The 144,179-nt window shown below is 41.4% G+C and overlaps 3 protein-coding genes across 4 annotated transcripts in view; all 3 read left to right on the top strand.

Annotated features, from left to right (window-relative positions):
- Nucleotides 1-589, top strand: part of LOC105565024 (discoidin domain-containing receptor 2) — a 188,856-nt gene extending 188,267 nt beyond the window's left edge. The window contains exon 18 of the mRNA XM_012017841.1: nucleotides 1-589. This exon is cut by the window's left edge and continues 263 nt beyond it. The gene's annotated coding sequence lies outside the window, so the exon portion shown is untranslated.
- Nucleotides 590-51,653: 51,064 nt separating this feature from the next.
- LOC105565022 (discoidin domain-containing receptor 2-like) lies at nucleotides 51,654-129,860 on the top strand. 2 transcript variants are annotated; one of them, XM_012017839.1, is made up of 17 exons: nucleotides 51,654-52,052; nucleotides 89,926-90,060; nucleotides 107,447-107,549; nucleotides 109,726-109,957; nucleotides 112,371-112,518; nucleotides 117,234-117,398; nucleotides 117,865-117,998; nucleotides 119,294-119,501; nucleotides 120,305-120,400; nucleotides 124,130-124,299; nucleotides 124,382-124,556; nucleotides 124,670-124,932; nucleotides 125,201-125,338; nucleotides 126,600-126,907; nucleotides 127,377-127,611; nucleotides 128,027-128,176; nucleotides 128,435-129,860. In XM_012017839.1, the coding sequence occupies exons 2-17, from the start codon at nucleotides 89,970-89,972 to the stop codon at nucleotides 128,582-128,584; spliced, it is 2,766 nt and encodes a 921-aa protein (XP_011873229.1). In that variant the 5' UTR covers nucleotides 51,654-52,052; nucleotides 89,926-89,969; the 3' UTR covers nucleotides 128,585-129,860. The 2 variants fall into 2 exon arrangements, with proteins under 2 accessions (XP_011873229.1, XP_011873228.1); XM_012017838.1 differs by having other exon boundaries at nucleotides 124,124-124,299.
- Nucleotides 129,861-129,992: 132 nt separating this feature from the next.
- LOC105565046 lies at nucleotides 129,993-133,893 on the top strand. The gene is made up of 4 exons (XM_012017885.1): nucleotides 129,993-129,998; nucleotides 132,078-132,210; nucleotides 133,035-133,157; nucleotides 133,301-133,893. Exons 1-4 carry the CDS (start codon nucleotides 129,993-129,995, stop codon nucleotides 133,426-133,428), a joined length of 390 nt encoding a protein of 129 aa, XP_011873275.1. The 3' UTR covers nucleotides 133,429-133,893.
- Nucleotides 133,894-144,179: the final 10,286 nt, after the last annotated feature.

Here is a 144,179-nt window from a genome sequence, read left to right as displayed (position 1 = left end):
CAGACCAAGTTAGTACCTAGGGTGAAGGTCCATAAATCGGCTGTAACAAACGTAAATTGTTTGCGACGGGCATGGTCGGATGCGTTCGCCGCGTCGATGATACCGCACGATGACACGTGCGAAAGGAGGATGTAAGAATCTACGAGCCGATCGCGCCAACAACTTTTCACGGTTCATGACGTTAATATGTCACCTTTTTTGCTGTCGCCATACATCGTTGTGAATAGTGCCGTGAATTTTATCGATAACCGGTACGAACCGCTCGAATCACCGTCGCCGTGGCGTCTGTGTGCAAACTACACAGACATTACAACTCACAAAATTCACGTTTTTTTTCTTTTAATCATTTCTTTGCGTGAGTCAAGACTGCAAGACCGCTATCGCTGCAAACGGTTCGACGTTCGTCTCGGGATATACGTAATCTGACGAATGCTTGGCAATAGCCATACAATTTTTATTTTATAAACGCGCTATTTTTTAATCTGCAATATTAAAGTTTTGCACACATCGTTTCATACTCTGGGAAAAGCAAGACAGTTAGCAACCCGTTTTGGGGCCCACAATTAGTAATCGAATTATTTGAATTGAACTAATCTTTTACGAATTTTACCCCGCGTAAAAAAATCGCAATTAGCTATTCTATCTATATCCAAGATTTTTAAGTAATACTAATCAATTCTCTCAATTAGCAAAGATAATTTTCACTTAAGAAGCATTAACCGAAATGTTAAGCTGCTTAACTACAGAAAAAAACGGTTTTTCCCAGAGTAAAAGTGTTACGAACAATCCAAATAACTCGATTACTAATTGTGGACCCCAAAATGGGTTGCTGTCTTTTTTTCCCAGAGTATCGTTGGAAAGTGATTTTTATATACACGCTTAATTAACGTAATAGATACTCGATCTTCCGGCTTGTTCTCGTGCAGCTTCCTCTCGTTTCCCTCTTCTCTTTCGTTGCTCATTTTTCTTATATCAATCTACAGAAGTTACACGCTGACGGATAGTCCCGCGGTAATGACACCGAGTATCCACGGCGTCGTATCCACGCTCGTGCAATCGAAATGGATAGATTATGATTTTGATCCGCGGCATTCGATACGAAATGGAACGTCACTAGTGCTGGCAATACGAGGGGAGCACGTTCGATAAATCGCACATACGCTGTTCCGAAATTGATACTGTCAGCAAACAAGCTTATGATATTCCCGCCGTAACGGCACTCGTGTCACGTTCGGGATATACGTGGATCGGACTTGAAAATCGCACGTCCTACGTAACATTTCCGCGGACGAATAACGTAGTCATTTCTAAACTCCAACGCTCGAAATAAATAAAAAAAAAGACAAAGTAGACCTTTGTCCAAGATCGAAGCCCGCCCGACTTTCACGTGGGATTACGTTATCCGTTCTCGGGCCTTTTGTACATCGGTTTCATAAACGTGTTTGCGAGAGAAACTTGTTTTCCCAAAAATATAGATCTATATAAATATGTATACATATACGCGTATATACACTAAGCGTTTTCGAGACAATTAAGCGCGTTGTTGTTTTTAGGAAAATCTATGAGCGTATACGACCGAATTGATTATAATATTAATCAATGTGTTCCCAGTGACAAAACTACTTGTAGTCTTTGCGCCGTTTTATTTTTCCAGCTATCGAGAAGACAAATGTAAAGACAGGCTAATTATCGTTCATCCAACCGTTTAATTGCACGACCAATATCCTTCCCTCCAATTCACTCGGACGACGATTTCTCGTTAACTTTTTAATTGAACACTCGGCCACAGTGGCGCGCAGAAAGAATTATACGAACGTCGCTTCAAGGAGCTTATCAATGCACAAAAAAATTATGAAATGGGTTAAGAGGAACATTCTGTAAAATTAATCATTGCGCCGTACAAGAAGCATTTTTCGTAGAGTAACGGGAAAAGGAGTAATCTTAAGCCGCGTTAAGTTTGCGTTAAGTTCCCTTAAACTACTCTTAAGCTTAAGATGCGCTTAGCCCAAGTGCATAAATGTTTGACAATACCATTAGAGGTTGCAGTATAAATTCATATAAAGTGTGTAAAGAATGTTGAAGGATTAATCGACAATGTAAATTTATTAGATCATTCTAAGGCCGGCATTCTATTGGCGGATGTATCGCATAATCGTTTTAGGGTCGTTAACTCTATCGATACACGAAACTTGTCTCGCGCCCCGTTGTACGACCTCGGCAAAAGTCGTGAGTCGGATATATCGTGATTCTAGGGGGGGAAAAAAAGGAGTACATGTGACCTGATGTTAAGTTTATAGTATGGAATAGAGATGGGCGATTTACCCGGTAAATGGTTTTGCTTCATTTCATACGCATAAAAATCCGATTGGCTCTCTAAACGTTCTCTATAAACGTATATAAATGGTGACGTAATGCGCTTAATTATTCACGCTCTCGTTTGAGGATCAAATTTCTGAGATTACCATTTGTTCTCTGCATTTTTTTCTTCCTCTGCTCGAGCACACATACCTGCAGTAAAATACATTTCCAGGTAAATGGCTATCGTCAGTATGAAATACTGAAAGACTTATATACTTGTTAGAATGATTCTGTACGTGTAGCGAAAGGAAAATAATAGTTGTGCGACGAGAGATATTCTGTGACGTCCAGAAACGTGTACGTCGCGTAAATCCCGATACGTTGTTCTAGGTAATACGTTGTTCTATCCTAGCCTTGCGCAAGCTAAGAGACTCATGCTCGTGATCTGTAAGATAATTAAAAGTAGAACGTACAAGCGATGAATGTGTACGATTAAATAATTATGGAAAAGGATTCGAGTTTCTTTCTTACATCGCGTCCTTCGCGGAATTTACTTTAATCGCAAGATTCGTAACGCGACACGAGTTAAAAAAGATTACGTCTCAAATAAATACGTGAGAGCCTATTGATAAATATCTTGTCAATTGTTTGAAACTTTATGCTGTTCTAACAATTATTTTGTTTCTCTTGCATTTCTTTTCTCGTTATTTAGACATCGCCCTGATGAAAAATTGACGATTCCGATCGGGATTTAAATTTCCGCAAATCGACAACGACAAATAAACGACGGATCAAGGACGTTTTGCGCGATTTTGCTCGATTGTCGCTTGATTAATTGTGAAAATGTGAAGTCTAGTATTGACATGGCGTTGACTTAACACATAAATTTAAGAATATCGTAAGGACTACTGCCACTGCGTTAGCGAAACGAATATATCGAGTGATATCCATCGCGACCTCTCGACTCGAGGCCCGGCGATCAATACTTCATGGAAATATCTTAATTCTTTATATACCCATGTTCAATCTTTCAAATGTATGTAATTGGTACGATCCAGAAAATCCCAATGTTCGATCCTGCAGGATTATCTTTTACAGAGAGCGGGTGTATATATAATCACTTGGAAGAATATATAATGTGGCGGTAATTTTAGACTACAGCTTCCTGCACGATCGAACGTGAATCAAACTACGTTATATATACCTCTTCCTACAAAAAGAAATGTAAAATTAGAAACTTTCGCGTGTATTTTTGTATGTGTTTGCTTGAAATTCACTCAAAGAGAGACCCCGTAAAGTACAGGGATTGTATCGTTAACACTTAACGAAGGCGTAGTCAATTATTTTATATATAAAAAAAAGGGTATGCTTTAAATAATGACATATCTCTCTGATGACAGACTGTTCAGAATTATCATTGAAAATTCGACATATCGTACACATATCGTCGTCTCGATTTACTTGAAAGGGCAATTGATTTGAATATTATAAATCAATTTACAACGACAGTTCTTTCTGTAGGAAGCGTTTCTCCTTGGCGTTGAGAGAAGACCGTAAGTGTGGAAATTATTATAGATTATTACGTAATCGAATCAACTCCGCCGACTATTTATCCTCAACATAGCGATAATCTATTAAGCGGACAGAAGAAGACACTTTGTACAATTTTTAATAATGAAACCGTAACTGTTGTAAATGCATCGACTCTGATCTCGCATTATACGTTTCTTCCAGTGAGGCGCGTCGGCGAAGTGGTCGAGGGCGGATCAGGCCGCAAAATTCAAATTCCTTCCACTGCGGAAGCCCCTTAAATCACGCACAGTGATATACATAAACTGATATATAAGCGTAATTATTAAGATACGTTAAATAAAGTTAAATGAAGATAAGCGGGACTTGTAGCGCAAAGTGGCGAGGAAAATGTTTGCAAAATTTAGATAACGCGATTTTATACTGTCTCGAAGCGCCGACGAGACGTCGCTTAATCGCCTAATACGTAACGCAATTCAATGCATCGACCAATATGTCGAGGAAGACAATATCGCGAAATGTGCTTCGGCAGTGGTACGAAATACGATTCAATGAGGAAAGAACTTTACCATTTCTCCAGCGAGCGAAAAAGATTTACACAATTTATTCGGGCATCGCTCGAGCGTATCCACGTTCGCCGGAGTCTGATTTTCGTTGAACAACGCGTTCTCTCTTTTACCAGCTCAAACGAGCTCTATTTTTCATGCGTACGCAAGCCAATGGCAGCGGCCCGATCGCGCACTCGCCTCTCGCCGTTAGACGCAAACAAAAGTCGAAACTCGGACGCTCCGAGTACACGCGGATTCCGCGTTTGCCGATGGAATTTAATATCTGCTGCCTTCGTTACGAAACACACGGCCGTGCTTTTTTTTCCACCCTTTCCTCCACTCGTTCGCCTCATCCCTCACTATTCATTCTTCGCGCTCGTTTCTCAATGCGATCGAAGAGGTATCAACCGAGAGAGAGAGAGAGACACGATCTTTGCTTAAAGTACACGATAGATTCGAACGAGATGGAACGGCATTCAGAACACAAATCGAATTAAATTCCTGCATCGCGTATACATCGTTGTTGTTCGGATGCATCGCATACCAATTTGGAATTCTTTGATCTCAGGTAACCACATTGACATACTCGAGCGGGTAAAATGAAAAAATTTCATCGTTATAAACTCTCTGTTCAACATGTTTACGAGCATACGAAAATCTCTATCGTACGTATCACGTTAAAAAACCTCATATAGAAAAGCCATCGATAAATTCGTGAATTCGGCGTTTCACAAAGTTTCCGCGATTTTATTTTCAAAATATTCGCGATCTGGCTTCCAGTTTCTCAAAATCCCAAGTTATTTGAAACATTGCACGATATAAAGCGGTGCTTTTATTCATTTCGTGTAGAGAACCCGGCATATATCTCCAGTTCGCATTCGTCTATCATATTACCATTGTCTGTAGTAATTTAAGTAAAAAAGCATTGCTCCGTTTCTCTCCCTCTTGTCCCCCCCCCCTATCTCTCTCTCTCTCTCTATCTCTCTTTCTCTTGCGCCCACGACAGCCTTTAGACAAATAAATATCGTCGTTCCAGGCTGCTAGACATGCACGGCAGACCGGCACACGCCAATCTCTGCGTGCAAATATAAACGGCGAAATGGGTTGTAAATAAGCAGACTGCGCACAGCGGCTAGCGTAGGGCCAGTTATCTATTGTTATCGGCGGACGTACTGACTACTATACGCGATCAGACGTACCTTTCTCCCGGCTGTCCCTCTCTTCCCCCGCGACCCTGTATAAATGTCACGCATCTGTATTTAATACGTTTGTACATAGCGATTCGTTTTCAATAAATATTCAACGCTTTGATTTCTGTCCGGCTTGTAAATTCTTTTGCACGCCACAACACCCGATGTTCGCCCGCTGACATTCGGAGCGAGGCCGCGAGGAGCCGAGGTAAGTGCCTCTTGTTCTTCTTTCTCGTGTATTAGGCTCAAGGGGATCCTAAAGCCGCTGGCAAACTCGATCAGCGTCGATAAGATAGGAGACGGAGTTAAAAACGACAATTATCGACATTTTTAATTCCAAGTTCCACTCGGTCCGAGAAATTTATAGCCAATCAATTTGCAACTTTTACGAAATAGCAGCAATTTTATTAGCTACACATCGCTCGGACCGAGATTTTGGATCGAATTCTAGCATCGTCAATACTTTACTGACAATCTGACAGATATTTGGTCTCTCTCGAAAAAGCCTGCAACTATTTCTACACTGCTCTTTTTCTCTTCTTCTAGATTTCTCGACTTGCGTTTATTAGAAGTAATCTTTTTTCTAGGCTATATTAATCTTAGTTCTAATTGCACGATATTGTTCCTATTCTACACGATATTGGTCTCATTTTGTATATATTTATTGTGGAATTCTTGTATCAAGCAAATATTGTCGTCAAGTGTACCAAAAATTGGTAAAGTTTTTAATTTCTTTTCGTTTTTTATATAAAGTCGACCAGCATAGCTTAGATTTTGCTGCGTACTTTAATTCCGTAAAAGAGTTTCGCATTTCAATAAAGCCAATTAAAAGATTACTTCTAACAAAGAATGTCGATAAAACAGACGGCTTGAGGATCCCCTTAAGGCCTGTTTTATCCAGTTCGTTCTCTGTACCAGAACAAACTAGTACTTGGAGCATTTGGTTTCACTTCATCTCCGATAGACTGCTAACCTTGCCGAAGCCTCCAACGAGGGCTACACCCCTAAAGGGATATGCAAAATACTCGGTTGTTGCTACCTCCCTTCAAGAAGTGGCGTCCGAAAAAACCATCGTATCCGTAGCTGGATTTGAACCTGAATCTTTTCGTTCATTTATTTACTAAGCAGCGCACTCTGCGCCACGCTCGCCACCTGAGATAAGTACATTACTCATAATAGTGTTTCCCTTTTCGGCAATGGCTCCAACTTACGTCACAGATACGCGCGATAATATCGCGCAAGAGAGCTATGCGCCACCCTCTGTAACGCGAGCGTGATAAATGCATTTACCATAGGTGCAGGCACGGACAGTGCGCTCTTACTTGGATATAATCTCGCTTTTTTTTTCATTCCTTTTGACGCCCTCTTATTCGCACTCCGAAGAGAGGGTGGAAACGTAATTACATAAGTTAGGCGGAAGTATATCCACCGCCGAGTAATATTCCGAGAAATATTTCCAAAATACGTAGCTACGCTGTAAAATATATCTGCAGACGCAACCTTTCCATTATCTCGAGGTATTCGCTCTTACTTCCTCTTATTTCTTTTCCCTCTCTTCCCCTTTCCGCCCTTAATTTAAACGGGTAGCGCGCTCGAGTTTCTCGATTCGTCGCGACATCCTTTTTTCCCCCCTCCGTGAAAACATCCTTTAATTAAGTCGCTCCGATTCATTACCGTCGCACTGACGCAGGTAGGCATGCGACGTAGTTGCCGTTTCGTTAAATTCCGCCGCCAAGATTCCCGTTGCAGCGTCGCGGAATTACCGGTTCGGTACGTAACATCGTGATCGCACGTCACTTGCGGCTCCCTCAGAACTAAAATAACACTTTCTTCCGACAAATCACTTTATTTACGGCGCAAATCGTTGAGTAAATTGCTTCGCGTATTGTCGAAATTTCGTGAAAAATGTCCGTACCCGCGTCAAACAACTTTAAATCAATCAAACCGATTCAGCGAACTCCCATTGGATCAACGTCAATGGCACAATATCGCGTTTCTTTCAAACTGCGTATCAGTCGCTGTATCGATGGGGATACGCGATAAATCATTACTTTCTCTCGTGCTGCCTCGCTATCGCAAACTTTTTGCCGAGCGGTTAATGAAAACGAATTGCGTTTCGAGCCATCGACGCGACGTGGCGATTCCTTGCGGCGACACGCACCGGGCGATATACCGCCGGCAAAGAGCCACGGCACGATGCGTGTATAATTGGCCGCCGCCGTGTAGTTATTTCTACGAATAGCCCTTATCGGGATGGCATCACGATGGATTTGCACGATGTGACTGGGCATCTGATAAGAACTCGCGGAGCGAGCGAGGCAAGCACTCCCGATACCGGTATCGCGTGTGCCCTGCGACCCTACGACCATTGAAAGCCGAGGGGGCGAGATGTGAGAAAGCTCACGCCGGGATCACGCCGGTGATCCGACGCGAAACGCCTCGAAATCTTCCCGTCCAATCAGATTATGTACGACGGAACGCTCGCTTTCCTCCCAAGCAAGCAATTCGACACCGCTTTGACACCCACCAAGTGAAGGGGCGTTAATAATGTTCGTGGCACAAAAGACTGTCCGAGCTTGAAAATTTGTACAATTATTCGTCATTATTGCTGCGTGTAGAGGAAGGTGCTCTATTATGAGGTAACTTTCTAATATGAGATAGCAGGTTTTCAACACCCAAATTCAACCACAAATCTTTTTTCGTAACGATTACACGATCTAACAGTGAATTATCCACTAAACAGATTTCGCTCCAAGGACAATAGATTCATGGTGGAATCAACCGATGATGCCTATTAATGTAACAGAGACCCTGCTATCTCATATTAGGATCCTATCTCATAATGGGGAACTTTCCTCTATTAATTTTATTGCGATCACTACCGCGTTGACACGTTGTACATCAAGATGCTCATTTGAAATTTACGTTTATGTATGTATACGTTCAAAAAGTTTATTCATACTTATCATCATTTCACCTGCCAAAAACTTAAATTGTTCCGTAAAGAATGCTGCTCTGTAGTTGCAAAGATTTGGTTTCCTTTTTATTCTCACAGCCAAGATTGAGCCTTGCGAAGGCTTTATTACGGAATATCATACGGTAAACGTTGAGACACACGTGGATCAAATGTGCAAAAACAAACGATTATATTATTCACGCACGAATGTACAGTGTGCAAATATTGTTCCATCGATGTAAAAAAAAAAACAATAAAACTGGTCGATGTGAATTTGAGCTCGTTCGTACTTTACGCTATCGATACTCGTGGAAACAGGTTGCTCTGTTCGTTTATTGCTTACAAGATAATGAAACCGGAGGAAAATCAGAGTGTCGAGAGTATAGGGAATTATTTAAAATTATTCAAACATTTCTTAAACTTCCACATCCGGGGTATTCTTAGGGGATCTCGAACAATGCGATACGGTTGATAGAGTATGATAATTACGCCGAACACAATCTAAAAGGCGCGTCAAAGGGACAGGGTGTTCTTGTGGGAATTCGGTTCCCTTACTCGAAACTCAATTTCTTCTGTCGTCTCGGTTCAATAGCGTTCTCCCGGTATTATCGTAATATCTACTTTTCCTTGTCTGTAATATATGCATATACGTTGTCAACAAAACGTGCGCCGTTTTGTGAATGTTAACAAGAAATAAGCAGATATTTCCTACGATTTAAAAAAAAACGAAAAATATTAACTTCGCTATTTTCGCCAGAAATATATTTATCAATAATCTCCTTTGTGTAGAAACGTTTACTTGGCGTAATATATAAAACGCAAAAGTCCACTTTAATAAAAATCGCGGGGAATTTATGTCGAAGCTAATCAAACATGTCTCGCTTAACTGAAAAAATTATGTAGATTTGATAACTGCGGGCATTTAATTTAAAAACGAGAGCAGGACAGGGCAAAAATATCAGTATTAAATCAATTTGTATAAGCGGCATGTATCAAGATATACACAGATCGATTGGCTGCCAGACAAATCAACTGTAAATTGGTTCAACTTCTATTTTTAGTTAAAAGCATATCCCATTCCCCGTTTTTTTTTTGTCAGATTCAACTCGCTGTCTATTATGCAGTGATATTTCTACGAATCGCGTGCTATGATTAGTTCGCCTGGAAAAAGAGCCGAAGGACGCAATCGATATTAATCCGTCGTGAAGCATTTCGCCCGTAGCTTCGCGAATCCCTCGTTGTCCTGCGGGATTATGAACAGTGGACTAGTACATTCTCCCGACAATGTACGATAACAACCCGGAAACTCGGCCCCAAGGTAGCGACGAGGGAATGAAGGATTGCTCTGCTCCAGCCGAGTCCAGCATAATCAATACACAGCTATAGATTTCCTCCTTCCATGACGGAGAATATAGCTTTACGTAATTGTACATCCTTGAGTCCAATTAAACATAATCGGGGAAATTAGATGCAGATTATCGCATATCCCGGAATATTCAAGTACCTATTTAAATGAGCTACTTCGATTGCTATTCGGCAGATAAATTTGCTCTGTCGTGTTATTATTTGAGGCATCGAATCTTGCACTGAGAAAAAAGTCCTTGAAAAATTTATTTGTGGCATGTAATAAAATTAGAAAATCCAGTCTCAAATAAAATTTTGGTTAAGGTAAAGAAATTATTTGTTTGAAATTAAGTAAAGTTCTAGTAAGATTTAAATTTAAAGAAAATTTGTTTGATTCAAAGAAACTTTTTTCTGACTGTACTTACAATTCACGAGTCGTAAACGTACGGAAGCAAAGTTCATTTACGGTCTCAGCCATTAGCAGAAGAGCTGGTTAAGCATTTCGATACGTCAACATTTGTGCGAATTACTCGCGGTAGAAATCGAAACAATAGAGAACTACGGTTATAAATTATCGCTTACGGGCGATGCTGTACGTTTTTAACTATCGGTTTCGAACATATTTTGCGTCGTGCTATTATTTAAATGTCATTTGTGCTGTTATTTTCACACCGAGAGCATGAGATAGCATAAAATTGCCGAATCGATTGATTCTAATAACAAAGCCGTGATAATTTATCATTTGTTAATAATTAATTTGGAATGCAAGAAACGGAATATGTATACAAAATGTATAATGGAACACACATATACATAATGTGTCAATATTACAGAGAATATATTGATAATATATCTGTTACGTATATTTATATATAAAAGAATGGAATATTTATGTAAAAATACTTACGCGAAATAGACAAACGACCATATATTTCGTTACTAAATTGCTTCTAACGATACATTTGCATCGCTTTCGCCACCACGAAGATAGACAAATTATATTTAATTCGACGAAAATTCCGTGTGAATTCATCTTTCAAAAATCTTTCGCAGGACGACAGTCGGTTAGTGGCACGGTCTAGTGGTTTCAACGGCTTCCGACGTATATGCATGTATTACGCAAGATCGTCGAACATTCGTACGACAGAAGTCGAGCAAGCACACCCAGGAAAAAAATTTATTTAAATCACATAAATAAAATATATTGAAATCATGTTTCTTTAAATCTACTAAATTTTCATTTACTTGTACCAAAACATTTGCTAGATTTGAAGAAACAGATGTGAATTCTATTAGAGATGTCAGTCTCAATCTAATAAAATGTTGGGTTTAGCTAAAGAAATTAAATAAAAGTCTAGTAAGGTCAAAATTAAAAGAAGATTTGTTTCATTCCGAAGAAACTCTTCTCTGAGTGCAGGTAGCTCGTGCCGTTGTTCTTCGCGATCGCGGCAAGCGTAACGTGAGATACCAAGTGCCATCGTTATTTATAAATATTTAACGATCGTTAATCCGTACAATTAATTGATAATCCGCGATGATAATTAATTGCGTAATCGCAATTATTACTATTAAAGCGGCGCGACTTATTCATCAGACCACTCGATAAGTTCAAACCTAATTACAAAATCTCATTGTGTTTTAAATGTTTCACCGGCTCGAATGTACATTTTCAGATTGCGAGTGGGGGACGATACACGAATCGCCGGCTCGCGAGATTCAAGTGCTCGCGAAAAAGCGTGGACGCTGCCCGTTTATTAATAATACGTGCGGTATTTCCCGGGATCTACCTACGCTCGTTCGAAATGCACGCGCGATACTAACTGTGTGTTTCGATTATACAGCTTCGGACTGATCATCGTGTTTATCTCAATTAACTCGAGTCTGCTAATATCGCGTCGCGGAATATCGTGTCGTGAGATTTTTGAATTCTCTTAAGATTACGCATCCCGTCCGCGCCATCGTAGCAGCGATACGTAACAATGGGTGCGTTCCGTTTCACGCATGATGTGCATAATAATGCATCATTTATGATTATTATAGACTAATCACGTAAAATTGAAATTATTATATTAAATATACTTTATATTTTATATTTTTTAAAATAGGTATTTATTAAAATAATTATATAGAATACTGAAAAAGTCTTTCTTTTAAATATAAACTCACAAAATTTTATATGTATGGCTTTGTCTCTAACACTTATTCGAATCCTCGTTCGAATCGTTTGAATAAATAAAATAAAAACACAGAACAGATGCTTTATTTTGCACAAGTAGCAAATAATATCAAAATGTAAGACACTTACCTCACGATTTCTCCGCTGTTGCCCGATGCCTCCTGGGCCTCCTCCTCCTCCTCTCAGATTCCCTTGTTGCACTCACACAAACTCACTCGCGAAAATCATCGATCGCGCGAAATTTCGGGCACTCCCGTACGCGACGTGAAATACTGCGAAACGCACGAAATATTATTAAAAAATATCGCGTGATTTTCTGTCATACAAGTTACTCAAACTAACAACTTGCATTTTTCATTCAGAAGAATGGATAAATCACTATTGAATTGGCGATATAAAACGCAACGCGAGCATCGGAAGCATAATCTGCGGTGAAGAGCGAATTACAGCGCGAACGCCGAAGTCGTACAATTTTCTCTCTTTTCCCGAAAATGGAACAGATTACACGAAATCGACAGATAATTAAAAGCGCGGTGCGTAAACGAGACGTAACCGCGACAAAGTACCACGGTTTACGTTCATATTTTAGATGAGTTAGTCTCGTGAAATATCTATGTATACGTTGATAAAGAGCCGTCGCCTCAACATACAATTCGTTTCTCACAAGCTGTAGAAACTTAATAATTAATCGCGGAACGTTACTTGTCACTAATAAAGGTGTGCAAATCAATAGCGATTTATCCCTGCATTTATCGCGATCGAGTCTTGGAGACCGATAACGCAAAATTAATACCAGCGAGAGAGAGAGAGAGAGCGGTCCGTGCACGGACCGACTCTCGCTACTGCCTGCCGGCGCGACGTTCGGCGAGCGAGTGATAACGCAGCGATCTTCGGTACACGTAAAAACATCGTACGTCACCGCGCCGAGAGAAAAACAACGAACGTTGAGAATTCGTTGTCCATATATATATATAAAACGTTAAGCATTCCTAGGAAGCGTGTTGACAACCGTTTCGGCGCGCGCGACCTTGTTTTCGTAACGTACGCCGAGCCGCCGTGTAAACAAGGTCACCGACTCACCGTATCATTGTTCGTTGCCGCGCTATCATTCGCGCGGTAACACCCGAGCGGGCCGCAGCTCCGCGAGTCGCTCCGTCTACGCGACGATTAATATTCCTCAAAAATACCAGCTCGAAGATAACGCGCCGGTCCACAGTCGTCGCTCTACCACCATCTTGTCTTCTTCTTCTTCTCTACCGCTATCGATCGTCGCGACCGATCGAGAGTATCGATGTACGCACTCTCTCTCTCTCTCTCTCATTCATTCCGCGCGGCTCATTCAAACTTACAACAAAATACTTGCTTTTAATATATCCTTGTTAGAATCGCGAGGGCGGTTAGTATCAGGAGTGCCGTGCAAAGTGCCGCGAGATCATAATTACCGTGTTTTCACGAGCAGTGTGTGTGTATGTGTGTGCGCGAGTGTACGTGTGTACGTGCAACGGAGGAAACTGAGAGGAGGACACCTGGGAGGCATCAGGCGACGGCGGAGCAACCTTGGGGTGAGTAATTTATTATTTATATATTACCCGCCACCTAAAATTCATCATCCATTCAATTTAATTGGGTCGTTTATCTGAATTATTTCACATAGAAATTAGAAATCCCTATTTATCAGAGATTTTCTGATAAAGTTTGTGCTCGAAAGGAGGAAGGAAGCTTTCGAAAATTGAGCACCTATTTAATTACACGCTTATCGAAGAGGCGAATAAAGAATTCGATGAGCGCAATAGCGATTATTATAAATATTAATTATTTCGATATTATTAATAGATGTATGTAATATGGCACAGATAAATTCATTGCTTTGGAACAGATAGGGCATAAATAAATAAGTGTTTAACTCTGGAACCAGTCGTTGATTCCAATTAATTCGATCGCTTCTATTTAGACTGACCGGCAAAATTTTTCACAGCTAAAATACGCTCGGCATAAAGTAAAGAACTACAATAGTTTGTAATAATTTCTTCAAAAGAGAAATTGTCCCTTCAAATCTCTCTCACGTTTCGGACCTTTTTAACCAACTGTTCTAAAAAACTTTTCAAGAAATGTTACATCGAAGAAACATCACGAAAAGAAGCGTCAATTTTAATAAAGCGTTTCAAATTGATCACGTTCTCGAATTTATTCAATGGTTAAATAAATAACAAAACGTAAAAATAGAAATAAAGCATAATTGTAAATGACAGTAAAATGCTATCTTGAAATTTACAGTAAATTTACAGCTTTTATTTAAGTTGTTTTTCTTCCAAGAGTTCATATGTTTTACATCTTACAAACAACGAGATAAAATTATTTTATCCTGTTCCAAATATATTTTAAGTAAAACCTACGTCTATATTGGATTTCCAGAGTTAAATATCGTACGAGTTTGCGCAAGAAAGCAACGTTCAAAGATTTTTTCATTATATACGTACATATCGCGTGTGCGAGTAAAAGAAAAATGGGAAATTCTTTACTATCGTGTAAAACGGTTTAATTAGCAATTTATTTGAAAACACTTTGAAATAATTTCTATATGTATAATATATTTGACAAAAGAATTGCAATTGTTATAACGATATTATCAATTCCATTCCTATAAAGTTTTCTCGGTTTTATTCCAACTAATTTTACTTCAATCTTCTTACATTGAGAATATGCTCGGTGGATTGATTATATAATCCATCCACAATATTATCAATAACTACTTATATTACTTGAAACAGAGCGAATATTATCTATCTCTACCTCTGCCCCTTCCCCTCGAAACGCAGTTACAATCGTTCTCCACAATTATTATAATTCGCGATTGTCAATTCAAGCGATTTGTTAACTCCCGCGATTAATAATTCGTACGTATATCGGGGCGACTATAACATATATTGAAACAGACATTTCGCGTGATTTAACCATTTTTGATCAGAATTGAAAGCAATATGATAATGCAAATTATTCACTGCCGTTCTGTTACAATTTTTACGATAATTACAGCCGATTATTTTGGTTTTTATATAGAATTTCCTACGCATAATTCAATTTTATAATACAAATATGAAAAAATGGGCCAGTTGCAAGCGGATTTTCCGTATTTTTCTCAAAGATAATATAATATATATAAATATATATATAAGTGATTTAAAATAGCAATTTTCGGGCATTTATATAAAATGACTAATAATTATTGGTAAACACGATAAAATGTATTCATGCGCGAAGATGGATTGGCTATCTAAATTGTTACATTTCCGTGATACTAGTTATTCTCCTATTATCCACGTCTCGTTATCGCCGGCAGAGAACGAATATTTCTCGTTGTAAATGGGAATTGTTATTCACGCTGAAAACGGCATTCATACAAATGGGAAAAACTGCGTCAAATTTGTCGATTCTCGCCGTGGTATTCGAATGCTGCGAATGTTTTTGAGTATCATGCGAACGTTTAAAACACGTAACAATGGTATCGCTGATTCATTATTAAATTTCTCTTATTTCTGGTTATACAGTATGGTAAATGTAATTGTTCGACATTTCTCTTTTCTTTCTTTAAATTTTCATACACGATTCTATTGCGTTCGCTCTATGATAAAACAAGTACCCGATATATTATTACGTCTTTATCAAAATATCCGGTGGTATCGAGTATGTCAGTTAATTTAAACCAAGTGTAGTAAACGTGAATGTATGCCATTTCCTTCTTTTATACAGGATTATATTTACTGTGACGAAAGAAGTAGCTGATATATTTTACTTTTTATCAAATTATCCACTGACGTCGAGTACAAAATTCGATCAATTAAAATATGTTATATTTACGTATACTTGTATATTCTCCGAGACGTATACTATATGTAATATGTTCTACTCTGAAAATATATTTCAATATTGCACCAGCGACATGGGAATTAAGTTACAGAGTCAGACAAAACTCGATAAAAATGTCCAGATAATTGAATTACTTTAACGTGACGTGCGGATATGCGACAGGAGGTAATTGTATCAAAAATGAAACACATTACGTTATTGAATATCCAATAACAGATTAGAGACAACTGTCGAGTAATAAGGGGTAAAAATAAAAATGCTGCTCAATAGACTCGTATCTCAAATAGTTAAAAATGTTAAAAATGTCGCGGGTAACGTTGTTTTAAAAAATTTGTCGTGCCTTTTAAAGTTTGGCTCTGGAACCATTATCTGCCTGATTATCTAGTTATCTACAGGGAGCATATTTAGTGCCGAACTCGTACAATTGCACGGACGGATGCTGCTGCTACGTTGTACCGAAAGATAATCGATCGTTTATAGCGGCTGTAAATTGTCGCGCGTGTACAGTAGGAAATATCGCTCGTGGCAATAACCAATTCATTGTAACGCTGGAAAATTTCATTTCCACCCGTCGCCAGAAAGCGGGAGCGCGGAAGGTCGCGCCGTTAAATATATTGCTATAATATACAATCGGGCCGCTAGAAATGCGCGCGAAAGTCACCGGTAAAACGCGCTAGATTCAGCTAATCTCCGCCAAGTAAGTAACACGCCAAGTTTCACGCTGTCGTGCTGCGTTGTTTACAATTTATTTCGGCGCGGTCAAATAACGGCGAGCCGAAATTTCCAGGCAAACGCGTTTTCGCATATCGAATATTCGCTGTTTGAAGAGATTCTAAAATGCTATTTGCTCAATCTCTACGAATGACGAGATATTTGACGCGCTTGTCCCTATTAAAAGAGAAATTTAATGCATCCGCCTAAATATTTCAACGCAAACATTCGAGTTTTACGATTTCCCGTATCCAAATGTACGGCGAAAAATCGGAGGGACGGAGCAATCCGCATCACATTCCTCTTCGATGTTTAATGGAAATGAGAAATTCGCAAAAGGGAGAGGCAAGAGAGAAGGTTGCGCGGCAATATATTTAGTGTATATATATAGTACCCACGATAATATAAATTATATTAAACATCGCCGACCCAATAATAATCCGTAATGACTCTAGCTAGCTCGGCGTAGGCCAATTGCACCCGCGGGTTTTATTATGTATCGGGGAATATAGAATAAGGGGGAGGGAATTTCGTAAAGTACCAGACTCGTATTCGCATTAATTTTCTTAATTCGAAAGTAACAACGGCGGCCAGTGCCGTTTGCACCTGCTGCTTCAGTGTATAAAGAGGTGCGTACGGTATACGTGGCGTGTCGTGGATTTTATTCAGCTTGTGAATACACCGCATACTGTACAAAGTAGATGGAGCATTAGCGCGCTCGAAAATTGCCATTAACATCGCATTATTGTTTCAACTGACTATTGCGTTACTGTTAGTCATTGCATCTTCGTATTTCGTACGCATCCCTAGAAATATCTGCTAAAGTTGCCGACATTGTTAGAGAGCAATCGAATCTATCTTAACCGTGACGCTTCCGTCCTACGAAAAAAAGCACGGACGGAATTATTGGATGTTTGCTCGTCGGGGAAGTAGCTTAACGGATGAGAACGTGAGCAGACTTTCGATGCCGCAGAAATAAACGGAAGACACGGAAGTTCTCATTCCGCGCGCCATCCCCTCGGCTATATTTCCCGAACTTTAAAAAGCTGCGGAATTGTCACGAGAATGATCAACGGATCGAATATCGCATTTCTTCGTGCTGCTAAATCGTATTCGCGAAACCAATCGACTCTCACGATATGAAAGGATCCTTTTTCCATCGGACACTGAAACTTTATATATAGAACGTGTCAATATAAGAGAACATTGAAAAATTATATACGCGGTACTTTTGTGAGAACATTCAATCACTACATTAATGACATTTGCAAAATATTTCAAGTAGCACAATTGATAATTGCAGCAAGTGAGCTTCACATTGTCACTTTTGCATTCAAACTTTTGTCGTTTATCTATTCTTCGTTCTTTTTCCGAGTCCTTTATACAATGTCGACGTGTTAAACTGATTCCAAATAAAAGATGATTTTAATACAAAATCTAGCGCAACGCGTTAATAAAATGCGCTTTTATCGTAAAATAATAAGTAACGTATGTAAAATACGCAAAAAACGAAATAAAGAGCGAAGCATGAGACAAACAATTTTATGATAGACACGTAAATTTTAACAGTAACATAAAATCCTGTCAATTCGAAAATTGCGTGGGCGCAGCGTAGTTTTTTGCTTCATGTAAATTTCAATTAAAACGATATATCGCGAATAAATATCATACGACCATTTTATTCTCTCAAAACAACGAGTGCGGCCTGTGTTTCCGCACAACGAAATGTTTTCCACCTCACCCCCCCTCCCCCATTCGCGATTACTCAATTAAATTAACCCAATCCGTACGCCGACCTGCCTTTTATCTCTTGGAAAAACTTCCTTCATCGCCCGACGGACTGCATCATACGTTATTGATTGCGTACTATAAATAAACCGGCGCATCATGCTAACAAGATATTTATACAACTCGAAACATACGTACATACATATGTAGAGGAAAGTTCTCTATTGTAAGATAGGTTTCTAATATGAGATAGCAGGTTTTCAACGCCGAAATTCAATCGTAAATCTTTCTTCACAATCCAACAATCAATTTTCCACTAAACGGATTTCGCTCCAGGGGAAATAAATCCATGGTGGAATCAACTGATGACGCCTATTAATTTAACAGAAATCCCGCTATCCCGTATTAGGATCCTATCTCATAATAGGGGGCTTTTAAACGGAACAGTTAAATTAAAAATGTGAGTAACCTATGAAAACAGCTGTAAAATTTAGAATAGAATATCGGTCATTGAGATGATACACGAGAAGAATTATGGGCAATGTGAGCCGTCACCCGTGACTGAAGGTGGTAAAATTATATAGAAGTTTTCAGTACAAAAGTAATGACAAAGAATATTTTATTGTAAAAGACACACGGGATGTATCAATCGTAGCTATAGAAAGTGAATTACTTGGAATCAAGTCCCTTGTCCGCAAATGTCCCCGGCTCGAAAGAAAACGTTTTAAAAGCCCGCTTCGCGCCTGTTCTTCGATTCACCGTGTATACGTCAGCGGAGCGTACACGCTATTGTTTGCTTCGGCGGAGTTTGTTGCTCAATGACCAAGCAGTAAGTAGTACATTGGCGAATAAACGAGTCCGCGCTCTCGCGGCGATTGTCGTTCATAGAAAATGAAAGCTGCGAATTCCGTTTAGCGCGTGTATATGTAACGCGAGTTACTGTAGAGGAATCTCTCCTGGCAGAGTTGCGGATACGATACCTAACAAAGGCGAACAAAGACTCGCCGTCGATACGGCGGATCGCGGGGAGATCTTCGCAAAGTTCCTACGGACCCGGCGTACTCGACAATGAAGTCGAATGTATCGCGTACATAGCTATTCGGCTGTATATATTATACGTAATACACGTGAATACGAAACAAAGTTATAACACCGTCAATGGCTGCTTTTCGCAAAGTTCCAGCCGATATAGCTAAATGAAAGATGAAATCAGTCCCAATGGAAGTACGGCTCGATGAAATTCATACGCCGACCCTATACGACTGGGATAGGTTTTTTTTCGCACGCGCGAACGCGGGGACTATGCTCCATTAATTTTGGATCGAGCGACGTTGATCTACGCAATATCAACTCCAATCTGCTAAAAGCAACTCAATTCGCCATGCGGTATCGGATTGCTAAAAACCATTCGTTTTTCACTGAAAATTTATAAAATGCTCGTTCTACTATTTGCGAATGTGTGTGTAGGGACAAGACATAAACTATTTATATAGTGCTTTCCTCGCAATTTTATTCTTATTCTTAAATACACCTTCCAATCGATTGATTTTCATTAGTTCAATCATCTTCTCGACAGTATTCGTGGCTTCAAATATTTAAAAAAAAAAGACACAAACCTGAAAGGTACTTGAGTCATTTTTATGCGAACGAGTACGTCCCGACAGTATTTCTTTCCTGACTCCGCTCGCGTTAGTGACATACATGCACACAAAAAGACCAGAAAGACACTCCATGACGTGTATAAGGACTGTAGGATACTCGTATAATTTAAGAGTTAAAGAGAAGTCGGAAAGAACAGCTGAGGCTAGAGAGAGACAGAGTTACGACCTAAAAGCAGAACGGTAGGAAAGCGAGAAGAGAAGGAGGCTATGATAACGAGAGGCGAAATTGGCCTTAAAATTTGAATTGGAAGTTTTTTAGTCTTGCATTATTTTTTAATAACGAAAAAATCAAAACGTAAACCATCGTTCTGTTTATTATTAGTAGAGAACTTCATCAATTGCTATTTGCTCTCATATATTTTTTGAATAATAAAAGGAGATAAAATTATTTTTATATTAAATAAATTATTGACTGTTGCAGCGCAATTTCGGTTTTATTAAGTGGACTAATATTATTGAGACAGCATTTTGCAATTACACAAAAATTTAACTGTCCGTTGAAAAACTGACGATACAGAAAAACTGGAGCTACGTCAATGCTTAAAACGTCAACGTTTTCATTATGCGATAGAATCATAGACTCGTAAAATCAAATATCTCAGTTACCTATAACATGAATATGAGGTACGAGTAAAACTGTTGTAGCCAATGCAACTGAACGCTACCAATTTTGGAAAACGCACATCTCGAGTTACACGCGCAGAGTTAGACAGGTCGAATTGCAAAATGAATTTATTGGGCTCGATTGCGTGCTAAACATCAGCGAAATTAAATGATATAGTAGATATACGTCTCGTTGCGCTACGATTGCCATTAACTACAAACCAAATCGAAATTAACCAGTCAGTCGAGATGATTAAAAAATTATCTGCTTATATATTGTGTTAGCTCTTTATTCTCGAATTTTGTATATACAGTTGCATTTGTAAATATATTTTTATGCATTCGATATCGATTTATCGATTATTACATGTGTACGAGATCAAAACTAAATATTCTTTTACGTGTAGCAGATAGAAAGATGAGAATGTATTAAAATCCTACAGCCGTGCGACGGATTACTTTCGATTTGATGAAACTTCTCGCGCATTTTTTTATAATATTTATTTTCTGATAATTGACATGGGAATTTCGAAAGAAATTGATATTAATTTTATGTCCAAATGGCACAGTGTGATTGCCGTTTTAAATATAATTATGACACGGAGTTGAATGTAATCCTATGGAACACAATTGAACTGAAAATTGTTCCATCGTGTGAAACCGGATACTTTTAACGTTACGTTATAATAACGTCTGCATTACATATAACGGATTTAAAACTGCGCACAGTAAAAACACGCCACATATCGAATTTCTGGCGCACCATGAAGCTTTCCAGAGCCTACAAATATATATTTTAATCTTTTTCTCCACTCTACACAGATTAAAATCAAACAAGAGCTGCATGAAAATATTTGTGTACGTTATACCACTTGCAAAATTTTTAAAATTTAATTTCGCATTCAAAAACACATTGCAAATATGATATCATATATGATATAAAATATTTTAATGCCCTCGTAATGTAGTTCGCGCCACTTTGATTCAAAATGCCTCATGTTAAGAATGTTTGCAAGTAAACTTCAAAGTACACACACACGCGCACACGCACACGTGCATATATAAATTAATTCCATAATTAACATTCTTTGTCAGGTAAAGAATTATTTGACGCCAAGCACATGATTAACCAATGTAGAAAATTTGCTAAACGACATTGACTGCCAATGTCTAATTAAAGAAATTTATTACGATTCTTTGTAAGATTAGATACATTTAATATTAATGTTATCGCCAATATTCTATAACGAGGCATCGATTTCAAGAAGTATATTATGTATGTCCGAAAAATTGATTAAGATATAATACAATTTTCCCGATTGACAATCGATATTTATTCCGTGCCATTCCCATTTAATATCGACAAATGAATGTGCCATTTTCTGAAACAAAATCGGGCTGTTATTTTCGCAGGTACCGCCGTTCTTGCCGACCGATTATTTGTTATCTGTAATGTAAATACACTGAGTGCAATGTCGTGCTGTGCATCGTTCTGCCTTCTCCCCCCTCCTCTCTCTCTCTCTCGCTCTGAGTACACATAAAAGCTCTTTTTGTGCTATTGCCATTTGTACAAGAAACATGATAGTATATTTTACTGTTTTTAAGATTCTCTCTGCGCTCCAAATTAAAGAGTTTTAATTAAAAAATTTTTAATTAAAATTTATAAAGTTTGTATTCTTCTTGATTCTCAGACGATTAGAATTAGCTATTGAGTCTCACGGGTTGAACGCAAAGCCACCTATTGATCGACACGCGCTCAATTGTTGGGAAAATTATTTCGCGTACCGCTTTTATTAGAGAGGCTGTCAGGCAGGAAGTCGTGCGAGTCGACCCGCGGTCGACTTTTTAAAGTCAAACCCCAATCGCAAAAATAGCCCGGCTACGCGGCGAAGTGTGGAGTGAACCGACGCGACAAAGGCGAGGAACGTAAAAAGATTCGCATCGAATGCCACGCGGGCGCGTGGTACCGCGATTTCATTTTAAGACGGAAAAATTTCTTGACAGCGCGAGCGGAGGGAATAATGCGGGCAAGAGCGACGAGAAAAGCAGACAAATCCTCCGTGACTCGCTACGTTTGTACAGAAACTGCTACCCCTTTCTTTCGTTTATTCGTAATTTAAATCTCCCCCAAGAGCGTCCCGTGTTTTTCCGTCTCTCCGCGACGGAAATGCGAGTCGCGCGACACATCGCTAATGAATGATTTAAGCTAAAAGCCACCAATGATTTTTCAACATCGCTGAACGTCTTAGGGCGTCGCGAAACGCTGAAAGATGAAAAGATGGGAAATCGCAGCTTTCACCGGTGAACGCAGTCGGCAGTCTCGCAGCGTACATGAATTTAATCCGAGTCGAGAGGGAATTTTTAACGACAGGACGAGGAACACGGCGAAGTGGAGTCGAGTTCGCGTAACCGAGGGCCGATCGATGTTCGAGCGAACGTGACTAAACCTTTTTTTTTTTTCTTAAGCGAAGGAGCGAGAATCGAGACGACGCTCTTAACGTCCCCTCTGTCCACCCACTCCCCTCGTGGAATGAGGTGCAGGTGCGAAAATTCCATTTCCTCCTGTGCGTCATACAGCGCGTCCACGAGTTTTGCTTTCAGCGTGCGTACACACTTCTAAATGGTCTCAAGTGGTGAGGAGCTTCCGTTGTAAATGTATAAGATGACCCTCTAACAGCCCCAAAGACACGTTCTTTTGTACACTTTACGCGTCCCGCGCAACAAACCCGCAACTAAGGCTTACGGAAAACGTATTTGTATGCGAGACATGATGAATTGTGGCTTTCCGTTACGCACGATACATCATTCATTACGTGCGTCGTACGTGTTTCTTTGTTTCTTTCACGTAACACGCGCATGATATTTCATTGGGCCGATTCTCGGACCTCCTTTTTTCAATGACGGTACGAAATAATTGCCGAGAGGACATTCTCTAAGTAATTCCTTACCTTTGAAATTTACTTCAGTGATAGTACGACCACTTTACGCTTTGCCCCATCAAAACTAATGAAAGCATTTACTCTCAAAGCGACCGACTCGCTGGCACGATTCGCTTTCATATTCTTGAATCTTAATCACGAGAACCTGAAATTCGAGATTCCATCCTTATAAAATTTGAATTCATGATATTGGTGTGGAATGAAAAAGTAACCATTACGAGGGATGGATATCCCGGGTACGTGAAGAGTAATATTACATCAAATGTTTCCATTTTTTACCGTGAGAAATATTTGAAAAGTAGATTAAAACTATAGCAGACGATAATTAACTTAATAGCGAATACATAAATGATCGATCGCACAGCATCAGAGTATATACATTAACGAACTGTAATATTCTTTAATAAAGTAGAAACTTCATTATTACGTCGTTATAAAAATAGCGATAATTGTAATTACTTATACCCAATATTATAAAACATTGGCGCCAATTTAGGAATGTTTCACGACTGGTGATTATATAGTTGCAACATATAGCGGTGTCGCGCTCTGAATAATCCTGTTGTTGGAAATAATCGTAGAGGGAAGTCCTCTATTATGAGATAGCAGGTTTTCAACACCCGAATTCAACCACAAACTCTTTTTTTCGCAACGATTACACGATCTAACAGTGAATCTTCCACTAAACGGATTTCGCTCCAAGGGCAATAAACTCATGGTGGAATCAACAGATGATGTCCATTAATTTAACAGCAACCCTGCTATCCCGTATTAGGATCCTATCCCATAAGGGACTTTCCTCAATTTTATTGCGATTATTACCGCGTTGGCACGTAGTACATCAAGGTGCTCATTTATTGATATTTGAAATTTACGTTTACACATGTATATCTTAAAAATTCCTATCTTATAATAGGGGACTTACCTCTACCAATTAATCAATACCAGCAATGTTGATTTCTGATCGTATTTGCGAATGGATCGCTTATGCAAAGGCGCGCGCGCGCAGACAAACGATATCGAAACGATCGGACGTCTTTCTAAATCCGAGCACGAAAACGTCTTTCGCCTCGTCGGCGATTGAACACGCTGCGCGAACACGAGGTCATCAATAACGTATCCGAACTTTACAACATTCGCGAGGGTTTTGTTGAAGCCGCTGCTGACCAGCGGCCGGTAGGTCTCACCTATTTTTTTTCCCCGCCCCGGACCCTCGTCGTGCCGCACGTGATACGTCGTGCACGCGTGTGCTCGCGTGACATATGCGCGGCGAGAGCCCGGCACGGCCGCGGTGGATCGCGCATTAAATCACGGGCTCGCCGGGAAAAGCTCACGGCGCTCATTGTTGCCTTTTAACGCTTTGCGGCGCGCTGGCACCGACTCTGCTATCCGCGATAATGCACCGCAAAGTGTGTACTTACCGAGATTATTAAATTTCGGGATGTGGCGCGCCCGCGCATGACCCTTTCCCCTTAATTTCGGAATTGCCGCGTAGGTGCAACCCGTAACTACGCCGTTCGAGCCGATGTGTTTGTTTTACGAATCCGCGCCGGCGCGCACGTAACGCGGTAATACCGTGTAATGTGAAACGCAAAGCGCATACATTAAGCCGCGCAATGTAGGCCAGACGCACCGGTGAACGGCCAGTTAAGGAACATTGTTAGATATTCCGTCGCTTGCGCTAAATGAAAACATTGTTCTCCTCGTTTCCCCGTCGCAGTAAATGCGACTGTATTTATCGGCGCCGTATCATACGGCTGAAACGTAATCTAATTGACACCTGTTAACAATGCATAATAATACGCTGTGCAATAGCCATTGTTGCTAATTCTCATAATAACATTACATAGGAAACGTACCGTGTTAATCATTGACATAGCGACGCGGATATAGAAATAAAGGGTTACCAGTGCCAGGATAACTAACGTAGATGCCGAATCGTTTGCCTGACGTTTGCAATTCTTTTCTAATGCATCTTTCACGTGTACAGCGATACGTTTTTTTTTTAGCGAGTTTAGGAACGCGCGTTTGAATTCAGGGTTACGTTCCAAAATCTTCTTCCCCGGGGAACATTTTACTCGATCGCCATTCCGAGATCACTTTGAGCGTTTCCGATCCATTTCCCCGAGCAAAATTTTCCTCGGAGAAAGTGTTTTGGAACGTAAATCCGAATCTAAATGCGCGTTCCTTAAAAAAAGTGTCGCAACTATTCTGCCCCGTGCTGTACACATTTAGATTCAGGGTTACGTTCCAAAAGTTTCTTCCCCGAGGAACATTTTACTCGATCGCCAGTCCGAGATCATTTTGAGCATTCGCGATCTAATTCCCGAACAAAATTTTCCTCGGAGAAAGCGTTTTGGAATGTAAATCCAGATCTAAACGCGCGTTCCTAAAAAAAAGTGCCGCAACCGAGGGGGAAACCGCTGAGGGCATTGTGGTGTACAGATTTGCGGTATTACTGGGCATTACTAGGCTTTGCTAGGCATTTTTGGGGCATTAGTTTGGGCATTAGGCTGGGGCATAATAAAAATATAACATTACAAGATAAAATAAGATAAAATAAGATAAAACAAGATAAAATAAAATAAGATTAAGTAAAGCCCACTGGGCATTAGTGAACATTGGTGTACAAGATTTTGGTCAGCGGTTTCCCCCTCGGTCGCAACCATTCTGTCTATTGCTGTACACATTTAGATTCAGGGTTACGTTCCAAAAGTTTCTTCCCCGAGGGATATTATACTCGACGGCCATTTTGAGCGTTTTCGATGCATTTCTCAAGTCAAATTTTCCTCCGAGAAAATGTTTCGGAACCTAAACCTAAATGCGCGTTTCTAAACTCATTAAAAAAAGCGTTGCAACTATTCTGTCCATTGCTGTGCAACTCCGTCAAAGTATAAAAGTATTTAAAAAATTTAATGTTATCAAGAATCTTTGCAAATCAGAAAATTTCTTCTTCAGACTCGCATGAAAAGCTATTTCATGGTGCTAATATTGTAGCTTGTAAACTAATACTAATAATAAATTGAAAGTTTATTCGATATTATGAGACGAGTAAACATTTCGAACGTATATTTCGCAAAAGCCATTATCTCGCAACAAATATAGTCTGCAAAACCTTTTAACGATTGAAAAATTTATTTATCTAGAGGACTGAAAGCAATTGCATATAAGGGAAAAGGTTGATTCGTATATTTAAAAGAGGCCAACGCGCACTTGTGTCGTTCCGTTTTATATTCATTAAAGAGGCAAAGTAGCAGCGAAGCGCCTTAAAGCACAGACGACGACATCAGCGTCTCGGCAAAGCGCGTGTTTTTATAGTGACGTATCGTTCCTTTGCATTTCTCCCGTAAGATATGACGTTCCATCGGTCTCCGCAGGCCATTTGAGGTGCGTGGAGGACACTCGAAATGTAGAGGCTACGTCGGGTGAAACGTGAATGATTAAGCTCAAGGTTTAGAGTTACAAATCGACATCCCCGCCGTTACCCGCCAGGTGCCTGCGAAGAGTGAATCAAAGCGAAAACATCTTTTGCCGCAAACGCGTGTACTACATATGTAGCGACTTCGCGCAAGCTGTGCTCGATTAAAGCTCAGCGAGTCGTGGTATAGCCCTTTGTCGTAGCACTTGTTGAGGGAGGAAATCGAGGGCGGAAAGGCAGGGCTTTCTTAAAAGGGAGGATCTCAATCATATTCTAACACACCGCGAGCGATCAAATTCTATTCTCGAGCGACTTAAAACCAGCCCAGGAAACGTGAGAACTCCCGGGAAATGTGAAAACGAGTGTTTTAACAACAGGATGTGCATAAATAAAATTTCTAATATCGCTCTCCCCGTGCTTTCGCACGCTCATTGGTCCTCCAAAAATAGAATCGTTGCTCCAAATTACCGTTATAACTTTGAAATCGGAGTGATAAAATGTCGTTTTCGCCGACTGCGCTAATGCGCCAATACGTGCATCACGCTGACATGCATAATGAGGTAATATCGACTCTCGACGTCAGAAAATGTTGGGTCTTCTTTTTATTCGATCCGATGTAACGCGATATTACGCTGTTACGGAAAGTCAGGAAAATTGCGTGTCAGTTGTACGGAAAAGGTCGAGTCTTAAAGCGCATACATGAGTATACTGCGCGAAGACTACGTAAAGGTAGTACCCAATTACGAAGTAGTGTAGCATTATACAAACGCACGCTTCGGCAACAACGTTCTGCAACTAAAGCGGTATTATACGATACCGGTTCTGGCCGCGGTAGGTAAATTCAATTTGGAATACCTGTTCAGCGCGACTCCTTTCGCGCACACGCGCACGCATATTATTATCACTAAATTAACTCTAAGTGAGTAGCGTTATTTTAGCCGTTCGTTAGTGAACCCTCGCACTGTTCGGTTACTTTTAACATTTTGCGTGTAATTGCGTTTACAATGTTTCTGGCTTCTAAAGTGAGGTTGGATCGTGGGCTTCGAGAATCTTTATCTTGAATAAAGTGCCAGCGATAAATTATTCGCGAATGAATAAGCTTTACTTATGCGCTATTGAATTGTAAGTTTTTCTTTGGGAAATAAAAGCCCAGTAGTGATCGAACTGATCAAATATATCGTAAGTTTGCAATTATGTGCCTAAAAAGAAGCCTACGTAATTTCTAATTAAATCAAAATGTTGCTTTTTACGAATTACATTCGCGAAATGGCATTTCATCAAAAAACGTCAAACTACGTAAGCATATCAGTATATGTATTTCGATAATACATTAACTGATAATAAAAAACCTCCCCGTAATAATAGGTTCAGTTATACCCACTTATAGCATAACGTGAAAGCGTGATTTACAATCGCAATTAGCGGAGCGATAGCCAAAGAACAAACGTGGAAAAGTCTGACTATTCTTGGAGCTTGAATGCGAGATACGCTTCGGCGGTGCAAACGAGTCACCGTCCTTTAAAACAGCGCAGCTTAATGACGCTCATTTATTCGCTGTAACCCGAAGGCACACGGTATATGTACTGCCGTCTCATCTGCTCTACTAAGCTTCGCTATATGTCAGTCGTTCTGCCCCGTATTTACGAATGAGTAGAACCGATGCTCATCTGGCGGCAATCTTCCTGCCCGACTATATTTCCATATTATGCAACGTTTTGCGGCGCTGCCGTATACACGTACGTGTATGTGCGCGTATATTATCTTCAAACTATAGATTTTCTATAGAGACGAACGTATTACATACCGCCGTGCTTTCGCTCGCGCAAGGGGTGGTTTGCTCAATATAGAACGTATTATCGTATCCGTCCATCTATCTCAGCGGAAGTTAATACGGTTTAATGCGTTCCGATGATTCCGCTGGAAGCTGGGGACTTTACATTTCATTGGGAATTTATCTCATTAATCATATCACGAGGGGGGGGGGGGAGGGGAGGAGGAGAAAAAATGAGAAAGTAGCTCGACTAGGATTTCTGATTGCCTTCGTAGGGCTCTAATGTGTTACAGCGGCAACAAAATGTGATTTATGTCGAGAGGACGATTTATACGGCCAGTTAAAATGCATTGTAATTTTCCGCATTGCAAACAACAGGCGCGTGTTATAATATTCCCTGGCGAGGGGCCAAAACGCAAGTGCCTCGCACTTGGACCCGCTGCCAGCGAAATACGCGATTCTAAACACTTCCCTCCCCGCGCCCCGTACATTTCTGCGCGGATTTACAATGGAAGTACCCACGGAATATTTTGCCCAAGTATACCAATTTTATCGAAGCGTCTCGTAAAAACATATAGACCGCGGAAAAGGCGAAATATTGCGCGCACGTTTCTTAAGTCGCTCGACGTTTTTCATCATCCTTGACACGGAAAAGTCCCCCGTGTGCACCGCGAGGGCGTAACAAGTTTCTACACGCGGAATCGAAGCTACGGGCGCGGAATCTCGTAAAGACCGAGGGGAGGTACGTACGAAGTAAATTATTGCTATCTACCGCGGCGTAATGGAAGAACGTACAATAAGGTTTTCTGGAGGCCAGCCAATAACCGCCGCTATCCGGCGAGCACACATACATTTATCCGCGCACGCCAACACGAGCGCGTGGCACTTCTGCCCTCGTGTTACTCATAAAATCAGACGAGTGTTCGAAAGTGCATTCACGCTTTAATCCGCGGAATTGACTTTCCTCGCGCTTTCACGCTCGCGGCGCGACGTCCACGGGATCCCGGGAACAAACATCCAGGAAACAAATTTTCACGCGGGGCCAGCGCGCTCGCACGTGTGACCCATATTTTTGAACGGCGCGAACGAAAGCGCGACGAAAATCGATAGTTTCTCGAACTGCGAGTGCATATTCGATTTGCCTCGTTTCTACTCGTAAAACCGTCTCCCCGTCTCCCGCCACCCCGTCCGGGGCGAACGCAAACGCGAGTGTAGCGAATATATGCCGCGTGCCTTTCGTCCTTATACGCGCGCCGCTCATTGGTATGCGAAGACACGCGTCCGTTGAGCGACCAACGAACGTATCTCGGCTCGAAAGGCCGGAAAGTGACGTATATCTGTTCGCGTGCTGACTAGTCGGCGGTATGGATCTGTTTGGTTGCTGGATGGGCATGTACCAGATAACCCACTACTTTCCAACTGATAGCTCACGTTATATCCAACTCCCACCTGATAAGATAACTTCATATCGCGTCTTTCTTCCCGCGGCATCGAACGCTGTTTATCTCTTTCCGCTTTCCACCCGGACAATCTTTTACCACCGATCTAATATATCGATCCTTTTACGTCTCCGCATTCGTGGCATCGTCAATCGAGACCGCGTTGCTAAGGGGATCCTAAAGCCGTCTGTTTTATCGACATTCTTTGTTGGAAGTAATCTTTTAATTGGCTTTATAGAAATGCAAAACTCTTTTACTAGACTATGCTGGTCGCTAGATTTTGCTGCGTACTTTAATTCCGTAAAAGAGTTATGCATTTCTATAAAGCCAATTGAAAGATTACTTCTAATAAAAAATGTCGATAAAACAGACGGCTTTAGGATCTCCTTAAGTTTAAAATATCATCTTATTATTAGAGAGGTATAACTGTCAAAGCAAAAAGAAGTTATTATGTAACGTATTTTTTTAAAGCAAGAACAGCGTATTGTTCTATTACATCGCGTCTGCCGCTTATCTAGCGCGTACAGTAGAAAATATCGCGCGTCGCTATTTTCATTCCAGCGCACGACGCTCTGCCCTATCTTTAGAAAATTTTTTTTTCCCCGTTCTTCCGAGTGTTCAACGTTTACCAAGTACGGTATGGGTATCTTTCAATTTCGATTTATCAAAAAAGTGACAGCTGCGTGTGTGAAGGAGCGAATGTCATGCACACATAGGATGGATAGCCCTCTATATCATCCCTTAATCCCACTTACTATTCCCTTAGGGTAGTCGTAGTCCGCGATCAAGCAGGTGCAGATTCTCGTGTTGTACTTACTTTACGAAATTTGTCAAACCGTACATGTCCGTTGTTCATTTGAACGATACAGATATAACGTTATCTTTCACGCAACAATGGGCAACGCCGTATCTAAAGGAGTCTTACAGCTTCCTGCAAAATTAATGCAAATGTGCCCGCCCCCCCCCCTCCCTCGGTTTATACGCGGAAAATATGAAATGTTACAATTTACTTTTCAATTCTAGTAGATCGTATTGATTCCGTACTCCGCTCGATTCGATAATTACAGCAAATGAGACACAGTAGCAGTGACGAAAAGCAGTGAATGCGTTGAGCCTGGCGCGCCGCGATGTTGCGGTCGATGTAATTCAATTAAGCTGTTGCTATTGTCACCCCACTGTTGCTCATCCCGAGAAAGGGGAACCGACTGCGAAGATAACTTTAGAAATACATGCCATTCTGCGATATTGTGCCCCGTCATTCAAATTGTCGTCTATTTATGCACCGAGATACTTTGGGCGTTCCACGTAGTCTCATATTAACCGGTTCTTACGGCATCTCGCGAAATTGGCTCGAGATTCGTTACAGTCACTCGGTTCCTCGCCGCGCATGCAATAACATTGTTTCACGTGTGCTCCCCTCACCCCCGCGGGCCGTCGTTCCCCATTTGTTCGATACAAAAGTGCGCGGAGACACGGGCCCCATGAAAAGCACTTGACGTGTCCCATCGAAAGGAGCGTCCCACGCTGACGCGCGTTTCCATATGTGTACGTTACGCGTGATGCCTGGCGATGCCTAGCATGCTGCTTACTGCAGCAGGACAATAAAAGCGAGCCGTGCTCTCCCCCGGATACCTTACTTCTCCTCTCCTAGGCTTCGCGTGTCAGCAGCGGGGACATTTCCATTTTATTGGACGGTGGAAACGAGTATCGCGAGGGACGACTCGGCCCTAGAATATATAGGAATCCGAATTGGGTGACGTGCGGGCACTCGGGACACTGGCTTCTGTGCCCGCGACGCATCGTCTGCATGCCTGTCCTGACCGAGAACCACGACGGTTGTTGCGTTCGCTTCTGTATGTACGAGCATGTGCGGGTGCTACGTGCATAGGGTGTATAGAAAACTCGAGGAGTCGTTTGAGAAACGAGAAGATCTTGAGGGAGAACGAAATTGATCAAATTATTAATACGACATTGTCTGCGCGGATATAAATATGTCGTGCAGTCTATTAATGAAGAATCCCGTGAAGAAGACAAGCGGAACAATTGAATAAGTAAATTTTTCCACGAGTGAATCCTTAAATATACAATTTTATCGATTTCCTGTCCCTTGTAATACGATCTTGCCCACTGGAAATATCTATCTATAGGCGGGAGAATATTTCGAATTACACTGACCGAATTAGAATCCAATAAAGCAAATAACGTCAAAGAAATTATCCCTGCGAATATGCTATTTTTGCTCGTTGACGTAAGCAAAATTCTTTTTCTTTTATGAAGGTTTGTAATTGGATTAGAGGAGACAAACGGCGCGACGGAACGGGGGGGCGCGAGGGGCGGTCCGAGACGCGATGGTCGCGCATAAAGAGGATCGCTTGATAACGTAATTAAGACTCGGTGTAAAATTGCCGTGGAGCCTCTCACCCCTGAAAGACTTGCAAGGTTTAACGCTAAGGAAGGATATTTCCGGTACACCCGGTGCTCGCGCGCATCTAGGCACCGCTCCGAAATGGAATGGCGGGCGATTCCTGGTCCACCGCTCCCGGCCCTTACGCGTGAATAACTTTAGCCACCTCGCCCTTGTGCATTTTCCAGACATTTCATTGTCCCTGCGTAACCCCGCCATTTGTTAACTGCTGAATAACCCTTCGCGGAATTATATCGCTCCCACAATGCCGCTGAATATTCTTTTCTGATAAATTAGCGGGGCGCGAACGAAGGTTGCACAACGTATACTCGTGAAATGGAGCGTCACCCCCGCGGTAATCTCTCGCCCGACTTTGTTCGATTCGATCCCTCCGCGTTCCTCGATCTCTCGCGTATTACCGACCGCCACGTGATTCGCTCGCGATTCTAGAGTCTACGATCCGGACATGATACACGGAGGAAAAGACCTCCAAGTAATAAAGGCAGACGCATACCACGTATCCACGTACGTATATCTCTGGGATGGAATGGAATGGCGGGCGATTCCTGGCCAGTGCCCTCACCGTGCTCGCGTGAATAACTTTATTCGATTCGCCCGGTCCTTCCCTTCCTCCCTTCCACGGGCCGACGTGGTAATCGGTTTACTCTGAGGCACTCGCGAAAGTACGTCATTCGGGATTATTGCGTCAGATGAATCCACTCACTGCAGTCCGACCCTCTCCGACGGTTACTCTTGTGTGTATGTGTTCGTGTGTGGGCATACATATCCGGCACGGTGGTGGAATATTGTGGTCACAGTGTCGCGGATAATGTAATCCAATTAAATGATTATTACTGTTTGCGGTGAGACGGACACGTGTCGGTTTCCTCAGTTATTGATAATTCATAAATTGCCCGGTCTTGCTCTTTGCAATGGTCGCACGCGCGTCCCTCAATCCTTTCCACTGTATTAGAAGGCGTTAAGGGAATCTCGACGGTTCTTTATTTAACTTCTTGCAATCGCATTTTGCGACCATTTATTTTTGTCATCCGGAACTATTGATTCTTTTATCGATATTTTCGATTACAGTAAGATAATACCTTGTAACTTTATCACAGCTTATGTACAAATTGACATGTACATCAAATATTATAATATTATTATATCATTTTGTACGTTCTAAATGAGTAGGACTTGTGCTTTTAATTGATCAGGCGTGTTAAACGTGTTTTCTTCGCGCATGCAATCAAAAGCATCGAAATTTGCAAACTCAAACGAAACGTCGCAAAAATGTCTGCAATCGTGTTCGAAAAAAAAAGACTTAAAACCAAGTTAACGACCGCCCCATAGAACTTTTGAAAGACTCGCGACACTACGTAGCTTACGTGGCTTTTACATTCCTCTGGGCATTCGTGAAAAGAATATGAATGTATGTATAGCTTCGCGGGCGCAGCTGGTAGCCACAAATATGAAAGTAATATTTAATTTATCGTCTAGGATTGAAAAGGGAACGTTTAAAAAGCCGTCCGAGGGAGGACGAGCAAAGGTAAAATGAATTCGAGCGGTGCCGTCGTTGAACTCTCACGAACAGAATCCTGAATAATATATGGCGGCGTCTTCGGGAACCCGTGCATAATTTCTCTCGTACAGGACGGATGCTCGATTCTAACGACCAGGATCGTGGGATCCTGAAAACGGGACGTTGTCGAACGTATGTACTTAATGTCAGCCAACGACAGATGTTTTCTCTACCCGTCGCCCGTTCATCTTCCTTCCCGTATATCCGTCGAATTTAATTACTTCCGTGCTTTTGCGCCTACCACCCGATACCTTCAATTAACGTTCGATTCGTAATTATAATTAACTGCAGCAACATATTACCCGCTAATTATAATCACAATTAGTATTTTGCGTAATGCAAAATGATTTCCCGTAAGGCACTCAAATTTCTCTCGCATGAATGCCGCGTGTTTAGTCGAGCGATTCAGTATTATATCCTATTATAAGAAGACCAGATAATTTCATGCTGTATAAAGGTAGAAATGTAAGGAGAGTGATAAGTTCATTTCGTATTATTCGCGGCTATTCTTGAGCAATAAGCCATAAATTCAAATTACGACCGATCAATTTATCATCTCGCGAGATTTGGATAATCTATGCACTTCTCTCATTCGAATTTATATAATTATAACATTATGAAAACTACTTAATTATAATTTTATACATATGTAATAAGCAGAATCTAATCAAGCATAATAATCAGTCATGCAAACTACATTATGATCTGTCAAAGCGAGATAAATCGGTGATAATTAAGTGAGACTTGGATCATAGGGATACAGTGGACAATGTTGAGTTATATTATTAATGTTCGGCAGGACAATCGTTTTCTGTATTCCAGCATCAAACCCGGCCAGCCCCTACCTTCCGTCCCTCATCCTCTAATACGAGGCAATCGAATTCAGCGGCATACTGGCTCTGGTTTTACGTGATTAACGTTTAATTATAATTACGGATCACTGATGCCGATAAACTGCCATATAGCGGCCCTCGTTACCATCCGCGGTGATTGGAGTCCGATGCGTTCAACCTCTCAAATCCGCCGGAAATTGAAAAAAACAGAGATAAATGGAAAAAACAGCGAGTACACGACGACAAAAGAATAAGGGAGGGTGAGATATTTATTTACTAGGGAATACCGAAATCTTGCAAGTTATATCTCGTATTATTCGCGGCTATTCTTGAGCAATAAGCCATAAATTTAATTACGACCGATCACTTTATCATCTCGCGTGATTTGGATAATCTCTGTACTTCATCGCGCTCCATCATCAACGAATGACAAGTTACAATAATTGCTATTATAGGATATCGTATATTTTATGATAGTATCATGACAAATTATAGAGTACTTTGCTCATGACGTAGCGTGATCGTGCATAAATTTGCGCGATATATTATCTCTGGGTAGCGAGGAAGAACCTGATAGACACTTAGGTAAACAATGTCGATTACAGACCATTTTCCCCGATACACGTATAAATATACAATTTTCACAACCATCAATTTGAATTAGATGCAATCTGAAACAACATGTTGCTGAAATATCTCATTTCCCTAATCCTCATGAAGGAAAATTAAAAAAATCACATGCTAGTTGCATTAAATATAATCTGTGACGATTTCACCGCGATTTCAATTAATTTACATTAAAAATGAATAACACGAAACGAGATATTGATAAACTGAAAGGAATGTAATTAAATATTTTATATTATTAGCTGATAAAATAAATTTTAATTTTTCGTTGTAAAGAGAATGTCTCGTTCGTAATTTACCGCTGCACAAAAAATAATGTAGAAAATAAAACGGTTCTTTAAAAAAAAAGTAAATAATCTATAAATGTAACATAAATGCGTTATAAAATATTGGTTTGCCGGCTGTGATTTTAAACAGCGTGTGGTGAATAATCGTTCAACTTCGACCTTCGTCAAAGAAGGGTCGACAACGGATTGCGAAGGACATCGCCGGACGAAATCGAAGGTTGGGCCACCATCTCGAGACATCGATAACTGTAAAGATGGTATTATTCTCGAGCTAGACGGAAGCGATAACGTGCGAAAGCCATAAATTATGTCCGAACCGAATCGTATATCGTGGTTGTCTCATCGAAATACCGGCTAACGGGATCCGTTTGGGAATAAAAATTGAATTGTATACTTGCAACGTGCGGAATATATTCCGTCACGTGGCCGATCGTTTGTCATGTTTCAAAAGCATGAATTTACGTAATCGCATAACGATGTACGCGGATTACACGATGAATGCGCCACCATAATTTCGAGTGGATTGTGCGAGGTACGTGAAATCCTTCGATCAACTGAAAGCAAGTGTCCACTAGTACGATCGTGCATTTTGTTTTGTTTAAACAAAGCACTTCACATTCAATTGCACGCAAATGGCTTAATATTTGCGTATACTAAATCAATAAAAAAATCGAATAGAAAACGAGTACGCCAAATCAATGTTTAGATCCGCAAGCAAGATGTAGGTAGCCCAATAATTACTAGGCTACCTACATCTTGCTCGGATCCAAAAATTGATTTGGCGTTCTCGTTTCCTATTCGATTTATATCATAATAGTCCCGATTTAACTCTATTCGTTAATTTAAAAAAAAGAAAAGTGTTGTCCGGCCAAATTGTATTAGCTATCTATTAAAAGATTAGATTAAAGACAAAATGTTAATAGTTAAAATAGTAAATTATTAATAGGGGCAATGTGAGCCGTCCTGAACGAGGGTGATAAATTATATAAATAATTCTAGTATAAAATATATTATAAAATTGGTAACATCCCCATACAGTACACAAATGTTGAATCAGCATCTCAGAAACGTCCCATTACAACATTGCGATACTGCATCAATGTTACGAAATGTAGATTCAACGTTGAAAAGATATTGCAAAAACACCTAATGTCCGCTGAATTGTAATGTCTTGTAAACGTTACAATTCAACACTCAGGAAACATTGTAATATTATATTGAGCTAACATTGGTCGCGTTTAGCAGAATATTTTTTACAACTGTTGGAAGTGCTGAAATTGAATTATTCCACTAAAATAATAATCCAATCTTAGCTCAGAAAACTTTTGACCGTTGCAAAAATATTATATATATATTTTTCATAATTATACATTTTTTACGTATCTATTTGAGTGTCAAAGAATAATAATTTGTTCAAGATTGTTTTAACGTTGCAGCAACATAAAGAATTAATGTACAAACATTAACTTAGATTCAATGTAAAAAAGATATTTATACTTCAACATTGCAACATCATTTTAACTCTCTGTGCTGTATGGGATCATGATACAAATTGTATATACTTACTGTACAATAATTATATATATTTAATATTGTATTGCTGAAGAGAGTTATATTTGTAGACCGAAACGTTCAATTTGTATCACGATGTTACCAATTTTATAATATATATTTTATACTAGAACTTATTTATATATTATAATTTCTCATCCTCGTTCAGGTGACGGGTCACATTGCCCCTATTATGATTACACTATTTTAACTAGTAACATCAATTTTAATTTTATCTTTGTTTGATTAGTTTAAAGTTTGAAAATAAAAGACTTGTTGTTAGAGCATTTATATATGCACATGTAACTAATTCCTATAGTAATAAGGCTGTGTATATGCCATGTTTCCCTCATTTTAAATATCCCACAGAGCCCATCTGCTCGCCTTTCATCCCTCGCGTCTCGCTATAATTCAAGTGATTATCTCCTTAATTGCTACTTGAATATATAAATTTGGTGGGCAAAGAGTTAACCCGTTATCATTTCTAAAATCATTTCCCTCGGACCGTAAACGAGCTCTTGGAGCGATGACAAATACAAAGAGATGATATAGGTCACTTTCCGACCATGACATTTCGAGCACGTCCGTAAACGAGGCAAGTGGCGAGGGGTTTACATTCCGAGTGTGTTGTCGCATTCGTAGATTTATTCCGAACGATGAAGCGGAATTACTATTTGCCGTATTAATTTGCATGACCGTGCAGAAAATTGCGGGCGTTTTAAATTCCCCTCGGAAGAGAAGCGCCAGGATGCGAAGAAGAAAAACGACGAAGGAAGGAACCGCAGGAGACGGAGCGAGGAAGCAGGACCCTCGTAAATCTTAAGCAGAATCTTGATTCGGTGAGCCCTGCTTACGGGTTTACACCTGTAGGCATAGCAGAGCCTAAAGGAGCCTATCCGACACTTTTGTGCCCGGCGCGGAGAGGATGATTCGACGCGGATATCCTTCGAAGGGGCACAAAAGACACGTTCTACGGATGTCGGGCGTGTGATCGATCAGCTGCTCGGCGAAACGCGACAAACGTGCACGTGTAAGTACGCAGAAGTAAATTTCGAGTTGCTCCGCCGCCGAGCACGATAAGCCGAGCGGTACGCGCGATCGACTGCGATACAAAATGAAATAAACGATTCGTTTCAAGCTTAAAACGAGAGCGTTGCAGAGAGAATATTCGTCACTGTGCGCGATATTAAATATGCATAACGGCTGCTTTATTTTACTTTATTAATTATTATTAAGGAAGACACACTAATTTGCAATATTTTCTCTCTGTTGAAAAAGCAAAGATACGAAGTGTCTTTGATGACACTGCTCTCTCGCTCGTCACCAGTCTTTAAAAAATATATCGTTTTGAAGTAAGTTAAAATGTGATTTTCGATATCTCTTTCAAGATTTCAATTTATCAATCTCACGTTCTCTAGATTTTGTAGTGAATGAATTTTCTCTTCGTCGGTTAGTCCCAATTTTCATTTCCGAATATTTTGCAGACTATAAATATTAGCAGGATTTCCTTTTAAAAATTACATTATCTCTGCTCATTTATTTTTCAAATACTCCCCTTATGCTCGTCAGAGAACTGCAGAGTATTTAATTTATCTATCTGTGTCGCTGAAGGTAGCTCAAAGTAGAGCCGAAACGTATGGTTCATAATTTGTGTTAAATTATCCCTTTCTAAAAAAAAAGATATTAACAGCGCGAATCGTTAATATCGAATAGTTGAGGCCTCTTTTCCGCGATGGTGCCGATTGGTTTTCTCGAAGCGCGGTGTGCTTCACTTCTCTTTTAGATTGATACTAAATAAAGATTTGCAATTCAGAAATATACATTCGTATAAACCAACTATCGAGGTAAAATCTCTAATCTTAGTAATTAGAATTTAAGTAACAACGATTTTTGCTCCGATACATTTTCTCGATTGAACAGAATTGTTTATTTAATCGATACGCCAATAAGTCCGCAGAATGATACACAAAACGTAGTAACAGTCACGGAAGAAAAAAAGACAACGAATTCTCAACGTTCGTTGTTTTTCTCTCGGCGCGGTGACGTATAATGTTTTTGCGTGCCATCCTGTGCCTGAAGGTCGCCGCGCTCACAGTCGCTCGCCGAACGTCGAGCCGGCAAGCAGTGGCGAGAGTCGCTCCGTGAGTGTTATTACTTTCGCGTTATCGGTTTCCAAAACTCGATCGCGATAACTGTAGGGATAAAACGCTTTTGATTTGTACACCTTTATCAGTAACAAGTAAGGTTCCTCAATTAATTATTAAGTTTCTACAACTTGTAATGAGAAACGAATTGCGTGTTGAGGCGACGGCTCTTTATCAACGTATACGTAGATATTTCACGCGACTAACTCCTCTAAAATATGAATGTAAACCGCAGTACTTTGTCGCGGTTACATCTTGTTTACGCACCGCGCTTTTAATTATCTATCGATTTCGTGTAAACTGTTCCATTTTCGAGAAAAGAGAAAATTTGTGCGACTTCAGCGTTCACGCTGTAATTCGCTCTGTCGTTCTTCGCGATTCGAACGGGCAGGAAATAGAGAAAGTCGCTTCTTACGTGTCGTTACATTATGTAAATGTAAATCACATAATTCATTTCACGGATTAGATTGAATGGCATTAAAGACTAAAATATCGTTTCGTCGCGGGCTAATAACATACTTCTTTACCGCAGATGCTTGGATTCCGATGTACGTGTCGCGTTTTGTATCGCTAATTTAAAAGTGATTTATCCATTACTTCTTCCGAATCAAAACTGCAAGTTAGTTTGAATGATTCGTGTGACGGAAAGTCACGCGATACATGTTAATAATATTTCGTGCGTTTCGCGGTATTTCACATCGCGTACGGGAGTGCCCGAAATTTCACGCGATCGATGATTTTCGCGAGTGAGTGTTGTGTCAGTGCAACAAGGAAATCTGAGAGGAGGAGGAGGCCGAGGTGGCATCGGGCAACAGCGGAGAAATCGGTGAGGTGAGTGTCTTACATTTTTATATTATCTGCTACTTGTGCGAAATAAAGCATCTCTTCTGTGTTTTTATTTGATTTATTCAAATGATTCGAAGGAGGATTCGGATAAGTGTTAGAAACAAAACCATACCTATACAATTTTGTGTATTTAAAAGAAAGACTTTTTTCAGTATTCTATATAATTATTTTAATAAATATCTATTTAAAAATATGTAAAATATAAAGTATATTTAATACAATAATTTCGATTTTACATAATTAGTCTATAATAATCAAATACAATTTGTATTTTTACAGTTTAACATATATAGTTAACGATGCACAACTCTGCTGTGGCGAATCGTATCAGTGAGTGATAAATTACTTTTTATTTTAAATTGACGTTGCATATCACGTTGCACTTCTTTGCATATATACAAATTCTTAAAAATATACAATGCCCAACAATAAACTGCGCGCGCGAAGCGCGCGTTTTGTCATTTCTAGTTAATTAAATTTTCTATGACGTTAACTCGCACAACTAATCTGCATTTGATTCCAAGTTTCCCTTGTTGCTCGTTAATTTTAATATCGAAAGTTTTTTGGTTAATTAATCATTTATTAAAATGTGATCATCAAGAATTTTCAATGGCATGAATTATTTTGTCCGCCTTTCCATGGTCTAGTCAGTAAATTAAGGCAACCGGTTTTGAAAAGGGAAGATCATTAATTCGAATCTCTCTCAAGACAGCACCATTGTGCTCCTAAGAACGAGAGAATGGATTTATAGAAATGAAGATTTAAGGAGAAACTCGGCGGCGAGGAAACTGTCAGTGAAAATGGAGAATTTTATCGGAATTACGACACATTATTTTTATCCAATATCTCATGCGCAGTCTAGTATCTTTTGTTCAATATCTTTTGCTCGCTTTTGCAATGTTCAACGACTCGTATACTTGTCGCACATGGATATACTTAATATAATGAGGCGAAAGACGTAAAAGTGCGTGGGTCTTAATGTCAACATAAAAATAGCAAACTAGGAAGAGTGTTTTTACTCTTTTCGCGGCGTTGCCAGCAAAATGAAACGCTTTTTACGTATACCGCGTCAATTGTTTTATTAAAAATCTCAGCGCTAATTCAGTGTGTAAATGCATCCCTCCTCTTATTATCGTTTAAAGCGTGAATTAACTTTGATCGCATGTAGCAATAATTCGCAGCCACAGCTCATTCATAATGCGAATGTAATCAAGAGGTTAATAAATAACTGCGCCGTATTTAAATCGATTATCAGCTCACATTTAGCGTCTGAGATTGTTCCTGATGTTTAAGCATTGTCAATTATCGGCGCAGAACGCAACGTCCATTATAGATTATTGAAAATGAAAGGCGCCCGATGTACCTCTGGCTATTTTAAAATTCTCAATTTTATTTTTACATTAATCAACGCGTCAAAATCTATGTAAAATTCAGGATTTCTCATCGATCTCTTTTATCAAATATAATAACATTATCGCGATCTGTCCGCGACTGACCCAAATATATAACTGCTGTTTCACCTCGCCGTGCATTTTCCATTTAACCGTTAATACCATCGATCGGCCAGGCCGGAATAGCGTAGTTGCGACGAGCATCGGCACGCCTAGCAAAGCAACATCCTATGCGGATGCATCGTGTTTATTATTAATTCATCGAAGCGTCGATGCTTCACCCGCGATCGCGCATCAAACGATGAATTATTATTTCCTCGGGGTTGAGACGTCGACCAGTGCCTTTACGGCCCTTCCCCCCCCCCCTCTCCCTCCCTCGCGTAACGAGTTTTGATCGATAGCCCGATGTCAGTGACACCCCGCTTCTCTTTATTTTATTAAAGGAATATTAGATAACTGTTAGATGGTCGCTTGGACGGCGATCTTATTCTATTTTAACCAGCCTTTCACACGGATTGTGCGTAATACGCGACAGCTTATCTATTTGTAAATATTTCTAAATACGCGAATTTACTGCAAGTCTACATTAATCAAAGTTAAACTTTTCTTGATCACATGATTGAAATAGGACGTTTTTAACGAACACACATAGTGAATATAAAAATGACGGTACAAAATTTTTACAAGTTGAAACAATAGAAATTTCAATGTAATAACAAAATAATAAAACATAAGCAGATAAATTTTTTAATAAAAATAATATATGAAAAGGCTACATTAACGGTAATAAAGCATTAAACTATATAATTTACAAACGCCACCCACTAAATAAGCACGTTGAAGAAAGGGATTTAATATTGGTCACTTTTTACAAACTAATTAATTTAAAAAATGTAACATCGTGGAAAAGTTTTATTGTCATATTTATGACTGGTACATTAAATACTTCATCCGTGTAATTTTATCTCACAGAATCAATTGTATCGCTGTTCTCTTTTAATTTCACATTTATCTAAATTTCAAGAAGAAAATATGGGCAGCAGTCGATAGCAATAGAAGTATTGAGTCGCGTTCATTACTTGTGGCTTTAAATAACGATTTAAATAACAGGAGATATCCTCCTGTTGCCACTTCTTAAATTTGATGATTAGAACGTCGTATCGCGTCGAAAAGAATTGACTTGGAAAGATTCATCGGGTCGCAGTTATATCCTTCTTCTCTTATTGATGGTCCAAGTCATTATTACCTGTCAAACGCGCGCAGCTGCGACACCTCAATGATATCGGGAGACGTGACATATAAAATAATAAAGCGATCGATCGATCGACCGATGTTGGCGGTATACGTCAAATATACGACCCGTACGTCATCGATGCGGTTCACGGCTACGAAGTAGCCGCAAAATTCTTCGCGTGTAACCAACGCGTGACACGCAATCGTCTGTTCACCGCGAAAATATTTCCATGACAGTGGCCCGACACAGCGCCAACGATCGTAATATCTAAATGCATGCACGCGTACGCGTAAAAGCCGAATCAGACCAGCAATTGTCGACGCTGATTGGATTGGGATTGGCGATTGTCTTCTAGCCAATGAGAGCAGAGCAGCCAGCAATTTAATCGACTCTCATTGGCTAGAGGACAATCGTCAATCGCCAATCCGATCCGAGTCGGCAATTGCTAGTCTGATTCGGCCTTAAGGCCCGGTTTCGCCAGTGTTGTTTCACTTTCAGCTTAGCTTACTCCGTTCTTTGTCTTTCCAACTGTCTTTCCAACTGTCGCTTTAGAAAGAGACAAACGTGAACTAAGATTAAATTTGATACGACTATAATAATCGAGAGAATAAAATCGTTTTCTCTTTTAATGTCGTTTTCTATCCCGATTCGGACTGATGGCGGCTTTTTTTTACAAATAAATAGTGGTATTACGGATTGCACATTAGTGCCATTGATTGTGCCGCTCGTTTCCATGTCGATAATTAACGCTGATGATATATTAGCCTTGTGTGCATTTCAATAAATATTGTGAATAAATAATCGGTAATTTAAATATACGTGATTACGCGCGATAATTCTTATGATTGGGTTAAAGCAGAACCGGTAGAAACGACGTTTCCCGGAGCTGCATTCGCAACAACGTATGGTGTGCCGTAATTAAGGTCATCATTTTAATATTCGAGCGTTTTAATTGCCCTCCGTGATGAGAAGTTTGCATCGCCGACAACTATCGCCGAGACTCCGGGCTCTATCTACGCTTGCAGACTCAATTATTAACGTGTCCTTTCCCCTGGCTTATTACGAGTTAATCACGGTGACTGCCGTTTTCCGGAGATTTGTTACGACACGGGGCTCGCGCCTGCAGCACCTGCGGTATTGCTGCACCTGCGGTGCGACAGACGATGCCGCGTACACGCATGGTTACGCGCAGTTTATCGACTGGCTGAAAAAGTTATGATTCTGGATAAAGAGACGCGCGTAAAACAAAAAAAGGATAGAGAAGGAGTGAGGGGGAGAGAGAAAGGGAGGGAGAAGGAGGGAGGCCGCACAGAGAATGGCGATGCATTTGCAATTTTGCGGTCGGTCGTGCGTGCGTATTGTGTTGGCGGCCAACGTGGACGGCAGAATGTAAAATGCGGAAGAATCGCTCGTTGGGAAAGAGAGATCGAACAGGAACGAGGTCGGGGAAAAAAATTGAACCCGCGGGATTTCATTGGCGCGCTACCTACTGCCACGGTCAGTTTCTGCCGAGCTATCCCCAGCGAGGATACGAGTGAAAATCAAGAATTCGCGCGCATCAGGCCGGGCAGCAACAGCGGCAGCAACGGCGGCAGCAACGCGCGCGCGGCGGCCGTTACTGTTATGCGAACGACAATGAAACATTCACAAGAGCGCTCGGATACTAATGATAAAAATTGATCTGCATAACTCGGGATATAGGTGATCGGATGCCAGAAAATGTGTGCATTACAGGTGTACGCTTCCACGGTCGGATGGACGTATCAATTTCGAAAAAGCACTTCGCGACGCAAACGCGGTTTTGCATGGAAACTGCCGCCGTTCGACACGCAAATGTAACCGGGGGAGAAAGAGGGGGGGGGGGAGAGAGAGAGAGAGAGAGAGAGAGAGAGAGAGAGAGAGAGAGAGAGAGAGAGAGAGAGAAGCGCGGCATTTCGGCGAAATAATGAACGCGATCGTACGATCGAATGTCAACGTAAAATTCTAGCGCACATTAATTTCGATCTGAAATTAAACTGATGTGCACCGGGCGATCGACCGTGTCTCGTGCGTGCACTCCGAGCCGAGATCTTCCCTTGCGAAACATTTGCCAAATCCTAGCGCGCAGAATCATATTCTTGTATCTCTTAGATCGCGAACTTCCACCGTGTACCTCCGGGTTTATATTTCTCTGTAATTCACTACATACAGTACGTGATATGCATATCCCATTCAACAACACAGCCAGCCTTATTAAAGCTTTTGCTGTCGCGGATAAACTCACAGTAAGCAATTTTTATGCAAATACGAGAATTTTTCTATGTTCTAGTTCGCCCTACTATACATTAAACTTGTTATTTTAAATATTAGATTTTCAACTTCGTATTTAACTTTTTGACGACCCGAAAAACGTTCGAGTTAAGCAGGTTTAATGAAAACTGAGGTAGAAATTCGATTTTGGTACATTAACATGTGTCGCGGGTACTGCGAGGGTTAATTTCCGTGAGAAAGTAACAAGGAGAAAATGTATCTGAAGTAGCTGACCAAGAATTGAACCGCGATAAAAAAAGGGTGGAATAGAACAAGTCCAGTCAAACTGCCAATATCTTTCTGCAGATTTGTGGGTGCCGAGGGCCTCTTCTACTTTGCCTCTTTGCCGAGATATCACGGCAACTTTTCACCAACCATACCTGCCGGCGATAAATAACGCGAGCGCGCATTATTCGTCGACTTTCTCGGTCGTCTAGATCAAGCCTAACGCGCACGGGATTCTGCAAAAACTTACGTAGAATTTAGTATCAGTCTTCTATGATTTATCAGAGGAATGGAACAAGTATTTTTTTCCTCAAAGTGGGACGAAGAACGCGGCACTTTCGCATTTAAGTTCCAAGAGAATCCCGGCGTCTATTTTAAAGAAGCTTTCAAAAATTAAATCGTTATTGACAGGATGAAAAATAGATTTTTATAGGGGGGTTATTCGAGTCTAATAACTTGATATCTAACTATAATGTCGCAGCTTTAAATGTGCAAGAGAACGGTGCAATATTTTTACCTCGCCAAGTATAAATTATTAACGTAACATAGTTTTCGCAAAAAAAGTTTTCATTTTACAACGAGGTATCTTTAGCTTCGCCAGCACACTCAAACGTGTCGCTTCACTTTTTACCGCGAAACGACTTTTTCAATAAACAATGACGAGAATTGCAGGCGTAGAAGCGTGTGTTTTAGCTTGTCCTTAGGAGGTAATCTAAAATCGATATTAGCCAAAGCCGTTAATTCCGAAAGCCATAAACAGCCCAAGAGCCACGAAACGCTTCGGTGACCCCAGTCACATAACCCGGCATTTATTACGAAAGATTCTGGAAATCCATCGAGCGCTAAGGGGCATCGTACCGCGGCATAGGCTAACACAGTGGTTACCCTGGACCGTACGAGGGGCATCCATTAACTAAGCCTGTAATCCCTTCAGTTAAGTTAGCACATGGTGCGACGGACCATCGTCCATCGTCCTCACACCAGCACGTAAACCCTCCTGTCTTACGACCGATCTTACCCTCTCTATTTCCTTTGGCTTCTTTGTAGATACATGATACACTCATTGCCAGTGATTCCCTTATCCCATTCTTTATGGGCTGAACCGCGTGAAGTGCACTATTTATCTAAATCAGCGCCTTCGACTATCCTTCGAAATAAATGGTAAAAAATGCGCTCTCGCCGCGACGGTATTTCAAGAAAGGTAAATTTTACAGAAATCCAAGAGCTTGCACGAGCACCGGTAACTCATCAGCCCACGTCATTCCTACGCCTGACAAGAACGAGAATCCCGGCTGAAGGAGGAAATTGTTTAACGTCGCACTCGAATTTGCGCTACGGGAGGTTAACGAAAAAAATTAAATCTGTTTGACACGATTTGAAAATTGACAAAAATATCGTCGCTCTAGTTTAGATGACGAGGACAGCTCGACGCGCGATGGTCGTTTTGTGGTGCAAAAATCGTAAATAGTTTTTGTCAAGTTTCTATCGCGCATCTTAATATAATTAATATTTCACCGGATACGAGCAACGCGACGCCAGAACAAGGCTTAACGACTGCCTGTACTCTTAATGACGGAGCGTGCAGTGTCACATTCTCGTAGTAAGCCAACGATAGGTAAGATGAGCCGCTTTACTATCGGGTGAGAAATTATTCGCGAGGGCACTCCCGATGTGTGCACACACCCGATCCGAACGGAAAACAACATGGGAAACAAATCGCGAGGGCAGCGAAATATTTCGACAATTTATATGTTAATCTCATTAACAATTCAGGAATGTTCACCACTTCATATTACGAACGGTATTAAAAGCTTTGACACCGCTTGCCTGTATCTGCCGCTTGAATTAATTATCATGCAATTTATTAAGAGGATTTACGCGATATGTCGAAGTCACCCGACGTCCTGATTAATTTTGCATTATCAATTAAAAAATAATTGCCGTGGATTATGTAGGGGCTCATTATTACGCCACTTTAGATCAATAAAGGGCCACGCTGTACGCCCATCGTATGCCGGTGACAAGAATTTGCATAATATTTTGAAATTAATCGACTTTCCTGCTAATTTTCAATGTCAGATCATAAACCAATATCAGCCCTTTGTTACTGACGGAATCATCTAATATCGATAATGACTACCTCATCATTTGCGAACATTTCGTTACATCAATGAAATAATTTGTCATATCATCTTGTTATTGCACGACATAAATACTATATTACCATAGCTACTAGTCACTAGTTACAACACGAGATAATAACGTGTATGTACCTCGCGCGAATAAATTAAGAATATTATTGATACTATTAACAAAAGTATTCAATAATAAAGGATAATAGCAGCTACTGCAAGCCGATTGACTTGAGATTGTTACGCAATGTATTTAGTTATTGTCAGTACTCCCCTGCTTGCAGCTGTTAGATTCTTAAGTCTGTTTGATGATCGACCGGAGAGAAAAATCATTTTTCGGTGTTTGAATATTCTCGTGTTTAGCGATGAGATCTAATTGCGTCGTAAAGCATTTAGCCGACCCTGCGGCATTACGTACAATTTTCTTCGCATTATACATAATTGACCGGCTGATGCCAGTGCGTCCCGTCTCTTTCCGTCGTGTATCGATCTCGGAATTATAGGGCGATTATACGGTGCGCCCATATTGCTAGCACGATTTAGGACCCGTGCTTCGTTTGTTGGTTTTGATGGCGGAGCCAAATTATTACGAGTCGATAAACGTCGTCTCAACTCGATAAATAATGCATGATAGTGGCGCTCACTTAGCAGTCGAATATATTTTTCTTGTAAACTCGGGGTGGAAGGAAAAAGAAGCACAGGTGACTCCGTAAATAATTGAAAGAGACGCTCGAATGACATAGTGGAAGCGCTGTATCGAATCGTTAAACGAGTTAAAAAAATCATTTATTTCTGCCGGTTTATTACAAGCAGAGACACTCTAAATAATTCAATTGGCCGGCGAGTAAAAGTTATCTGACCGTATCTGCGCTTTATGTCAGGTATACATACAACTCGTGTCAGCGTCTGACCGTTGCTGGAAATCGCGTGTTTATGAACGATTTATCATTAGCTCTTGAGACAAGAGAGAGAAAGCAAAAAGAACGTATTCGAAGGACAAATACTCTCCACCTAGCTTATATAAACTTAATTAATGAAGTACGCTATATATATTTATACGGTGCTACACATAACGATAGTGTCAATATAAAAGATTGAAGACGAGAAAATGAAAAAGACTCATTAGTCATAACATTGTTTCGTGATTTCGTACATGCATAAATCGAGAAATCACGGGGAATATAAATGGTCGGACAAAATTAACTTGGATCGTATAAAAAGATCGACTGCCACCGCAACGATAATGCGATTTGGCTGTTCATTACGAGGCGCTGTTGATTGAGGGACGTATTGAAAAAAAAAATCGTGAGTCGCTATTTTTGACGTCCTTTATAATAAAATACGTAATTAAAAATGACGCGCCTCGCGGGACCGCGTTGGATCTTACAAGAGGTGCGACGAGACGGCTTTGTTTTATGCATGTTCATTCACCCTTGATTACATTGTACTTGCATGCCCACGCGGTGCGATATCACTAGTAAAATCTAATTAATCGAGTAAGAATAGTCGCGTGTTAGGCTTGTCTGAGGAACGGATCGCTGGTGTAACGGCGCGGCGATTGAAACGCCTGGCGTTGAAAGCGCCGGCGAAAATAAAGCGTATGGTAAACACGATCGCGAACAAAGCATCGTTGCAATTGCAGTATCGTTCTCGCATATATCCACATATCCATTTTAATCGGCGTGCGCCGCAACGCAAAACGAACGCAGGCCGCGTTTCGGCCATTGCGAAGGTTATTTCGGCGTCTCGCGTGGATACGGCGAGTGTTAGCGGACGGCAATCGGCAGATGAAACTGCAGCGAGCGCAATCCGCTCCCGTCGATATATTCTTCTTCATAACGACTGGGAATCAAGCGGATAACACACCCGATACCGACGACCCGCGAAAAAAAAAGAGACGAATGGAATGCAAAATCAAGCCGCATGAGTGTCTGTATGGTATGTATACAGGGTGTTATGTAATACCCGCCTCACCTCTTATTTGCGGATAGAGCGGACCAGACTGAGTTGAAAAGTCCTCTACCGTTTTACAATTTTCGCGATAGTTAACGAGATATTAATTATTAAAATTGACGTCCTGTCTTAGCCCGGCCTACTGCCCACGTAGCCGGTGCCCGTGTGTCATAAACAACTCCCCGCGCGCTTAGCAGCGCCAATCGCGGGACGGTCGGGCTAAGACAGCGGTTTTTAATAATTAATAACGCGTTAACCATTGCGAAAATTGCAAAATGGTACGGGACTTTTCAACTCACAAATAAGAGGTGAGGCGGGTATTACGTAACACCCTGTATATGTGTCGTCTCTAAAGTGTGCATAAAATAAAAATTATCGCGAGCAGAACTGTACCGGGAAAATAATTCCAGATCTTGGAACTAATATCTTTGACATGCGAGTTTTGCGAGTTAACGAGCTGTCTATAGAGGATAAAAGTAAAAAAGGAAGTAAACCCCGAGGAAATGCGAGTTAACGAGTTGTATGGAAGATGAAAATAAAAAAGTAAACCCCAAGAAAACATCGCGGAGGACCTTCGAAGGGAGAAGGGGCCGTTGTAATGTATTATTTAAATCGTAATTCCGACGTCCCTGTAGCAACATTAGTAAATCCACCCACGGCTCATGTTTGCTGCCACGTCCAGCATTGAATTCGAGCCTTGATAGACGATTATCGTCACCGCGCATCGATCGACAATCGTAACGAACGAACTCCGGCATTAGTGGACTATTCAACGCTGCGCGTATTCGGGAACAACCGATTACGGGTTTTTTTTTCTAGAGCGGATTTGAAACGAAATAATATTAGATCACAAGCGCGAACCGTCACATTTTGCAACCTTGCGGCAACGAATATTTTGCATGGAATTTTGAACGTTCCGCTGTAAATCGAGATAATCGACGCGACTCGCGGTATCGCGGCGATGCTCTTCTAAGTACTAACCAATATTACAGCGTAAAACATCGTGTTCGATATCGATTTCAAATAAATACACGCTAGTGAATAACACAGCATTTACTGGCAGTCACAGTTTTTCAATATTTCATAACAAATGTCAGCGTAAACCAAAACTTATTACAATAACTGAATAATAAAACAGAAAAATACAACATTACATATACAGAATCGACAAATTCGATATGAAATTTTAGGGTATGTAAATGTAACTTGCGCAAATTCTTGCGTTTTAACGCGCGGCAGGAGAGATCGATACTAATTTACATACATTCTTCTCGCCGATACGTAAGGCGAGAGTCGCTTAGACACGTTAGCCAATCGCGCAACACGGGAAAAGATATAAGGGGAAAAAAAAGAAAAAGGAAGAAAAGGGCGATCCGTCCCGCAATTGCAAATTCGAAAACGTCTCTCAAGAGCCGCGCGCAATATAATCGCGTCGGACAATCGCTGGGGATACAATTTCGCGAAGAATACGGAATGCGGGCGGCGGAATGCGGCTTATCGTTATCCGGCGGCGGAACGAGCGAGTCGATGGCAAGATGCGAGGGAATCGATAGGGCGGCAATGGATATTTTCGCCGGAGATGGTATCGCGGTAACGGAGCACTCCCGCCCGGTTTAGCAGTCGCCGTGCGTGCCCGGTCAGCCAGCAGACCGAATCGCTTACGCGGGGTGTTAACCCTTTTTGCTCCGACGCGGCCGGCAGTCGCGCGGCGAGGCTTATCCTAGACGCTTACCACTCGCCCAGTAGTCGGCGGCCGGTCAGGCGATACGAGCCGAGGCGTCGCGGCGCGCGGCGTCGGACCGCTCGCCCGCTCGGCGCGTACAGCCTGACTATACCTCACGTCGCACTCCTCGTCCTTCGATTCACCTGTCTGACGCCAAGCGTCCGTCCCTACTACGCGCCACGGTGCTCCCCCCCTCCTCGCCCTAGTCCTGCCCCCTCCACCGAAATCGATGCTACTCGCGGACCGCGAGTTCAGTCTGCGACTGGCAACCGCGTGTGTAACATCGTTCCTTCCTTGTCCCTCTCTCTCTCTCTCTGTCTTTCTCTCTCTCTCTCTCGCTTTCTCGCCCCCCCTCTGCTCGTCGCACGTTGCGTCGTGCGAGTTTTTGAGTTACGTCGAGAGGCAAAGGCGGAGGGATTGTTTGTCACCGCGGAGATTTCGGTGCGCCGGCTGGGAGACCAGTTTCGCGGGAGGAGACGTGCGATAAAGGTGAGATAAGAGATGACAGCCGATATCGTGTCGGTGACGATACTCCACCGCCAGGTGCATGGCCGTTGCGCGCCACCGGAGCGATCTTGAGGCGATCGGATGTGCAGCGACGCGAAGGATAACGATTCGGGACACACTGTGCTCTCGCGCCGGCACAACTGCTGATTCGGTGAGTAAAAGGGTTGATGGCGAGTCGAAGTGTGTGTGTATGTTCGAGGGAGACGCGGGTCACGCGTATTCGAAACGCAGAATACAGCGAATTAATGCGAAACAGTCATCAGGGGCAACTGGGTACCAGTTGGAATACCCGGACACCCGAGTAGTATCTCGTGTCAAACGTATCGGTTCTGTCGGGATTCAGTTTAACACTTCGCCGTAGTCAAGTCATCCGCCAACTTTTTCCCTTACTCGCGACACAACAGGCCTGTTTTCTGTTGTCGCACTGGCGAACTGGGGCAACAAATCGGAGTAAGACAAGTATATTTTGTTTCTCACTCTAGGCTTGCTGCACTGGTGAAACAGCGGTGCAGCAACAGAAACCAAGCCTATCGTTTACGAAACTGCACCCGGAAAACAGATTTATTTAGGCTAAACAAATGAGACACGTTGAAATCCACTGAATTTTTATTTACTTCTACTTAAGACATTCGCTAGATTTGAAGAAGTAGATGCGAGTCCTCTTAAAATTTTCAGTCTCAGTCAAGTAAACTTTTGGTGAAGAAATCATTTCTTTGAAATTAAATAAAAGTAAGGTCTGGTAGGGACAAAATTCAACCGAATTTCTTTGATTTCAAACTTTGTTTCCGGGTGTGGGCCGCCTACTTTTACACCGTCGCTCTCCACTTTTCGTTTATCCTGAGCCAATGTTTCCCCTCTAAATAAAGTAAACTCGATAATCGGGAGGGAAATGTTTTTCTTGTTTTGAGAAACTTGCAACGGACGAGTGTCGCCGCCCCTCACGTGGCGGACCGCCGTTGCGCGGATTAGCATAACAATTAAATCCCGATAAGGGGAAGATCGCCGCGTCGGCCGCGTAACATGATCGGTGCCCGTCGCAAGTAGGCGAACGCGCGATTGGTCAGCCCGGTCGGCTTTACCGCGGACGTTTCAGTGACAGTTTCCATTAGGGCGAACCGTAATATTCCAACAAGTTTACCCACGGTGGTTTCTCCCGCACGTTCCACCGCAAGAAATTTCATTCCTCCTCCTCCTCCCCCCCGTCCTCTTCCCCCACCCCATCCCCCTCCCTCTCCCTCCCCTCGACATTCTCTTTCCTCCGCCCGTGATCTCTCCGCGCGCCACGGTCCACGGGTTACGGCCATACGAGCGCGATACGGACATACGCGACTCGCCGGAACTTTGTTAATTAATTGCTTCGGAAATATAATCCACGTCGAGTGTAACTAATCAGCGAGAAACTCGGTCGGACGTTGACGGGCATGTTTGCTGCACCTATCACGTAGCGGGATGGAAATGTAATTTGCCAGGATAGAGTTAGCCCCGTTGAATGCCGCGGCGAACCTTCAGCCGCCTGTTTTCTCCCCCCCCCTCCCCCTCCCCCCCGTCTCGGTGCCAGTCCCGCTTCGAGCCAGACCTTCGGCGGCGTGCCGCTCATTGATCGCTATTCTGGATTTCGCATGTAAGGATCCGAGCGGTCCGCGTCGCGGAAACACGCGCTCGCCCATCGGCCGCGCTTCGACGAGGGTGCGCAAATCGCCCGGCAACCGTGTCGCGATGCGGATACGCGGGGCGTACGTCCGCGTCGGGCCGGACGTGCGCGTGAAAAAAATCGCAATTTCTCCCGGCGGCGCTAAGGCCCGTGTCCACGATGCGAGAACTTGGTCCAGGTTCTAGATCCGAGAAATGTGTGTAGCCCGTCAACCTGCGGCTAATCCATAAAGGGTGCAAGTGCAAACGTCAAGTTATCCGCCAACTTTTTCCTTCGCTCGCGACGCAACAGACCCGTTTTCTATTGCTGGTGAGCCGGTGCAACAAATTGGAGTACGACAAGTATATTTTGTTTCCCATTCTAGCTCACTGTCCAAGTACACTTGGACCAAGTTCTAGCATCGCGACACAGGCCTTTAGACGCAAGGGGTTCATTGTACCTCAAAAGTGTACACCTATTGCCGAAAGTGGCAATAAATTTCTACAGTTATTATCCTTATTTCCCACATTGTCTACATAGATCGTTACTTATTTCGTTTAGAACAGTTGAGAATTATGAAATTTTCTGTTAAGCAAAACTCACTTTCCAACATTGCCTAAGTTATTGCCTCGTTAATGCTGTTTATGGCCTAAAATTTGTACACCTATTGCCGAATGCGGTAGACCCCTCGGTTAGGCGGGTTATTTGTAGATCGCCCTGTACACGACGAATCTGCATTTTGTTCGTTTATAAAGTTATCGGTCGACTTCGAGATAACTGTCTAACCGAAATATCGTGAGATCTCTTTTTCAAAAAATCTTCCCTTAAGCAAGATTAGCTTTTAATTAATTGTAAAAGTTGTATATTGAAAAAACTTTGTATTTTGTCTTATTGTACTGTACAGTGATGGACAGAATGGATGCGAAACTTTTTTCTATGAGTTTAGGAACGTGCATTCACAACCAGTTACGTTCCAATGTGTTCTTCTCCGAGGAATATTTTACTCGATGGCCATTTTGAACGTTTTCGATGTATTTCTCAAGTACAATTTTCCTCAGAGAAAATATTTTGGAACGCAAACCTGAATCTAAAATGCACGTTCCTGAACTCATTCAGAAAAATGTGTCGCAACCACTCTGTCCATCGCTGTACACATCGAAGATTTATTATTACTACTTTTATTATTTATTATAACAGCAATAATTGAAATGTGGCTTAATATTTAATTTAAGACTAATTCATTGCAAATCTTAAAATTCCAAATTAAAGTTTATTTATATCCAATCATTTGTGGCGTAAAGGGATGATTGAAAGCGCCAACTGTTGCGAACCTGTTATGATCCTCATAAACGCAACGGGTATATACGTGCTTAACATTCATTTAATATTCAACATCGCACGTATTAATTACGTACATAATTAGCTCTCTTATGAGGATTCTTTCATTTCCCCGGCGGGGATCGTTTCGACATTTAAACTGGTATTAATAACCGACTCGAGTTTCGCAGCGACTTGAATAAAGAGAGGGGAAAAAAAAAGAAAAACGGTGCAGCGTCATGAAATACAGATTGAGGATTCGAAAAGCCTCTCATCGATTTTGGGACGCCTCGATTTATTCAAGAAAAGGGAAAATATCCCCGATGAATGAATGTAAGCGATAAATAACTGGCGCCAAGCGATGGGAAGTAATCGGACGTGCGTATAGAATAAGCGGGGCGCGGGTATGGAGTTTCGAGGATTACATGAAAACGGTTTCAGTGTCGGATATGTCGACGAATTCGCCGGATGGTTAAGCCAGCAGTTACGATTAAAAGCCGCGGGCTTCCATTGTACCGTCCGTTCGCGTATAGGGAGTTCTCACATAAATTGTTTAAAACGTTTACCCGATTGTCGCGAAGAAGATACAAAATTGGAAACGACGGTCGCGGATTTAGTCGTCCAGCGACGGACGCAAAGGTATTCGAAAGTCCCGCGGATTATTAAGGCCGAATCAGACTAGTGATTGTCGACGCGGATTTCACTGGGGTTGGCAATTGGCGATTGGCGATTGTCTTCTAGCCAATGAGAGCAACCCAGCGATATAAGCGACTCTCATTGGCTAGAGGTGAGTCGTCGATCGCCAATCCCGATCCAATCCGAGTCGGCACTCGCTAGTCTGATTCGGCCTTTACGCGCACAGGTATTAATATAACGCGCAGATGTAATTCGTTTCGACTTCGGTACGCGCGCGAAGCAAGGCGCGAGGGGGATGACGAAGCCGTCGCGAAGAATAAAAGGCACTTCCGAAACACGTAGACCTGAACACGATATTAGATTGCGACATTTGTACATTCGTGACTGTACATATGTCTGGCCTTAGTATGCGGTATGCGCTATGGCTGGTGCGGTACGGTAATACAAATAGGGGCTGCTACCGGGCGCGACGCCTGCACCGGCGTAGCTTCACGCATCGCTTACTCATTGCTGAACATCCCAGTCGGTAGTCTGTTGGTGCCGCTCTCGGGACACGCGAAATTTACTTTAGCCGCGAGCACGACTTTAAAGTGGTGTTTCGAGGGCATCGCCTACCGCGGCAAATAACGTTTCAATCCGTGTCACGGAGTCAGCCGGCGTCCCGGTGGCTGCCTCCGCCGTGTATACCTCGCGCACGAGGTGCGCACGTACGCGAGTGGCGGTGCACTTCGATGGCGTTTAATGCCAATGTCACGCCACGGTATGCGCAAAGTTCCGAGCCTATTTCGAATGCAATTTATTGTCATGTACAGCCGCGAGTCGGGCGGCGGTCTATTTCAGCAAGTCAGCAAGTCGGCGAGCAGTCGCGTTGAAAAGGCCGCGGCGTGTGACGATAATAATAAATTGCGAAATTGAGAATCCTTTTGTTACGGCGATCGATTGTTATTAGTATTTCCCTTTTGGATATATATGTGGGCCCGCATTACATTTTGTCATCTAGCCGCGCGACTGATTGCGCAGTTTTTTACCGTGTTTTTAAACGTGACTGTTAGAATGCGTTATACGAAGATACAACGATAACATAATGCCCCGCACGGCGGAATTGCTTTAAAAAAAACTGGGTCGTGCGCTACACGTTTATTCATATTCTCCTGCATAAATACGTCTCGCATATGAGAAAGCATACAAAATTTGTTTTTTACATGAGAAACATTTCCCCTTGCTTGCGGATATGCATAGATATCATTTTACCTGCGAAGAAAAATGCAATTCGGCAATTACGCCACGTAAAATGTGTTGTATGCATTTCATCGAACGCACGCTCGACTATCCGCATACGCTGAAAACAAAATTTTTCGCTACCATAGCTAATCGCGATCTGCTGAAAACATTTTGCTGTATTAATTATAAATTTCTGAAGCACAGCAAACGGCTTGCTGTCGCGTCCGATACAACAGGCACAGTAGCGAAGTATTAGCTATATCACAACTGAATATTAGCTTAGTTTCTTCAAGTTGCCAGTATAGTAGTAAAATTCCAAATTTCATTCGACCACATCTGGCCACATTTGTTAATTGATCGGTTAATGCAGAAAATTTATTGCGAAAAATATTAACCTCAGCCAGGGTTTGAACCTGGACTTCCCTTACTCTCGAGGCGGGCGTCTTACCAATTCGACCACTGAGGCATGTGGTAATATTTGTCGCAATAATAGTATGCAGATGACATATATCCTCGTTTTTCAACTTTAAACTGCGCGCCGATTCGGATTGTCGGCCGTGCACAGAACTGTCGATACGCGATTTTAAGTATTATTATCAAATTAAGTAAATTTGAATATTAGCGGTCCGTATTTTACAACTGAGGTTTAGTTACCACATGCGGTTTTTCGGTACGACAGCTACATTTTCCCCCGCATACTGCTGCACGTTGAGTCGAGAATTGAGAAAAATTGGAAATTACAGCGAAAAGTCGTCCAGAAACACAATTGTTTCACCACGCATGATATTTTCCCGTATTTATTCCCCTTTTTCTTATCACTGCGCAAGTGCGAAAATGTCCGTGAACGAGCTTGCTCACAGGCTGGTAGAGATTGGCGATTGTTACATTTTCCTAAATGCCATTAACGCCAGAAAGCGATATTGTTGACCAATTCCTCCGTTTAAACATTCTGGTTACAGCGCGACATGATAGTTTATCGTCGGCCTGTCATTTAATTATTTCCTCAAAGTGTTACACGTAGACATAGAACAAATTTGTGCACGTGCCGGTTCGGTTTTCGGCGAAATAACGTCATCTGTTGCACCCATCGACTCGTAATCGCCCGCCGATCATTACTGGCGTGCCGAATTTATTGCGACGTGTAAATAAAATTCAAGACGCGGCGACGGCGTCTCGTACGCCGGCCGCACAGTCGTCGACAATTACATCGCGAAATTCATCAGCGCCACTGCGCGACATCGGCTGGATGTCATTTTATTCGCATAATTGCGTCGCGCATTTTTTATTTTCGCCGAAACAACAATTAACAAGAAACGTCCACACGAGCCTCGCGATTGTGTAAATAACTACGTGAACAAATACTATCCGAGCGTGACTAGTGGACCCCGCCAGTCTGACAAACACGATCCCTAACTATTGCGATAACTGGCGTAGTTCATTTCGCTTGTGCGTAAATATCCAGGATATTGTGCTCGCCAATATAATATGCGGGATCGCGCACCGCGTTCTGTTCCCTAATTATTAATATCGCCTCTTGACATACCGACAATGAGATAACTATTTTTATCGCGCAGAAGTCGGCGGCGTTTATTATGAATTATTGCTATTAGCAATAGTAGCACAAAGCTAATTACCTTTGCGCTAATGGATTAAGATAAATTAAAGTCCCAATTATTAGTAATGCAATTAATAATAAACGAGCCAGAGACATTATTCTGCAAACCGTATAGATTGTTCTAAAAACAGTCACACGCGAAATTATATTCAGTCGCGATAAAATCGATTGCCACGGAAGGCCGCTTAAATTTAAATTTCGCAATTAAAGAAATATAATCTATTACACGTGTTACAACGCCACTTTTTTTCTAGGTATAGATCGTGAAAACTAAATGGAGTATCCATTAGACTTAATACAATTAAGAGTACATTCTACCGCGTGTGTTTCCCAAGTAAATTAAGATAATTAAGGTTTTAGTAGCGGGGACGCGCGGTCGCGACGCGAATGATCAATAGGAAATGTTTTGTTCCCCGTAGTTAATAACTATGTCGACTCTCGATTTCCGTCCATATATATTACTTCCTTATCCATCGATCACAATTGCTCGACGATGATTAGTCCGACGCGCGCGTCATTAGTCCGCTTGGAGGCAACAAGCAGTCGAGCTTTTCCATTATTCGCGACACGTACGGCTGGCCCCCTCGTTGGTTTTCATTTTCCACGGTCTATTCATCGTTATAATTCTCATCAGAAGTTCAGTGCGGGAAGATTAGACGGCTGAAAGTTAATAAACTCCTCTTACTCGCGTTCGCCACCAGCAAATCCATTATACGCCGGCGCCTTTTAAATACTATCATGCGATGTTGCGTGCAAGATTTGCGTATTTAATAATTGAGCTATTGTTACGATTGAGCGATTTTTAGAGAAGTCGCAACTTTAACCATGACATATCGTGCGGTCCTTTCTCGTGCTCGCGTCCGCTTATTCGCCCTACGCGATCAGTTAAAAGCGAACGTCTCCTACGCGTTGTCCTCGCAAGGACGTTACGTTTGTACAAAGGAAACTTAATTGTTGAAAATTATTACGCCTCGAGTGCGGTAATAATAAGAAAACGAGGGTAACTTTGTGAGTGAATACAATACGATACGCAAAGGTGAGTTTGACCAGTGAGATTATGGCCAACTGGATGGATCTACGTCCAACTTGCTCTGCGCTCGACAGATAAAGCCTTTGTTCGAGAGGTCAGACTTTCGAAAGCTGTCTTACCGATGTACGTGTACCGTAATAAGGGTTTAAGATCCGCTGGAAGCCCGCTCCGAGGTTGTTAAACTTCCCGGCTTGCGAACTAGAAGCGCCTGTCTGCCTCGTTAAAGCCGTTCCACGATACCGGACTATCATTCGGGTCTCGTAGATCAGCGCGATGCCCCGGTAAAACGATCTGCGAAATTAGTCAGTGATCTCATGTCTACATCATTTTCCGTACAAGGCTCGGTGCATTCTCGGGCAGTCGACGTGCTTTGCCGACGATCATTATTAGCGCTCGTTACAGCGAGACCCAGGCTGCTTTGAGCTTCAATCACGCCGTTGCGCGCGAAATGAAAGCCGACTGTCATGACGCCGACGTCATAATCATGACAATTTGAGCGGTCAATCGCTGAATACCGCGGCGCATGTGCGATAAGACCGGCTTCTGAACGGAATATTGCATAGGGTCAACTCGTGCTCCACTTTCCACGTAAAGTGGACTTGGAAGCTCCGTGCAGGGTGAATCGAGTAATAGCGGCTTAAGACAGGCTTCGGGCTCGCTCGAGTATGTCGAACTTCCGTACTTGGGGCCGGCGATCGTCTGCCTCGTTAAAGTCGTTCAACGATAGCCTCGGTATCCACTTATGTCGGAAATCGGAATGGCACTCTGTAACCGCAAAACGATCTGCGAACTCGCACACGTGACCGCGCGCGAATCGGGTCCGCGGGGCATTGAAAATAAAATGTTCGCGCGGGCATCGGAATTATTTGTGAGTAATGCAGAAAAATACGCGGTATATCGTCCGCGAACATTTTCAATAGGCAAATTTGGACCGCGCGAACGTGTTTATACGAGTTGTTTATTTTAAAAACGACGCGGAGAATTCAATTTTCGAACCTTTGTTGAAATCGGTATTTGAAATCTATAGCGCGTTAAAACTTTGAACAACCGCTTTCGGAATAACTAACACCACTATTTTAGTGCATTCGTGAAAAATACCCCATTTCAACTATTTTTGCAACACATATTTATTGTACCAAAATAACTTTCGCCCGCCATGCCATCGCGTAAATCCTTTCGAGTGGTCAAATACCGTTCAGTCGACGGTAATACGCATCTCTTAATAATAGCTTGAAAGCGACTTCGAAGCTCGCTCAAGAGCACTAAAGTTCTCCCCTTGTCGACTCGCCCCGATCGTTAGACTGCTCACGATATCCAAGCGTCCATTATACGTTAAGGTTCTTACACCACATAACAATTAAAAGAGCAATCACTAGACATTCCTATCAAGCGCAGCCCAGAGCTGTTGATTTTGTTGCCAATTAAAAAAGTCAGCGGCAAAATTGCGCGCGACGCTAAACAGTTATTTTTCAATCCTCCTGTAGCTTTAATTTGGATTTCAATTCGAATTTTTCATGTTATGTTTTACTGAAACTGCTTCATTAAATTCAATGTGAAAAAATTAATTTCGTGAATATTTTCAACAACAGTGACAATATAACACATGTTGCTGTATGTCGGGCATCGAGCACTTAAGCTGAAAATGACGTATTAAAATTATTCCGTCTGTTTATTATTTGGTCAACATGAATTCGTAAGATAATTTCAGAGGCGGTGTTAATGAGAACTCGATACCTTTAGAATAAAATATCTAATGCGTGAAATCCCTTGCGAGCGTTTAATCCATCACGCCTAATCGTCTCGGAACAACGTCTGCTTTCAATTAGGTGTAGAATAGTCGTCGCTCGAGCTAAATTGCTTTCTAACATAGACACAGCCATGCGTCCGTTTTCAGGCAAGACGTTAGCGCGCGCATAGGAGAGAGCGTAAAGGAGATTATTCCTTCTACTGCTGATGTACATTGACACACATCGAGTGGGCCTCAGTCTGATCTGGCCAACGCAATATTTTTGACCGGAACTTGCATGTACACAGAATGACATGTAAATTCAGTCTCTCGATACGATATTATTTTGTGAAATTTATCCGCAGTAATTTTAGCACAATCTTTTCAACGTTTTTATGATGTTTTATACGAAATGTTTAAATTAAATTATACACAGGTCTTGAAAAATAAAGTAAATCTGTAAAGTAAAAATACGCAAACTGTGTAAATGTAAAAATTACTTTTATGTACAAAAGAACAAATTTCAATATATACATAATAAAACAATTCCCGATTTAAAAAGCAAAACCACGCATAAACATTTACATTAAATTCGCAATACAATTCTATTTGAAACTGTAATAACATCTACATTTTCATTCGATCGAATGGAATTCTAATATTTTTAACAGTGGATACCGAAACGAAATAAAGTTGCACTTTTTCAGTATTTTTCGAGAAAAATTACGAGTAAAAATAAACTTAAAGCAAGGGATTCGAAGAGCCAGCGTATTACGTAATAACAATTCTCGTAACAATAACGTTGCGATCGATAGCATATATTTATACGCGGTAACGATCTTATATAAATAATTCTCAGTTCTGCCGGCTAATATAATAAATTAATTAGTCGGCGCGACGTGGACGAGCAAAGGATAAAAGCCTTCCTCATAAGTTTAATGGGCAATGACGCGCGATAAGATTATCGGAATAATGTAACGTGAAATTGCATTAAATTTAACTCGATATTCCTCGTGCTGAAAAATGCTTGAATCATATCGGTGAATCGCGCAACGCTAATGCCCCTTTTTCCCATCCCCTCTGGAAACTCGGCGCAAGGAAATATTTCACGGCTGACGCGAAAGTATTGGTCGGCGGAACTTAATTTTATTAGCAATCTAGAATACGCTACGCCGGCAAAAACGCACACGCAGCCGCGAAAATCGGTGAGCACGAATCTGCATTAACTAAACGCCAAAGTCGATTTAATTTTAGTTACGACTGCAAAATAACTGTTTTGTCGGCGTGGAGATGAAATACCTGATACATAACCGCTCCGAAAACGGGCAAAGAGAAAATTAAGTAAATATATTTTACAAATTGCACACGCAGACGCTTTCCGCCCCGTTTTTATCTCGATTAAACTTTGTCTTGCAACACGTATAGAATACGAGCGAAAGAAATAATGGTGATACATAAAACAAAAGGGAATATTATTTTTCACTGACCTAGTTGAATTCTTATAAGACTCCTTTCTACGTTAATTTAACTTAACTTCGACTACGTTAATTTTAACCTAACTTGCGCGAAAAAAAAGTTTATCGCTATTAACGTCATTAGCGCAAAATTTATAGAAACTGCAAATTCCCAGTTACTGAATTATTGAGTGTCATTGAAGTTTTCCGATTCATTTTCAAGCCGAACTTGGACTATTTAGCGCGTATGGACACTTTTGGACATAATACGCTTGCGAGGGAAAAGTTTTCTCAAGTTACGTAAATTGTTATTACAATATATCAATGAGAATTTTCTTTCAAGTCTAAATCTTGTTATGAGAGCTCTCTCAAATAGTTGCGCTAAGGATAAAGAACATACCGATTGCTTGGCAAATATAGAGAGACCAGTACCGCAGCAAACGCGATAAAAATAATCTATTTACCGCTAATACTAAGTCAACTGCATCAGTAAATATAGCGATACGAAATATTTGGAGATACCGTTTGCAGGCTTAATTCAAACTGTTTGTCGCGTCATAGAGGGGAGCAATATTTGGACAGCTCGCACATAGAACTCGTTAATTACAGAGAAACTGGCTAATTAGCATATAAGTCACGGTAAATCGCGAGAAGAAAAATACTGGGCGCAATACGTGACCTCTCTGCAAAGTAAATCGTCTTCGACGTTATATGATCGCCGAGACGTTTCTGGAGCGGAATCCTCGGAGTAAAATCTCGCGCGAAACGTTCCATATACGGGGCAAAAGCCAGCTCGGTTGCTCTTCCGAGTTCTTCACGCCCGAAGAAGATGGATCCGATATCATCCTCGGGCAATCACGCCGCGGCACGAAATCTGCAGCGGCCTTATCGGCGCCAATATCTATCCGCTGAGGCCAAAGAATCACGATAGTCGGATACGATCGATCGCGGACTGGCAATCGGAAACAATCTGATAAAGGTACGGAAAACGTAAAAGCCGAATGCTGAATGAAATTCCTCGGCACGAACGTCGGTATCTTTTTTTTTGCGCCGATTTTTATCATGCGCTCTAATACTCACGGCAATCGAAATATAAAAATGTTATTAAGTACCGTGAGATACCTGTTACGTACGACAGTGCGACGCGTATGCCCGTGTAAGAATTTTACGACAGCGAAATATTACGGGATACGTTTGTTGCGAGGTGTTTTGTTAGCGATGGTATCGTTCCAACATTTAGGTGTGCCGTCGGAAGCGAATGCAACAAACTACGATGCAAATATTATACAAAAACGGTAGAAAAAGAATCGCATCTTTCTCGGGTGTAATTTCTAATTGTGGCATAATTTAAAGAAAAAGCGCATGGAAGTATTTAGTGGGACTTTTAAAAATACAAAATTGCTAAGATATGTTGTTCTCGATAATGCAAATAATCGCGTCTGAATAAATTTGAGGACAAAGCGTATTATAGCCAGATTCACCGTAGCCCCTGACATCGATCGATAAGACGAGTTGAAAATCGTATTCAAATATGAAACAGCTTATCCAGTCCGCGGAACAACAATTTCTCCGTGGAGCACCGTACGTCAAGCGATACAAATGTTGCCGTAGAAAATATTTGCAGTTTCACGTTTCAAGAATTCTCGGCAGATTTTTTTCAAAATAAAGTAGCTCCAAAAGCCACTTCTCTGCTGGCATCGTAGAAAAACGGAACGCTAAAAGTGCGTTCTTCCAAATGTTATTATGTACGTGAAAGAGAATTTATAAATCGTATCCTCGTCGCGAACTTTCCTTCGTTGCCGGGCGATATATCATCGACAAGAACAAAATCCTGCTCCGCGCGTAGCTTCGATAAATTTTTCAGAAAAATTGCCGAGCGGCCTAATTGGCTGGAAAACGCAGGCTCGCTCCGCGCGCCTCTGACGTGCCGGACGGACAATGAGATGCCAATCCGCGTCTGTACGTGCAGACGTGCGCAATATACCCGTAGTGCGCATCACTACCGTAAGTGTTGCCTGCTGCGAAAAGTAACACGAAGGTAATTCGGTGTCTCGCAACGTCGCTAATCCGACATGGACGATGACGAGGAGCGTCGCGCCTCTTACAGGAGTTCAAGCGGCGCTTTAGGCGAATTTAGCATTTGGAGAAGTTCTCCAAACTTTAAATTCGATGTACCGCTGGTATCCACCCGAGAAAATGTAATAATATGCAATAACGAAGTTCCCGCGACCAACCGCCTGACACGAACTGCCGCCCGTAGTGTTACGGTGGTGATATAAATCTCCCCGAATGCTCTCAAGCAAAATAAAAAAAGGAAAGAAAGGGGAAACTCATATCTCGCATCTCTCGATTATCCTGATGTAGTATAACGTAGCTAACGATATCGCACAAATGCGATATGATAGAAGAGATTAATACGCGGGGCTTACTATGAATCCTGAAACGAAATCGATCATGCTTGAAATGTACACACGCGGTTTTGTCAATCTTTATTTCCAACTTTAATACTTACAAAATAAGTATTGTTAGAAGATATACATATACACAAGAAATATATTAGATAAATATAAGTGTAAAAGTTTCTCAAAAATATTGCATATTTCTGAAAATTTATCTACTAAATTATTCGGTTAATTTAAAATTCACAAATGATTGAATTTATTGCGTCTCTTCTAATATTCTTACTTGCGATTAATGATATGTCATAATTAGAAAGGTAACTTGAATTTTTCAAACGTTTGAATAGATTTAAGTCATAATAAGCTGCTGGTTTAGTAAACGAATTGATGCTAATTTCACATGGTAATTATTTATGACTATTCATTTCTAACCCAATTTAAGCTTTCGGACATTAAAAGAGATGCACGTTTAAATATCAATAATGCCATTAATCTTGTAGAATATTGTTTCTATATATAGTTTCTCAAATGGAGAATAGAAACTGTGTATTTATTTTCTACATTTACAAGAGTTTTAAACTGGAAATCGATGCCAACACAAAAATAAAAGTCCTGGACAGTTTAAAATGTCAACTACACGAACTTGATGTATCGACGAAACAGCGATGGTCTCAAAACTTTATGTTCGATATTCGCCTTGCAAATACTCTTGCTCGACGGTCTTGCACGCAAAGATAAAAATCATTTTAAAACTGTATGTGTGTGCGTATGTGTGTGTGGACGTACACGAAATAAAATTTTACAGAGATGTTTCCGTGCTATCTACGTTAAGTAATCGCACTTTGCATAAAAAAATGTATTTGAAAATAAAGGACGTGCAAACGCATTTTCGTATTTTATCAAATTAAATTCATATAATGGATACGTAAACATTGAATTCCATAAAAAGATCTACTTATAATCGCACAGTGGTTAATAGTACCCAAAATTTTTCCATTCTTCTCTCGCCTAAATTGGATTTTTGGAATTTCACGATTCAATTAAAATTTTAAATGTAACGAGCGTGCAATGAGCTCGGACCGTTCTTCAAAATGTAGGAGACTCGTGACGAAAATATCACCTGGCAACAAACATGTACAAAGGAAATATATATCTATAAAGTATTTATCATATGCGGAGTATGCAACGCGGAAACTGACGGGATACTAATTCGATGTTTCATAGCAGCTCTAATCTGACGGAAGGAAGAGCCGTCGCGCCTTCCGGGAGTTAAGCGCCAGTTAGACGTACTTAACATCCGTGGGACTACTCGTCGAAACTTTAAACTCGATTTGAACCACGCTAGTCACCGCGAAATTTGTTCGCCGATCGTCTTTCGACAAACTCGGGCTCCGCCGGCGTGATAACGATCGATCGAGGTTTCCCCATTTCCATGGTTTTCTCGGAAACATAAATTTCTCCATTCTCGTAACAGCGAAATCTTACTAACGTACAAAATAATTGCACAATTGATAACGCGATGAGTGGTACTCCCTCCCGGTTTAAACACAAAACGCATTTTGTTGAGTTTTTACTCGTATTTTTTTTTATAATGATGTACGTATTCATAATTATATATAATATAACGTTACCGTGCAATAATTACTTTCAAGATATAAAGAAAACACGCTCGTGCACTTGTGCTTGCATAATGCATCGAATTAATTATTATACGTAGGTGAAACAATATAATGAACGTTGTATGTACATTTGCATTTTTTTATGAGACAAAAATATTTAATCGGGCATATTTCCATCAGCTTTACATTAAATTGCATTAAAAAATTGCAAGTTATTTCAAATTATTTTAAATTTTATTTGCAAATGTGTATCTTTCGAGATGTACAACAATAGTAGAAAACAATTGCAGCAATTACATTAAGTTAAATTTAATTACACTGTGAAATTACAAAAAACATAGCTCTCGCTTTTGCCCGCGTGGCGGACCTTTTATTTTCTCCCGATATTGCCGCTGATCATCTATCTGGCTAAATTTCGAACGATTAAGCCTCTGTAAGTGACGGGCACAAATTGAGATCCATATTTAGAGGTGCATAACTCCCGCGAGATTAATCATCCGCGCACGGACATGGAAACGCTGGAAAAGTGCGTGGGGAAAAGTAAATAGTCATAACGGGATACTTTGTACGAATTACGCGGCTTCTGACGTGAACTAATGGCACTGGCGAGCGCCGAACCATGCGGACCCTTCCGCCTCAACACCGGCGTATATACCGCCTTTCTTCCTCGGTTTTAATCTCGTAGACCCATAATGACGTCTGAAAAGACGTAATGTTCATTACTACCATGGGGGAAAATACTTTTAGACGCGGCAGCCGGTACTTTCAGAGCGATACCGCTAGAAAAATGCGCGAAAATACTTATCTCCTCCAGGAGAGCGCCGCTCGTATTTCTCTCTCAATCGCGATATCGTAGGATGCAAAGGTGCCTGGGTAACGCAATGTTTATCATCGTTCCGAGAACGTTATCTCTCGAGACAAATATTACCATACACCCCGACGGAATGGTAATTATCGATTGACGTGTACGCTTAATATTGCTCAAATTGGAGTACTATTCGATATTAACGTGAAATATTTCACGCAATTGCCAGGCTCGTTTTCCACATAATATATTCATTTATCTTCCTCAGAATAAGTTTCTTTCGTGCCAATGATAAATATTGAACGAGCAATCTATAAATTGGGGACTATAGCGGAACAGGAATCAATAGTTTATATATGCAAAGAAATGTAATATACATCATTGCTACTGCATAGATATCCTTTACTTGTGCTATATATGGGGTCAACTGTATAAATAATTTTTGTAATGCAGTTAATAACGTATAGTTAATCAAACATTTTACTAATTAGTTATTTTTCTAATTGAAGCGGGGGGGGGGTCCGGAGATAAATATTTCCGTTGATTACAGTCGTGCCACTGACACGCGCTATTACAGTTTATGCTAGCGATTAGCAAAGTAATTCCCGAAATTAATTATACCAGGCTGGAGCGGGGAATTGTACGATGCAGAGGAGGAGGGGGAGAAAAACATCGGGGAGAGCGGGGAAAAATTAATGGCCTCGGTATAATCTGCGGTTTTTGCCGCTCAAGTTATAGGTCAGTTTTGTAATAAGGACGGGGCGGTCAATTTAAGAAAGCGCGCTACATCGAAAATCCAGCGTTAAGCGCCGGATAATGTACGAAAGGAGATTACTACTTAGTACTGACCGTATCCACTGTTTATAAGAAAGAAGGGACGGGGAAAAGGGAGAAAAAGCGGTTACCTTTATAAAGCTGTTATCTTTATGCGCACTCAAGATGTAAACCGAAACCGAAGAAAATTTTTCTCGTAAACTCGGCAGCATAGTTTTGCCACTCCCGTGAGGATTTTCGCCGATTGCGCTTGTGTAACCGGTGCAAACAACTCGCGGCTCATACTTACTGATATTACTTCCCTAATTAATTACGTGGGAAAAGCAGAGTAGAAGTGGAGCAAAAAGTGACAAGTGACGGTTAAACGCAGTTAGAAGCGGACAGGAACAATGAATTGCCCCGTAACATTGTAAAATGGAGTCAAGGCAGGCTAAATACTAAATAGCACAACGTATGATCTTATTATCTAATGAAGATTACGTTACTTTCCTTGATTACATTATTGGTTAATTAATTTTTATTTAGTATTCTGGAACATATTGAATATTCTACCATTTTTTTATATCGAAAAATAGCCTCTAATAAATTCCAAATATTCGAAAGAATGTAAAATGTGCGAATAGAAAGGAAATTCTTTTGTATAATAAAACACGTTAAATTAATTAGCTTTTCTAAAATAAGTAACTTCCTTTAAAATGCACGGTTTCTCAAAATGTATACATTACATGTAAAAATTAACGAATCTCCAATATCTCAACAAATGTGGACAGCAATTCCTTGTAAAACTGACTGGACTCTCGTGAGGACACTTTTCATTTTATTTTAAAAATAAAATATCAATGTAAAATACAAAATCCGATGGCGCAGGAACAAAAACGAATTTACGACGATATCGCGGGTATTTCGGTTGCCATGTCGAATAAATCGTGGAGTCACTTGGACACTAAGAAGCACGAAAATCACAATTATATAATTTTTTTATCAGACAGTTGCGGATTTGACGAAACCGACCTTTTAACGTCGTGTATAATTTTATTTTTCTACGTAATTATTTATATATCATGTATCTTTCATCGCGTGCTTTTGTTTTCAGAGGAGGTAACTAAACTTTTCACATATCTGATCTTGGTATAAAAGCATTATAAATTGCAGGAGCGAGGGAAACCGCGTTGGGTGAAATAATATACGGCGGTATTGTTTAAGCGTAAAACATTATTCACTAGTATGAGTTAGAAGAGCGCACAAATATTTTAAATATAGTTTGTCTTAATACGCTATTTTATCTCTTTCTCTGACATGGCGGATTCTTCTCCTGCCTGCCATATCTTCCATCCGAATTTCATTCCCGTAATTAATCACGGTTAGAAATATCTATATGCCGGAGATTCCCAAATTTCATGCACGTTTCCGTTGGCATAATGAGAAAATGACCACGGAATGCTCGGAATAACTAGCAAAATTCCTTTCGGACCTTCGAGTGAGATTAATTGTTGTTATCATTGCACTGACATATTTTTGTTTAATTCAGGTTTGCGCATTGTGACGAGAGAATCTGATAAATTGTTGCATATTCTATCCGCTCGGCCGTTCTCCACCCATTCGGCCGAACAGCTGTGTTTAGTTGTTTCAAAGTTATCTTAATGATTTTTTTACGTCCGCGTTATAAGTTTCGAATATCCCCGCTTGATCGAGTTAGTTAACCCCTCGACGCTGAATCCAGTGTTTTATCTGACAATGAGCATATCATGCACATCGAGGCATCGCAACACGAATCCTCCCGTCGGGACACGAATTTCACCTGATGGCAATCGCCCTAATTACGCACGCAAAACTCGTAAAACGGATGAGAATCTAAAAAGAAATGTACGTTGCGATACCGAAATACTATTCTGGCCGCATGGGCCGCTGTGATCTTTTTTATCTTGTCTTGTTCTTATCTGCACTTTTTTACCTAGTGCGACAAAAATTATTTTTGCACAGTAAAAAAAATTTTGTTCAGCACGAATATTTAGTATATTTACACAATAAAAATTAAGTAATTCAATCATTTGCTTATAGCTGACTGGGAGGTAAAATTTAAAATAAAATCAACGCGAATGTGACAGACGATTATGTTTTCTCTCTGCGCAATTGAAGCTTTAATGCTGCGTAACGGCAAAAAATTAATCGCACAAGGGCTTGTAATCTGTCGTGGGTAAAATGTAGGGTGGAAAATGCGTAGATGGAAGTAAATAGTACCGTATTCGCGACACCATTTGCACTATCAAAGCAGTGCTTTACGTAAAGGCGCGATTCCTGACATTGACGAATGACACGAGAATAGAAATTCCTGTACTCGTTGGTATCTCTTTCGTACCTCTTTCGTGACTTTTCTTTCGTACTTTTCTATCATGAAATAAAGTCGCAAGGCTGCTGACACGCAGCGACTGATCCTTATTAATGTCCATGACGTAAGAGATCTATATTTGCTTCTACAGAATCGTAATTGGGTACATACGTAACAAATTTTGATTGTCCACTGATAAAAAGCACTTTACGAATAATGTAAGGGGAAAAATATTAACATGCATGAAACAAATCCGCACGCGATCACGGAAATGTGTAAACGTCATTGATTTAAAGAGCTATTAATCGCCTGGAAAACGTTTGGATTTCCGTTGCTCGCAAACTGGAAGAATAGCATAGAATTGAACGCGAGGAATTTGGACGAAAAAAAACGCGCGAATAAAAATAAATAGTACTGAATTAAGGGGGGGGGATCACTTTAACCATTATTGTGATATTCTGAAAAGAAGCGCGGTTCACGACATTGACGAATGGAGCGGAGAAAAGCGCTTCTGTGCCCTTCGTTCTTTCGCTTTCTCCCTCGTTTTCCGCAGCTCCCGCGTTCCCTCTTCGTTTCGCCATTATGCTACATAATTTAGTACTAACGTGGTGGTAGTGGTGGTGGTAGCTACACCACCATTGGCAGCGGCAGACCACTGCCACCCCACCATCGGGTTTAACCGCCAAGAACCGCGGCCAGGAGCGAGTCGAAAGGGAGGAAGCTCGAGGTCGACGGAAGAACCTTTGATCCTGCAACCCTCACGGACTCGATCGCTGTATTTGTATTGCCGTGAGAAGTGGGACACCGGAAAAAAGCTCCTCTCCTGCTCTATTTCACCCTCCACCAGTCTCACAACACCACAATTGTGGGTTTGCTTTCAGCTCCCTTGATACGACTGTTTCCAGTCGACTTCACATTTTATTTGTTACGAAAATAGAATGTCTTATATTTGTATGTTATTACGCTATCGGTCTATTTCGATCGGGCATGAGGCACTCCGTCATGATTTCTACGTCATCGCATAATTTGTACGCGGTTATTTTTACATTTAGATTTTTCATAAAATACCGCGCAAAAACATATTTAACATAAAATTGCAAAAAAATAAAATACCCATGGTTACATCCGATGCGTGTTTTGAAGGATTTTACCCGCGATATTTCAACGAAGCGCTTTTTACAAAGCTTTTTACATTTATATGACAATTATTAAACGCAAAATTATAAAATATTAATCCCTTTTAATATCCTTTAATGATTAAATTTACCGTAAATCTATTCACATAAATTCTGACGTTATAATAATAATGTGTGGTATCGATAATGTTTATAAAATCTTTTTGTGAAACAATATAGTTAATAATCTCTTTAATCTTCGACTTTTCTAATGCTTTTTGTTGCTGCAATCAATATTGATGCGTTCATAATAAGTTTTTTATGTAATCTAAAATTAAAAAGATATTTTATTCTCAAACAATTTCGTAAAGTTTAAAGAGCCGTGACGTTTTTAAGACGAAAAAAATATCCGTTCTTTCTAGAGATAGCAAATTTATTTCCCGTATACACCGTGTATCACGCTGAAACCAATCATCTGAAACGCCGTAACAACGCATGATAAAAACGTGATAAACAACATTAACATTCAAGCGTCTATTTTAATGCCGCGGATTTGACATACATGACAGATAAACGATTTTTCCTTTCTAAGAACGTACATATATTGTATATTTAATACGCTATCGCGCAAGCAAGGCGCCAATGATGAAAGATTTCATTACGCGCGAGCAAATTTACACTTATTACGATATCGTGAAACGCGTTGAGATTAAAGTTCGTATTAACATATAAATGTTTCATCCGGTCTCCACGTCTTTTAATAATTCACACCTCTCCCCAAATATCTTCCAAAGTAAAAGAACACTGCGCGCATTTTTCGTCCGCTGCCGACAGCGAGTGTTTTCCAACGCATCTTATTTATTTATTTATTTCGCAAATTCGTTGATCCGTATTAATCGCCGTGCATCCATGTGCCACAGCGATATCACTAGCCATGGAAAATATCGGTCGATTTTCAGTGGGAATATTTAGTGGTCCTTCGACCGCTTACCGAAGTTTCCTCGCAGTTTGGGGTTGTGGCTGATACTTTATCGTGTAACAAATGGCAGTCCGATCGTACGTAAACATTTCAACCTCCCACGCCGCAGAATTGATAGTGTTACAGAGTATCGCGGTCGCAGCTGCGCTCTTCGCCTCTCGAGATACGGAATTAATAGAGCGGCACATAGCGAAATATTCATTCAACCATGGTAACTCACTATATTTCCACTTTTTCGTACGACGTATTCGAATTCGATCTTGTACGTATCTAAAGGATTCAATATAATTCTATTGAGGATATCTTTTACCGTAAAGATTAGACAAATCCTTGAAAAACGACATGCGAGGGGTGAAACGCTGAGGGCATTGTGGTATATTCTCTAAAAATCAATCAGTGATAATCCACTGATTAACTTTTAGAGACCACAGATTTCGGGCATTGCTAGGCATTTTTTGGGCATTAGTGATTGTTATTTGACCTTGCTAGGACATTATACTCTCGTAAAAGTCAATCAGTAAATTGTCAGTGAAAACAGTGGATAGTCACTGATTTACAGTTACAAGTATACCACTGCGATTTTGAGTGGTAAACTTATCACTGCAAATCAGTGACTATTCACTGTTTTCAGTGATAATCCACTGATTGACTTTTGGAGAGTACAGATTTCGGGCATTGCTGGGCATTTTTGGGGCATTGCACTCTCTAAATCAATAGTCAATGATTTACGGTTATAAATATACCACTGCTATTTTCAATGGTATACTTATCACTGCAAATCAGTGACTATTCACTGTATCCAGTGATAATTCACTAATTGATTTTTCAAGAGAAAAAATCTAAAAATACAAAGATAAAACAAGATAAAGTGGTGTCCACTGGGCATTAGTAGGCATTGGTGATTTTGGTAAGTGGTTTACCCCTCGGCAGCATGTGAGTAACATTGAATGTGCATCGCAAATTTGTACTTAAATTGTAAAGAAACCGCGATTTATGATACTTCGGTAACACTCAATTGCCCTCACGTGACTTTTTGTAGCGGCGAGCGACTTAAATTCGAGTTCGAATGGGGTATATCAGCTACATCGGAGTCGCAATATCTCGATTATGCCCGCACTTTGCCGCCCTTAGCGTTAGGCAAAGCGGAGTTTCCTCTCCGCCACTGCCGTTACTGCGCGATCAACGCGCGGAGAACGTTGACCGTGCGAGCGTCGATCGCTCCATCCCTCTTTCGTTCACGTGATGGCGGATATAATGTAACGGTGTGAGCACCCGCACTTACGCGTTCACGCGTGGAACCGAGAAACAAGAAGCGGCGCCGAACCGATTTGCTCGATCGAATGTAAACAATGTTCAATCGACGTGGCTCGTCGCTTCCTACCGTCGCTGTGTTCGTCCTCCTCGTCGCCGTCGCTGTCGTCGTCGTTGTAGTTGTCGATGATTATGCATCCCCCATTCGATATGCATTTCTCCTCTACCTTTCGCGTGCAACTCATCTGTGAAAGCAGAAAAAGAGAACGACGCGACGCGTAGTCACGGCAGCATTTGCCGAATAGTCGCCCATTTTGCGAAAGAGCTCGGGGGCATTTATCATTATTCGACGTGACGGCGGAATGCTTTTCTTTTTACGATTAGTCAGAGTACACCGTCGTATGGTTGTAATTTTTTTAGTCACACATGTCAAATTGCTCGAACTTGTGCGACTATCGATTGTCCTATACTGCGACAAGGAGAACAAAATTATACGTTCCCTTATACACACAGAACCTGTTCGAGTGCGCAGAACGTAGCGTAAAAAAAAAACAGTCGCCTAGATTTCCGGAAGATAGTTGAAAGAAAGCTTTTGAAATACAATATTTAAAATCACGATATCCATATATGTCCCAGCTGCTAAGTGCGTCCGCGCAACCACGAGAGTTTCAACGAAAAGTTCTTGAAGGTAGAACGTGGAAATGTGAGTAACGTTGATGGAGAGGAAAAAGCATCAGAGAACGGAGAAATAAAACGATAGAGAGAGAGAGAGAGAGAGGGGGGGTGGGAGGGAGGGAAAGAGAAACGGAGAAAGAGGAATATTGGACTTTTAGCACCGAGTGGTCCTTAAAAAAGAGCTAGAGCCATATACGCGATGCCCACTTGCTGCGATGAAACGTCAGAAGCCGAAACTGCAGCTGCAACTCGGGGAGGAAAAAAAGCGTGCGCGATGTACTCGTAACTACAGCGACGATAATGCCACTCTGCGAATGCATCCAAAGAGAACTGACGAAGCGTCAGAATTTCAAAAGCCGCTTCTGACTGAAATACATTGCGGGGAATCGCGTTCCCGTTTCTTTATCCCTCTTTTTTTTGTAACGTTCTCCCTATTCCCCTTCCCCCTCTGTTATCCCGTCGTACAGCACGCCCTGCCACCTGCGTCGCGCTTTTTTCAAAGTGGAAATGCACTTACACGTATACGTGTGCCCCGTGCGAACATATTGCGCGCTCGACCAAGTGACGAAATGGACACAAGCGGGAGGAAAAGGAGATACCCCGGAAAGTGGTATGCTGTTTTTATTCCCGTACCGTTAAATTGGAACAGATACCTCTCTCCGTCCGCTCAACCTATTTTCAGAAAGAATTCAGTAAAGAAAGATGGGACTTCGGCGACGGGGCGAAAGTAATGTAAGGCGACAAAGCGTTACAAAGCGTCATTTTGTAACTTTAATTTAATGCGATTCGCAACGCGAATGAACGCTAAAGGCTTGTGTCCACGTTGCTAAAACTCGGTCCAAGTTGTAGTTCCGAGAAATGTGTAGCCAATCAACATGCAGCTATTCCATAAAAGCTGCAAGTTGATTGGCTACACATTTCCCGAAACTAGAACTTGGACCGAGTTCTAGCATCGCGGACACTGGCCTGAAGCGACATTTGTTTACGGCGACCGGCGGCAATTCGAAAGGCACGATCGTGAGAATATAATCGGTCAGAATTTCCACTTGTTTCGTCTTATTCGCACCGCGTTTCACCCTCGTCTACTCACGGCGCGGCTCTCTTGAGCACGCAGCAACAGTTTTATAGATAAAAATAACAACGAGCGCATTTCACGCTCCTCACTTTTGCGAGAGAGTTGCAACGAGTTTATTCGTTTCGGCGTGAGAATACTTCAAACATCCAGCGGAACTTAATTCTTCTCGCCCGCACACATCCAACCTTCTATAAAGAAAAATCGCGCGGAAATGGTCGCCGTTTTTGTGAAAATCTCACTACGTGAGACGTGCACACAATGCGCTCGCGTTAATGTGTTGACTTATGAACAGTTTGAAGAAATAAATATTTGTCAGCGCGGACAGGCAGCGATGAGATGAAGGCTTCAGAAGAAGAAGGCCGGATGGAAGTTGGCGAGAGAGCAGTTCGCGAGGGAAAAACGTAACGAGTAAATTTATTAACGCGAAATTTAAAAGGAGGACGAATACAAATCTCTCCTTAGAGGGGGAGAAAAAAAACGCACGTGCACGTCGTGCGAAGTAGAGATGCGCGAGTGGCGCGGGCGTCGACTTTAATCAACCCCGAATTATCTCCCGCGCCAGAAAGCATGGCGCGTGCATGCTTAGACGTACTCAATTTTACGCCGGCAACATTATTCGCGTTAATTCCTTATACCTCAATTAATACCGCCCGCCGTCGTTTACCGTAATCTTCTTCCTCATTTCCGAGCTTAGATCCTGCATCTAATCAACCTGCTACTGAAATTCTCCGATGATAGCGTTTCGTAACCGCGTCATAACCGCGGCAACGGCGCTCTAAACGGCAGCGGGAGATGTAAAGCGCTAATTATAACGATTAAAGCACGAAATCTATACACTTCGACCTAAATTCAACCAAGTCGGAGACGGGCTGAAGAAAATTAAACGATTAAAATCTCATATAATACACATGTGCATGTGCTTCTATTATAATAATTCTTACTACAACAGAAATAAGATGTAGAGAATTAGACGTTCTCTGTAATGTAAATATTTGAATTAAGGTTAACATTCCATATTAATCTTAGTTGAAATATTTATAATAGAAATATATTCGTTGGGATTCTCGAGATATTCAATTTCAATTGAAGAAACGACGTCAACTTGGTTTTATTGATTATTTTGTTACACGATATCGTGGAACACGAGTATAAAGAGGAAAACGGGAAGGAAACCAAAGCAGGTCAGACAAACGATTTTTCATAGATGGAATATCTCGATCGCCTCTATCTCTTTCATGAGGATCCGTGGGGTCGTCCGTTAAAATAGCAAACCGGAAATTTCGATTGGCGTGTAAAGCAGCAAAGAAATTATTCCGTACAGTCGCGCAACATAACAATCAATGTTGAGACGAAAAGATAATATTTCTAACGCGTCCTATCGGAATCGTAGTTTGAAAAGGAGCGAGAAAGTCGGGTGGCGGCTTCCTCGGAGGCTTCGCGTCCTACGGCGCCTTGCATTTGTTTAGCTGATGCGCAGAAAGGAGGAGCGATAATTTTTCGCGATGGTAAAGAGCGTTCGGAATACAAGGAGACAAAGAACAATGTTTTTACAAAGCGCGAGAGGCCGCGAGGAGAGCGGAGAACCATCATTTAAGTTAAACAGGCGTAAAAGAGAGCGCAACGACGGTGGCCAAACGTACCGAGCACATTTTTCATATCTTATCGTAATGGTCGCTCGTACCGAGGAAAATTCGCTCGTTCGGGGCGAAGTACAGCTGGTCGAACGTCTTGTTTGGATGATAACTTATGCCGCCACTTTCGACAACGTTAGACGCTAACGATGCGCCGAGATACAACGACGTTCATTGATGTTACGAGGCACGAAATAGCTTTCAAGAGCGTCTCATTGTCGGTGAAAAGACGTTTGCTCGCACTTGACTTGGCTCCAAAGGAAAGTACTGCTATCATCTGATAACGTTAGGAGAGGATGCATGCATAAATTGCTATAGTTTATGAATAATTTACGCAGTGCATGAGTTTCCTCTCTTTTCTCCTTCTCTACGCCGGCGAGGTGTTTCTCTTAATGATAACCTTAGAGTAAGAATAGTTACACTTAGGCCCGTTTTCACCAAACGTTACTTAACTTTAGTCTTGGTTTAATTCACGTTTGTCTCTTTCTAGAGTAACAGTTAGAAAGAGACGAAGAACGAATTAAGCTAACAATAAGCTTGAAGTTAAGCGACGTTGGTGAAATCGTCGGGCCTTACCGCTTGACAATTTCTCGTTTATTTGTGTATGCGCGCACATACGCGGGCGAGAATTTTCTCTTAAAATTTACCCTGAAAATCGTGTGATCGTGGGACAACGTGGCATTTTGAAGAACTTTATGAGAGTTTTTTAAAAGTTTACCATTCATTTTACTAGTAAAATGTATACCAAGTATAATTACTAGTGAAATGTATGGTAAAACTTTAAAAAACTCTCATAAAATTCTTTAAAATGCCGTGTTGTCCCACGATTACAATATTTTCAGAATAAATTTTAAAAGAAAATCCCCTCCGTGTACGTAACATGTGTATAATGTAAAGAAGGAAATCTAATTCACACGCGCACGCACCGAAACGACGAGTATTGTTCCAACGTTCTTTTAAAGTATGCCGTTTTTATAACAAAACAAATTTGCAGTTTAATTCCCTGAGTATCGGCGCATGAACGCTTTGTACAAAATAAAAGCAAATTGCGCAGTCGATATCGTTTACGAATGGTGTGACATATTATACCCTCGCTGCAACTATTTATGCACATTGACGCCGTTGTGTTATCCGATTCGTACATCTTCAGCACATACGCCGCATTAATGATTAAATGTAACTGTAGTAAATTACAGGTTGCTTCCGGCAGCACTGCCGTCTAACAGCGCAATGACACGAAACGCAACGCACGGAATATCTCGCGTCGTTTTTTAAATTTGTTTCCCATATGGATTACACGCACGAATATCTTTCGACTACGCAGGCAACGATCGTTGATATTTCGCACGCCCCGAGCGGCTGTTATAGCAATGATAATTACGGAGCGATATACTTTTAATAATTAATATATAAATCTCCGTGGTATATGCATCCGAGACTGGAAAATAGCTTTGTGAGGGCGCCGTTGCCTTTCGCTGCCCGAGAGGGTGCGAAATTATTAATCTGGCAATATCTGCGCGGTCCTAACTCCCTTTCGCAAATTCGTAACTCGCCTTCACGCGCAGCTGGTATCTCTTAATGATCGGCTCTAACGCGACCAGGGTCGCCGACGATTGCGATAAAGCACCGGTGGCCGGGGGTGGGGGAGCGACGGGGTGCGAGGTGGACAAAACGCAAGGTGGGCGCAACGTGTCGCGCGCGTTTCTCGCACTTTATCATAACTCGGGATCGGACGGTCGGAGGTGCCGCTGGTACACGAGTGGCCGAACGATAACATATGCACGCCGCTTCCGACTACGCCGGTCGGATACGGCGGTCAGACGTATCGGCGTCGCTGATAAGCGCGGGCCGTTCGATTCTGCCTTCTGCTGGAAAAGGCGTACACGCATACGCAAACAGGCGCCGCCTCGTTCTTTCATCCGACGGCGTGCGAGATTATCGCGTGGCTTTAATAATTTATTAACCATCAGAAAGAATGAATATTTTATATGTGAAGGAGCGCGAAGGTTAAAGGAAATAATATACGAGGGTAAACGTGTGGAAGTGCAGATAATTCCGTAGCGTTAAAAATGTATTCCCATGTTCCAAGATTGTAATGACATATTAAACATCAGAGAAAATAAACGTCTCGCGCGTGAAAGGGAGCACGAGAGAGATAGCGAGAGTCTAAAGGGGCTGAGGAAAGAAGTCAGGTATGGCGAGAGATAAAAATGTTTGCTGATATATTCCTCAATTTTATAAATAAACTATATTTACGTTTTACCGAAATAACGAGCAGTTTCTGAAATGAAGCTTTTATCGAGCTCTGACTGACATATTAATGTGTGAAACAATTAATTATTCCACGATAAAGGAACCAACTGTTGCATATATATTTTTTTAACCAGCAATTTGCATCGCACGCACCGAACCGATTTGATTCACATGCATTTTGATTTGATGCATTATCATATTCGTTCGTGTCTTTTGATTTCTACAATTAATTTCCTGCTTGTCCCCAGCCTGGGAGTTTCTCAAAGCAGACACCGCGCCGGTTATTCGCGACGTGCGTTTGGCTGTAAACATTCCGTTTTAAACGCGCTAATTAAACAAGCAGGTTTTTATTAGCCACACCAAGACAAGACCCGATGGGCTTTAACGTAATATTGTCGCCGCGAAATCCTCAAAAGCTCCTCCCGCGTTGGCGGACTCGGCTGTGACGAGGAACTCTCGTCTCCGTCGGAGATTTATTAGATACCTTCCGGAGAATTCGTTGACAGTCACGGCGTTGCCCACAGCAAGAAAACAAGATCTCGCCAGGAACGTGAGCCGCGCTTTGTGGTCCATAAAGGGATGGCGTATATCCGACATCGCGGAAGAACAACGTACGATGCACAGACGCGGACGACGACGAGGACGGCGCTATAGCGGTGGTGGAACGCATTACGCGCTCTTATCGCAATGACATACTTCGTACAGAAGGAGGAGGAAAATTGTATCCCTTGAAATGACGCGAGGTTAACAGAACAATGTAACGATGCCGGTGTATATCGTTTCTGGCGCTGCCGGTGGCGGCGTGAGACGTCACCGGCGCGAGAAAGCATTGTGTACGTAAACGTGACACGGGGAGGACAATACCACGGCGGACATCGGGGCATCGTTTCCGTCCGCCGCGAAAAGTTTCGACGCGCCGATTGATCTATTAAATCTTTTACGAGCTCTCAAGAGGGAATCGCTGGAAACTCGGGCAATTAAAAAGCTCTCGTAGTCGCGGTTTTATAGAGACAGAGACGCGCGCCGGGGGCGCAACGTCGGGGTGGATGTCGCGAATCTAGGACGATTCGAGTTGGCGATACAAGGACACGACGAGGGTGGCAAGAAGCACTCGATGACAGTATCGTCAGACAGCTTATTATATGTTAACGTGTACGCGCGAGCTGGCGCAGCTACGAAACGGGAGCAGACTGACGCATCGAGGGTATCGTTTAACGACACACTAGCCATTTGGGACGCGCGTTAGTTGAATGGTTCACGCAACAATGAGCCATTTCGACGCGCGTGCGTGTGCGAGAACTCCTCTCGCGCGCGACACAATTTCTCTAATTTAATTATCCGCGTTCGTTCTCACAAAGTTGCCTCGCGCGATCGTAGCGTCGCGCCCGAATCGATCGCGTCCGAAAAAGTGTAGCGCGATGACGCGAAAGGCGTCTTGAATATCTGAACGGGGGGGGAGCATTTGAACGCGCCGCGTCCGCAATTTCGCCGGCGCGTCCGGGCGCGCGCGTACGCGGAAATCGAATTAAATAAATTTCGCGCGTTGAATTCGCGATCGAGTCCCGCGTCCATTATGCTTCCTTCGCAGAAAGTCGTTTTATTCCGCGCTTCCGCTTTACGCAGATAACGCTCGAATGGTACGTGCGATATACGATAATGCAATGTTCCGGGGATTCGAAGCCGCGCGCACAAACCGGTATGCAAACTTCTCCGCTGAAATATTTATAAGCGCAGGATGTTCGTTACCGCCCGCACTCTTTCAGAATAATTAATTACCCGATGGCGCGCGATGTATGCCCACGCGGTAGATGATTCATCGGCAGACGCATGGCAGCGGCGGCGGCGACGGCGGCGGTCCATATTCCGTCGGGGATACGATCTCTTTCTCCTTTTTTTTCCGGAGGAAAATCCGATCGTGTTCGGACAAGCGCGCCCCGCCGCTGTGCTGGATAATAACGCACGCTGCACCTTGCGCTACAATAGTTGAAGCGGAAACAGCGGAACTTATCGAGGATATCGTTTATCGATACTTTTCAACGCCGGGCACGCGGGGATGCATGCGCGCCGCGCGATAATACTTGGACGTCGCCGTGACGATGCGAAGGACCGTGCGCGACGTGGACGTTTCGCTCCTCATCCGTTATTAATCTACCAGAAAATGACAATCATCCTCCGTCAGTTCACTGATGTATAAAACTTGATTCGCGATATATCCGCGCGACCACCGCCGCGGGACCGATGTATCGCCTCGACGCAACATTATACGTTGTAATTCGTATCGAAATTGTCAAATTCTTCAGCGTCATCGAAACGAACTGAAATTGACACGAATGATATTGTCGAAAAGAATTGTTCGGCGCTGAATATCGTAATGTGTATTCCAGTGCGCGTGAGATTTTTGAGATTTTCTTATATATCATTGAGTCGCAGTGCTGTGCAATAATTTAATAATGAATTAAATCGTGAAGCTTTTCATCGCAGCGGCCTCAACGGTTTACCTTTATTTAGTTTTGCAATTATTCATTAGCCGATATTTATCACGTAAAAATATGATTTTTTATATTTTCTTACGCAAAATATTGGTTATTTTTAACCGATATCGGTACGATGAAATCATAATATCATAAAATATAACAGAGTAACAGAGCTGTAAATATACGCCATGAAAAACTCGATATTTCAGTTATGATACTATATACTCCTGTAATACCTATCATTAGGTACCGTAATTCGTATGCCTAATTAAAATTTCGAATTTTTGTTCACTATATAACGCTCTGCGGATGCGTCGGTCTGCTGTACATATTTGATATTTATTTGCAAAATTAAAAAGCCTTTAATTTCTTAAAAATAATTTAAAAAACGCGAACGATTCTCTTACCGTGTTACACTGCGTTACACTGTGACACATTATATGGAATAACTCTGTCAGCGATTTTGTAGCCAGCAATAAATCGCTTAAAATAGTCTTAACATTCCGACTGCCGCGTGAATTCACACGCAAAATTTGCATGGGTGAGTGGCGTGGTTATGCCAAAAGCGGATGCAAGAGTTAATGCGAATCGTGGAAAAGTGCCCGATGTAAACCGTGTGATTCATACCGCGATATAAATATGCATTACGCCAAGGAATATGCAGCGTCGAATATTGCAAAAATCGCCGGAGCTTGTACACCATTATTCTTTCGGAGCGTAATACCTGGCACGAGCCAAACGAACACCGTAACAAAAGTAAACGGAGACGCCGTGCGTACGTACATTTGTGTTTTCCCCGCCCGTTGAAAATCTTCCGAGGAATATAACATTGAAATAAGAAGACATTTTCCCCCGATTGTACGCGCGACAAAATAAATGGGCTTGACAGACATAGCTTTGTCCCATATAAGCGATGTCTCGCCGCCGGAAGATATATATCGGACATATCGTTTAACAATATCGTACAGCATGATCGCGATACACAGTCGAGCATAAAGCCCTCGTGTCACGTGGGAGAAAACAGATACGCGAAGCCGAAAAGACGCCAATATTGTGACACGTGGACATTCGAAACTACACAATCAGTGTACAATTGCTCGATAAAGAATGAACGTTTGTTCGAAATTTTTAGCCGCGTCACGTTACGACAGATCCGTGGCGTTTGGGAAAATAAAAAGTTATTGCGATGATATTACAAACAATTGCGGAGGCTCGTACTTTCTCTGAAAAGGCTAGTTTGCATTAAATCGATGCTATTCATATCATCCGTTATGCCAACATTCTATCGACATCGCATGAAATAATGAAGCACTCAGGCTAATGAAGCCTATTGTGCAATATGGGTCTCGGATAAATGTCCAGGCAGAACATTTTCTCGAAGCTGTTTCAGACGATTTAACGTTCTCGAGGCTGAATTTACTTAAAAAAAAAAATAAGAAAGATGAACGTTACGACAGATCCGTGGCTATGCCAACTCCAATAATAAAATCAAAAAAGAACAACGAATCAGGCAATAGGAGTCAACACAAGACGTTCAAGTCTAATCTACAATGTGCTTTCTGCGTCTAGAAATATTCTACGTTACATAAACAAATCAAAACGCAACAGTGTAGATTATGCAATGTACAACATACAATTAATCAACTTGCACAAATGTTTTAAACGTATTTATTGGCTACGACAGAGAATGTTTCTAGACGCAGAGAGCACATTGTAGATTAGGCTTATAGGAAAAAAATTTCTCACGCAAGACGGAAACACTTTGCAAGAAATCTATGGATGCCACCGTCTCCCGGAATATTTTATTACATATTTATTGTTCAAATACTCTGTCGTGTATCAACTTATACCGCGGCATGCGAAGATTAATCTTGCACGCGAATACACAGAATCCCCAAACCTGACTTTGGCGTGTGTGTCTTAGCCGGCCTGGATGTAGTCCACGTTAAACCATGAGCGCGGCGTACCGCGTGAAATATTACATCGCGCTAGTCTTTGGAATACGTTCACGCATACTGTAACATTGGTAGATGCTTAAGGGGATCCCAAAGCCGTCTGTTTTATCGACATTCTTTATTAGAAGTAATCTTTCATTTGGCTTTATAGAAATGCGGAACTCTTTTACGGAATTAAAGTACGCGGCAAAATCTAGACTATGCTGGTCGACTTTATATAAAAAACGAAAAGAAGTTAAAAATTTTACTTAATTTTTGGTACACTTGACGACAATATTTGCTTGATACAAGAATTCTACAATAAATATATACAAAACGAGACCAGCATACTCCAGGGACAACATGTAAGAACAATATCGTGCAATTAGAACTAAGATTGACAGCCTAGAAAAAAAGATTACTTTTAATAAACACAAGTTCAGAAGTAGAGAAAACGAGCAGTGTGGCGTATAGAAACAGTTGCAGGTTTTTTCGATAGAGATCGCTGCCAAACATCTATCAGATTGTCACTAAAGTGTTGACGATGCCAGAATTCGATCCGAAATCTCGGTCGGAGCAATGTGTGGCTAATGAAATTGCTGCTTTTTCGTAACAGTTGCAAATTGATTGGCTATAAATTTTTCGGGCCGAGTAGAACTTGGAATTAACAATGTCGATAATTAAGGTTTTTAATTCTATCTTATCGACACTGATCGAGTTTGCCAGCGGCTTTAGGATCCCCTTAACGCCTCGTACAAACAGGCTAGTGTTATCTCGGCCGAGACGGTAGACAACGGAAGGCCGCGGGACACGGTGGATAAAAGATCTTGCGATGCCGGGGGGTTCCGGATATATAGCGCATGCGAGGAGTAGGTGGGCAATATCATCAGGGAGGACCAAAAGTTCTCTTGGCACTCTTACGTGCCGCGATAGCTTAAAACCGCAGGGTACGCGATAATAGCCCGCGATAGGTCCACTAAGGTAGGCGGTGTTCCGTCGGCCATTCAGGACGAAGCCTCCTTCGGGATTGGCGTCTTATATTGCGAACAACCACGAGAACCAACTCTCCCTCCAATATGCAGAGATACGCGTGTATGTACATCGCGCAACCCCCCGCGATCGTTCCGATCGCGCGATTCCGCGCGGTGGATGCGCGCTCTCGCGATAATATCGGGAGAAAATATTCTTACGATTTCCTCGGCAACACGTACGCCGGCTCGCCATTTCCACACGTGGGAAACACCTTCCTGTTATTCTCCCGATCGAGTCCGTTCGAGTATCCTTTTACGGAAGCTAGCGTCAAGAGTTTCTTTGCACAACTGATAGCTTTCGCAAAACTATACCCCAGTGATAACCTTTTACGCTGCTTATTCTTACTCTTGTGGGTGGATAAAGATAGATTTTGAACAAGCTCGATCAGCTGTCCTTAATTTTTTCATTAACTCTCCCTCTTTAACGGAAAAATCTACGACGATTTAGGAAATTTATTTCACTTGCATAATTTTATCAGCGCAATATGACCTTCGATCTTTGTTTGTTCTGTAAAGCGAAATTTCTTAGTTTATTGCACGAGAGCGCAATATGCTAAAGATTGTAAGTGTACATCGACGTGTTGCACGGCGGACAGGGGGCTCCCGTATACCGCGGCATTAGAATAAACGAGCACTGAAAGTCTAAATGGAGTTCTTATGGGAATTATGGTAGCCTTAGGTAGCTGGTGTGGCTAACTAAAGTTAAGTAATTTATCCTCGCTACAATTTTCTACCGCGCAAACTCATATCAGTATTAAGACAAGCGATACGTTACTTTGTGGGCGGCCGAGTCATAATGATGACTTAATATCTTAATATCAAGTTTTATCGAAACTTTCTCGAGCAGGGACGTTTATTATTTATCAATAAATAATGATTTAAACCGGGATTTGTACACCGGATTATATCATATTATATATTTACACCAGAAGCAATATATATAGAAAATTATTTAAGCGTCAATGAATATGTAATTACATGTAATTTAGCCAATGGTACATTTAACAATAATATAGTCGCGACCGACCGTACGCAAATTGATATTCTTAAATGTTTAAAGCAAACGCTCGACTCGTCTTTCGGGATTTCCAACATTCGTACGAGAGCCGCAAGTTTCACTGACTCCCGGCTATCGAGGTCCATAAAATCGCGAATGTATTTTGCAACGGCAGCAGGAAGAAATTCTTGTCCTCCCAGAGTTCTTGTCATTACGGGAAAGTCCTTGGAAAGTACTTCTGAGTCTTGAAAAATTTTACGAGGCTCTCCTTGTCATTTTCTAACGACTGAGCTGTTTTGCTACGACATCAGTTTAACAATCTTATAACGCAGCTTTAAATCTTTGACTAATTAGTACGATTAATTAGTATTTTCTTTTAACACTAAATAATTTAATAGGAAATTACCTGAAAATTTTAAGAGATGTTTAAATAATCTGATTTTTCAGTCATGAATAAACGACAAAGACATAATTCAAATTAATAATTGCATATTGTTATTGTCGTAATTTAATTATCTATAAAATAAAAGCCCTCTCGTCCTCTCCTTGCCCCCCCCCCTCCCTCTCTCTAGTTTCTTTCACTAATCAGTTTGGCAGTTACCGAGGTATCGCGTGTAATGATTCGTCGCAATGGATGACATGGCAATGTTTAATCCGGGACGATATCCGGGACGTCCAACCAGCATAGCTAATGAGGCAAAATGTCTTCAATTAAGTGTATCACAAGGTATCGACATATCAGCGTACAAGATAACGAGGCACAGCCGTCATTTGAAGCGATCGATATAGCGTTGCCAGAGGTCCCTTTGAACGTATACACGTGCAGGCGCGTACGTGTATAACCGATAGGAATGAGGTGCGTATTAGCAAACATCAAGCGGGCTAATTTAAAATTAACTAATCACTCGCAGATAAATGCAGTTACGGCATCACGTCGAGATGTAAATTAGCATTAGGTTGCTAATTTACTATGTGTGGATTAGACGATCATTATGCGGCTAATTATGCCGCAATAAACTAAATGTAATAATGTTTGGCCGAATGTAACAGTATTGCTGCACTATTGCTGCGCACAAAAGTCGTGCGAATATCACTGTAGCTTTCGTATATTTAACTAAATAGAACGAGCAAGCAAAACACTCTCCGAGAGTAGAGACTGAGCTTGATTTTACATCTTCTTCATACATTTATAGGGTGTGTAACAAATGTTCTTTCACGTTCTGCTAAGTTCCGTCGACGATATTCCTTCGAAATAATGATAACAATTGTTTCTGCATTGAACGTAAATTGCAGCCATTATGAAGTAATTAGCGGCGCCTCCGTGATATATTAATACGAGATCACGAATTCCGAGTGATATGTTTATTAGTCCGGTACGCCGTGCGACACGTTACATATATAAATTGGCACCGATTTAATTATCAGGCCCCTGCTATTGGCAGACGCGTGCACACTCGGCTTTGATCGAAATTCTCTAACAAAGCAGCTTCGCTCATACATCTTAGAGCGTGTAAGAGAGCAAATAGCGTCCTCTGCGACAGATCGATATGGATGCACGTGTGTACACGCATACGTCAATAATCAATTAAATTATCGGCAAACGCGTCTAGTTAGACGCCATCCTAATTTGCGCCTCCAATGCCCAAATCGCTATAGCGGTATATAGTTATAGGGCCAGCCGTTTGCTAATTATTTGCGGCGAGCAGAAAACGCGATCTAAACAGGCGATACCGCATCGCGCACTCCGCGCGAGGGTCGTTAATGGTATTTCGGTAACATCAGGTCGCAAGTGCGCACTAATTAACGCTATGTCGATAGCAATGCTACATGTCCTGGCACGCCAAGAAACACATAGGCGCGCACGGCTATAACCGTGGCGTCACATTGCGTTTACAATCTATCAAAACGCGATAAATCGGTCGCGAAATTATCCGTAAGCGGCAAAACCTTCGTACGGGGTATTGAACCGAAACGAATTTAATCGTATTTGCTCTGAGCACTGCAAAATTATCCACAAACAAAGAATGTTTTGCGAGAGAAAAGTTAACAGTACGCCGCGATTGCAAATCAAATTCCGGAAAATTATGTAGGTTAAAATTTTGCATTACGCGTACACATATGCGAGTTCCCGCCGCTATTTATTATAATTTATCAAAATGCGGAAACACGATAATTATGAAAATGATATTTTTGATAACGTACCATCATGGCAATTTTCGTGGGAAAATATGGCGCAAAATTGTCATATATTAATATTTATTGCCCCGTCGATTCTTCATCTCGCGTATTATTATTAATATCCGCTTCTCTAATAGTGGAATACATAAATAAATATCTGTAAATATGTAAATACAACGACTCCAAGTTGCGATTACATCCACAGTTTGTTCGCGTTTGCCTGTACACTCGCGAACAAAATCCCTCCGTATCTACGTCAGCCCGCGTACAAGCAAAGCGATTTTGACCACAGAAATTTCGCGCACATCTGTGCATCTATACATCAGCACTGTTTTCATTCCGGGATTAACTTTTACTCTTCCGCCAGACTAACGTCATTCGAGTTTTTATTCATTTCCGCTCGTTAAATGTAGCATATGTAGAAAAGTCGACGTACACAGATTCGGACGATGAATGACGGTAACTAACTGGAGCACCGTCTCCGCGTGTGCCGTGTGTGAATCGTGTCGCGTCGCTCTGCCAATGGCCGCTAGACGAAAAAATTGGAGGTATTTATTACGGGTAAATTGCCAGCTGAGTTATCCCCGCGAGAGATATTAAATCGCGTGACGGCGTAACGTCGCTTCCGAGCGAGAGCAATTAATTAATGTCGATTGATGCGAATACCTTTCGCGTGGACACTCACGGACCAGCTACGATATAAACGCAGACAGCGCCGTGGAAGCTGGATAGTGTCTAGCAACTTAGTTCCGAACCTTCTATCTGCGATCAATTACTCTTCGTGCAGTTAATTACTCTTTGTCTAGCTTCTGGCAATACGTTACTCTCCTTATTCTCGCGACGGATCAGGAAAGTGTTGCCTTAAAATACCTGCTTGAATTTTAAAGCGTCGTTCCCTATTTCCCTCCAATGACATATATGCAGAGATCTTCTTCCTATAATAGAATATGTAATATATATAATGAAATAATATAATGTATAATCCGGTTAGCTGAAATTTCTTACAAATCTGTCATGTAATAATTTATGTGATCGTTCACATTATTAGCAAACGCTATAATTTTCCCAAAGTTGAACCAACGTAAAAGTGACATTTCTACCGTCCTGAACTCGATCCTTTATAAATATCCTTTTCAAGCTGGCTCGAAAATTTTTCTAGCAACTCGATTATTTCTACAATATATACAGCTGACGTATTCCTTAATATTCCTACGGTTTCTTCCAAAAACATAATAAGCTGATTCTCCCATTCCCCCTTATCACGCTTTCCTTCTGCTCTCCTCCGAGAAGGACACGCGGACGCAAGGTTGGGCTAATTGAGCGGGGACTCGATTTCGAGTAGGTCTCTCTATGTTTTCTCTAGGCGACGCACGTACCGCGGAAACCACCGAGGGCTGACTGGTCGTCCAGGATTGTGCCAAGAAAAAGGAATACGTAGACGCGTGTAGTTTTACTCTTAAGTCGATTAAGTTCCTTTTTACTTGACCCTCCACCTCAGGCGCTGGGACAGAAAATATTTCGAGAGGCGGCTTTAAAATCCCGGGTGCTTCGTGTAGAGACGTGACCGAATAGCGATCGAAGGTTTTATCCGGACCGAAAACAATGGCGGCAAATTGGAAGGCAGGCAATATCACGTGGACTTCCGTAGCACGTCCTTGCACGAGGAGCCAAGTCTGTCTTCTCTGCTTTAAATATTGATTCCGGAGATTGGCGAAATCAAACTAGAATTCTCTCCTGCGCCCTCTCTCACTCTCTCTCTCTCTCTTGAAAAACCAATCTTGACAAATGTTGCTATGCAACGACAAAAGTGCTAGACACATATTAAAGACCAAAAGAAATATACACGACTTAATACGGTCATTTTGTAATTATGTTACAGCTGTTTGTCGAATGCTCTGATGAAGTCATCACTCAACGGAGAACATGAAGACCGATTATTTATCGATAATCGCTAGGTTCTGTACGTTGCTGATACTATGTGGACCAGTCACGGATGTCCATTCGCTCGACATACGTGAGTACAACTCGCAATAATAATGAAATTCTAAAATTATTCCAAATTTTTAACAATCTAAGTATTGATAGTCTAAAAAATTACGCACGCCGTTTAAATAGAGTAGAATTGCACAGTTTGGAAGTAAAGCTGTCAGTGGATACAACTCGAATACTTTGGCGTTCCATTTCTATGACGCAACGACGCAATGTTTAGGAGTAGCGATAGCGCTAATTGAAAAGGGTACAATTTTAACACAGCGAAACGTTGATAAAGCATTCTGCGACCTAGAGCGGCAGTTTTTGCGGGCGAGAGGTGACAGAGGCGATAACAAAGAAAGTCTCGTGCAGTCAGCTGCGCGAGAAGTCAAACGATGTGTTTCCGCGCGAATTCCGGGCTGTTGCAGCTGCGGAAAGCCCATTCTGCATCCTTACCTTGCCCCATACCGCACCCGCGGCATTCTCTCCGACTCCTTAGCTCGCTCCTTCCCGGCTGTCAAATTTTTCATCGGGAGCAGGTGATTTCCGAGTTTTTATTTTCCTCGGGCCTGCGCTACGATGGGGGTGCTATCACTCTGAAGTAATGACTCGCTATTCTCCATCCGCCCGGGGGATCAATTATTTTGAATCTAATGCGACAGGATAAATTGCATCCCGCGGAAGTCTCCTTGCGCCGCCCTCTCTTCTTCGATTCCTCTATCCCTTCCACGGGTCGCCGGCTAAGGGAGCCGAGCAATTTTGCGCTAAAAGGCGCACCACCTTCGGAAAACAATTCCCTCATTACCCCGAACCGAGCAGGCCGCCTTGCTGCTCGAACAAATTGGTCAGAGAACGTGTATCGATTGCTTGCATTGCCTCTCGTGTATACCGAATATTTAGAATATTCTCTATAACCTCATAATGAGAAATTTAATATGTCAAAAATCTAAAAAAGGACCGTACGCGAGGTTAATTATTACATTCAACTTTGACATGAACTTTGTCGTGTTTTAAGAAGTAATTGAGCTTCCAGATCTTCTATATTTCTGAGGGATAATATTAAGTAAATCAGTATGCTTTATCATTAATTTAGCGTATTACACATTTACGTGTTCTACCATTTTATTTGATATAAATGCGAATTCAATAAATTTTGTTACGCCGTGCCATAGAATGGCCGAATCGTATCTCGTTTATAATGAGATTAACGTTTATTGTATGAATAAATTGGCATTGAAACTCGTATACCGATTTACCAGGAAAAACGAATGAAATATATCGATGCTACGATTCTTGACTTTAGAATCGTAAATTCGATATTTTTACTTGAATAAAAAGTTGAAAAAGAACAAGCAATGAAGCAAATATCAAACGCGCCGAAGACATTAAAAAGAAGTTTAAATCGAAAAGCTTTCCAAAGTATATTCAACATCATCTGAATCGAAACGCTCCGATGATTTTTATCAAAGACGATCGTTGATTTCCGCTGAGATACTTGAGCGGCGTGTCTTTTTTTGCGGTATAAAACTCGGCGAAATTCTTTCTTCGTCAATCGATTATCGGCACATAAAGCGCTATGGTTACCGAAAGAGCGTTCAAGCCGCTTAAAAAGTTCCCGAGATTATTGATGTTTCCGTGAAGACCGCAATAAAGGAGCTCGTGTCTCTATTTCCACGTTGCTGTAATACGATCCGTGATAGTGTACGTGCCCAAAATGATACGCATTTAGAATGAGACACGCGAGTTTATCCAAGGCTCCCATTTTCGCTCGAATGTTAAACATGTTCCCCTCTTCTCTAGTCCTTCACCGTCAGCACCTTCGCGTAAGCCGTATATAATATCTTATTTATTAATCGAACGGAGTACCGGCCTTAAAGACCACACTAAACAGAGGATGCATGTACACTTGCGTCATCGCGTTACGTGTACGACTACGTCATATTTTACAAAAGGTCAGCGCCATTACTCTTACACCTTCCTCGCGGTAACGACTTCCTCGAGAGACGACTTAATGGACGAAAGGTCGTAGAAGCGGAGGAAACGACGAGGAACACCTAGCACGTAGAACGCCGTTGACACAAATGCCCTGACCATGATTTAAGGATGTTTTCCACTTAAAATAGTTACGTAACTTTAAAGCGTATATATTCGATAACGTGACACGTTTACCGATAAAAAACACATCGCTACGGTGATTTGTCAGAATCTAAACTAATGTCTCGAGTTTTCGCCGAGCAGTTGTATTAACGAAAATAAGATGGAAAAAAATCCGATAAGGCGGACTGTAAGCAGGTATGAAGGGAGGGTATACAGGACAGCGGAGGATTGGAGGGAAGGATAAACGGGCGACCATTGTTGCGAGCTTTCGCCGGTGCTAGGTTCCGCCGGCGTTTTCCTCGTTATGGTAAATGGTCTTGTCTTCGTGGTTGGGCAAACAGTTACACAACGATAAGTGCTAGCGGGCGCAGTCGGCCGCCGTCTCGAGACAGTTTCGAGGACCTCTGCTCTCTGTTCTTGTGTCCTTTGAACGGTAGTTCCGTGACTGTCGTAGCTGAGATTCTCTGAAAGGTGTCCGGTGTGAGCGCCGAATGACTGCTAAAGATGCACAAAGGTTCCCATTATCCGCGAGCAAATCATTCCGTTTCGCGCCGCTGAAGCTGCACGAGCACACGCGCGTTATTACTTCGGGGATGTGCCCTGTCTCGGCATAACCGACAGGGCAACGAGATGAACCAAGTGGATACATGTCAGAAGTAACAACTAAACTTATATTGTAAAATTAACTTGAGAATGCACGGCTTCTGGTAAAAGTTTGCAATGTTGGCGTGGTGCTAGATAAGAAAGATACGGTAGGCGAAGTGGAAGACTATTAACGTATAAGACTTCAGTAGTTTACTAATAAGAATAGCCAACGCGCGAGAGATTCTTCCCAGTATTAATTTCTGGTTAGTGATGTTTTACTTATGTGCTCTTAAAACAGAAATTCAGTGCCTTTGATAAATTTAGATTAAATACTCCATTAAGTATTCACTTAATTAAAATCAAATATTGAAAGATTGATTCCAAATTGATGATGGAATATATAGATTAGAAAGAGTAGATCTGGGTCATAACGTATATCTTGTGCTGTTACGAGGTCTGTCATTTCACCGAAGAAACTTATGATACTCATGATACAAACTCACGATTTGAATATGCAAATCACAATGGGTTATTTTAGCAAAGATATGCAAGAGTGTAATAAAACTTTTTAATGAAACTCTTCGCAGTTTTCTTTAATACATAAAAAATTTTTCCATGTAAATATGTGAGCGATCGTAAACTTGTAAAATAATCCCGCGAGAACGCGCTTTGCATAAGAGACAAAGGCGGCGGTCAGAAATCGAAAGGGTCCCAAAACTCTTGCTTAATGATTTACAAATCTTGTTCTAAACTATAGACCGTGGTGCTCCCCGATTTAATATTCGACTGCAGTATCTCAAGCGCGATCGTTTAAACTTCATTCCAAAGCACTTGCGAAAAAACCCTTTATTATTCCAAACGCCTATTTTCATGCACGAGAATCCGTTCGAGAATGATCTATACATTTTCTTCAACGGGGCTAGCTCTCATAAGTCGACCAGGAGCGTTTAACAACGTTATAACTTCGGTAACTAGGGCAAATTTGCCGGCAAAGGAGATTTCTACACGTCGTTCTACTTTCTCGCCGATAACAAATTAGCCAAGTTCAATATTTGACTTGGTAATGATTTCGGCATCGCTCGCATTACTTACATGGCCTATCCATATAGACACATAGCGCTCAGTGACAATTTACCTAGCTTGCAAGAAAATCAATCACAATGAGTGTTATCAGTACATAAACGAGACTATAAATTAATTTTATCTTTCAGGATTCAAAATTCGTAATTTTATGCGTCTTTTAATCTTCAAAATTGAGAAATCCCGTTATAAAATTTTATTAAAAAATCTTGTTATAGCATCGAGAACACAAAGAATTTATTGGATTGTTTTTTAATTAACATTAATACTCCTTGCTAATATAATCAAATATTCCGTGTGTTTAATTAGTAGAACATTACTTGTCAATGATTGAATAATTTCTTCAATATTATATAAGCCACTTTTATTATATGAATCAGCAAATGCAATGATTCCATGAATTAACATTAGCCGCTTATGATCATTATTGTCCTTTGTGAAATTTAATTGATTTCATTACCAGGTATTGTTAACAGAGAAATCATATTTGTGTAATATTCAACGCGAGCATTCATTCTTCATGCACGCGCGATTACATTATAGAAGCTGATCAAAGGATGATTTAACTGTCAAATGATTAGAGAAGATCCGATAATTATAAGAAGATTATAGATTAAGATGAGATAATGAGAGAGATGATGTTACGACCCTCCTGTCCCGCGTGCGTTCCTTCGACTTCGATTAAAATCCAATTTTTCTTCGCCGCCTACCACGTCACATTGCCGATAGATCAAATTCGCTACACCTTGGCGGTGACTTTGATGCCTCGAGAAAAATTCCTATTCACCCTCTCCCAGCCACCGTCGCTTTCTCACGTCACCCCGTTTAGCTCGATATCGCGTCCGACCTTTTTCCCATTTTCCACTAGACAATTCTTCCGCCTAGCCTTTCAATTTGAAATGCAGAAGAGTTCCAGGCATTCCCGACTAAATCCGGAATCGTGTTGTCGTCGGTTAATTCCCGAGCGTGCTATTTTTCGCGCGTAATATCGCCTTTCCATTGTCAATTCTCCATGTCACTTTTGAAATGAGATCGGCAGCGTGGAAAGGACAGTGATATTGATTTTCATAATGGAATTTAATATTTAACCGTGTCAAATTAGTAATATACCCAAGTATTGTCCAAATAAAATATTAACTAGTTACTTAAATGACGTCATTTAAGTAACACAAAAATTTATACCCATATAAATATACATATACCACACTATTGCTGATAATGTTATATATAGACACCCCTAACATTTAAATAGGTGTCTTATCTCTAGTTACGTCACTACTTTCGACGTAGCAACATAAGTCTGTGCTTCGTTTGGGTTACTTTTATATTTTAATGTGATTAACGTAATATATGTATTTCAATGAGATTTCTGAGACTGAATTTACATCAATCTCAAAATACACTACTTGATATAGACTTTTGACTGACAAAATTGATTATAACGTAAAATTTTTATAACATCACAATTAAGTTCATTTGATACGAGACATAATTTTTTTGTATATAAAGTGTGAAACGTGTTATTCATTAATTTGTCTAGCTTTTGCGATAGAAATCACAGCTGCATGATAATTGAACGCTAGATAATAAGCAATAGAATATATTTTGCGATATAGCAAAGTCAGGGTAATGACATTTCCTCCGTTTCCGTTTGTCCGAGCGTCTCCGTCCTCTTTTCTCCCACCGTCGCTCAGCTAAATCGACCATCTGCGACAAGAAGCAGCCTGGCTTTCCTCGGATTTGAAATGCAGAGCAGTTTTCCTCGAGAATGAAAACCCACAGTGAGGTGGAAACGTCGTCTTGTCCAAGTCTAAGTCGCTTCGCCGGTTAATATCTTTGGGTCTTATCTTCCCGGAAATAAAATAAAACTTGCCCACGATGTGGCTCATTGTCTCCTTAGTCGGCATCTTTATTCGCGGTTACCTGTACCATTTCTCTTTTTGCCTCTAAATCAACTATTCCTCCCCCGGAGTCATATTGAAAAGAGAATTCGTAATGCCACATTTAAAATCCCAATCTGGATTTAACAAAAATCTTACAGCTTCGAAAATTATTCAAATGTTGAAACGTACTTATAATTTGCCTTTCAGGAAGGATGGAAAACAACGAGGAGAGAAATATTTAATGCATTTCTAATATCGTACAATTTATACAAATTTATTAAAAAAGATCTTCATTTATAAATTTGATATTGAAAACTGAGAGAAAAAGTTGGATCGATAGGAAAAATAGTATTAAGCACATGTTATTTAGAAAGAAAAGATCATATTATTCATAGATTTTTTAATTTTATCTTTATGAAAATATAACTACTTTAGTCACGCAAAATTTTTATTCTTCTTCCTATCAATCTTATTAAATTATTTATAAGCATAATTCATATTTATGAAACTTAAAAATCCTCGTTATATGCAACTCACAAAATAATGCAAAAGGGAAAAAAATGTTAACCGCGTTTGAAATATAAAAATTATAAGTCATTTCATCTTATTCATTTTGTCACTTTAAAACTTTTGTTAAATTTCTAGAATATAACGAATTATATAAAATTTAAACATTTCGGTGGAAAGTAAGATAATACTCGAAGGTATTTATTAACGAAAGTATTTAGCTGAGTGGTATGGTAGAACAAAGTATAATGTATTCTTTATCACTTAGCACTTAATCATAATCATGTGATTATAAATTCTATCGCAAAAGAACTGGACACAAGTACATAAACAACGTGTTCCATATTCCACATACTAGAAGATACTTGTTTCATATTAATTAAACTAAATTGAAAAGCTTTCGACATTACACAATCAATATTAATTATCAATTAGTTATAATCAATATATTAATGTATCACAAATCCTTTATATTGGGAATAATATTCTCTTACTATTGCATAATCACTTTAGTTTCGTAAATCTTATTTATTTGCATCGAGGAAATTGGCTGATTTTATATCGTTTTTCTAATAGAAAGTTGATTTCCTTGCAGATATATAAGTAACGGTGGGAGAACAAAGGATATTTCTCGTAGATCAACCTTCGACTTTTATCTTTGTATGGATGAAAGAAAACGTCACGCTTCTAGTGGCTCATTGTCTTTTCAACTCATCTTCGCTCGTCTTCTCTTTCCACCGTCCGGTCTTTCTCGTCTAATCTTTGTCCAACACGCTCGGCAGCTCTTTCCTAGGCGAAGCAACTTGGAAAAGGGAATTCAAATGAGCGACACGATGAAAGCCAAGTTACAGTGGCATGCTTGCAAATAAAAAAAAAAGAATTGAAGTCATCCTTTAAAACGAGGAGATTTGACTGAGTTTATCTTTGAAATCCGTTGCAGTATTAAGCATCTTTTTGTTTCATATACGAGAGTAAGAGACAAGTAAACGTGTTCATTGTGTTATGGTAAGTCATGTTTCATGCATCAAGAAATACTATCTACGTTATCCAAGGAAAATAGCTCCGGTGAAAGTTTCGAATTAACAAATTATTTTCGCTGTATGGAAAATTTTTCGTGAAACTAGTATAACATTTAAAATGAGAGCGAAGTTAAACGAACAATAATTTCGCAGATTCGAAGAAATTTCTTTTTCTCCCCCAGTCCAGGAATATCCTTTTTTTTCCCTTGTAATTTTTAGTAGAAAAACGTTTCAACTCTTCGCTAACCACAAAATTTCGAAACGCAGGACGCAGACTGTAGGTTCAACTGAATTGCCTCTTGAATGCCAGAAATACGCGGAACACACTCGAACCGAGCGGAGCTCGCCATATACGCTGATGTAAGTAAAAACGCGGTGAAATGTTCGGGCGACCGGCGAAGTGCAACCGGAGCTGAGCGGAGTACGTTTGAAAAGCCGTTCTATTTGTTGCGTCGCGAAAAGCACTCGTCCCTTCCCTCGCATTCAAAGTTTCGGCGGCACTCCACGTTCGGAGAGCGCCGTCGTCTTCGATTTGAGGCCGCGGCAAGCGGTTAATCTTCGATTCTTGTCCCCGCGACGAATAAGAACGGGGACCTCGCACGGCGTACGCGTCGGTCCATTGTCTCTTCGGTCGCCGTCACCTGCGCGCCCGCCTCCTCTTCCAATCCTGTACAAGCCCGCGGACCCCGATTTTCTCAACATGCCCCGGAAAAAGGGTTTATACGACGGCGCGGGGTTGAAACGTAAGAGCGTAAAAGGACATCGGAGCCCGGAGGAGGGGGACGATAGAAACGAAGGGGTGGCCGCTGAAAACCATCTTCCGGATAATCGTATTACCCGCTGGCATTGTCTACGGCTAGCCAATTCGAAGTAATGAGACACAGTCGGTTGCGGAGAACAATCGGGCTTCCACGGCGTGCAGGCGCCGCGACGTGCCTTCCTACCTTATCCCCGTCTTCCTCCTCCACTCGTCATCCTTTCCATCCACTATCCTTCCACCCTCCAATGCTCTCCTTCACTTTCGCGTCTGGTTCCTCCGTTACTATCTTCGCCTCGCCCTTCTGGTTTATAAGGAACACGTCAATCCTACGACCCGTCGTGCACGTTAAGTCTCATCCTATTCCGTTCTCATTCCCCGCCAACAATCGAGCTCCGAGCCGTCCGCGCGCATGAACGCCTCCTCTTTCTCACTTTACGGAATATTCATATTCCATGGTATCCTGAACGCGTTAGGTGTGATACACCGAGGTGCACCGTAAATGCATCAACGACAGCGATTTAAGTGGGACAATAAAACGAAAACATTTAGCAAAGATTTAACAAAGAGATGTAATAAAGGAAACATTTAATTACAAGTATTTTTACGTCCGTTACAATTTACGAGGAAGTTGTTTTAATTTTTGTGTAAGCGAATATTTGGAGGTGAATTTTAAGAGCCGCTTAAATCTTTCTACAGGATAACTGAAACGTGGAATATATATATATATATTTTTTTGATTTTACAATGCCGGTTTAGTAGTCGGGGGAATATCTTATTTGTGCTCCCTGCTTCGCGTCGATCGATCTCTCCTCATCGCATCTTTCAATGCTAGCCCTTAAGAGACACGTCAATCCCGCGACCCATCGTATACGTTAAGTCTCTTATAAAAGCAACCACCTGAGGATAATTCCTTTCTTTGTTCTATTTTCCTTTCCCTCGTCGGTTTCCTTTTCCCCTTTACAATGCTTTTCCGCTACGTATATAAATCTCGTTTCGTCATTCGAAGGCATCTGTTTGTAAAATAACGTTAACGTTTTAGAACTTGGATGGCACGCAATTAATTAATGCGCGACAATTTTATTAAACTCCGACGTTTTCCAAAATTATTTCTCGCGCAGGTATTTACACGCCACACGTCTCCGCCTCTCGCTGTTTTGTAATCAGTACGGTGATGCCTGCTAGTTCGTAAACTCTCCCAGTACACTCTCCCATTATTTTCCTGGCTACTGATTTCATCCGGGTGTCGCTGCCGCTAATTAAAGTACACGATAGGAAGTCTGTCACTCTGCGATCACGAGTCTTTTCTCACCACGAGCCACGCAGTGCCAGACCGTAGGTTCGTTACTCTCGATATATGGAGTGACACAATGAAATGTAATGAGAATCGAAACAGCAGATTTGTTAATAACATTTGACGAGGGCGGAGCGAGGAAAATATATTCTAAAGGAATGGGAATTACTATAATAAGAAACGACGTGTGTGCATAAATGTGTTTCGAATTAATTAGTTAAATACGAAGCGTAAATACCCGGAGTATTTGGCCGGGTACAATTACATGATTTGTAAATTTACCGATTTAATCAGCGCGAGTCGCTTTACCTTCTTCCAGATTTTATGTGCTCTAGCTAATAGAATTCCGTCGTATGGATCGAAGGAATTTTCTCGCAGTACCGGTGATAGGAGTTTCAGCCTGAGATTCCGTTGTAAAAGATGTTTGCCGTTTCGCCGAGCCATTATATCGAAGATTATTTTTCATATCACGCACAAAGAGGGAAGACAGAAGATGAGAAATACGGCGTGCGTGCTTAAACAAAATCGCCGGCTTTGGGATAGTAAATCGAGGGAGATTTATTCTGTCAAACTTGGAAGAGACACTGCTCCTTCGTTATCAGCCAAGATTACACCTGTCAGATCTCGCGTTATAATGCGCAGTTATCTCCCTTATATTAAAGCGCAGGGCTAGATCTTTTATCTCGATGTAAAGTGTCACATGTACAAAGCTTCTTATTTTATCAAGAAATTATCAAGATTATAAGGCCAATAATATTACGAGCAGTAAACAGTTCAATAAAATTAGTTTGCGCTGTGTGTCGCTGCCATCGGTCAGTGTAAGGTAGTTTTAACTTCATCATAAAAGTTTATTACCCGTTTTGCATTTTTGGACTAGGCAAGAATTGGTCATTATGGACTATCCAAGACAATTCCTTGGAATGTACACTGAGCCATGCACTAACGTTGAGTTTAATGATTAGGTTTTCACTTTTACAGCACCTTGCGATAACAGCGACACGCTGGTGGCAAGACTGTGCGCTAAAAATGGCTTAAATTTTGGAAACATCCCCACCACCAAAATTTGCCCGAGTTTCCAGACCTGTATGTAAGACCGTGGTCATGATATTGGTATACAATTGTGGGGGGGGGGGAGGTCAATATTCTTCTTATTTTTATTGTAAGTCAGATTTGCGGGAACGCTTAAAAATACGTAGCGTCGCGTGCGCGCGCCTTTCAGCATGAAACCGTAAACGGGCCGAGTGCTACGTAACATTTTCCGGCAGTGGACCGTACGTCCATTTCGTAACTTTACGATTTACGATCTGCGGAACACGTAACACGTAAACTCGCGCTCGCGTATTCCCCGTGTTCGAGCGACGCAATATGATACGAGTTCTGCCAACCAGAAACAGTGCGTGAGATTGGGAGGCGCGGAAAGGCTGATGTACACGGAAAAATATGCAAATTGTGTTATGGGTGACATGTCAATATGTGATGTGTGGTGCACGAAGATTTAAAAAAATACCACTTTTAATATATATAGGACCGCGAGCTATGTGTTCCATTCGTGCACGAAGACACTTTTTAATTGAACGTCCATTACAATTTTTCAAAATTCATTTCCGTTTTATTTATACAATTCGTTTACTTTCGAGGAACAAATCAGACGACTACGAATGCTATTTGTTTTCCGTCTGCATGACACTTTTTATACTTTACGCAGAATTTTGCGTAGAGCCCCTCGAATTATTTAGGAAACTTTATTCTTTCACGCGCCTCGGAAAAGGATCTAAAATCGTCATATATCGAAATATCGTTCGATTTTTCTCGCTTCCTCGGAGTAATCCCCGATAAAGCCCAGGCTTTTTGGATACATAGGTAATAGTGACGTTCGGTCGGAAACTATTTCCGTCCGCGGCGCAAACGCACCGCCGCGTATAATCCGGGGCCGTTCTCCATGAAAGACCATGAGCATTAATTGCGAATAACGTTAACAACGGGCCCCGAATTAGCGTCACCCGGTTCAATTTTAACTGCCCCGTTTGAAAACTCGCCCGGAATTGCTGTACGACGACTCCCGCCTGGAATTCTATTGTAGTTTCTCTGTAATACACAAGCGCGGCGTTTGGTCTTTAACTTTACGACGTTCTTCCGACTCGCTCATTACAATAAACACGCCGTTACGATGGACGCCTCAGAAGCCGCTACGGTACAGACTGCCGGCCTTAATATTCCGACAAAGTGGCCGGGAACAATTTCGCGCGACTAACGCCGTGACATATTAAAATGCGCGCAACTGCTTTCGCGCTTAGCTTCGGAGCTTAATGGAAGATTCGTTAGCCGTTAAGGGGATGTTGGGGTGATTATGCACTTTTGGCACTTTTTGCTCCTAGAACTGTCAATTCATGAAAGCATTTGTGTAATATACAAATTATGTGGTTTTTGTGTACAGACCGACAGTGTCCCACTATTAATTCAAAGAACATGGTATCATTGAAATTAAGTTTAGGAGCCCAACAAAAAATGTATTCACTCGAATAAGTTATAGGTTACCTAAAGGCTTCTAAACTTAATTTCAATGATACCACGCTGTTCTCTGATTCAGTCCGACTAGTGTGGAACACTGTCGGTTCGCACACAAAAGCCACATAATTTGTATATTATACAAATGTTTTCACGAATTGACAGTTCTAGGAGGAAAAAGTGCCAAAAGTGCAGAATTACTCCAGCGCGTCTCGCAAGCGCGTGGATTTCGAACCGTTCGCTTCACGCGGGAACTTTTCAATGGCGTATAAAATATTTCATAATGGTATCGATTAAGCGTGCGCGTATAAAAAAAATGTCTAATTAGCTTGTTATTTTGTTACGCGATACGCGATTGTTTATTCGCTTCATTGTACCCCGTGCATTTTAGCTTAATTACAATTATTCGCGGCTCCCGGCTTCGCGCTGGCTTCTGAATCGCGCGCGCTTTACAATGATAACCCGATGAAATAAATAAAAATGGTGGAGGGTAATAAAGGCAAATTCCGCAAAACTGCAGAACGCTGCCTGCAGTGTAACGAGAGACATGTGATATTTCATACGTGAAAAACGTAGAGCACGTACGCGGTATAATAAAAATCCTGACGAGCTCGGATGCTTGCATATCCGCGAACTGTACGAATATACGTCGCGTTCCCCCGTCCTATTCATCGATATCCCCGCGGATCGGCAGTTGATATCAGGTAAGAAATTCACGTTCGGCCAGACACATCCATTTACGAGGTAAAATATAGCCTAGTAGCGTGATGGTTTTCCGAATGGCGTCGCCCCGCGACATCGGTGAGAGCCCGAGGGGGTATGCGCGCGTGCGTGTGTGCGTGTGTGCGTGTGCACGTACATAAAACGCGGCTTTATGTATTATTATATTTACATACGTATATGCGTTTTCGTCTTCGAAAACTCTCGTGCGGAACGGGCCGCCCCTCTCGCAGTGCCACGCAGTGCCTGTCTTCCCGTCGAATTGCCGTCGACGGCGCGCGGGCACGACGGGTGGAAAACGGAAACGTGAACGTGTTTCGTGTTAACGTCGCCGCAAACACACTCGCAGATGGCGATCTACGTATATCTCGCGGCACGTAAATCCGATCCCCTACCACCAAGGGCGACCAAGGGCTGTTGCGAAGTTCTGTCGTGCATTTCTGATGGCTATCATTTGGTATTGTAATCCAGACACCGGGACGAGAGCATGTACGCGATGATAATGGACGAATAATCGTCCAGTCCATCGACGTACACCGCTAACACGATTTTCGAATTGCGCCTCGGACTACGCGATAACGAGCCGATGAAGCGGCTACCAATTATCTTGTAATAAGCCTGACGAATTTTGCCCGCAGAACAGCCTGACGTCGGGCGTACCCCATTAACGGAGTTTATCAAATCGATACGTCAACGCGGTAAAATCCTTGAAAAAACTCGCCCGGCGAACCTCCAATCTTTAAACAACGCCGCTGCCTTCGATCGCAATTATAAACAGAAATCGATAACTCTTAAAAATGGGTGGCGGGTCAAGTGCGGTGCGGAGAAACATGGCCATGCCATCGGGCAGGATCAACTATCCCTGCAGTTCCATTCGTGCTTAGTTCGGAGGATTATAGGCGGAACACCTGACGTGCTCCCATCGGTCCGAACGAATCGAGAACCAGGCAGAAACAAACAAGGGAAGAGAGAGAGGGGGGGGGAAGGGAGGGAGAAAAAAAGATCTCACCCCTCGCGCAGTTGAGTTCGAACAGGTAACATCAACCCTCCAATCCGGAATCCTTATTTCAAACGAGGACAAACAGGAGTCGCCGTGCAAAAACGAGACCCGTCGGTCACCCGTGCGCTGTTCATCCGTGCGGACAAACGTACCCGAAGAATGGAGAAAGCCGATTGTGCAGAGAGCATCGCGAACGGGGAAGTTTCCAAGCCGGATTTTCATTCGATAGTAACGGGGGACAAAGTGGACCAGGTGACGCGGAGAACACCTCGGCGGGCAGCTTTACAATATTCGTGTGAAACGTTAACGTACGCGCACGCGTGCGGAATTAGCTCGGCGAGTGCGTTCACCTGGCGGAACGGCCGACTTGATTTTCGAAAATTTGTTGTTTCGCGTAATCGCTGTACAAACTGACGATAAAATTTTACAAACAAAAAAAATAAGTTTCCATTTTTCTACGAATTGACGGAAAAATCACCGCTGTTGCGCCCGACGTGGAAACAATAGGAGCAACGCGCTGAATGAGAAATACCGTGGGGCTCGAAAATGCTGCGCGAGCTCGCGAATGAAATAAAAGTAATAAAGTAATGCGCGTTTGAACGCGATTGTCGAACGTTACAACAGTTGAAACTGCCTTCAAATTCATCGTGCGAATCTCCAGCACGTCGTTGCGAGACCATGGAGGCGCCGAGGCGCTCGCGCCCGCCACTCCTGAAGGGCGTCTTCGTGGCACCGACTGCGGCCGAGGTGTCCGGATTTCCGGCTGTCGTGTCCCCGGGTTCGCCAAATTGCACGCCACCTGGCAAGACGAATAGTTCGACGTGGAATGCGTCGCAATGAATCCACGAAACGCCTCGTATACCACCGACCTCGCGTCAGGATTCTCCTACCCGGACAATGGGCTGTTACTTACTGGCCCGGGAGATGCGCATGAGCATTCCGACAAGTACGAGGTTGAATTATAGAAAACAGAGAGTGATCCCGGGAAGATTATACTTGAAATATGTAGGCGGGTTTTAACCAATGCATTGTATTTCCTCGGCTATCCACACTGTCCACTCTACGGGGTCATTCTAAATATTTCGGACACAAAGCTTATACATAACACACTATAATACAGCCCCAGTGGACGAGCTGGCTAAGACGCCCGTCACTGATTGAGGGAGGTCCCCAGGCTCGAATCCTGGCTGGGGTAATATTTTTCGCAATAAAATTAATTTACATGAAACGGGGAAAATGGGGGGTATTGAATGCTAAATGTAGCATCAGAAAAATGCGAATTGCATTTGAAAAATAATTATCGAATCGAATATGTGAAACTGCTGACGATAATAATTCCGCGTGTAAAATAAACTGCGTTACGTCCGAAAAAGAAATCGGCGCGTAGAACTAATGTGGAAAGAAACGGTATATAGATTCACGATTTTCAGAAAGATTTAAGATTTGTAAGTTTGGCACATTGTCGTGTTCTCATATATTGTTTAATTTTTCTAAATTTGTTTGATTTCGAATAAACTTTTTTCTGGGTGTAATCTTTTTGTACGCTCTCGTTGTAATTCGTCTTACGACTCTCATGTCACTTCTCATGAGTGTATGATTTTTTTTTTGGTGGAGTTTGCGAAGTCATCCTTTCGCTGCTTATTCCGTTACACGGCGCGAAAACAATATAAACGACAAATGGCGGCAGCGTACCGCTTCTCTCGGGGTTTGCGTTATTTCACGTCGTTTGTGACTGGTGCGTCGGCTTCCACTGTTTTCGATCGAACGTTTGACATGTGTTTCTTTTCTCTTATCTGCTCTATTTGTGGATTGGAACAAAGCGAAGGAATATTTGCGCACACCGAAGGGAAAGATGGAGCGCGAGAATTCTATGAATACGTTTCCAAGTTCAAATGTCCATGCGATTTCCATACGTCTCGCGCCCGGATGTCTACCGGGATCCGCGGAGTGGCTACAAAATGCCCCTTGCTGCTTTACCGTAACGCAACAATTCGAGCGTATAAAAACTTTGGCGTAAAGTTACATCGGATAAGAAGTTACGATAAACCGTGCGCACTGTTTAATTTCACGATTCCCCTGTAATTTAATTTTTCAATTTAATCTCGCGCATGTGCAGTGTGTCATTTCTCTTCGGAGCTGCACTGACCGAATAAACCGGAAAATATTTTTACACCTCGTAAATAAAGAAAAATTGTGCTCGATGCGCTCCTCCGTTTCATTGATTACATCGTCATCGCTTTTCACAGTGCACATTAAAAAAACAATTGCGGCAAATGAGAACGAGGTCAACCGCGGCTGACGTTATTAAAATACTTCCGCTGTAAATAGCGTCGTCTGGCGTCGCAAACTAGCCGGTTAAATCCTCGTGAAAACGTTTCTCATAGCGATCCTTTGTCATCCCCGGCGATGTTCTCGCTTTCTTAACACCGCAAAGCTCTCTCCCGCGAATTTTCGACCCGCGCTGTTGAAAGATCTATGAAGTTTTTAGTGGATTTCGTTGTAACGATGTCTAGTAGATTTTGATAGAATCACCTCTCCCCGCGGAGCTGCTTTCAAGCGAGCCACGGCAATAGCGACAATCGCAATGTTTATTGCCCGAGTTCCTGATTTTACCGTCGCGAGAAGAAATTCCTTTCCGCTCTCCCGGCCGGTTTGGCCCGGTCGTTTACTTCTTCGGGGGGAGTTTCTCTAAGAGGGTTGCCGAACCAACATAAACCGCAGAGCTGACAGGCATGCGAAAAGATTTAATCGACCATACGCGCGCTCACGTTCGATTATACGCTGCTTGAGACCAATAAGAACAGGCTCGTACGCGAACGATTCTTCCTGTTCGCTGATTTGAGAACCGGAAGATACGTTTCTGCGCCCGCCCTCCAACTATTCGTTATTCCGCGTAGGTGCCGCTGTATGTCCGAAAATAAATCGCGCGGCTGTAATGTTTCCTGGCGTTGTAACGGCAGCGCAAGAAGGTAACAATCCTAATTACAACTGATATATAATATAAATGAAAATGATGTAATCTTCTCGCTTCTCTATCGGTCGAGATTTCGGGGGAACAGATCTAAAAAAAAAAGATAAACTTGATCTGCACTGTGAAACAAATGTCGCTATTGTGTATTTGTATATACAATAGCGACATTTGTTTCAATTAAGATATATATACTATATATAGGATTGATCTTATCTTAATTGCAAATAAATTCGCGCGAGATAGATGGATCGCCGCTCGATCTCGCAGAACAAATTTATTCAGGGCGATTGATCCTCGCGCGGCAGTATGAAGTTTTACAACGACGGACGGGGGCTCCGTTCGCGCGCGCCGCAGCTTTTTGTTGTCCAACGAAAACTTTAATGGAAAGATTACAACCGAATGACAGTAAACGTAACGCGAATTGAAACGTGAATGAGATCGCTGAAAGACTAATAAGTATAGTGATTGGATAATATCCCGGCGGCGATGCGCCTCGAGGCTTCGAGCCATTTGCCACTTATCCCAACTTCGCGAACAACGATTGCGACGGCGACGTCGTAATTGCTGTTTACGTTCGTGATTCCTGTGGATACACTTCAACTTTAAAGAGCTCTCCCTACTGGCACAATGGTGCGCGCGATATCACGCGCGCCATTGTTTCTTTTACTCCACTGTCTTTGAAAGACATCAGGCGGTGCGTCGTCGTCGTCGTCGTCGTTATGGATCGTCCGAGAAACCCTCGATAGATCGATGTATCCATAAATGAACGTTACCTCCGTTGCAAGTATCTCAGTGTCAGCCGTGAAATTGTTCTACTGAGTATTTAATGTTAGCGCGGACAATAATTGCCAATCTGCCCCAATTTGAAAATTCAAGATAAGTTCCGACGAATTGATTTGCAAAAAGCACGAATAAAAAGGTAACCGAATATCGCTGCGGAATTTAATAACGACGATTATATCAACGAAATGATTAGCTCGTCTATTACATTAAAGCGTCGTCATGTTTCAGAATCATGCAACCAGTCCTTGGGAATGGAGTCGGGTGACATACCGGATTCAGCTATCAGCGCGTCCTCGTCGTATGTGACGAACGTCGGGCCGCGAAATGGCCGGTGAGCACATTTACTTTTACGGATCCACCGCTTTCCGCAGTTTTAAGAGATATTCCACGATTTTTTAATGCACTCTGAGAAGGGTAGGTCCGATCGTTTATCAGGTCGCGAGTTTTAACACACTGGCATCGTCCACGGATACGCCATGCGTCATTTCTCGCCCCCTCGTGTCTAATCCTCCATATTTTACGCAGCTGTCGCGCGCGTTCTGTTTATAACTCAACGATTCCCATTCAATCCATCTATCGCGAAAGTTTGCTTTTTCCGAGCAGTGGCGATATTGATTTAACGCGCGCACCCGGATTTTAACTTATTCAAATCTAATTTCCCCGAAGTTACATGCCTAATATGCTTGTGACTATTAAATCTGATTACGCGAAACGGTAATCGAGTCTTATAGAGGATACATTTCTGCGAAGCAATCGCCCTTTAAAAGCGGCACTCTCTAAACTTGAGAAAATTGCGATGATAATTCAGTTATCACGTTGCAAATGAAAAATAATAATAATGTCCGTACGTAAAATGTATAATGCATTGTGCGTCAATTTTATTTATTTAACCGGCTGGTTCAATCGGTGAAAACGGGCAAACTAAGAGAAATGGAAAAAATTAAATTTTTTATTTGCTATATATAAAATAATAAATATTTTTGCGCCATTCCGCAGATTGATTTTTTTCGTTAAACTAATAAAAATTGATTGCAAAATGCGCACTTTGCAGAGTTGAACCGCATTGTCATAGTGTCTATAATTAAGCGAAACACGTACGATACGTAAATTGAGAAATATATTACGATCCCTTCGCCAGATTATTATGTTTCAGCAGAGGATAATTAAAACAGTGGTAAAAGTGATCATTGATCAGCCGTCAGACGCGCCTGATAAATGAGTACCCGCCCGAAGGTTTAAATACGTCAAAATCGTCGGTCTAAGAATAGACCTGTGTACATAACAACATACACAAAAGCAGTTATTGTATAGTCCCTGTATATTGTTGATGAATAGATGGAGAGATCCCGTATAATAAGATTATACTATACATTCAATTATCCATAGATTCAATGTATATTCATCGTCTAGGTAAAGTTTCGCAACAGTAAATCTTTGAATATAATCTTTAACAAGACGAAAAATAGTTGAATATTACACATAATAGGACGGAGAAAGCACCCACGTTCTACACGTTTGCGGCTCTACAATATTAATAGAGAGCTTTGTTCGTACTTAGTTGACACTTCTCACGCGTACAAAGTTTCCATGAGAGCGCAATTTACTTAATAATATGGAATTTCTATCAGCCGCGGCTACGCGGAACTTCTTCCTGTAACAACGAGAGCCCTTTGTGTCGAAGTTACGCGGAAAAACTATAAATGGTAAACGAATTAACGTACGGCACGAACGCCGCTCGGAAATCAATCGTCAGCGAAAGGTGGCCGGAAAAGGCGAGAATCCTCTCGATCTATGGTGAAGTTAACTTTGTTATTAAGTACGAGATGCCACTCGGCCAGAAGTGATTGAGGTAGTAAGACTTTCATTAACGTCATTTAACACAAACGTAAATAATCGACGGAGGAAGAGGAAACGTGAGCGGAACGGCACGAAGAAGTAGCAGCGCGAGTAAATCACGGATTCACTGTTTAAGTACACTTTTAAAAAGGTGGAAGTTCTTAAAACCCAGAAATGGTCTCGCGAATTGTTCTTCTTAGTTGAAAGGATAGTAACTGAATTGTACAATATAATTGGCAGACTTTTTTATGCTCGGGAAGACGGTAAAACGATAATTCCGCGGCATTTTCGAAATGAAAAGTCTAACGACCCTCTTATGCAGAGTCCTTCGTTTGCAAAGTGCCGTATACGATTCAGTAATTTCGCGCACTTTTGGCGGTCGTAAATTATGCGCCGCAATTTACGAAATTGTCGTCTTACAAATACCTTCACTCGCAAATAATTCATCCTTCTTCGTTTGGATCACGTTAATCTGTTTGGTTCGGCAATGTCGAAATATTAATTATTCCATTTAATCTATTACCGTAACAGTCAATAAAACGTATTAACTTCCAAGTGAAGCAAGATTCAATTTATTGCAGTAAAAAAAGAATAGCCCTGCACCTTTGGAATTATGCCATAGCGATCAGTTGTATGGATCGTCTCTAGGACATTAATAATATTTGAAATAGACTGCGGAAGGAGACCGCCGGCGGTGCTTGGTGTCCAAAAAGCCAAATAGAGAAAGGGGTTCACGAGTGGCTTCAAGTTGACCTGCAGAGTGCTCACGTCATTACTGGTGTGCAGACGCAGGGCCGTTACGATCACGGCCGCGGTCAGGAATACGTCGAAGATTACACCGTAGAGTATCGACGTCCCGGCTTCACTCGATGGCGCCGATATAAGCGCTGGGACAACAAAGAGGTAAGACGGGACGGGCAACGGTTGATGATATCTGTAGGAAAGGGTTGAGCGCAATTTGCCACGTTCCCTTTCATCGCTCTTGCGATTAATATTTAATGTAGATCAAGCTCGATGCGGTATATTTTCCACAAATTAATATATAAATGTTAATCAATATAAAAGAGTAGTATTTATATTTAACAAAGGGAATGGAAGTAATTTTTTAATAATTACTTTCTCTCCAATAACTTTTTCACTCGTTTGACAATATAAACCATTTTTATATGTTTAATACGGTCAACGTATTTCTATATCAATTAGTACATGCGAAAGCTATGTTTCCAGTGGCGCATTGCATAGAAGAGAGCAATTGCGGAGTTTGATTACAACAAACGTATTTCGATTGTAGAAGTGTTGTACGCAAGCTATCGAGAGTTTACACCGTGTCTCAATTGGAACAAACTCAAACAAATGTACGTAAACGATACGTAGAACAAAACTACAAAACCGATCGGAATCACCCACGCGCCTGGTGTCAAATTGGAATTTTATTCCATTGAAACGCAGGGCTCGAAGTCGCTTGTTAGCAAAGTCACAGTTAGAACTTGGCACTCGCTTAACGATGCCTAATTGATGGAACTTTTCCCGTGTCAATTATCCGTAGGAAAATTTTATCGCGAGTTGAAGTTCCCTCGTAAGACGGGAGCATAAAGAGAAACGAACAATTAGAAAAATTCAAATAATGAGAGGAAACAAAAGTAGACGATAAGTCTCTCGCTATGATTATTAAGTAATTGCGTATAAATGTGTGTGTAAATTCTCGAAGCGACATTTGAGAAAGTAAATATTCAATTTTCACGATTTATATTGTATTTACATATCACAAAATTTGATTTGATCAATGCACTCATAAAGTTATAATTTAATTAATTTATTTATTTAATATGTAATTTAACTCCTATTTGTGTAACGCAGTAGGAAATATAACTCGATATTCTTTTATATACGTTATTACCAGGAAACCAATAATATTTACCAACTGTCTCTCAAACAATGGAGTATCCAGTTTAAATGGAACATATCTTTTTACCGTAATATCAAAAATCCTTTTGTTTCACGGTTGATCGGACAATATTCTCAACTTCGAGTTCGATTTCGCGCGGCCCTCCTTCCACCGTTCGCAAGATCCACTCGTGAAACAGTGAGAAGTGAGAAGCGGCAATCGATAAGCGATCTATTCTTACGCTGGAATTGCACGTAATGTCTTCGTACCGTAACGTATGGTTAAGCGCCGCTAAAAGTGCAACTTCCCCTTTTCGAGAGCTAGACGTTTTCAAGTCCTCCCTTTTCCCATCTCTATCGGGCTCCTCCTTTTCTCGCGCTCAAGATCGAATCACGCATCGCTGCCTTCGACATTACGCATCTCTACCGCGGCGTGGAATTATTTCTATATCACACAATCTCCATTTCTATCACGCCCGATGTAACTTCCATGCAAGTGTATTTTCTATTATTTCCCCGTACGTTGCAATTTTCATAACTACATTGCGCGACATTGATTGCGTAACAGATGACGAGATAAAGGATAATAATTATATGTGCAACTTTATGACAAACATAAATAACTTTTGTATTCTCCCGTATTTCAATGCTTGTAGACGTTACATCGAGCAACATTTACTTCGTTACGTAAAACGTTAAATCCTCCCTTATTAATAATTCACCGCGGTATCAATGCGACTGGTCGTAAAATGTAAAATGAAGCGGCGGCTAATTTAATGATACAGCCGTTGTGTTATATTTACGCCGAATAATCTCTTATCGTGTAATCACACGCCCATGTGGCACGATAAATGGTGAGATTAAATTAAGAAGCGGAACGAGCCGAAGCGCGGCACCGCAAATAAGTTTTCTGGATAATTGACTTCCGCGGAAATCACGAACGCCTCGTTACGTTAATGTCAATTCAACAGACATTTACCGAAACGGAATTTTGTCGAAAAGTTCGTATTCAACGCAATGTATTATCGCCGAGATAAACGCGACTGTCATCGATACCAGACGGCTATTCAGATATTTCCATCCAGGGAAATTAATGGCGCTGCACATTTAAGCGCGTATGCATTCGCCGGTATTATATTAACTGATTCCGAAATTGAGATGTCTATAAGTACCGGGAAATTTCCGGGCGGAATGTCAATTACCATTAAATCGTATTAATGCAATACCGTCCTCGCAATAAGAGTCGTATTATCAAACTTGCAGTCGCTCGGCGAAAAATCCATCTTTCTCGTCAACGTGTGAAAAGTGAAAGGTACTTCCTTTTTTTTTACGTGACGATGTTGTTAGTCAAATATCGAGTCTCACATTAAGTTGCACTCTTTCACGTCCTCTCGTCTGCTGTTTTATTAATATGCACGACACTGATCCGTAGGTTTTAACCGGCAACAGCGACACCTCCACCGTTGTATCGCACAATTTGATTCCACCTATCTTCGCCAGTCAAATCCGGATCTTACCGCACTCGGAACACAGACGTACGGTTTGCCTTCGCATCGAGCTCAAAGGATGCCGAGACACGAGTAAGTATGATATATGAACAAGGTGTCTTTTATACTTTGGAATTTAACAATTTGTTAATATTCCAATTTTCAAAATCCCGACTTTCTCGGGGATAAAGCTTTGTGTAAAAAAATTTTTATGTACTTTGCTTTTATCATAATTTTAATCTGCATCGAATATTTCGTTAAAGCTGATAGAATTAAGTTAAATGTACGTATATGCAATTCTACTTAAATGCATTTTATTATACAATATATCTATTGTAAAATAAACGGAGTAATTTTAGAGACAATTGGCGCGATAATAACAGTTGTCGATAATGTGTTCATCGGAAATTCCCTTACGCGGATAAGCAAACGTTTTCATTGGCCATCATCTCTCCCGTCAGACAAATTTTTGCGTGCAAACCGATTGCTATTCATAACAAAACTCATTTGGATATTATGTAACCAAATTAAATATTATCATTGAAAATGACATAACTGACGTTATTCGCATCAAATATTATTACTAGCTCGTGAGTGTTAAAATATGAGCGTATTGCATGTGTCGCTAACAAATCAATAAGCAAAACGAACAAAGCGAAAATGGCATTAAACAGTCCATAAATACATTTCGCGTTTCAACGTAATGCTTATGGCGCATCAGTTTAATTAGAGACATTTAAAATCGCGAATATATTTGAGACCGAAGCCGTGTGTGCGATCGCGCCGCACATGGGCGAGGATGGCGCACGGCGATGTTGCTCGAGTGGACATCTGACGATTAATTTCCAAATTGCAATTTCATTCAATTTACCGAGACGCCGTTGAGACGGCTACGCGAAGGCAGGGTGCCGTTGACTCTAACTACAGTGCTAGATCCCATTAACGTTCGTAACAGCGTTATACGGACGATCTCGTTCCTAGGTCGGCTTCGTACATTTGTTTTCGACCTAGTTCCAGTACTTAATGTCTCTTATATAATCAATGCACCGTTAGCGCTCGTGCAGTATGAATACGCCGAGACAATATCAGACACTCGCTGAGAAAATTTGGAAATCCCCCACCGGCCCCTCTCCATTTTCTCGAGTGCATAACACCTAAATGTACAATACCTGTTCGAGAAAGCCGAGAATGAACGAAGGGACCGATATCTAATGAAGAAAGAGAACTATCGATCTTTATTACCATTTTCATTGATACTTGATGATATTAATTATTTATAAAATCATTCTTATTGTCTAATTTCAGGATTGCGATGACAAATGTCACGATAAATAAGAAAAGTCTCGCAATTCTTTTCTCTATTATCTTTGTATTAACCAGAATTTTTCTAATACCCTTAGTTCTCGCTTGAAATCTGATAATATCTTGAGTAAGCTAACATTTCAATTTATTTTCCCTCCGAGCCGCCAGTTTTGATCTAACAAAGTAACGAATGTTAAGTATTCGTGACGCATACAAAACCCATTCTCATAATTTATATACAGGTGCGTGCGTTATGTATAACAAACATGCTGTGCGCTACGCCACAATGCTATTTACATAAATTTGCATACAGTTTCTTTTCCACGTTACTTTACCGGGCCCCTAAATTCAAGACATAATTTTATATAAATTCTAACAAAGCGTCAGGAGTGGGGTTGTAAAGATTAAGCGAAAGCACCGTGTATTATGCACTAATAAGCATTCCTTCACACTAACCGGATTATAATTTAGCAAAAAACTAAATAAAAGTTTCTTCTCTCTCCCTCTCTATTGAGGTAAACAGTTTTTAAACTCGATATTTAGGTACGTTTAATGTATTCTTAATATTTGCTTAATCGATTATCCACGTCTGTGTGAACATGCATCTTTTTAGTATATGCTTTCCTATTATCCTGAAATAATAATAAAACGCAAAGCGAGAGAGAGAAGCCCGATGGAGAATTTCTCGCTAAATGCTGACAGCAGAAGTACAGCTAGGCACCGTCGGAACATGTGTTTCACGTGAAAAAGAAACCGTGCAATCAACTCAAGTAACATTACACAAAGCAAAGTAAAGCGGAAAACATATAAAACGAGTTGAGCGAAAAAAGGAGTTTGCTTCTTCATTATGTGTAAAGCATAAATTGTTATTTCCACTTTCCGAAAAGCAAGTTGGTCGCGAATAAGAGAATAACATTAAAATGCGAAATTTAATTTTGTATCTAACTTTTTGGTAAATTAATATTGAACCTTGGAAAAGTTTATCGGAGTAGATTACACCGTTTAAAACAGCACGTACCCTCATATATCTACAATTAACAAATGATAAGTAACTACAGGAGTCGAAGACTTTGTATAATCTTGACAAAGTCCGCATCCTTATTATCAACGTCTGAGCAGAGGAAGGGGATATCTGCATGAATTATTTTTCTGGGTCGCTAATGTCCAACGAGGCCGCACATGTTCGGGCGATGACGTATGTACGGCTAGCGTACTGCGGCGCGGCGCGGAGCCCCGCGGTAAAACGGCGACATGAGAGCTTTCGCGTTATAAGAAGTATTCGGAGCGTGTGAGATCGAGCCCGACTGGGCGGGTAGGCCGGATTTATGGCGGCCGTGCACGGCAGCGGGTTAAAACAACGCTGATGCCCTGCCCCGAGCCGGTGAACACGAACGATTACCCCCGGATCGCGGGCAACACGGCCTACTCGGTCAACGCGATACAGAATCCACGACATTGTCCTCCTGGTATTGACATTCGCGGTCCGACAGAATACAAGTGTGCTAAGCCTCGGTTGATAGAGCGCGGTGCAGCCAACGTATCATTTATTAAAGCGCGACGTTACCCATGGTTGTTGGAGCGATCTGTATCCCGTGAAGAATTATACGTGGCAAATTTAGCGCTGTACGGAATATCACGCACTCGCGATCTTACCTTAACTGCAGATTGAAAAGAGAATGTTCAGAGAATTTCAGAGGAAACGAACCGATCGAATTTCCATTCCTTAATAAATTTTGGACTCTCGTTGAATATTTTATTTAGAGGAACTTTATTTTCAGATCCTATAAATAATGTTGGAAACTGAAATTGTGAAGTAAATAACGCTTTTCCTTGGCACCGTTCCTATTTGCGAGAAGACCTGTCATTAAAATTAAAGTTGGAAAACATAAGATCGCGTATATACTAAGTATAATCGATAGAAATTAATTATATTTTCATCTGTACGTATAAAACTCATTCTGCTAACCATAGTCTACATTCTAGTCGTTAATATTTCTTCACACGTGCCTGTGAAAAGTTGCATTAACGCGAGACTTGTTAAGAATTGCACTCTGCTGGGAAATTGCTCTAACAATTCCAATGAAAATCCGCAATAATTTCAAGCCGCGGACGGGAAGGAGATTGCCAGGGCAGATTAGATTAGCGGATTGCCAGATTACAGAGTAGAGTCCCTGTAAGAGCAATGTTTCTGACGCGTGCTGAAATACGACGTCCTTTAATGCGTACCTTCAAAAAATGGCAGGAGTATCAGCGACACATCGCTGAAATGTTCACCAGTTTACACGAACGATTCTCGAGCACGTAAAGAGCGCACGCCAAGAGGTGGCTTCGTTGCTTCAATCGCGGATTAATTTGACTCGCCATTTATTCGCCTTATTGTGAACGTTGTTGCACGGCACCCCGTACAATTCCGAAACGTATCTACGTATCCTGCCTGCATATTTCTTTAACGAACGCAATATACTTTATAGCGAGCCGTGCGCTAAAATCTTATCACGCCCCCTTTAACTTATGTATTTTTCTCTATTTTTCTTGGGAGCGCGCAAGTATCTTGATTAAAGAGACGACCGTTTATTCGAGAATGGGGTCGGCCTTTTATTTCGATATACATATATATATATATACACGATCGTACAATTCCTGTGCGATATGGTAGATGCCAGTTGCAGTACAACCGCGTGGCGACGAGGCGTTACGTTGTTCTAAGTAAAATTATTACCTCGGCGTCATCCACGTGACACGGAATCAGGCAAAGGTACGTTGACCAAAACTGGCTTGACCACATCGCGTGACAAGGACGGGCCGGCCGCGGACCGTATATACCGTGAAATATTAAGAGTAGTTAAGCGATTTTGAACACGACATGGCAAAGTGGGCGCACCGCGCCATTTTTGCGGTCCGTTATTAATTTTCTCGCTACGAAAATCCAGCCGTCCGTCCCTTGCGGACGCCGTCCGCCGCCACCGGCCAAGTCGTTTTAATTAATTTTAATTGATTAATTTTAACTAAGCGCCTCCTCCGCCACCGCCCTTCACGGCATGTTATTAAGCAACGCCACTTCATTTTCGAAGTGTATCCGGGAACTGGAGCAAAGTGCTGCAGTTTGCGAAATATACGGTAAATTTCGGCGAGATAATGTGAAAATTCGCAAAATAATTTTGGCCCTCAGGCGTCGTAATAAAAATTAATAATAATACGTCTGCATGAGAAAAAAACATCGCAAATATTTTCGGAAATTATTTTCGTCGAGCTATTCTCTGTTTCAAGTCTTCGCTATGTTACAACAAACTAGTGCGCTTTATGCACTTTTGCTGGAAAATCAGAAAATAACGCAATTATTTAAGAAAAGGGGGAGAAGAGAGGAGTGCCAACTAAAGACAAAACACAGCTAATAGTACTACAAAGTCAGGCGTAACGTAGAAGTTTGAGAGACGAGTGTGTTTTAAAAGAAAACTACTGTTGCACCTGTAGTAGTTTCGTCACGCGAAAACTTTCGTCTGTCTCAGGCGGCGTCAGGAGCTACACTATACCAGATGCTTCTCTACCGGAGTTTAGTGACATCTCGTATGACGGTAAAAAGCAGGACAACTTGCTGACCGATGGCTTAGGTTGTCTAATCGATGGCGAGGTCGGCGCAGATAATTACAGACTGGACATGGGAAATGGAAAAGGTAATCGGTGGGTGAACACGTGCGGGCGCGCTTAATAGCGAAACATACGTAGATAACGATATCTCAGTCATTTTCGTCAATTAAGTAGTTTCTGGCAGACTGTATCGCTTTATGGTGAAAAAGGTGCGATCGTTATATCGTATAAGTGTACGAGTTATTGCAAAAGTGCTTCAATATATTCAGTATTTTTCATTGCCAGTAGCTTTGCTCTCGCTTCATTATAATCGTGTTTCGTAACTTTATCGCGAGACATTGAAATAAAAAGAGTTTGTCGCGATTATGAATTTCTTGTGAAACTTCCCTCCGCGTTCTACCTTCGGCAGAAAAAATGAACTTCTGAAATTACCATCGCGTATAAACCTTTGTAACAATTACAATATATCTGTTTGCGCTGCGATAGAGAACCGCGGCAAAGTAGTGCAATTCATTGCATTTTGTATGAAAGTTCCTTCTCCGTTGGCTGCAGGCACGGGCTGGGTTGCTTGGCTTCGTGACACTTTCCAAGAGAACTTCGTGGAGCTCATCTTCGAGTTTGAAGCCATCATGGTCTTCGAAGCGGTACACATCTATACCAACAATTATTTCTCGCGGGACGTTCAGGTAATCTTCAACTCACTTTTGCGCAACGTATTTTCCACTCACGTACTTTTAAAGTCCCTCTTTGCGCAAAGCAGAAGAAATTAAACATATAACCACATTATCCAACAAAATAAACTCATTAAATTCACAATATTGTTGAACGATATACGTAATATATAAATACATGTATTTTGAAAACTATCTCTTCGTTTAATTTCCAATCGCCAATTAAATACGAGCGTTACGCACGATATTAATAGGCGAGACATTTTCGAGACACGATCCAAATTTGGTACATTCTATCAATTGTACCAAAGGCAATATCGTTAACAAGGTTTAAATAGTAATTACTGCTTTTGGTCGAAATGTATGTCAAAGCGAAATAATTGCGCCGCGTGTACATTATGAACGTGTCAATCAAGAAGCCAAGCAGGTAGAAGATGAAACGAAGATGAAACAGAATATCCATGGCAAGAAATATTGTCTCTTCTATATTACAGATGTCATTTGTAGATATCAGTCCGCAGCATGTATCATAAATGACACGATTAACGATTTGCCGATTATATAGCGATAGTTACCGTCATGTATGTATATTTCTTTGATGCCAATGCCCTCGTGTGGTTCATGACACAAAAGAGTTTTTGCTTGTGTATCAAAGTGCATCGACCACAATAAAAACGAATGTAACTGCACGATAAAAACCAGCTTAAGCGCATGGCGAGTCATTTTTCCGGAATATGGCGGACATATTGCGTCCTTTTTATACAGAAATAATATACTATATAGAAATTATTCTCTATTTCTCTTGCTGTTTTAGAAGCAGAATTGTATATGTATAATATTTGTCGTGCGACAATTGTGATTGTTCCTTCACAGCGTAGTGTATTTAATTTAAAATCTAGTTTCTTTGAAATGTTATCTCGCGCGTTACTTTTGTTCCTAAATAACTGGGACGTTTAACAAACGAAGTTAGGGCAGGTTGCTCCAACCTCTTGGGCTCAGTTTTCCATTTTCTGGTTAACTGTTAACCAGAGGTTAGTCGATTCTCCATCTTTGTTTCATATTATTGTCCAAGAAGAGATAGAGAATCGACTAACTTCTGGTTAACAATTATCCAGAAAATGAAAAACCAGCTAAATTATATGTATTTCTTTGTGTTTCCTTTAAATTGAACAAAAGATAGACATATAACTTAACTATTAGTCAGCTTACCAAAAAGTTGGAAAAACCGGCCCTTAACGAATTGAATCTGCCTTGTCCACATTGAGCACCGACCAGAACGTATTTCAATGTGAGTTTCATTTGCACAACAGGTATTTTCGAAGGCGGAGATATGGTTCTGCACCGAGGGCGAGATCTATGAAGACGAGTTCTTGCCTTATTCCTATATACCGGACGTCGTGCTGGAAAACGCTCGAAACGTTTCAATCGGTCTGCACGGACGGCAAGGAAGACTTCTCAAATTGCATCTGTACTTCGCCGCACGATGGATCATAATCGGCGAAGTAACATTCGACGCAAGTGAGCTTCCCGTATCTCATTTTGCACCGGCGGAAATGATCTTTTCTCTTTGCGTTCTTTGCGCCGCTCTTTCAATGTTATTCCGCGAAAAAACAATTTGTCGCGTTTCTTGTAGATTTCCCGCGGGTTTCTTTCGGCATCTTGCATATTGCCTGACCTAAATACAGACCTGAACGACAAGGTAAACTTGCGCAAATAGACGAGCGGGTACTTAACTGTAATTCGCAGATCGTAATGCTTCAAGAAATATTGTAATGAACGAAGTTACATAATTATCCATTGGATAATCTCGCTTTGCCCCCGCACGCATCCGCCGGCTTCAATTACCTTTTAATAACCATCACGTCTTTGTCTCGCATATCTACGGCCATATTTCTTTAATTTTATCGTACTAATGGCCGTTTGAGTTAACGATATCGAACGCACACGGTAATCCCATTTAAATCTTTATGCGAATGTGTGCACGAAATGTGTAATATTCTTCAGGCACAGAAATATGCGGTATAATAACCGGCATAACATTTTTTACTATTTTTCGTTTTTAATGCGATGGCGGAAATTATGTAAAAAACGCTTGTATTCGCGTGCAAGTACGGCAACGTGCTTTTTTTTATTTCTATTTAATGAAATATGATTTTAATATTTGCAACGAACACGATGATACAAAATTTCCAGATAAACGATAAATATTACAAGAGCCCTTGTCATTTTGGTAATTCGCGTTTGAAAACATCTCCCTCGTGTAAATCTGAAGAAATTTCCCATATGGATTCGTGTTAGCTACAGCTATTTTTCGCTTTCAGCAAATCCCTACGAAAACACTACGGAAGAAGCGGCGTCCGAGTTTAGCAACCGGGAGATTCCAGTCAACCCCGAAGTGGATCTCAACTTACAAACGAGTAAGTAACTTGCCGAGAGTGGCATTTAATTCGTATCAATCCCATTCTAATTAAGCATCGACTGCGAGAAACTTTTCATTTCTCGTACCATGTACCCGTAAGTGGGACGGCTCCGGATTCACGAGAGCACTTCATATATTTAATATCTCACATTTTATTTGTGCACCGATCTCGAGCATCGCTCACGTAGATACATTAAAATGCTTTACTCGCGCACGAGCGCTTATTTTCGACATCGTTTAATTCCGAATTTAAACCAGCCGGTTGATAACAGCATTTAAAGCCGATTTCATCTCTAATTATTGAATGTGTACTGTTGTGTGAATGGTTACAAGTGAAAGCGATGATCGTTTCTTGATCATTCGCCCTCCCGCTAACGTTTCAACATTTCTCTATTTTATTACTGACACTGTATTATACATTGCTTCAGTCAATTTAATTACATTTGCAAGTAAATGTAGTAAATCTTAATTAACTGCTCGAAAGTCAGTACATAATGGAGGTAAGTTTTTACCCGTCAAATAAATTTAATTAATCAATAATATTCCATCAGCTTAATTGAATATTTGTCGTTACAAAAAATTTGATTTCATAAGAAAATATATTTCATTTTGTAACTCAAGTATTAATTTTATAATTAAGTGTTTCCTTTTTTATTCTTTCTCTCCAACGTCGGTTTCAACCTACACTCCTTGATACAGTTTGATGTGGACTTACGTCATAACATTTATAGTTGCGCAATCTTCCAATTTTTCGTAATATGCGTATTCAGTTCACTTAGAAAATGCGCGACATTTATTCAGCTAACTTTGTTAGCGAAACGGGGCCGTTATTCTTTGCCAAGAGGAAGATGCGATTAGGAAAAGTCATTGTCCGACATAGCCAGAGAAAGAGATGCGGTTGCACTTTATAATTCACGTAGCAACTTCCTCGTAACGTAAACAATTAGTCGGGTTAAGAGGCAGCGCATTTGAGGAAAGAAGAAAAGAAAACAGGGGAAGAAAAGTAAGGTCGACTCTGACATAATTACGTATATCTCATAGTTTGTGCCGACAACAAATCCTACGCTGCATTTTCCAAGCCGCAAAACAAATTAAAAATATGCATTTTCCACTTGAATCATTGAGTATAATCAAAGGAATTGCTTAGCCGGATGAAAAATTAAAAGCCGCGGCGCAAAGAGGAGCGAGCGGAGGTAAGGAATATCGACAGCGATATTACGCGCAGACGGCGAATTCTATGATGATATATCGCAGTAGTTTTCAGTGGAAACACAACGTGTTTCTATACATACGTAGTTTTAATCTAGACCGCAGTTTTCCGATACGAACAATTACACTCGTTCCTTTCTCCTCCGCGCGATACGTCCCGAAACGTATGATAAAAGCGCGCGTGTCGACCGTCGGGACAAAAAAAATAGAACATAATTTGTCGCCCGAATAGATAGAGAAGCGTGCGTGAACACGAAGAGGTAAATTACGAAAGGAGGACGAGAAATGGGAGTAAAAAAAATGATAAAAACTTATAACACGGAGACGGAGGGGAGGAGCGAGGAAGATGCAGATAACAGAAAATGCAGCAGATAAATGAGAACGCGGGAGGATGTTGGGAAGAATACTCGACTGCCGGCATAATTACGGCTCTCTGATATACTCCCCCGGTCGCGAATCCTATCCCTCCCTCCCTCCCACCCTACCACAGTCGAAAAAATAGACTGAGCACTTTTCCGGTTCTCCATTATAAATAAAGGAAACGCGAACGGGTCCTCAAATAAAGCAGCCGCGAAATCGCCCGAGCGCGCAAATGCAGCACGCGCGCTAAAAAAGACGGCACGACGCGAGGGAAGGGCGACAAAGGGTAAAAAACAGAGTAACTAAAAACAACATGTAAACCGAGCGTCCGCTTTACGGTGGTCTGAATTCAAAAGGGCGCGGCGCGGCGGCCGTCGGCGGTGCTGTTCTTGCACGCAATTTTTTTTTTTTACGTAGTTGACGAGTGGGGAAAACTAAAGAAAGCGCCTTCATAATTCAGGCGCCGATATTCGCGCGATCGATTGTGCGGATTAGTCGAGGTTCGGATTCGGAAGAGACCGGAAGAGAGAGAGAGGACCGGAAAAGGACGAGCGAAATAAGGCAGAGCCAAGAGAGAGAAACCCCGGACATAGAGCAAGTCGACTCCATAATTACATATCTCTGATAGACTGTGCAAACGCGGAACTTTATTCTTCATTCTCTCCTAATTACGGATATTTTCTCTAGTCAGCTGAAAATAAAGAGTCGGGGAAAATAATGTAATTACTCACTTGAGAAAATAAGAGGGACGTATATTACCTACGTAAAAAAGATTATTTCAAATTAAGAAACTCCCTTATTTATTGTCGCACTTAAAACCGTCCACATTTGTGTCTCGCAAATATTAACAGTGCATGAATATTAAAACCTTATGACATTAACGCCCACGGGATCAAAAGCGGATAATTTAAAGTGTAGCACTCTGAAAATTTTTGTGATAAAAGAAACACGCGAGACAGATATCAAAGAGCAGATATTTTTATCTCTTCCCTTATTTTAGCGACAGACTGAAAAGGTTTCCTGAAATAGTCGCTAAAAGTATGCAGCTTCTTTAAAATTGCAACCTACCCATCTCCGTGTGAATGGATTAAACAAAATAAATGAAGGAATATGAAATTAAACGAGATGATCAAAAGAGTGTGAGAGCAGGACGGAAATAATTGATTCGGATGCAATAGCACCGCGCCAAAATAGCGACCGAGAATCCTATCATCCAATACGGGCGATATGAAATCCGGTAAATACGTTTTGATGCGCGGCTGCAAATAAAGCAGCGGTAAGCAACGCTAAGCTGTCCGTCGTTGCACGATCGAAAAAATATAATGGGCCATAGATACGTCGGCAAGCGATGCGTCAAAACCAAAACGAAAAATTGGGAAAAAAGGAACGGGCGATAATAACCGACTTTAAACGCTGTACATGTGCATTAATGCCGGATTCACGGCACACAGTTTTATCTCTTAATACCGTTATCCGTTGTTCCCTCAAAAACAAAGGATAGAACCGCGAAAGGAGCAAGAAACGAGGAAAATGGGAGCACGAGCGAAGAAGGTACGCGTGAGCATAAAAGTGGGAATTAAAAGCGTTTCTACGCTTCTCTTGGGGCAATTTTCTTTTTCTATACGTTGCACGACCGAGAGGAAACGTCATTTAAAATCCAGATTTCCTCATCCGCATTGGCACTCGTGCGGCGATTCTTTCTTGAATTAAGTGCAAAATTGGTGTTTCAACAGTCAATCGTTTTTCAACGGTCATTCGCCTGCTCAACGCTTGATCGAAGAAAACTCACCGGACGATCTTGATCACCACGCGAGCACTTTCGACAAACTTATTTATTTCCTTTGCAAAAAAAACCCCCCAGCCGTCCTGTCGTAGCTTCGGGGCACTTGGCACGGACAATGTACGACAAAGGATAAGCATAGTTTTTGCGATGTAAATTAATAACGGTTGTAAAGAAAGGGAATTTAGCTTCTTTCGCCAACGATAAAATGATTTTCCATACAGAGAGTTTTTTTAATTCTAGTTATTAGCTTAGAGAAAAACACAGTCTGCGAGTTTAAAAATAGACAAAGGTGTCGTGGCAAAAAAATGCCGCGTTGTTCGATGTAGCAATGATGTCGCGTATTCCGTGTATCCCCATAAATTTATATAGTTACAGCACCAGGAGAGGGCCAGGAATATCTCGAGGTACTGATAGGGGTCCTCACTGCCATTATACTGCTGCTCTTGCTGGTCTTCTTCATTATCCTGTTTTTGAATCGACGACAAAAGCTGCAGAGCTCTCCGACGGTGTTAAAAAATCCATTTGGCTTCGCCATCAATATGAAGGTAGGGCAAATTTCGTTTTACGCAAGATATCCCCAGAAAGAAATAACCGAGTTGAAGTAAAGTGAAGCTTTACGATTTGCAGGGTCTTCTCTTAAACCTAACACCCGGTGGGATGCTGGCGGCGGAAACCGCCAATCATGTCTCACCTGATATGCCGGAGGACGTCAGTATGCACGAGTCACTTACGATGGAGCAATTTAATTCGCCGCTCGTCAGTCCCCAATACAAATCCACGTACGCGATCGTAGCCAATTCCGGTGAGCAAGCATCAGCTGGTTATCGCGCTAATCGCAACTGAGAATAGCGGACTGCTAAGAAGAACGTTGCCGGCGGATAGAACGGGAAATGACGAAACGGTGGTATTTTTCAGAGTCCCCGAAGGATTTTAAGAACATAGAAGTTTCGGAAGAGAACGTACGGCTCGACGCGAGACCGGAATCCGCGGTCGGTCCATCCAGTTGCTCCTCGTCACCGACTAACTCGCCGGCTCGTCACTCCCAACATTACAGAACCCTTCAAAGTTATAGCAGTCCAACTAGGAAACTCAATATCGCGGTTACGCCCAATCACCAAAGGGACGTCGATCAGGTTCACTCGAAACGCTGGCATACAGCGCCAAAGGAGAAGCACAAGGTACACATCAGTTGTGCATCGTACACGTACAATTTCACGATGCATTTGACTGATTGCGGGGGGGGGGGGGGAAGGAAAAGTACATTACATCGCGGAAAGGGAAATCAAACACTTGTAGCTACTTCAAACCTTAATGTCTCGACGTGAAAGTGCAATCTACGTTGATTCCTCTACCTGGTTGCGACCAATTGTTTGTTTTGCGAGCGAGAGGAAGATAGGACACAATATAACGATTGCGAACGGTTAAAAAAATTTCACTCGATTGTAGATACCAGCACCTATCGTCAGTTGGAACATCGCACCCAGCATGAACAAGCCGTACAAGTGCAGGGAAATAGAGCCAACCAATATACCACGTCAGTGCCTACGAACGACAGAGAAACTTGGCTCGAGGACTATAGGAGAGGTACGATAACCCGTACGAAATATAAGCAAATTCAATGCAAGTTATGCAACAAACAGTAGAAGCTGTTCAATAAACGTTTTGCTCCCACTAGATGTATGCGAATTGTGCTTTTATGTGATCAAATCGAATCGAATCTGTTTATGTTCGAGTTTGAATCGCATCCTTTCACGTTTGAATTCGAATCAATCGTTCTTGAGCTCGTTATATATTGATTTGAACATAAAACCACAAACTTGACAATTTTTTCGCTGACATTGTTTAATCTAAAAATGATTGCATTATTGCATTACGTTGATTAAAGGAAAATTATTACATTGATTGAAGGAAAAACAACCGAAAATGAATCGAATTGTATGTACCTTCAGTGACTCAATTCGAATTGATTCGCACACCTCTCGTTCCTACTTTCTTTCTATTGTGGACATCCCGAGGGGGAAATCGCTGAGGGCATTGTGGTGTACAGATTTGCGGCATTACCGGGCATCTTTTGGGTATTAGTTGGGGCATTATAAAGATAAAATAAGATAATAAGATAAAGTAATGCCCACTGGACATTAGTGGGCATTGGTGTACAAGATTTTGGTCAGCGGTTTCCCCCTCGGGACATCCATTGCCACAAAATATGCATCTTCACTCGCGTCGGATTGTAAAGAAGAATTTAAATATCAACGAAACAACCGCAGGAAAGTATAATCTCAATTAATCGGGCACTTGAGACACGACACATGTATAAATACGCCCGCAGCTCGGATGCGCGTCGTGACGCTCGGCTCGCACTTAATGACAGCTACGGGCGGTGATGAAATGTAATTTACATATTTATCTGAACAACATGTATTTGACCTGTAATCCCGATATGCATTCGCTCTTCTTTCTGGCAATACTGCGCAACTTCTCGAGCATACGTAAATATGAGTAAACTGTTAATCGGTCCAGGTTCAAACCCTGGCTGAGGTAATATTTTTCGCAATCATTTTTCTGTGTTGTAAAACACATCGCCAGTCATGGCCGATTAACAGTTTAATCACGTTAAGTCATTTGCTGGCGTCAAATAATTCTTGACGATACGTAAATATCTCTTGAACGTTGAACGTTTTTTTATTTGATGAAGACAATTATGTACTCTCGCCTACCGTCAAACTTTAAACTTAATACAAAATATCGACTTGGATAGTCATTGAGATAAAGAATGATTGGAAAAGATAAAAAAAATTGTCGATTCTTTTCACATGCTAGATAATATTGTTTGTACGATTTGCAGGCTATAATATGCGAGACCGTTGGTCTAGACGAGATCGTATCTGGCGCTCCCAGATTAGTCGTTGCTCGTGTACCCCTGTGTACCAGCGATATCCGAAGTAACAACGCAGTAGACCAAATGAGGGAAGTACAATTTCTATCGTGTTTATCCGACCCGAATGTGGCACGTATCTTAGGGGTCTGCACGGTCGAGCCAGTGCCGTGGACGATCATCGAGTATACAGAACTCGGTGATCTCGCTCATTACCTTCAATACAGTGTACCGCTCACGGGAACGCTCAGGCCAAACTGCAATCTAAAAGCTCTTAGGTAAAATTTTTCTCCGGCATAAATTCATCTTTATCTCACAATTGATTGTAAAAGCGGAAAGTAAGATCAAAAGGCTCTAACGATGAAACGAGTGAAGGAAGAAAAAAAGAGTAGACAATAAGAACCGACGCAGGGTGTTGGATGCGGATTAAAAACAGTTAGGGCCAGTTTCACAAACATCGTTTAACTGCTAACTAGGGTTCAGTCGACTCCCTATCTTTTTCCATCTTATTATTTAAGAAGAGGCAGAGAATGTTTGTGAAACTGGCCCTTAATGTATAAAACTCTCTTTATAGTCATTATTTGACGTCTATATACATTAAACTGTTTTTAATCCGCATCTAACACCCTGCGTCGGCTCTTATTGCCTATTCTTTTATCTTCCTATACTTGATTGTGAAAGCTTAGATATCATCTGTCCCGCTTGCTTTTGCAAATTTCTCATATAAATCTATTTGAATGTTTTCAGTCAAAGTTGTCTGCTTTATATGGGGACGCAGATAGCATCGGGAATGAGATTTCTCGAATCAAAGAATCTGGTGCACAAGGACCTGGCGGCCAGGAATTGTCTGGTAGGTCGTTCTTACACCGTGAAAGTGACCGATATAGCCATGTGCAGCGATCTTTACAAGAAAGACTACAGCGATATAGGAGGTAGACCACCCGCACCGATCAGATGGTTACCGTGGGAAAGTATTCTGCTGGTAAGTAATTTTCGCTTTTTCAAGTGTCTCCATAGTTTACTTTATCAAAATTATGTTATATTCTATACCACAGTTTAAATCTTTAATTTTAATTATCGATTTTTTAATCCACACTTCCGATTTTTAACATTTTTGTATACAAAGTGTTTACATTAAAACTCGATTGAGGTAAATTTATCATATAAAATTTAAGTTCGCAAAGTCTATTTCTTCAATTATGTATAAATCAAATTCTATTCACAGCTCAACATTTTCACTACAATTCACCAAAAACAAAGTTTATTTCGACCCCATTTCAAAGAATCTGCGATTGAAATAAAACTCGTATTTAAAAAAATAAATGTATATATACGTGATAAATTTTAATAGCGTATCAAGAGAGAACAGCAACAATATTTAAATATTTAAATTTCAGGATAGGTATACATGTTCGAGTAGCATATGGTCTTTTGCCGTGACACTCTGGGAGGTAATGAGTCTGGCTAGGGAAAAGCCCTTTCAACATCTGTCAAATGATCAAGTTATTCAAAACGCCGAGCATATGTACTATGGAGCGGAGCTACAAGTAAGCCACTTATCTGATCGCGGCGGCAATCGTTTTACAATCAATCACTTCCGAGTCCATCGATTAATCATTAAATTTTGCCTCGTGACAAAATTTTAACACGTTACAGATTAATCAAATCTTACACAGTCAAATACTTGGAGAAAAATAATACCACGGAGCATGAATACAATTGAAATTTACACTTCGTCAAAGCCGCGAATGAAAATTGAAGGAAACTTCTTGCCTGCTATTTGAATTTGATTACTTGTACTTTAGGTACTTTTACCGAGACCAACAATGTGTCCGGAGGAGGTCTATCGGGTGATGTGCTCATGTTGGAGAAGAGACGAAACCTCGCGACCAACCTTCAAGGACATCTATACGTTCCTGAAGAACGTAATAGCGGACTATCGACCTGGTGCATAAATAATCTTGATTAACTGTGATACGGAATGGACGGCAAGTCCCTCGGGATCTGAACGACGTTGTCGGGAATATTCCGAGTAGGACGAAGCATTATATGAGATCGTACTCGCCCGGGCATGACGCCTCGCGCGAAATCAGATTCTCCAGAAATGTACAATCGTTAGTTTTAGACATACATGTATCGGAGGCGCTAGATCCCGTGTCTCCTTGCGTAGAAAACTCGGGAAATGGAAAACTCGTACGCTGAGTGCAAAACTCAGCGGCGATCGTGAACGATCTCCCGCAGACTTTATCGCGCGTAATCTGTTTTTCAGACAAGAGCAATGGCGATAATCGACGTCTCGGAGCGAATGCCAAACGAGCACGAGGAGAGATGTATAATTGACGTATAAGTGTTAGGTTTGTTTTCTTCAGATAATCAAGATCGATAATTTCACTCTTCTTCAACTCGAGTGTATAATCGCGTCACTTTTGTCCGGACGTTTAACAAGATTTCATTTTCTAGTCAATACGAATCTTTAATTCTCACGAAAGTGCTATCGTGTACAGTATTCTAATATTAATAACATGTAATGTATGCTACTATGCTCAGTATTGATAAAGTCTATCCATTTGTACATACAAATTTAGGTCTTAACGCCAGGTAAATGGGAAGTTTTACGGCAGTAAGTCACGACGGCTACTTTTTTTTCTTTTATTAATACTTTAAATTATTACGTTTAACTCTTCTACATGCCCGACGATGCGAAAGCGCCGCCAATAAAGTTATTTTTCATTTTAAGTTTTAACAAAATTAATTAAGTTGTCTTAAATGTAAAAAAATCTGTGAAAACAAGGTCGGGCAATATTTGAAAAGAAGTTAGATGTTCAATCGATTAAATACATACAAGTATGATGTAATTTTATTAGCTTACCGTCTTGCTACGCCCTAAAAATTTCAACTTAGTCAACTTGTACATTCGAAGCCCATCAGTAGTAAGTACTTATTATTCTATCGTTCGTTTAAGTTGGAACTGTACTACGCTAAGAGGTGTAGATTTCAAGTATGTTCTTCCCAAGGACGTAATATGAACACATATCTTCGCCCGTTTTTATTTAAGAACAGACAATGATGCTAAAAACATCTAGCAATGAGTATCATGCTTTGGACGGAATTAATAAAAATTTAAACAACGCCATGTATTTGTTGGAATTTCAAATTACGGACGCTTGAGCGTGTCGATAGCAATACAAAATAAAAATGTTAATAAAGAGATAAACAATAATGATATAATAATATATATGTATTAATTTTATTACTACAAAATAATTTTAATTATTTTTATAATTAAATAATATCTGTTACAGTTACCTTCATCATATTTTCTATTCATAATTAATGTTTCTTATATCATTGCTGTTTTAGAATATGCCAGTAAGTCGATAATAATCAATACAGTTTGAATATGAAAATAAATTTTGCAGAAAGGTAGAAACGTTCAAACGTCCTGTCCCTTATTTTTCAAACTTAAAAAGGACTAGATAAGTTTTAAATAACTTATTATAATTGTTTATCGATTATGTAAAAAGAGCACGGTTGATATCAATCTCGATGGATGATAAAATCGTTTGTAGAGTGCTTATTCGTAGAGTGCTTAAATCTTTTCTCAATAATAAATTAATCCATCTGATGAAAGATCTGATAAAAGATCCAGCCAGGTGATCTTGTCCGATCACCTGGTTTGGTTATCTGATTGCGAGGCTCTAATACTTTCGGCTCTTATGAAAGTATCTAAATTTATGTCTATTAGTTATTGGCATATTCCATTGTAAAACAAGTGTAAAACATGCTGTTAAACTGTAAAACAGATAAGACAAACATTTATATAGAGATTTTTTATTATTCTTTTCTTCCTTAATTTGCTCTGAAATTATGCCCATGTATTAAAAAAATCTCCTATATAATCAGCGACGTAATACACTGCTGACATTTCATACACTCTAAAAATTTTTCTTTATTTTTACACATGTGCTTCTTCTCTCCTGTCTGTGAAATAATTAATTCACGTTTTTATCTCCCATGCAGCACAGAAGCTTGCAGTAACGTTGGAAAATTGTACATTATTTTTTCCTAGAAGCATTGTATTATTATATTATAAAATTTTAAAAACATAATTATGACATGAGAATACATATATTATTATACATACATACAGATATAAATAAGATTGCAAAAAGTAAAAAAATCTCCTTTCCGTACTGCTCCGATTTATGTAAATTGTGCATTTTATTTATATTAGATTAATAAGGCTATTACGTCAATTTGTGCAAAATTTAAAATAATATTGCATATAAATACTGCAATGTTACATGGTAATATTTCATAACGTTTATGCGATATTGCAATCTAGTGGTGAAATATTACCACAAAGTTCCTGCAATGTTCCTGCTGTGCTGTATGGACTGCTATACAAAAATACTACGGATTTCCGGATATAATTAATCACTATTTTTAGCAACAATACAGAATATGTACATTATATTCACATTATACGCTATATAGATTACGTTACTCTACGTATTATAAATTAAATTTAATAATTTTGAACGTAATACGCGTAAAAAATTTCCATGATTAAAATGTCGATATAATCTCCGGTGACATTGGCTGATACAAGATAACGAGATCGATAGAAGATTGATAAATGAGATTGATAAATTTGTTATGCGATGTTCCACAAATCCGGGCATCAATGTTACAGAAAATATTTGTCTAACGTGTTAAAGATACGATCTACCATCGTGATTTTAATCTTGGTGTATCAAGCAAACAACATATGCGAAAAATAACTTCCCTGCATTTGCATTCCTAAGAAAGAAAGAAAACAGAATTTGTATTTATTCTATGCGCATAGCGTTAAATGTGAGACACAAAAATGAGTTTATATTTAGAAGCGTGGTTGCAGTTTCATTAAAAAATTCATTTCATTAAGTTGGATAATGTTATGCTCATCACTAAAGAGTCAGCAATAAGATAAAAGGGAGAGAGAGAGAGAGAGAGAGAATGGAAGCTCTAGTTTAAAATCCACTTGTATAATTACAGAAAAAATACCGTTTCGCGCGTTACAACGAACTCCTTCCCCCATGACACAATTGACTTAACAAACTTTCGCCTGTTATCTCCAGACGACTTATCGTTATATTGCAAAAACGTGTTAAAGGATCGCGATGCTGGTACCACATATTTCAAATAGAGTAAATGCAACAAGCGCACGAGCAATGAATTCAAATCTCTCCAAGCCTCGCTGAGTCTCTCTTTATTCTAGGAAAACGTGATTATCTATTGGATGACAAATCGTAGAGGCCCGAATTAGTTATCTGACATCACGTAATGATAAAAATAGATAACGAAGTAAATACACGTCACCACGGCCGTGTGTGCGTGTCATTTACTCGTACGTATATGTGTTTGTGTGTCGTGTAACACCGATTACTTGCGTTTATATAATGGTAGCACCCTGGGAACGTGAGACCATTGAATCGCCGGCTGTCAGAATCATACGCAACTCCAATACCTCCACTCACCGAAAGAATGAAATCCTACACGCTTGCATTCGTCGCCCTCGCGACCGTCCTGCTGTATATTGGTAAGTGATCATCTTTAACTGAACATTATAACACGCTAATATGTATTTCCGAAATACTAATATAAATGACAAATAGATTTAATATCGCCAGTAATATAAAACCAATGATATGTAGTTTTTCAAAAACGACCTACACTGGCTAATGTTTTTTAAACAAAAACATTAGCCAGTGTAGTTTTTGAAAAACTACACATCACTAATATAAATGTGTCATAAATTCTTATACACATATGAGAAAAGAGGAAGATTGACTTCGTACGCACAGAATACAGAATTAATTATCATCTGATTCCGTAACAATTATTTAAGTATGACGTTTAGCGTTATTAGAGAGACATTAGTCTCTCGTTACTGGCACTTAGTTGTATATTTCTTTTCGCTATTATATTCTTCTCACCTATGGCATATTGTATTTTAATTATCTTAAAAGAAATAGTTAACCTATTTTTTTCCTGATAAATACATTACATAGCATTTAATTATATTACTATTTCACATTCAATTACGTTATGTAGCATTTTTTTGTAGATGCTCATATATCAGGATAAATTAAAATTGAAATTTACTTTGTCATTTTTTTGTATTTCTGCCATCGTATTTCTACGCATACATACAGTAAAAACTTTATCTAATCAAGTAGTTTATGTATAATAATTTCGTATGAAAGAAAACTATGACTGTGAAATTACCGTGAAACACACGTTTGCCTTTAAAATACCTAATATACCTACTATACCTGACGTTATAGTTTTCCATTATCGGTGAAAAGAAACATGTTGGAACATTAGAGTACAAATTCAACGATATCACGAATTTGTTTTCAGAGTATACCAATGCAATGGAACTATGTCCCCAAGAGAACTGTCTTACGCCTAACAAATGTGAGCAATTGGTATTAAGCTCTGCTGTTTCATGCAACGAACAGGGCACATCATGCTGCAGCGTAGGTGAGTTCGTATTTTAGACGAAGGATAGTTTGCTTATTGTCACCAGTAATGATTAGAAATTGAGACGGGAAACTTATAGTCAACCCAACTGGCTAATTATTTCATCGATTTATTTTTAATTAATAAATTCTTTATCATTGCAGTTAAAGAGGAATACAGAACCCACTGTCGTCACCATGGTGGAAGCTGCATGAACTCGTGTGCAAAAGCCCTCGTGAGACCCAACGTTGTTGATTGTACAGACGGTCAAGTCTGTTGCGTTTTGGTTTAGACAGAACTACATAATTGACTGAAACATCAGTCTAAGAACTACCAGAACTAAACAACAGAATATAATCTCATATAACTATTAAGTCCTAATCTTGAATCATAACACAACGAAATGAACACTTTGCCGGTAGCATTTTTAATTTTCAAATACAAGAAATACATCTAATCCTTGATGAAAAAACCCATGTTAACCAATAAAAGCAGGTATTGTCTCCAAACATATATTGCAACACACAAGAACATTTTATTTAATTTGTAATTATAATCAGATTTAATTTAAGAGACTTGAGAAATTTAATTAAAATTAAATATGCCACACACACACTCACACATAAAATATAAATCACATATTTTAAAGGTTTTATGGAACTTCCATGACTACTGGCAAAATAGTAATAGAATTCTATATAATGAGCTTTTTGAAACTGCGATATATCGACTTCAAAATAAATATATTATACGTTGCAATAGATTTTCTGTAATAAATTAAATGTACTCTAATACATATAATTGAAGAACATGATGAAACAATACAATTTTCTTATAAATATAGCGGTCACAATTATTTTGATCTAGCTAAATCCTTCTATCGATAATATCATGATTACCAATACATGGACAGCAGTGTTGACGAGGGTTGAAAAGTTTTGAGCCTAACATAGAAACAATTTTTTCTTGGTAAAACTCACTTTCATTTTTCGACATACTCTCCTTTTAGGGGATTACAATACTCTAGAGCCCCCAAAAAAAGACAAGTTTCGGTAATTTTGTTTAGGAATATAATAAACGTAAATAAAAATCTGTTTATTCCTATTTATTCTCTATACATCGAAGCATAAAAAATTTGGAATATATTTTTCCTCAACAAAATGACGGCGCCAGAGCCTTAGATCCAAAGTGCGGAAGTTGCCCCATGGGCGGACACGAAGCTCCCTCACCCTTTGAGCTGGAATAAAAATCCTAAGATTTTTTTAAAAATATATAACATTTTACGAAAATACTAACATCCACCGACAAAACGACTGTCGTACAACAACTGAGACTCCAAAATAGCTGAAATTTTCAGAGGTATCCTTCAAAGCACGTAGTCACAGTACTGAAGTGGCAAGACGAGTAATGCCATCTTCATGTTAAGGCTTAAAACTTTTCAACCCACCATCGCACAATCAACCAATCAAGAATTAAAATGTATCACATAAAAACTTCATAATCCATACCTCGCACATAATGTTAAGTTATAATTTAAGACAAACTACATCGGGAGACAATGAAACGGTATCTAGATATTTCATCTTCTCGTACAATTATTTTCTAGCAAATCTAACATTTTCATGAATACTGTTATTAGTGAAAAGATCAGAAACAATTTTCAGTAGGATATTCCTGGAACAATGATAATTTTAAAGATAAGTCAGGAAGGGAAAAGGGCAAGAAAACGAGGAAAAGGAGAGAAGGCAAGCGGGATATACCGCGAAGTTTTATCCGGAAAGAAAAGTTGCCCGGGGCGGAGGCGAGCTGAGACGGTTGACAAGAGGTCGGTCAAGGAACAACATGTACAAGAGAGGCGGCCAAAAGAAGAGGGACAGAAACGAGCAAGAGGAGTAAGAGAAAAAAAAAGGGAAGAAGAACGAAGGTGTATACGGGGGGGAGGGGAGGGTATGCTTCGCCATGGGCAATGCAGCCAGAACGTAGGATAATACGTATATATCTCAGCACACACAAAACCGCATTGGTTAGCCCTCGACGATCAAGAGTCGTGTAGGAAGGGAAGAGAGAAGAGGCAATATAAAATATACAAAACCAAAGTAATACGCTTGCCTCATTGGATTTGTGAATAATTGGCATCTTTTACACACTTTTTAGTCGTCTATCGCAGTGATTATCTTTGGAAATTATATAACAATAATCGGGACAAACGGATCGAGTTGTAAGAAGTAAGAGGCCTTCAAAATGACGAGTTGTACGCGATCGCTGATATGTAAGTTGTTTGATTTAATCTAAGAATAAAGTGACGCCAATTTTTAGTGCAAAGAGGTAACTTTTTACTCGCCACATCCTGGCTTTTCAACCAGATACTCATTTTATAATATACTGAAGAGTACGGCGGTAAATGGAGAGAGAAGAGAATATAAAACTGAAGTAGATAACATGATAATTACAGCGATGAAGGAGGCAAGTCGGGAGATGAAATACGTTAAAAGGTCGCGAGAGAGTCGTTGACATTTCCAACGGACCGCAATAGCGGCCCGTGCTCAATTTTATTTGAAATTTCTCTGTCTATTTCTGTTATAACGAGCGCAATTGAAAAATATGCGAAGGGGAGAAGAAAAAGCACAAGAGTTATGTCGCCACGGGCGATACGGGCAGATGCCAATATGACGGTACACGCACGTACACGCGCAAGAGCCGTTTCGGCTAGCCCGGGGGTAAAAGCGCATAATATTACGCAGCGGAACAAGAAGAAGCTCATCCCTTCCACGACTCCCCGCCCGCGGCGTCAGCGGAGAAGGACACCCTCAGGGTTACTCGGCCGAAGATACGAGAAGTACGGCAACTTCAACGAGACTGCGATAACGAAACGGCGATAACATGTTATCTCTTCTGCGCGCGCGCGCACACACACGCGCATACACCACACATACACATGCACACATGCACACATACGGGTGCTTTAAGGAGCGAAACGGAAAGTACCGGTGAAGAACTTTGAAAGTAAATTTCGCAAAGCGCACAGTAACGCCCGCGGTGGGTAGATTATCCTAATCTCATTATTTTTCTTGCGATAAATGATGCCATCAAGCAAGTAGAATGCGAAGTTCAAGAAGAGGAGGGGGAGGGGGAGGGAGAGGTGGCGCAGCCCCGCCGCGAGCGATGCAGGCAAATGCCGGCGATGTGATGGTACCACGTACCTTGCCTGCCTGCCTGCCTGCCTGCCTGCCTGCCTACCTGCCTGCCTGCCTGCCTCGCCTGCCTTGCCTGCCTCGTCTGCATGCACGCGCGTGCATGCCCCTACATGCACATATTAAAATATGTATATACACGTATACGCGAGTCGTTTCGGTTGGCCCGCGGGCGAAGGCGCGGGATCGCGCGACGTGGGAGAAGGAGAAAGACCGCCGTCTTCCCCTTTCTTCTTTTCGCGTTCATCCCTATCGTTGTGCGCGAGAGATGCCCCCGGGGGTAGACGCGCGGTACTCTACACACCCCACCAGTGAAGTGGTGCGGTGGTGGGTACGGTCGTTCCGCTGCAGGCGCGGAAACGAGAGGAGATAGCGGCGAGCTTCGTCCTCTCCACCTTCGTGTCCCAGTGAGAGAGGTGGTCGAAGGGCGAGCCAGAAGGGTGGGGTGAGAGAGAGAGAGAGAGAGGGATCTGTGTTGCCCCGAAGATATCCAGCGAGACAATGCGCTCCGTGACGCCTCGGGCGACTCCGAGGCAGACCGTAGTTCTCCCTCGTTTTCTGCTCCCTCTTTCCGTCCTGGCCCCTGGCGATTCTTCGCCCTTCCGCCCCGCTTCTTTCCCTCTCCCTCCTCTCCCTCTCGCTTTCTTCTCTCGAGCAGCTTCTTTCTCTTCCTCGCTCCGAGGCCCTTTCCACTCGCTATTTACATCAACTTTTGTGCTGATATGGAAATTATAAATAATCTATAAAACGCATGTGCACTTGCTAGAAAAATGCATTCTCTTTTCAAACGATTGTGCCAGGAATGCGAGAAAACGGACGTTACCATTTAGCATATATAAATGAGAACAATTGACTGATAAATCTATCGCTTGTTTTAATTTTCAAGACCGTGAAGACGAAGATACGAGCACCATGTTAATTCTTTCAGGATGCCTGCTTATTAACGACACATGGTCGTTTAATCTCGCATCTAAATACGGCTGGATTATTGCGAGTCGTTTTCGGTGGCCTTATTCGGTCCTCACTTTGTTTCTCTCGGCATTCCCGGCACGTCATTACTTCTCTCTGAATCTCCGCGGCTGTCTCCACCGTGTTTCCACGACGTAAAATTTCTAGAATGTCACCCCAATTGCAATAAAGCGTCCTTCTTTGCCGCCAGCTCGCCCGCTCTTGCTTCCCTAACGTAGCCTCCTCCTTCACCTCCACCGCGACGTTCTCTCTCCTAGTGCACGCTCGCTTGGAGGGAGTAACGATGCCCCGGAGCGAGCCTCCGCGGCGCGGCACCGTGGTAACGATAAGCAACGAAATGAAATATTAATGAAGTACCTGAGCGCACGTCCATTTTTCGCGGGCGTCTCACCACCAACGCCCCGGGTGCCGAAGAAAAAGTCGGCCGCCTCATCGGAAGTAAAAGAATCATCGCTAGAGAATAGAAGAGGAACAAGTGGAAATGATTGCTACGTCAGCCTCGTAACATCCAGGTTGCAGTGTATTTCTTCGTTCTAACAATACCATAGGTTATCGAGGAAATCTTGACTTTAACTTTCTAGAATCGTGACTTTCTCGAGGAACGCCTTCCATTTTGTACGTTTAACATTTTTCCAAGTTTCTGCCGTTAAAATTACTTGGAAACTTCCAAAAATGGAAGGTGACCGAAATATTGTGCTTCAATTTAATTTATGTTAAGGAAGGAAAGAACCGTAAGAGACGGCGATAGAGATAATTACATTTTATTACGACTGAAATATTCCAAAAGTTTCTTCTTTTTGGGGAATGGACGCAATTACGTCTCAAGGGTTTCAAGAAGAGTTAGATACAGATCACTAATGCAGGTCTTTGTATCTCAACTATCGATAAAAGCTTCTCATATCATTACTCAAACTTATTTATGCATCGCACAACGAGAACGTTATGAATGCACCTATGTTACGACAGTCCCTCCAAGCCCCGTCTCTTGCGAAAGTAAAACGATCACATCCCGATTATAACTGGCCGGTAATAACGCACCGCCTGCGTTTAGCCCTTCAGCGGAATTCGAGCGCCACATTTTCGCGAAACAATGTATGGAAAATAACCCATTGCGCACCTTTGCCGCCGCCACCGCCGCGGCGGTGCATGTCAGCGTTGGTTGCATTGCGATGAATACGAAAATACCCGGGGCAATTCCCTAATTGCAGTGAGAGGCAAACGAACGGAGGGAAAGAGGAGACGAGAATAAAACGAGAGGCGCAAGAGAGAGAGAGAGAGAGAGAGAGAGAGAGAAGGAGGGAGATAAAGAAGAGAGGAGAGAGGGAGAGAGAAAGTTATAAAGAGGAACTAAGATAGGAAACGGGTGAGGGGAGGAGGAAAAGTGATCTATTCGTTCTTTTCAGCAATGCTCCCAGCGCTCTTCCTCTCGCTCTTTCTCACCTTCGACGTTCCGTTGCCCCGTGCACCTCCGCGGTGTACCTTGTACTCGCCTTCGTTCCATCTTCTCCCGTTTCCCTCCTATCTCCCTTTCCCCCCTCCCCCTCGCTTTTTCTCTCTCTCCTCCGTCCGATACTCTCTGTGTCTCTCCTCAGTCCTCCGTCGTGTGCGACCGTGCGCTTCGAAGCGGTCGAACGCCCCCGCGAGCCAACATGGACCAGCACCTTCTTCGTGTATCGCCGTCTCGCTCGATCTCCACGATCCTCACGAGTCGCCGCGGGATTCGTTGCCTACGAGCGAACACCGACGGACGAAAGAGGAGAGCAAAACGGTCCGGCGATATGCGAACGGCACTTGGGTGCACTTCTCGATACTTTATGTCGATATAAATAATTTCGAGATGCGCCGCAACTTACGGCCGTACGCAAAATTAAGATGTAATATTAATTCAATTGTAATTTAAATCTATAAGCGTGCTCTCCCCCCTCCCTCTTTCTCTCTCTCTCTCGTTCTTTACGCTCGCCAAACGGCTTACAAGCTGGAACATATTTCATTTCTCTCGCAATTTTCATAACCGGAGAAAATTTAATCTTTCTCCGTGCATAATTTGAGAGAGCGCTAAGTGAGATTAATCCGTACTTAATCGCAAGCGGTAGGTAACACGCGTCACTCACAACGTCCGCGATCTCTCTCTCTCTCTCTGCCTGCCTTCGTGAACCTGATTACCTTTCATTGCTTAATAGCACGTTTTCGGCCGTCCGACGCGATAATGGCACGGGCCGGCTCGGGATAAGTTTAGAAAAAAGCAATACCAGCGTCGAGAGGCTTCGCTCGCCGCGAGGCTCGCGGGCAGCGCGAGCTGCTTAGATTACCGAACACTTTTCACGCGCTTGATTACCGTACGCGAGGAGCGTGCGCTGACTTTTACTGCCGCGGAATGCTACGCACCCAGGGAAAAGCAGAACTTTGACGCTCGCATGTAAATCTTATTTGCGAAAGGTGTGCAAAAGTGTTGGGGGGCATAAAACCGCCGCGGCAAGGGGAGCGCGGTGGGCCAGCAATGGCACTTAATGGAGTGGTTATAGGAGAATTATTAGACGAGAGCCTGAGATTAATTGCGGTTAAGCCTCCTCGTTAAAGCCGTCCGAATGAATTGAAATATAGCCCACGGTGACGATAAAGCAACTTTGTATTAATACACTATAATTTCCACACTCGTAAAGAATATTTCTTTATTAAATTGTAGTCGCGCGCGCGCGGATAAACATCGTTCTCAGCACACCGAGTCTTTCAAGTAACGTCAAATATCTTTACGAAAGATCTCATCGGTTTCAGATTGAAATCTTTACGACAGTGTACAAATTAAGCAGGAATGGTGAAAAAAGTCAAAGTGTTGCCGTCGTAAGCGACGGACTTTTCATACGTCTTTAAATGTCGGTATCTATTCCGTTTCTTCCATAAATTGTCGTTCTAAAGTCGCTAATTAAAATTCTTCAGTAATAATGCAATCGCGTATTATTATATCATATTTGTTATTTTTAATTCCATAATACGAGCTGCACGCAGGATATAATATTGAAATAACATTCTCGTTACAAGATCAGAAGCACCGCGAAGCGATATTTGTTAAAAACATTCTGCAATGTGGGCTATTAGTTAATTGTATAAAATAATTCCCCGAGGAGAGCAGCCAATTATGCTTCGTCGAACATTTAACGCTTTACAATTTCCGCTATAAAATTTACCGATAACAGTGAAATCGGGTATATCCGTAAAATAAATCGGGTCAGATAAATTATGTAATCAGATAATATACATATATTCTCGTAATCGAGAGCAGCTTTGATAAAGTTACACGCGAAACAGAGGCAATATTTCGGGTCTGCATCAAGTCCGAAAGCTTATAAATACTGCGCTGCAAATGATATAAACGATAACTACAAATGATAAGCGCATTCGACGGCAAGGTCGCGTCCAACCGAGAACATTTCAGCCTTTTCCCCGCGCGAGCCGCGTGGTCCACGCGGTTCTCATAGAGGCGGCAAGGCCCGCTGGAGATGCTTAAGAGGATCCCCCAAGGCCGAGGCCTTTGATGGTGTGCGCCATCTAAACACGAAACGCAGCATATACATGAGCACACGGACACATTACTACGATACATCACACCCATACATAAACGCGAAAATTTCATACTAACTATACTCTTATTTTAAACGTCTAATCCCAATTTAGAGGGTTTCACAGTAATTCTACATGTCATCGAATCCTAGGAAACTCAGTTTCATGTGACTACAAGTTGTAGAACTTTTATACGAAGCACAAGTATGACGGAGTGACAGTTCGCGTTTACAAGGTTATGTGTAATCGATTATATGAATTTTGTAATTTTTACTCATTTTTGGTATAAAATCGGAGTTTCCTGGGATCATTAATGCATGTACTGTAATTGTACGCAAGCATTTTTGATTCCATGAATTTAATGCGACGATAGGTTATAACTACGAATGTCGGTAAAACAGACATGCTACGGGATCCTCTTAATAGGCATTGTTGGCGGAGTCCGATCGCGCCTAGGTGGGAGTCGAGGCCCGAAGCACATCCCACGGCCATCTACGCGAGCTGCCTACCTTTCTCAGGGAACGTTCTCTACCTTACGTAAGTTCGCGCAGGATAAACGAGGACGAACGGAGGGGGATGGAGGATCCGAAGTGGAGGAAAGAGAAGAAAGTGGAGCGAGAGCGGAGGGACGGGAAGTGCGGATGAACGGGAGGAGAAGGTGCATAGCGGAAGAAAAGAAAGGGTAGAGAAAGAGAGCGCGGCCGGAGGTGGAAGGGGAGATGAAAGGTGAGCTATGTCGAAGGAGAGAAAGACCGCAGGGGTCGTCTGGGATCTTCTAAAAATGATTCACAGCCTCCGGTAATTTACATTCGCTTGCGTGGGTGATCGTCGACTCGGGGAGAATCGCGGCGGGGCGGCGGGGAAGGACAAGAGGGAGAGGGGCCGCCGGCTAAACTCTCCTCTCCGCCGACTGCCATCGAAAAGGTTAAACATACACCCACGAGAGGTCACGTAACCATCGGAGAGAAAGACCGCTCAGGCTACCTCCCCCACTTTAGAGCGCAACCTACGGCCGTCGTGTACGTGTACTTTGCGCATGCAGAAACGACGCGGCGCGGCGGATGGCCCGCGAGGACAAAAGGGACCGAGAGAAATCCACTTGGAGCCTGGACTGATTGGCGGGTCACGGGTAAGAGGTTTACGGAAATTGATTCGAGCGAGAAGCGGAGTTGTCGCGTTTAAACGTATCGATCGCAAAGCCCCCTCGCTTGTAACAGTGCCAATATTCTCATCTTCGTCTTAAAAAATTATTAAATCTCAAATAAACAGACAAAGAACCTTACACTTTGCAATTATTACGTTAACAGAAATTTACCCCAAAAGCCTGTCGTGTATTAATTTAACATGGAAACTCGTAGACATCGGCAGAACGGATTTTCCCTCTTCCTCTTGTACTAAGGAAAACTCGAAGTTATTCATAGGACCTTCTGAGATTCCAAGATGCGTGCCCCATGCAGTTGCGAAATCTGCATAGCGATTTGTAAAAATCGTCAAATCTGTGCAGAAGAATAAAAGATATGGAAGACAACGAAAAGCAAGAGCCGGGTCGGGGGAGGAAAGAGAGAGAGGGGGGGGGGAGGCGGGAGGGAAGTGAATAAGAGCTGGACGGATAGGTGGAGGAGCGCGAGGCTCTCGCCTTCGGCACGGCACGACCCGTTTCAGAGACACGTAGGTTCAAACCAGAGGGCGAAGAAGAGCCAGGGCGATGGGAGGCGAAGGGGGGAGGGGGGGGGGGGAGGCTTCACCCTAAAATATGTGGACCCACGGGCAATACTCGGACTCTTCTCGTTACATCCCGCTGGATGCTCCGGGCGTATACCGGTCCGCCATGCCGGCAGAGAGTCTGTATATCGTATGATACAAAAACATCGCATTATTTTCCTCTCTCTCTGGACCGGAGCGCGCAGCCTCCTCTCCCGCCTCCTTCTTACTCTTCTCCTCCGCGAGGCGCCCGCGGGCATGTGACCACCATTATGCCCGTCCTCCTTCTCTTGTCCCGATCTCCCCCACGTTCTCCTCCTCCCCCCCCCGTCCTCCTCCGCAACCTCCTTCCTTCCTCCGTCTTGTTCACTTCCCATCCCGCCGTCGGGATATCTTCTGCCGCAAATTACGTATCCGCTAAACGAGTCGAGACGAAAGCGCTGCTTACCGGTGACCGGCTAATTAATCGCAGCGCAATCCCTCGCCTTGGAACGGTTCCCTCCCGCGCGCGCGTTTCCGGATCTCGACTTTTTTTTTGTCGGGAATTCATTCGCCGCAGCGTGAAAGACGTTATCGCGTTATGATAATAAAACTTTGCTCTACACGAAAGGTGATATCGGCGAGCGACATGGAACACTGTAAGAATTGATTAAAAATGAGCTAATGGGCGTGAACTAAATGATTACAAGCTAAGAACGAAAGTTAAATGCAATATTATGAACGATTGCTCTTCCCTACCACGCTGAAATCCATTTCGGAATATGTTGCTTCGGAAGATCGATCGATCTGCCTATCCATCATGTTTAAGCAGTGCTTACTTTGTGAATTGAGCGTCTACATCTGTCTTCTCACGCTCGGGCGTGAAACGTAATGTTATCAATCATAGTATAAAGACCTTGCCTTGGCGTGTCACTTGTACACGTTCCTTTTCCACTCGAGTACTTGGCTAAAGTTAGTAAATCGAAGATATTAACACTGCTAAATATTCCACTACTGTTTACAGTAAAACGCCAATAAATTGTTACCTGACATTTTCAGAGAAAACTCCGAGCCTAAATTCGCCGACAAAATTCTTGCTAAACTTAAATTCAATTCAGTTTAATAAATAGAGATTTAGTTACATTATCAGTAATAGAAATAATCACGGTTGATAAGTGCCTTTTAAGATCATTTTCACAAGCGGCGGTTAACTGCTGGCTGGAGGTTAATCGATTCTCTGACTCTTCCTACACGGAGAGAATTTTCTCTTACAATTTATCCTGAAAATCGTGTAATTGTAGGACAACGTGGCATTTTAAAGAACTTTACGAGAGTTTTGTGAAATTTTGCCATACGTTTTACTAATAAAACGCGTACCAACAATAAGTATAATTACAACTCTCATAAAATTCTCCGCAATGCTATGTCGTCCCGCATGATTTTCAGGAGAAATGTTAAGAGAAAATTCTCTCCGTGTACAATTAAGTAAGAATATATTATACATATGACAGAGTGTCACTTCTGTCTTCTCCATGATAATGAAACTATAACGCAATTGCACAATTATATGAAATTATACCGCGCGGCAGAGGAACGCGTTTAAAACACGCGTTCGTGTTCCGAAAGCGAGGAACCGTCGTACAAGATT

Source organism: Vollenhovia emeryi, unplaced genomic scaffold, assembly GCF_000949405.1.
Source record: "Vollenhovia emeryi isolate VEMERY1.0 unplaced genomic scaffold, V.emery_V1.0 DF939156.1, whole genome shotgun sequence".
NCBI classification, from domain to species: domain Eukaryota; kingdom Metazoa; phylum Arthropoda; class Insecta; order Hymenoptera; family Formicidae; genus Vollenhovia; species Vollenhovia emeryi.
This window is presented reverse-complemented; position numbering and strand designations above follow the sequence as displayed.

Excerpts from the sequence above, each read along its gene's own strand:
- LOC105565046 (XM_012017885.1), top strand. Across the intron at positions 132,211-133,034 it reads GACCGTCCTGCTGTATATTG|AGTATACCAATGCAATGGAA; the intron begins GTAAGTGATCAT and ends ATTTGTTTTCAG. Across the intron at positions 133,158-133,300 it reads CACATCATGCTGCAGCGTAG|TTAAAGAGGAATACAGAACC; the intron begins GTGAGTTCGTAT and ends TTATCATTGCAG.
- LOC105565022 (XM_012017838.1), top strand. The coding sequence starts at position 89,970 with ATGAAGACCGATTATTTATCGATAATCGCTAGGTTCTGTACGTTGCTG. Across the intron at positions 90,061-107,446 it reads TGTCCATTCGCTCGACATAC|AATCATGCAACCAGTCCTTG; the intron begins GTGAGTACAACT and ends GTCATGTTTCAG. Across the intron at positions 112,519-117,233 it reads CAAAGGATGCCGAGACACGA|GCGGCGTCAGGAGCTACACT; the intron begins GTAAGTATGATA and ends CGTCTGTCTCAG.